We start from the raw sequence: 144,179 nt of genomic DNA, 5'->3' as shown, positions 1-144,179 counted from the left end.
GCAGTGTACTGGCTAGCATCTGCAAGAATATAAAAATAAATAATTAAAAACTTATAGTATATTTAATTTGGCAACTACCTTATAAAATTTACACCAAAACTTAGTCAATACCTTAATTTGCAAGTATATTTTAACCTATAACCAGAAAGTTTCAGGAATGAGTTTAAAAGTAAGCTAAAATTGAACTTACTAAATATTTGATTTGTCTTTTCAAAGTAGTTCCCTTGAACAGTTCTACATTTTTTTCCCAAGTGAATAGAGATGGCCAGAAACTTCTTATAAAAATTCATAACTTTTGGTAGGAATTTTCCTCAATTTAACCAGAAATTTCAGGTTCATGTGCTGTTCCATAAATTTTCCAGACTTTTTTTTTAAAGTAAAAACCACTTCAATTTAATTTCCTAATGTTTTTGTGAGAACACTACATTAACACAAAAACTTACAACCCCTGTATCAATGAATGAGGAAACATGATACAACATGCACCAACATTGTTCATAATAGCAGCACCTTACTGTGGTCATTCCTTGAACTTTTTTAACCACTTATAATATCATGTATATCAAATCTAGTGGCTATTTTGCTTGCAACCTGAAAGGTCAAGGTTTGAATCTATAAGTTCCTTATAAATGTCTCTATAAATCCATTCAGGCATGAGGAATTCATAGACCTTTGTCAGAGAGGCTGCAAGCAGAAGTGCAGGATTTCCCTGGTTCCTCCGCCCCCATAAACAGAAAAAATACATACCTCTAGATGTTTGTTGATACTTAATTCAAATGATTTTATCTATATTAGTTTCAGAATAGCAGTTAGCAGCTTAACTTTTTTAAATTTTTAGACCATGAATTAGTAGTTTTAAAGTTATAAAATTATACACTGTAATGGCTAAGTGGTCAACTCACTTGTCTATCTACCATGCTGGTAATCATCTGTTCAAGTTTGCCACTTACCACTACTTTCATTACATACACACTGGAATTATTTTTGAATAAATAAGTTAACTACAGGTTTGAGAAGAATTTAGAGAGTCCCAAGACAAGAATATTTCCTGATTTAGAGAAATTATTCACTTTGACATGGATCTTTACTCTATAGTTTTCCTTAATCTAATGATTCTTTTTTGGCTGCTGAATGGTTCATATATGTGATAAAAATTCATTAAACTAAACAGTTAACATATATCTGCTCATGGAGTCATATGAGGCAATACACACTGACCTGTCATTCCTTCAAATATGGTATCATTCAATTATGCAACTAATTCTGAAATCCCAATAATTGTAGATGTTATTTTTTATACACTGGAATGACCCAAGACAATGGAGTGTACAATTAATCATTTTTTTACAGTAAATAAAGGTCTGAATTTAGCAGACAAAGCCTCAGACTACAATCAACTCAAACGTGTGCCTGTACTAACCACTCATTTATCTTAGGCCTACGAGAAATTTACTTGTTATGGCATACAACAAATTAAAAGTCCAATTACAATGTACTGGCATTTTGGCTAACAATACATAAGAATAAAATATCAAAATGAAATCGTAATAAAATGATAAGATATTCTGATATAATTGAGATAAAAATTCTTGAAACAGTATGTACATAAATACAGACAATCCATAAATAAGAATGAGTCAGTTAGAAATTATATTATCTAAAAGTAAAAAGGTAGTTTTTATAACCACAGCTTATATATAGTTTACCACACATCAGTCAATTTTATGTAATTGGCACAATTTTCTCATGTCAAGAGGATAAATTAAAGGGGTATCAATAATGCAAGGAGAGTTTGCAACCCAGCTATGACCCACTAAATTTGCACAGGATACATTATATTGCCAAGTAGTTTAGCTGCTTTGAGCTGCAGAATTTCCTACAAAACATGAAATCCACTGTTGCACTTCATTTGCACAAAATTCTCATTTTGTTGTTTTCTTCATTTTCTCTTTGATGTATCCCACTCACTACTTTCAATGTGAGCTGTACAGTAACTTTTGTTGTATTTTTCCATATAATACAGGGCATGTTAACAGTAGCTTCACAACTTAACAGTTTCTAAATTATCACTAGTCAATGTGTGCTGACAATAGCAAAAATAGATTAATCTATTTTTGCCATTGACTATTTTTCTATTAATCAAAAATATAAAAATAGCCAATGGGTGCAGACAATGGCAAAAATCTGACTCAAAGTTGTGCTCATTAATGATTGCAGAAGTAGCCACCTATGGCACTGCTATAAGGGGTAAACAGAAATGGAAACATACACTGGTGCAGAAAGAGTTAAGCATAAATTTGTACAAGGCTCAACTAAATTCTAACAAACAAATATTCATTTCTGATTAACAGATGATTTTTATAGCTACTGGATGTTCTGTGTACTGTATGATGAGATGTGGATGTTCTGTATGATGAGCGGCAGATCTACCACAAGTGAAGAAACTGTGAAGAAGTGACACATTTCGTCCACAACCCTCAAAAATAAATGTATCAGGCCAACATAGAACTTTGCGTACCACAAAAAAGCAGTGTTAGAGAGTTTGTGTAAGCAACTGACAGAATCCCAGTTATCGGTTAATTCAACTACTGCTCATCTCTGCTGCCCAAATTATTCGCTGTCTGATTCCTTTCACCTCAAAGGTGGTACTTGTGCATATGTCCATTCCGATATTCCCTGTCGGAGAATTGGTAATTTGGAATCTCCTCTCTTCGATCTTCTCTGCCTTAAAACTCTCTACAGCATTGTGTCAAATTCATCTGTTGTCTCTACCGTTCCTCCCAACTCCACTAATCACTTTGAGCTCTTTGACTTCCTCTCTTTGCAACTTGACTTTCTCCAATCCAACTTTTCTAACAGTGAGGTAATTTTCCTTTGTGATTTTAATGTTCACAACTCCAGCTGGCTTCTGTTTTCTAGCCACACCAACCCAGCTGGTTGAGATGCTGAGGCTTTTGCAATTACTAATGACCTAGCACAGATTGTTCATTTATCTACAAGAATACCGGACAATCCTAATCATACAGCCAATACGCTTGATCTTTTTCTCACAAACAACCCTTCTAAGTACACGGTCAAAGTGAGAGGCACTTCAGATCACAACTTGGTGATTGTCTCTTCTCCAATGGAACCTTTATCTCATGGCTATTCCCAACCTTGTGCTGTTTAGCATTACAAGAATGCAAAATGGGATGACCTGCAAGACTTCTTTTCTTCTTTTCCTTGGTCGGATTACTGTTTCAAAACTTCTGATGTCAGCGTTTGCTCAGATCGTGTCAGTGAAATTATTCTTGCAGGAATGGAATCCTTTATCCCACACTCCACTTTAAAATCTTATCCTTTATCTAAACCTTGGTTTTCCAATAAATGTGCTAAGGCTGTTCAAGAGAAGAATGTTGCATATCGTAATTGGCTTGGTTCTAATTCTTCAGTTTCATTTTCTGCTTACACCAAAGCTCACAACAATTGTAAAGTTATTAATCAGTCCAAACTAGAGTTTGAACAGGCTAAGAGTAGAAAACTTGCTTCTTGCCGTAATCGTAGCCGAGCATTCTGGTCTCTTGCCAAAGGTTATTGGCCACAACTTTTGCCCATCTCTGTCCAAACCAGATGGTTCTGTTGTCACTTCAGCCAAGGATAAAGCTGACCTGTTAGCATCCCATTTTTCTTCCAACTCATGTATTAATGATCTTGGTAAAACACCTCCCACCATTCCCAACATGCTCCATTCAATGCCTCCTGTGGTCTTCCGTCAAAAGGATGTCAGAAGGATTTTGACGAATCTTGATGCTAAGAAAGCTCCAGGTCCCGATGGTATTTCTCCACTTGTTCTCAAAACCTGTGCTCCTGAACTTACTCCTGTTCTTTGCCAGCTTTTTTCACTTTCTTATTCCAAAGGTGTTTTTCCCTCTGCTTGGAAATTTGCTCATATCCAGCCAGTTCCTAAAAAGGGTGACAAGTCCCTCCCATCCAATTATCGTCCCATTGCAATTACTTTCTAAAGTAATGGTGAAATCAATTAACCACCAACTCTTAAACTACCTAGAAACCTTCTGTCTTATCAACGTTCACCAGTATGGATTCCGTCAGTGTTGATCCACTGGTGATATTCTGGCTAATGTTACCCATTTATGGATAAATTCAATGGAAAAGTTTGGTGAAACACAAGAAGTTGCTCTTGACATCTCAAAGGCTTTCGATCGTGTTTGGCATAAAGGTCTTCTAAACAAAGCTTCCATCTTATGGTTTGCCAACTGGTTTTTGTAATTGGTTATCCAGTTTTCTCTCTGATTGCTCACTGAGGTTGATGGTAGATGGCTCTCTGTCTTCTAACCTTCACTAATGCTGGTGTCCCCCAAGGTTCAGTTCTTTTCCTCTTGTATATTAATGACCTTCTTCCATTGACTGGAAATCCTATCCATAGTTTTGCCGATGACAGCACATTACATTCCACTTTCCATTTTGAAAAACCTTGCCCTGCTTAATCAGCTTCAACTTCTTGAAAATCTGCTACCAATTCCTTAAATGCCAATCTTCAGGTAATTCCAGTGGGGCAAAGACAACTTAGTTGATTTCAATCCTTCTAAAACTCAGTCTTGTCTTATATCTCGCCAAAAGGATTCTTCTGCTACTATGATTATCTTTGGTGACACTCCGATTTCTAGGCAAAATTATATATCTCTTTTGGGGATTACCCTGACTTCTAATCTGTCCTGGCACAAGCATATTACAATATTTCTTCCTCTGCATCTAAAAAACTTGGTTTTCTCTTTCACTCTCAGTGTTACTTTTCTTCCAAACAGCTGTTCACTCTGTACAAATCGCAAATCCGCCCTACCATGGAATATTGTTCCCACATCTGGGGCGGTGCCCCCAAAACCTCTCTCAGGTGTCTAGATTCCATTCAGAAGAGGGCAGTTAGGTTAATTAATAACTCCTCTCTAACAGAGCTTCTCCACTCTCTGTCTCATAGACGTACTGTTTCTGCTGTATGCCTTTTCTACAGATACTTTCATGGGACACTGTTCTTCTGAATTGGCTTCTATAATTCCCGCTCTCTCTTTCAAAAAAGTCTGAACATGTGTCGCCACCAGTCAACATCCATTTACTGTCCAACTTCAAATTAGCAGAACCAACTTTTCATCTTCCTCGTTTATTCATTCAACTGCTGTTTTCTGGAACAACCTTCCTTCATACGTATTTTCTGAAAATTACAATCTACAGAAGTTCAAGGCTAATGTCAACAAATGTCTTCTCAACCTCCAACCCAAGCACTGTACTAAGTACTATTGGTTCTAATACCTCTCGTGTTTGGGATTTTCATAAAAAAAAAAAAACAATCTAAGTTGCAAATAGTACAAGCTAGTACAGCTGACAACAAGATCAGATGTACAACATTCTGTGTGGCAAGTTTACTAAGGTGGTAGAAAATGAGCTGCTTAAACATCGTGTTTAGTGATGTGTACATTTCACATCACAGGCAAGATAAACACAAAATTCGAGTCTGTGCGAAAGTGAAAAACCCAACTTTGTTTTGGAACATGGTCAAGAAGTCCCAAAGTTTATCCATTTTGAGCTGCAAGTTACAGAAAGGTGTATAAGTCCACTCTTCTTCACAGAAAGGACAATTACAGAGCCCATGTAGTGAGACACTATGCAAAATTATCTGATCCCATAAATTGCTTGGATGGCTGTCCCTTACTCCCACCTTGTTATGCCTCTTTATCAATTTGTTGCAATCTAAAACCACAAAATTTGCAGATAGTACAAGCCCTTACTGCTGATGACCAGATAAAATGTTTAGGCAAAAGAGCACTACTCAGAATTAACTTCAATGATTACATGCTGCATATCAAGTGCAATTTTCCAACAGTGCTCTGATATAACAAGATGGATCAAAATCTGTGAGCACCATAAGTCAGCAGCAGTATTACAAAATATCTGACTGTCATATAAACTACAACAGGAGTGCAATGTGTACAGTACAGCAATAAATTCAGTACAGAGGGCTCTAGAATGCTTAAAAACTATGAGTCATCAGAAAGGAATGATATATATGGACTCCCTTAGCATTCTACAAGTACTGTAAAACACAGTCACCTCTTGTTCAACCCTTCGGCTTATAAGAATCACCTTATAAGAAGAAAAGACGACATGCATTTCTGCTGGATATCTTTTATTTCCTGCTGGATGTACAGGATTAAAAGGAACTGAAGATGAAGAAAAGCAAAAAAAAAATAATAGCAATGTTCCAGGTAACAATTTCTAATTCCACACATTGATCAATAATCCCATTCCAAATAGAATATTAAAAAATCTGGCAAAATATCATACAAGTTGTATCAAATCAAGTCAATAATAGAGAACTAAACTTCAATCATGTGAAAAGCGGTTTTACTGGCCATACTAAGATGGCAGATACCTATGTAATGTACCCTTTAACTGCTGCAAGCAGAGGATCCCCAGCGTGTGGAACAGTGACATTAAATAGTATAAAGTGATACATACTTGTAGAATGACCAGTGTATAGAAGTGAGCACCAACATAGTATGAGAATGAGTCTGTAGCAGAAACACCCTCAAAGATCTAGAAAACACCCCTGATTTTTACAGGTAATTAACCTCTATATACTTTGAAAACCATATAAACAAACAATTTGCATCTATGGTGGTGTGTTATGGTTACGAAACTATCAATATATCTTAACCGTAACATACCACAGATACTTTACAACACACCTGGTCATAAGAAACAGCTAACTGATTACCATATAATCTGTTTATGTTCATAGGTAATATACGATAGATAAGGTTTGATCAAGAAGTTCAGTGAATGACCTTATAATTCTTGAATGAATAGTGGTAGCTAAAAGATTGTGAGTGATGCTTACAATAACATCTTTTGAGCATGAGCACAATGATTTTAACTTTTTTGTAAGGCACCAATTTGGCAGAAAACTACTTTGAGCAAATGCATGTTTTCCTCATTTGTCACATGCACCACAAATGATGAAAATTGAACAACATGCAAATATTAAATTTTGTTGTAAACTCTAAAATTTAGCCACAGAAATACATGAAATGCTCATTACAGTTTACACAGATAATGCTATAATTTAACTACTGGAAAGCAATGTCATTACCAAGGGCAAAGAAAAGGCACACTGCAGTCAAAATCACAGGAAAAGGTCATGCATTTTTTGACAAGGGGGACAGTGCTATTAGAATTCATTCTGCAAACAAGGAGTAACTGTTAGTTCAGCCTAATACTAAGAACTTTAAAACTGCTGAGAGAGACAATTTGCTGTAAACAACACAAAAACTGCCAAAATGGTTGGCTCATTCACCATGACAGTGAGCTGAGTCATACATCACTCACCATACAACAATTTTTGACCAACAAAAACATCTTCACTGTGCTGCACTTAAACTTATTCACTGGATCTGGTACCTTGTAACTTTTAGCTATTCCCAAAATTAAAATAGGACATGAAAGGAAAACAATTTCAGTTTTCTTTTCATGGCCTGAAAATCCAATCAAAGGCAACAGACAGCCTACAAGCAAAAGAGGACTTCCAAAAATGTTTTGATCAGTGGTGGGCACAACAAAATAAGTGTGGGTTTACAGAAGATTATATTCAGCAGCATTAATAATGTAAGCATGTATCATTGAACAAAATTAATTTTTTGTAACAGTCATCAAATATTTTGATCAAACCCTGTATATACCAGTACACTATGCAGTCGCACCAAAAAATCATGAAACAGGCATCTTATATTTTAAATTGCACAGTAACAGCATAACATAAAATAACCTTTAGCTTTTTTAGCAAAACAGAACAAAGATTTTCAATTACTCACTTCTTGAAACACGAGCAATACAGAATTCATCACTGAAGTCTACACAGTTGTTGTAAGTATCACACCGAAAAATATTATCGATACAGTATTTGTTTCTGCATTTAAATCTGTTGTTTCCATCACAATGTTGTCCATTATGACCTATTGGAAAGAAAATAATTTATTTTAATGTTTATATAATTAATATGTAATAAAAAAAGATTCACAGATTCTTCTGTTTCTATTGTTGTTTAATGGCATCCATCCTCACCTGTACTTCAACTGCTGCTCTTCAGCAGCAGTTTGTGAGCAGAGTTTCACTAGTTAAGGTCAAGTATCCCTAATTACCTCTTTTTATTAATTATATCCAAGAATCTTGTATTTAAACCTACTATTATCTTATTCCTTATATTTACATAAACTGTCTTTCCACAGGTAAGATTATACATTGTTGTCATTTACTTCCTATCTAAAAGAAAATTTCCTTACATCTAGTCTGCAATTATCCTTCCTTAATTTAATTTGGTGCCCCATAGTCTGTGCATTTGAGAAAAAAAAAAAAAAAACTTGCAGTTTATAAATCTTCCTTGAGATCTTCCTGCAAGAATGCGTTTTTGTGCCAGTAACCAACGGCAATGCCCCTCACTGTATCCCTCCAAGTAGCTTCACACCCTCCTGAATGCAGCCTAACCATTACTGTGTAGAGTGAAATAATAAACACTTTTGTCTATACTGGAAAAATTCTTGTATATCAATGATAAAACTGTGTGCCAGCCTGTCTTCACTGCTCAGAAAATTTCAAATCAGATTTCAGTGGTATCTTGGGACCTAGATGCATGGTTGGTTTTGAAGGGCTCCCTTTTGCTTTTATTATCCCTTTTGCGATATAATAAAAATTTAACAAATTTTTAAGGGATTCTCTTCAAACCTATGTGCCCTGCAGTTGCTGTAACCTACCCTCCTTTACATGGCCCTGACTCTAAATTTTCACCTACTTTGAGTTTACTAATGATAGTGACTACTCTGCATTTAACTTTTTTATTTTTAAAACTAAATTTAGATTAACTGCACATTACTTTAGTCCTGTAACAGAGCTTCTCTCTGTTCCTTCATCAGTAAAATAAGTGAAGTACACTGAACCTATTTTCCAAGTAAAGAAACATAAAAAAGTTTCAAAGCATTTAATTAAAATAAATTGAATGTAAGTTACTATGAATTTTGTTTCAAAAATAAAAAAGTTAAATCCAAAAAGGTGTTCATTTTGATTACATGAGACCAGCTGCAATCCTAGAGTTGGGGCTAGCAATATGCACATTTTTAGATGAAGCCATTAATATTCCCACAAGAAATATCCAGCCAATTATTAAATGTGTTGCTAGTATAATGGCTGCAAAAAAATAACCACAATGAAGATGTAACCCCCAGCCACCTTGGGGTTGTATCAGAATATTTTTTTTTTTTTTGCATTATATCTTGCATTTGACAACGTTATGCCTTAACTGCCATTTCTCAGACCTTCTGAATGATTTATCTTGGTCTTGTTAAAACAGTGTAGGCCGCCGTAGCCTAGTGGTCAGGCGCGCGGGTGCATAAGTACACATGCCTTGAGTGACCGGGGTTCAAGCCCGTGACTACTGAATACGGTGCTGTTTCTTGTATTCTGTCTATCTTGTGAACTCCTCTGACCGTTTGGTTGTCCCGGAGTATAAACAGAAAATTTATTTTTATTATTACAGTTGACCACCTTGCTCACTTTTGTGAGGAAAGTATTAAACCTGTAAAATACAATACCCTTATGAATAAGAATGATAGGACAAAATACACAGAAACTACTAAGTTACATTCAATAAACAAATTGCAAGTACCATAATTTATACATATTCAAAGCTACACTAATTTAATTTCTTCAGTCTTTGTACATTATTAAGACACATTAAAGTGAATGCCTTACTAATGTTTTTATCATAATCTAATACAGTGAAACCACTCTAAAGCAGACACCATTGGGTCAGAAAAAAATGTCACTATACAGAGGCATCCGCTCTGCAGAAATCAGCATAGCCAGTTTCAATAATTTAGAAAAATGAAATTCACTGTTATTGGCTACTTAGAGTTTTTAAGTGTATTCATGTATATGTGCCTATTGTCTTCACTATGCTCATCCATCTGACTACATATAATGACTCGACTCCCAGTGGACAGATTTTTATGAAATTTTATATTTGGTCCTTGTAAAAATATTTGTCAAGTCATTTCAAATTTCATTAAAATCAACCAAATAGAAATCTGGCAATTATTTCTTTTTTCATACAATTTGTATGGAAAGAGAAATTCATAAATTAAATGTAGTTTCAATGCACTAATGGTATTGTGAGTTTTGGACGGTCCACATACGCCTCTCATGTATTGTTATGTTAGATTTGTGAAGGTGGTTTCACTTGTAAAGATACATATAAAGAGAAAAGAGACTTAAAAATATATATATAAAAGAGAAGAGTCATAAATATTATACAGTTATAATTAAACTGGTTGTTTAAAGAATGCAAAACTATAGTTTTATTAAGTGTTCTATAAAGTTATAATTTTAATAATTAATTGATAAGGGGGTAACTATATTTACTTTTCACTTCATATTAATTATAGAAAAAGAAAAAAAATTCAATAAATTTAAGAAAAAAAATTGAATGCACCTGAAATGTGGATACATTAACTAACTTGTTTGTTTGTTGATTATCACTGTGCATGTCTGTGTTTCAATTAATTCACTTTCAGTAAATAACATTTAATTAACTTTTGATAAATAACACATAATTAACATTTAGTAAAAATAAATATAAATTGCTTTGTTTAGAACATTTTGCTTTGGCAATTTCATTTTCATTACAGCTAATTATGTTTTATTTGGATTTCAGCAAAGAATTTCACTCATTCCCACATGAGAGGTTATTGTACTGTATAAGCTAGAACATAATGGAATCATAAGAAAAGTCCTTAGATGGATCACAGGACTGCAGAGTAGGAGGCAGAGAGCTGTGATTAATGATAATGATTAAATGACACTAATGAAGGGATAGAGGGCACGGTGTCAAAATTTGCAGATGATGTTAAGATTGGTAGAGTAGTTAATGATCAGTGCCAAGCAGCACTTCTTCAAAATGGGGAATGACAACCCTAAAATAACTTGTACACTTTGTGGGGTTGAATTAAAAATAGTAGAGGGGAAAAAGGGATTACAGAATTATAATATATACATATTTGGGCATGAAGTTCTCCGGGCAGTATAGACATGTTGTCCTATTGATGATTTATTGTACATCTACTTGTAAAAATAGGGATGTCATAATCCCAATGTATAACACAATTACAAGACTGCACTTGAAATACTTTGTTCAAATATGGAGACTGCACTTAAAAAAAGACAACTTCTTGAAAGGATCCACAGATGGGTAATGCATCTGATGATATTGGCAAAGGAATGTCTGTATGAGGAAAGGCTTTAAACATGTAAGCTACAGAGTTTGGTAATCAGGCTCCTTTGAGGAGATCTGAATGAGGTATATAAGGTTCTGAGAGAAGAATATAAAATAAATGAGCATGAAATTTTCGCTGTTATAAGTGATTCCAGAGCTATGTGCCATGCATTCAAATGGTGAAGGGGAGCGGTTTAGACTGGATTTCCAGAAGCAAACTGCTGATTATTGCAATAAGTTGCTTCCATGGGTGGTTGAGGCTGACGGCGTGGAAATTCAAAGACCAGTATGATAACCACATGAAGAGAAAGTCAAATAGGTATTTTATTATTTGTTTATTTTTTATTATTAATAATATATTTTTTCCACTGAGTTGATGGTTTATTAAAATGTAAAATTAATTATACAGATATTAAAATAGTAAATTATATATAATTGTAGATAATTTACAATTTTAACATCCAAGTAATTAGTTTGTCATTTTAATTAAACTATCAAGTCAGTGGAAACAATATATAGTATTATCAAACATTATATATTACACACCCAAGGCCTTTTCTACAATATTTTTTATTATTTATTATCATCATTATAATTTTTTTTTCTTTGGCTGGTACAGACAAAGAAAATTGGGCTTCCTTGCATAATATGACTAATACCAATAAGATCCCTAATTAGATTACTTGCATGGAATTCTTGCAAGTAATCTAATAAGTAATAGGATGCAACTCCTCCCCCTGCATAAACAGCAAGAAATTGTTTCTTAAAATATTAACATGAATAGGAAAATTTTGACCAGTATTCCAGGATAACCTGAATACATGAGCAAACTTTGATAAAACCCTTGTACTTATACAACCACCAAGTGGCATGTATCAGAACAGTAAAACTGCCATCATCCCTCAGTCAAAAAGCTAGACACTGCTGTCACTAAAGCAGTTATGGAATTAATATCAAGCAGGACTAGCCATATATATCTGTTTAAGACCATGTATTGATGCTGTTTAAGAAATGTTTACAAATCCCTCCCTTCTGTGTTGTGGCCTAGGTGCATTGCATCCATTGTACTACCCATTTTTGCACAGCCCTGATGTCAAGCATCATATGCCATTTTTATCAATGCATATTTGTGTATGTAAAAAACATACACAAATCTGACTGTTGTCATGAGCCACCAGTCAAAATTACCTATGCAGTCCACTGGTAGTGTTATTTATTATTTTTTTTTTTTTGGAAGAAATGTATTAGAGCTGTATTCCCACACTTTTTTTTATGTACAGTAACAAACTGAATCCTGTATAGATTTGCTTGCTATTATATTATTTTTTTTTATTTTTTTTTCCCTCTGTGGCAACAGCATCTCTCAGCATCGCAATTTTATTGCCTCTCTACATGTCAGTAGAACTACAGACAGTCCAAATAAGTTTGCAAACATTCCTTCCCAGCAGTGTTAGGTGGATCAGAAACTGCTAGCTTTTGGGAATATACAGACTAATAGTTAAACAGCATGCACAAGCAGAAAAAGACCTGGAGTAACTACACAATCCAACATGAAGTACTCTGAGCAGTTCTGTCAGTGATATACAGGAATTTTGCCAGCTGGGTCAAGGAAGTGATTATCCTGTTGTATAAGGAAATGTAGTACTGCAAATGTAGTAAGCCTTAAGTACTGCACACAGGTTTTGAAACCTCATTTTGGAAAGGGTGCAGAGAAGAGCTCAAGATTAGCCAGGAGCACAAAAGGGTAACCAAAAGAGACTTCAGTTCTGCAAAGATTGAAGTCTATTTGATTGTTGGAACAAACTTCCATCTGGTGCTGTGAAGGTAAATAGTTTGAAGATATTTATGAATGGATTAGACGTATTAAAAGGAATGGGCAGTGATGTAGGTTTTTTTTTTTTTTTTGGCTGATGCTGTATAAACTTGCTTCATTTGCCAATACTATTCCATTCATTAATTTGTATGGATAAAAATGCATTGATTTAAATTACACTTTTCAGGAATATATCTTTGACTTAACCTGGATATACATCTAAACAAGTTACATGACTATATAAAATTAGTATTAGCCATATGGTGCAATTTTGGTTGATGCTTCTGCTGCATCAACCAAAAGGAAAAATTAGAAATGTAACTGCCACTTTTCAGCTTTCATTGTACAAGAACTTACGTATCAGACTCACCTGACTCTGATAACCAGGACAGGAGGGGAACCTCGTCCCTGGAGTGACACAACCACCAGCACAGCTCAGCTGAGCTGCTGCCATTAGGCCTTCCTATCCATGCTCCCTTGCGTGGTCCATTGCCTCCACTTCCCAGGTGGGAGGGGAAGGTGACCTTTGGTCTCCCCCCCCCCTCGCCGCCTACTTTTCCCTCTGGTGAGGCATGGGCCTGCTCCACTGATTTGCAGGTCATCTTCTCTATGGACCTTGTACCTCTTTTTTTCCCCCGGCCTTCAGCCCTCCCCTCTCTGACTTACAGCTATCGTCCGAATCATCTCTAAATTGCTTGAGCCCTACACCCAAAAACTTAATAACCTCAGATAACTAGTACTCCTTTTGGCTCACCCCTATCTATATATAGTTTTTTTTTAGGTCCTTGCCACTGAAATCTCAGAAAATTAGGTGGCAGGACGTGGTCTGCCTCCACAGGGCGGAGTGTGGACAATGTTGGGTCCCATTAGGGGGCCCAGCAACTAAATGACCAGAGGAACAACAGTACACGACACTACACATATACAAAATCCATATATCTTTAAACCTCTGGCATTAGCATTAGTAGAAGCATATGATGCAAGAAAGCAAGCTTATGCAGCATCAGCCAAAAAAAAAAAAAAAACCCACTTCCATTTCACCCCTCCATTCATTCAAAATACCTGTCCAGCTGAGCCTTAAATTTATTTAGGCTATCAACTTCCACAACAAGGAATGGAAGTCTGTTCCACCAACCAACCACCCACTGGCTAAAGCAAATTTCCGCACATCTATCCTACATCTGTCTTTCCTCAATTTGAATTTATGCCCTCTCAGGTGATTATTCTGAGCAAGAGAAAGAATCCCATCAGCACTGAGCATGCTCAAACCATTCAAGGCTTTATACACCTCTATCAGATCACCTCGCCGGTGCCTAGTCTCCAGACACTGTAATTTGCAAAACTTAAGCCTTTCTTTGTAAGAGCAACCCTTTGTTCCATTCACTAATCTTGTTGCCCTTCTCTGTACTTGTTCCAGCAGCTCTACATCAGAAATGAGGCCTCCAGACATGTATACAGTACTCAAGGTGTGGCCTGACCATTGCCTTATACAAGGGAATAATCAAATCCTTATCCCTGCTAGAAAAATTCCTGTATATCATTAACAAGACACCATGAGCTACTCTTGCAGCCCGTCTTCAATGCTCAGAAAACTTCATATCTGCCTGCACAATTACCACCAGGTCCTTTTCATTCTCTACCACTGTCAGTGTAGTTGATATGTTACTCTGGGGTTACTGTTTCCCATATGTAGTACTTTACATTTGTCAATGTTAAACTTCATTTGCCACATCTCAGTCCATCTGCCCAACCTTTCCAGATCCTGTTGCAGCAGCATACTGGCAGTAGTGTCCTTAACAACCCTGCCAACCTTTGCATCGTCTGCAAACTTGGACATTAAGCTTGATATACCATCATCAATACCATTTATAAATACAGAAAACAACAATGGACCCAACACTGAACCCTGAGGGACTCCACTAATAACATTAGCCCACGATGAGCAGTGTCCATTGATTACCACTCTCCGTCTTCTCCCCCTAAACCATCCCTTTATCCATAGCAGCAATTTGCCTCCAATGCCACACTGCTCCAATTTGTGCAGTAATCTTCCATGTGCAACAGTATCAAAAGCCTTTCTAAGATCCAAATATATGATATCAAAGTTATTCCCTGAATCCAGTTCCTTTGTGACTACATCATAGTATCCAATCAAATTGGTCAGGCAAGACTTTCCCTACACAAAACCATGCTGTGTCCGAGTTATAACTGAAGTCTTGAAATGAAAAAATTATAATTCCTCAGAGCGGTTTAATACTAAAACATACATACAAGAACGGTTAATAAACAAAAAGCTTTCGGCTGAGTAGACAGCCTTCTTCAGTTAAACAGAAAAATATATTAAATGACAGTTAGAATGGAGATGTGCACTGCCAAGTTGGTGTGTGAGGCGCGTAGCTAATTGTTTGAGGTTGAAGTTTGTGGCTGTGACGTATGGTGGTGACGCGGCTAGCGTTTTTCTATGGACAGAATTATTGCTTCTGTGATGGGGTTAACTTGACAACCACTGTTCCTGTTCAAAGAGGTATCCGAGCATTTTATGTTTAACGATTCCAACCAGGTGCGCCGTAGGTAATGGAGGGACCTGTCCACAACCACGACATCGCGGTGTGGGTCAATGTCGTGGTGGGTTGTCCAGACATGCTTGGCAATAGCTGAGTGTTCCACATCTGCCAAACAGATCGCCCTTTTATGTTCTGAGAGACGTTTCTCGAGCCGACGTCCAGTCTCTCCAAAGTAGCAGCTAGTGCAGTCACGGCAAGAGATGCAATAGACCAAACCGCTCTGCAGAAGGGTGGGGACAGGTGTTTTCACGTTGGAAATGAGAGAACGCAGTTTCTTGCCTGGGAGTTGGATGCACTTTATCCCATGTGATTTCAGGATTCTACCAATCTGTTGTGACAGGTTGGGGTAGTATGGGATAAATGCCCTCGTGGATGACTCACCACTGTTGACGTTACTCGCTACGTTGTCGCGTGCCTGTAGGTCACAACGTAGCGAGTAACGTCAACAGTGGTGAGTCATCCACGAGGGCATTTATCCCATACTACCCCAACCTGTCACAACAGATTGGTAGAATCCTGAAATCACATGGGATAAAAGTGCATCCAACTCCCAGGCAAGAAACTGCATTCTCTCATTTCCCTCGTGGATGACTCACCACTGTTGACGTTACTGTTGGTCGCTACATTGTCGCTTGCCTGTAGGTCACAACATAGCGACCAACAGTAACGTCAACAGTGGTGAGTCATCCACGAGGGCATTTATCTCATACTACCCCAACCTGTCACAACAGATTAGTAGAATCCTGAAATCACATGGGATAAAGTGCATCCAACTCCCAGGCAAGAAACTGCGTTCTCTCATTTCCAACGTGAAAACACCTGTCCCCACCCTTCTGCAGAGCAGTTTGGTCTATCGCATCTCTTGCCGTGACTGCACTAGCTGCTACTTTGGAGAGACTGGACGTCGGCTCGAGAAACGTCTCTCAGAACATAAAAGGGCGATCCGTTTGGCAGATGTGGAACACTCAGCTATTGCCGAGCATGTCTGGACAACCCACCACGACATTGACCCACACCGCGATGTCGTGGTTGTGGACAGGTCCCACCATTACCTACGGCGCACCTGGTTGGAATCGTTAAACATAAAATGCTTGGATACCTCTTTGAACAGGAACAGTGGTTGTCAAGTTAACCCCATCACAGAAGCAATAATTCTGTCCATAGACAAACGCTGGCCGCATCACCACCATACGTCACAGCCACAAACTTCAACCTCAAACAATTAGCCACACGCCTCACGCACCAACTTGGCAGTGCACATCTCCATTCTAACTGTCATTTAATATATTTTTCTGTTTAACTGAAGAAGGCTGTCTACTCAGCCGAAAGCTTTTTGTTTATTAACCGTTCTTGTATGTATGTTTTAGTATTAAACCGCTCTGAGGAATTATAATTTTTTCATTTCAATATTATGAATCCGGAGCGCATAGGCCTCTTTCACCAACTGAAGTCTTGTCTAGATGATCCTACAGGGCTTCTTTAACCAGTGCCTCCATTAATTTCCCGGAACAGAAGTTAAACTCACAGGTCTATAATTACTTCTGTAAGCCTTTGATCCTCCTTTATGAATTGGGGTCACATTTGCACATCTCCAGTCTATGGGTACCTCCCCATGAGTCCAAAGAAGTTCTCATAATTATGGCTAAGGGTTTGCTTACTTCCTTTGCTGCCTCCTTTAATATAACTGGATAGATTCCATCCACCCCGGGTGCCTTTTTTATGTTTATCCTCAACAATTTCTCCTCCACTTTCCTCTCAGTTATTACAAAATCATCTAGCTCACTTCCAGTGTTTACTTCACCTCTGGCATTCCCCTTCCTGAATAAATCCTCATGTGTGAATATAGATGCAAAATATGCAATTTATTTCAAATTAGTTTGTTAGCCACCTGAGCAGGATCATCAACAGTTGAACCATCAATATCCAGTGGACTAATTTGATTCATCCCTTTCCTTCTAGAGTTTACATAGGTAAAGAACCCTTTTCTGTTTTTCTTTGCATCCTTTGCCAAGGATTTCTCATAATCTGCCTTTGCCTGCCTAATCTCTTTTGTGACTGGTTACAGACCAGCTTATATCTATCATAGGCTTCCATGTCACCCATTAATTTATATGTATCCCATGCATTTTTCTTCTCTGCCATATGTCTCATTAGTTCATCTGACATTCGTTTAGGCCTAAACCTTGAACAATATTTCTTAGTTGGTATGTAAAGCCTAGTAGCTTCCAAGATAAATTCTTTGAATGCTTCCCATTTTGAATTTGGTAACATCAGTGGGTCCCACTGTATAGAATTTAAATACTGTCTCAGACCATCGCAGTCAACTTTACGAACGCAAAAACCCTTCCCTTTACCCCTGATGGTAGTTACCTCTTTGAGTAAATCCCACTTCAGCACACTATGATCACTGCCACCTAGTAGTTCCTTTATCTGCAGATTCTTAATGCATGAAGAATCACTACTGATAATCATATCAAGAGTATTACTCCCTCTAGTTGCCTCCCGAACATGCTGCTGTAGAAAACAATCATCCAATAAATCCACAAAAGTCTTGCTAGTGTGTGAGTGACCAACCCACAAATTCCAGTCAATATCTGGGAAATTAAAATCCCCCATTATAAGACTCTCTGATTTACTGGCCTACTCTATTTCCCTGTACAGCTTCTTATTATACTCATCAGAGTCATTAGGCCTATAGCACACTCCTACTCTCAATTTTGATCTCCCAATGCTTATGTCACACCAAACTGACTCGACACTGCATTGTCCAGCGATGTCGACTGGCTTCACTTCCTTGGATTTTATGTGTTTCTTAACTAATAGCATAACCCCTCCTCCCTTCCTATCCTGTCTATCCTTTCTGTACACATTGTACTCCCCAAATTCCAGTTCTGCATTCCTTATATCTGTGTGACACCACGTCTCTGATATCCAAACAATATCTGCCTTTGATGTTTTGAGCAATACCTCAAATTTATTTACCAAACTCCTAGCATTGGTGTAGATGCAAGTATACATGCACCTGTTCCTATTCTTAGCTACCCTAACACAACCCATATGTTTATTGTACCTCAATGACTACCAGCAGTCTCTGAAATACCCTGCATCTTGTTTTCCAGGCTGCTGCTCATTCCAATAGAAGCAGTGCAAGAATCACTTTCACCTCTGCCAGTGGCTACTGTTAATCTATTAGTCCTTGTATCCCCCCAAGCTAGCAGTTTTCCGACTCACCTAACACTGCCTCAACAGCATCAGCAAATATTCTTGCACCCTTTCTATTTAAGTGTATCCCATCCTTGTAGAAGCAGTCTCTCCTGTTAACAAGTACAGACCAGTGCAGACAAGTACAGCATTGACAGTGTTTTGTTTCACATCCCCCCGATGTATACTATGTGCAGATGGGGAAAACTCCTGGTGCCCTTTGACACTAAACACTCTCTACACACACACACACACACTGTCTTAAACAATGGCATATTTTTAGATTTAAGCCCAAAAATTATGAGTATAAGGAAAAAGCTATGTACATTTTTTTAACTAGAAATTTTATAACTTAAAAAATAAAAAGAAGACATACTTACTCTGGTTAAAAACTGTAAATATAAAAGAAAAGCCATTCTTTTCATCATTCAATGAGTATTTAAAGCTATTAAAATACAATAAAAGTGTGTTATCACTGGATGCAAAAGTCACATCTCTTTCATCTGAATCAGTGTCTGTTTCACACAACTGTTTGCTGAGAGGATAAAAATTATCTCCTAAAATCTGGATGTAATCAGTACAAAAGTTCTCATTTTTTAGGTTAAGTCTCCTCACTACAGTAAGAATTTGATATCCATCTTCTACAGTCAACCTAACTAGACACTGTTTTCCTCTAGGATATGTGTTGCCTAAATGACTGAGCTTTATAATTACACAAGAATGTTTTCCTGTGGTTTCTAAAGTAATATTTGAGTTTTCAGATGTCCGGCAAAGGTGTTCTATATAATCTAGAAGAGAAATTAAAAAACAATCATCAAATGAAAAATTTCTTCCTAAATACAGCAATCATAATAAGTAATACAGTAAGGTTACCATTTTTTCCCCTTTTCAAATCCAGGGAAAAAGTGGCTTTGGCATAAAGCATACTAAATATAAAAATATACCATTCTGTATGATGTAGCCGAGTGGTCAGGACTGTGAATGCAGTAGAGTCCACTCTTTGAGTGGACCTCGGTTCAATTCTGTGACTGCAGTAGAGTGCACTCTTTGAGTGGACCTCGGTTCAATTCTGTGACTGCTAAATACGATTAAATCATGCTGGCTGCAAAAACAGATGAAAGGACAAGGGAGTGCAGTAAATGTCTTATAATTTCTCTGAGGTCATACAGCTTTAACTATATTATAATTTTCTTTCTAACTATATTATAAATTCTCTCTTTTAGTGCTATATATATTCTGTAAACTTTGTAACTTAGCAAAAAATGCTCTTGCAAATTACAGCCATGTGGCTGGTCATACAGTGCAAAGAGAAATTGAAAAATTGCCACTGTGGATAGAACTGTGAAAATGTATGCCTTATTAAATCTATGGTCAATTTCTTCCATATATAGCAACTTACTGACACACACAAATACTATATTTAATTCCACACGACCATAGATTTTTTTTTTTTTTTTGTCACCATTATAACTAGTAATACAGTTTGTCAGGTGCATGACTAATGCATGAAAAAAACAAGGGCTAAAAGTCACTGACTTTGCTTCCCACTCCATACCTTGACTGTTTGTTGTTTTTTCTGTGTTGTAAATTGACTGAATTTCTCCACAATATATTATTAAAGACAAAATGTAACATACATGGATAAATTTTGCTTTGCTATAATAATTATTCTCTAAGAAGAACAGTTAATTTTTTCTTATTCTCCATTGTTGAAAGTATTTTTTCTCTGAAGCACATCCCCATTAATATTCTGACATTTGTGTTTGACTTTGTTTATTATCATTTGATGCATTTAACAATTTGTTATTTACATTCTCACTATCTTTTAGTCACTATAAATATTTACAGATGTAAATAAGTTTTGTTTTGTTAGTGTTTATATTCACTGAAATGTGAATCTCCAAACTGCTCTACCACAAGGGTGCCAAATTTTAAAGAATTTATTGTATATTATATGATTAGTTAAAGTATAAAATAAAATAATTATTTTATTTATTTATTTAATAAATTGTTTATTATTTATTTATTTAATAAATGTAATTTATTTAATAAATTACATGTATATGGAGCTAGGACTATCTCATTGTCTTTTCTTTTTTTTGCAGCCAGTTGGATTGAAACTGTTTAGTTAATGCATTGGTTTTAATGCTAACAGCAGAACATGCTCCGTCTTCACAAAGGAATTGCCCCGATACTGAACTGCTTTAATGCTCACAGCCAGGAGTGTCGTGGGATGGGTAATTGGCTGCTCCCGAGTCTGGAATTGGAGTCCAGGGTCACATGGAAAAAGGTGGGCTGGCATTGGTGAGACTCATTTATTTCAAATTAGTACAGTAAACCCTCAATTTAATGGGAACTCACTGAATGCACTTTGGAATTAACCATATTTTGGCACCCATGATGCATCCAGGGCCAGACTGGCTGTAAGACCAGTGGGCCGGAGACCAATGGAGGCCGCCGTGATTTTGGCCATAAACAATACGACCATAAACACTGGTATGAGGGCCGCTACAAGTTTTCCCTGGTAAGAATTTTTGACCCAGTCTGCCTCTGGGTGGATCTGCTCCTGTGGACAAGGCCACATTCATCCTACTCTATTCAGCCTCTCTACCTTCAAAGCTGAGTTAAATATTAAACAAACATCACCTGCACCAGGAAGTTTTCTATGAACTCAACAAACAACACTATAAACGAATCCTACAATTTAATCTCTATCATCCCTTTTCCAAAACCAAAAATCGAGAGAACGAAGGATTACATCTGGCTTTATTCCTTCTTGGAACCATAAAAAAGCGATATAAGCGGAAAGCCTTTTAAACAAGATCGCTACAGACATTAAAAAACACATAGCAGTTCACAGGACCAACCATAGGACCAGAAGAAAAGCATTAAAAATGGGAGTGTTATAATGGAAGTATACTGTTTTATATTACATAAAAAATGTGACTCAACCTCAAGAAATTAATATTAAGGAAAACAATGTGTACACATAAATTAGAAACAGAACCCATCAATCCCCACTTCCAGTGGGTTTGCTGACAAAAGAAAACTCAGCAGCTGAGGCAGAATGCATTCTGTTCCTATACAGACAATGAATGCTAAGCAAGAATTTTTCCAAGTGCTCCTCACACCGCACTAAGTATCCACTGCAGCCAATGGAATGGGCCAACCATATCCATAGGTTCTCCTCTGCATAAAAGAGTGATGGTGCCGAGTCTTAGTAAGATGAGCATCTTCAAGCAAGAGCTCATTGAACTACTAACCAGTTAACTAATTCTAGTCTCAGGAAGGTGGGGGAATGGATTTTCAAGTTTCCCTTAAAATAGGCAAACTTGGTTCTGATCAACAGAATTTTTGCAAAACCCTGGCTTCCTTCTCCGTCTTGTCTTCAGTACAGAGTGACTAAAACAAATACGTTCTGTCTGTTGATTTTCAACCAAAATTTGGCTTATATTATTAGAAAAATACATGCTTTACTACTTATCAGGCCAAATCTTCAATATAAGACCAATACATACACATCATGGGATGAGAAAATCTCCTGCTATAACACACTTAAGTGTTCTTATACTAACATCTTTAGTGCTGAAATCATAATATGGACCTTCATGCTGTTGCCCTGAACATATTTGTGCATTTAAAGTTATTTCCATTGCCACCTTTCTCTGCTTGGGTCCTCCATGTCAGTTATAAAGAACAGCCATCTTAAGTACGGGAACTTCCCTACTTACATAAGGGTTGCGTTCCGCAGAACGCTACGTAAGTTGGGGAATTTCTCCATGCTTGTGCCGCACTCGCAACTGTGCTCGCCGAATTGATTGAATCAAAAAAGAAATGTTCGACGAACTGTGAACAGAATTATTTACTGTATTTATTCAATTTTTTATTTCATGCACAGGAAAAATTACAAAAGCGTGCAATTTAAAAAATTTCAAAATTATAGAATTACAAAAAAAGAGAGGAGACAGGAATAACGTCAGTAAGTGTTACCTCTCAAGCATCGTAAAGAATCGACGTCTTTAGCTGATAAGTATGCCGATGTGGAGATTTAGAAGCCGCTCAACCTTCCAAAAGAAGATATTAATGGATGACTGGATGGTGGCTTTTTTTCTTTTCATCGTAGATTTCTTTGTAGCAAGCATATCATTCATCACTCTGTTAACTTTTAAGAATCGTTCGCTGTCAGGATCCATCTTCTCAAACCTTGCCATTTCCGATGCAATTGCACGAAATTCCATTGCATCTCTCTGGTGGTGAAGTGTCTTGACTCCTCATTTGGTTCATTTTGAGCTTTTTCTTCTTTCACTATCGCTGCCTGCAAGTCAATAACTTCGTCAGATAATTCCTTCTCTTCTTCCTCTATTAACTCCTCCACATCTTTGGCATCAACCTCCAACTGAAGTAGCTCTGCAACCTTTACAATCTTATTTGTAACCGCTTCATATGATTCGTCTTTTTCAAATCCTTCGAAGCCTTTTACATGCCATGGGCATATTTTCTTCCATGCGCCATTTAAACAACTTTTAGTAATTTCCACCCAGGCCTTATTAATGTTTAAGATGGCATGGTAAATATTGTGAGATTTCCAAGTCTCTTAACGTAACATTTTTCTCACATTCTACTGCAGACAATGCCTGAGCAAATGTTGCACGTAAATAGTATGCTTTTAAATTCAAAATACCCTGATCCATAGGTTGGATGAGTGAAGTCGTGTTTGGTGGTAGAAATATTACTTTTGCGTTCGAATTGAAGTCACCTAGTTGCGTAGGATGTCCAGGAGCAAAATCTAATAGATGCAAAATCTTGAAAGGAACGTCGTTGTCTTTACAATACTTTTCAACCCCGGGAATGAAGCAGCATTTAAACCACTCGTCAAAGAGAGATATTGTTATCCATGCTCTCTAGTTCGATCGAAATGCACGGGTAGGGTGGCTTTATTGATGCCCTTAAATGCACAAGGATTTCCAGAATGGTACACAAGCAGTGGTTTTGATCTGTAATCTCCTGCTGCATTAGCCCCAAACAAGAGCATGGCCCTATCTTTTGATGCCTTGAAACCTGGCATTGTATTTTCCTCTTTGGCAATGTATGTTCGATCCGGCATTTTTTTCCAATAAGAGCAGTCTTGTCAACGTTAAAAATTTGCTGTGCCGTTGAATAGCCACCATCAGTAATTTTTTTCCAATGCATCACAAAATTTCTCTGCAGATGCAGAATTGGCACTAGCAACTTCACTGCATACTTTAACGTTGTGGAAACCAGCACGATGCTTGAACCTATTAAACCACCCTTTGCTTGCCATGAACTTGGGTTGGAGTTCGCCATACTTATCCTTAATATTTTCATAAATACTTGTTGCTTTTGCTTGAATGTCCATTGGACTCAGGGGCACTCGCTTCTGAATCTGATTTTCCATCCATATTATTAATAGCTGTTCCATCTTCAATATACCACACGAACGCTGTTTTGTGATCACTGTTGGTCTTAAGTGCATTGATCCTTTGATATGTTCTTTTATAGGCACACTGTCCTTTAAAATAGTATTCACTGTTGAAGCAGCAATTCCCTTGGATAGATGACAAACTTTGTCCTGATTCGTACTTCTTAATCATTTTCATTTCTAAATCAATTTTGTTTCGTTTCCTAGCACTACCACTACTTGCACTTTTCGTTGGTCGCTTTCCCTTCATCATTGTAATACGTAAATAGGAATGAAGAGAAGTTTCTGAAAATTTGTTTTTTATATGATTGAAGATTTCAGTGGAGGAGAACACATTTCACCCTAATAGCATAAAAACCCACAGAATTTCAGTTATCGGTATTATGGCAAATACAATAAGATCAAGTTTACTATCTGTTTATAATTAGATGCACGAACAGAAAAGCCCAATAAACCGGAAAGCGCAAATTGTTTTTTTGTGGTCCTGACCTCCAGAAACGTGCTTTAGAAAAATATCACAAAGGCGTTCAAAATTGATTCTTATAACAGGAACTATGATAACGATGAAAGTGTAGTGCAATTTCCATTATAAATATGTCCTTTTAGAGAGATAAATAACTTAGTAATATAGCGAAATTTTCAACTTCCAAGGACCTGGAACGAATTACCAAAAAAAAAAAAAAAAAGGTGTTATTGGGATATTTTCACGATACCTCAATTTATTCCTACATATGCAAAATATGTTTCCATGATTTTTTTAAATTTGCACCAGCCGGTAAAAACTTACGTAAAGTCGAATTTCTGTAAGTCGAGTATTACATAAGTTGGGGAGTTCCTGTACTCCTTTGTGCTGAGGGCTGATGATCCTCCTCCAATGTGTTGGGACTGCGACATTTTTAACTACTTGACATATTTTAACGAATGTCCACATTTTAGACACAAACGAGTTTTAACTTTTAGTCATCTGAAAGCCATGCACACTCGGCGAGATACTATCTGCCAATGATCTTGTGTTAGCTGTTTTTTTTACTCCTTAAAATCATTGAACTTGTTCAGATTCATTTAAAATATACTCTTGTTACTTATATTTATTCCATACTTACTTATATTTATTATATTTATACATTCCATATAATATTTGGATAGTTTCTCATAGGCCTGATATCTTTTCGTCTTTATAACCTGATTTTTGCTCTCATTGCAGCCTCTGTTGCTGATGGGCCAATAAGTCCCAAACCAACTAATCATCAAGCAGTAGAAGTTCTAAGACAAAAGGAGTAGGGTTCCCCCCATGAGTTATTTTTTCAGCCAACACAACAGGTGGTTCTTTGTCAGCCTCTGCTTTGCTATCTTTATACTTGTTTTTTTCATAAAAACTAGTGCTTTCTCTCATATGCTGAAGTCCTCTTCATTAGCCTATACCCACAAACTAGAAATCTCCACTGTAATTAGACAGTGGAGATTTCTAGTTCGACAACTTAAACAAGAGTCATTAAATTAGACAAGAGTCATTAAAAGTTTCTTCTGTCATCCCAAACTTTAATAATTCCTCCTGTTACCTGAATTCAGCTAAACTCAGTACATCAACCTCCGACTAGAACTGAGACCTTCTCTTCTTCTAGCTCTTATCCGCAGCCAACCTGTAAGTGCAGTCTTGAAATTTAAGTTTCTTGGAATCTTTTTTGGACTCAAAAATCCCTCCAAAACCCACACAGCATCTTAGCAAGATAATATGAAAATTCAGGCTAGTGAAAATACGAGATGAGTTCAAAAAAGATTTGTTTTCACCCAGAAGTTGCAATAAGAGGTTGAAACAAACACCACGTATTACACAATTTCAAAATAATCACCAGACAAAATGGCATATTTTTGCCACCTCTCAATACACTTCCGCAGGCCAATTTTGTAGACGTACTCTGTCCTTCAAACCACAACTCGGCAGAAGAAAACACTTCATTATCAGCAGCAAAGTGTTTTCTACAAAAAAGGACTTCAGGCAGAAAAGAAGAAGAAATCCAAGGAAGCATGGCTGGGGGAACAAGCAAGATGCAGCAATATTTCAAAGCCAGATTCATGGGCACACCTCACTGCAGCATGCAAGGAATGTGCATGGGCATTATTGGGAATATACAGACAGCTTTCCCCTCTTTTTTTCTTTTATAGTAGCACATAGCTTAATGAGGAGGTTGGAATAATACTTCGCCATCACAGTACAACCCTTTTGAAGGTGATCTTTTACCACACTGCTCAACAAAATTAACAGAACACAGAAAACGTAGTGTAAGTGTAACTCGTGCAGCTTGTGATCAAGTGGGACAAAATTTGGTATGTGCTGTACCATAAAATAACGATGAAATGAGGAGACAGCAAGAACCTTCAGACATTTATAGGGGCTGTATAAGAATTACCAAAAAGGTCACACGAAATCAGAACAGAAATCAGTACATGAAATCAAATATGATCCCTTCCAACGGCTAAACTGGCCTGATAGCAGCGAACCATGCTGGATATAAGGATGTCTATAAGATTCTGTGGTAACAAATGCCATTCCTCCACCAGCATTGACCTTACCTCACCAAGCACTGAGGAGTTAGCTGTCAATGCGACGCCCAAGGCCATCCCACATAAAAAGGCACCAATAGCCTAATGCCACAATACTAGATTTCGGCATCTAGGGGTACAATAGAAGTAGTAGTAGTAGTAGTAGCAGCAGTGGCATTTGATGCAAGAAAGCATGTGTATGAGCTTATGCAGCATCAGCCAAAAAAAAAAAAAAAAAATCACACCATTCCCTCCAAATGCCTGTCCGGTTCCTCCTTAAATTTATTCAACCTATCAACTTCCACAACGACAGATGGAAGTTTGTTCCAGCAATTAACCACCCGCTGGCTAAAGGCAAATTTCCGCACATCTAATCTACATCTGTCTTTTCTTAATTTGAATTTATGCCCCCTTAGGTTCATAATCTGAACAAGTGGAAGGATCCCATCAGATTTCAGCATGCTCAACCCATTCAAGGCCTTATATACCTCAATCAGATCACCGCGCAGGTGCCTAGTCTCCAGCCACTGCAATTTGCAGAACTTAAGCCTCTCTTGGTAAGAGGATCCCTTCATTCCCCTCACCAATCTTGTTGCCCTTCTCTGTAAACGCTCAAGTAAATCTACATCCTTCCTAAAATGAGGCCTCCAGACCTGTACGCAGTACTCAAGGCGTGGCCTGACCATTGCCTTATACAAAGGGATAATCACCTCCTTTTCCCTGCTAGCAAAATTCCTATATATCATTGACAAAACCCCATGACCTGCCCTGGCAGCCTGTCTGCATTGCTCAGAAAACTTCATATCTGACTACACAATTACTCCCAGGTCTTTTTCATTTTCTACCACCTTAAGTGTAGTACCACACAGTTGGTACGTTTCTCTGGGGTTACTTCTACCCATATGCAGTACTTTGCATTTGTCAAGGTTAAACTTCAGTTGCCACTTCTTAGCCCATCTGCCCAGATTATCTAGATCCTGTTGCAGTAGCACACTGCCATTACTGTCATTAACAACCCTGCCAACCTTTGTATCATCTGCAAACTTCGACATTAAGCCTGATATACCTTCATCAATATCATTGATAAATATACAAAACAACAGTGGACCTAACACCGAACCCTGTGGGACTCCACTAATAACATTAGTCCAAGAAGAGCAGCACCCATTGATTACCACCCTCTGTCTTCTCCCACTTAACCATCCTTTTATCCATTGTAGAAACTTACCCTTAATACCATTCTGCTCCAATTTGTACAACAGTCTTCCATACACAACAGTGTCAAAAGCTTTCCTGAAATCCAAATATATGATATCAAAATTATTTTTTGCATCCAGTTCCTTTGTAACCACATCATAATATCCTATCAAATTTGTCAGACAAGACTTTCCCTTAACAAACCCATGCTCTGTCTGAATTATTGCTGCAGTCTTATCTAGATGATCCTGCAATGCATCTTTAACCAGTGACTCCATTATTTTACCCGGAACAAAGTTAAACTAACTGGTCTGTAATTACTCATGTCACCCTTCGATCCCCCTTTGTGAATTGGGGATACATTTGCACATCTCCAGTCCGTGGGAACCTCCCCTGAGTCCAAGGACGCTCTCATAATTATGGCTAAGGGTTTGCTTAGTTGCTTTGCCACCCAACCCTGGTTATGCCACTGAAGATATTACTCCACCACTTTGAGCTCTGTGTGCAGTGGCATTGCCATACACGAAAAGAAAATCTGGGATTAAGGATCTGTTCTCAGTACCTCTGCACAGTTACCATACCTCTATCAAAAACACAAAGAGGGATGCGGCCATTGATCATTATTCCGCCACAAACGAAAACACCACCTCCACCTTAAGTGTCCCTTTCTCTGATGTTGGAGGGATGGTACCGCATTCCTTGTTGTCTCCAGATGAAATAATGTCTATAATCTAAAACGGGACTGATCAGAGAACAGAACTGTACCCCATTTGTCAAACTCCAAATCACATGTTCATGGCACCAATTTTGACAAGCTCTGTGATAGTTTGGAGTTGATGGGATACAAACCACTGGCTTACCCGCATAGAGTCCACTTGAGCCTTCTTAACACAGTCCCGTTGGAAATGTTTTAACCTGTGGCCACAGCAACTTCAAGAGAGAGAGTTAATGGCAGGACATCATAGAGTTCCACTTGCTGTTACAGCCAGATAGCGGTCTGTTCTTGTTGGCGTAGTTCTTGGGCAACCTTGGACAGCTCTTCTTGTAATGATTCCTGTCCCCATAGTGCTGAGACGATATTGCATGATACATTACCGTACCACGTCCGCCTGCGATTCAGCTTCAAGTCGTCCAACGGCCTGCCATCTCAAAGAATCATCAGACCAATGATGACTTGCCATCCTGCTATCTCACTGAGCAAGCCAAAAACGGGAATGAAGCGATATGGTCGCAACCCGTGTTTTCATAGGCATGAATAATTTGCATAATGTGCCGATCTGTAAGGTAGTAGGTCGATTTCTATTGGATACTCGGATTTTGCATGCCAGGATGCTTATTACATCAAATTTTCACCTTCAGCAACATTGTTCACAATAAAATATTCATGAAAAACATTTTGTTCTGTTAATTTTGTCGAGCAGTGTAGAAATGACAACTTTTGAAGTGAAATGTATCGAGGAATGTGAAATATTTTAAATGACTAACACATTTGAACTTTAAATACATGACAAAACGTTTCAGTAAATTAAAATTGTAATGTTCTGTGTACTGTATTGCTTTCCAGTGACGTATCCAGGTATCATCGTAAAGGGGGAGGGGGGCCGCATTGCGACCAGATCCAGGTATCGTTTTGGCCTGAGGCGCCAGTAAGGGAGACATGCCGACCAGCCTTTTGAGTTTTTTTTTTTTTTTTTTTTTCCTTTGGAAAGCCCGCTGCGTTCTTTTTCTTTAATTTCAAATTTTTGGTTAAGGGGGCATATTCTCCCTCTGTCCACCCCTAAATACGCCCGTCTTGCTTTCTAATATCTCATATTTATAAAACGTAAAATGGTTTTACTAGGAGTATCAACAAAAGTTAACGTTTATTTAAAAATAACTCCTTGTCGAACGGAAATAATTCAAACTTCCTCCAAGTTTGTTCAGGCACACTTCAATCTCTCACAAACGGAAGTGCGTAAAGAATATGTTCCGGAAGAAGGGGAAATTTCGTCATTCTGCGCTCCACAGAAATTAAAACATAATTAAGAACGGCCTGAGAAAACAAATTAAAAGCGATGCTTGAAATTTTTCATTAGTAAGATGATGACAACATTGATAAGACAGACATAACTGACCATGTGCTCGTTAGCACGTGGTAAGGGTGTGAACTGCTCCGGATGTTGTCGCGTGACCGGAAATGGGTGGTGTTCCATTGTGGATACACTGGGGTTGGGAGGAGATCGCTTGCTCCGGCCGGACTAGCAGAGATTATCAGCACGACAGCGGCGGAAGTACACGGTTCTGCAGCCGAAATAACCATGGGATGCCATTGATATCACTGAAAAAAACAAGGATTTTACTTCTCAGCAAAATATTCTGGTTTTTAACACTGATTTCATAAATGCCTTTGAATTTATTTTTATATTTATTTTGAACAGAAACGTTTTAAAGATAGCTTTGGTATCGGTATTTAAAATTTTTGAGCAAAAACGCACTTTTGTGAAATTGGACAATTTCTAATTTAGTATAAACAGATAGCCAACAATCCATTTTCCTGTTCCCCACACTACAAAATTAAGTTTGTACTGAAAAGACAAAACCCGTTTATAGCTCTTCTTCAGCAATTACTGTTTCTTTTTACGAAAAATTTCGTAAAAGTAATGAATTTGAGAAAATGAAATATCCAGAAACATGCGATGCAAAATTTAAACGAAAATTATTAATTTGTATGCTTGTGGGATCAAGGAATAAACAAATCACTGTTTTGATGAAGGAAATTTAGAGGATTTTGGGAAAGTTGTTCTAGAGACAGAAATATAAATAATAAATGAGGAAGAGGGTAAAGGTTGTTCAGTGAGTTTGAAGTTAAACATTGAACAGATGCTGACTTAAGTAACGTGTTCGGACTAGTGTGGAAGAAACAAGTTCAATTGCAGATGCCAATTTAAAAAAAAAACAGTGTACCCATGGAAATATCTATAGAAGGGACATGCTGAAAAAATTGAAAAAAATTGAATATCTGTATGATAGGCAGTGAAAGAGGGGTAACCTTACTGATCTCTTTTTGGATAGAGTATAGGGACTTCGATGGGTTCAGGGAGAGCTGCTCCCCAGAATTGCAGCCAACAGCTGTGATTAGGGACCAAAAGGTTCGATACCATTTGAACAAGAAACAAGTTTTCTAATTCTAAGCCCAACTGAAATCGAGTTTAGATTTATTAACTTTTTTACAACTTTAGTGTGTGTAGGCAGAAAATGAATCTGGAAATTTAAATAAAAATTAGTTGCGATATACTATATTCTTATTTTGAACAACTTGAACATTTATTGGAAAATCAAGATTTACATAAAAGACAAGAGGTCGGGTGAGGAATAACGGATTTTATCCTACAAGAACGTTTTCAGTGATACGATCTGCATAAATAAATATTAATAAATATTAAGATCAGAAGATTAACCCTTAAAATTCACAGAGGTTTCAGTGAAATAATTTTTTCTGTTGGTACTCCGGAACGGCCACATGAGATGGTCAGAGGGGTTCACAAGACAAAGAAAATACAAAACATCGCCGTATTTAGCAGATACGTGAGCTAACCACGGTGAATTCAAACACATGTATTACTCTACTACTGCGTTACCCACACAGTTATGTCCTTAGGCATTAGACATTTTTTTCTCTGCAAGTGCCAATCGTAGCAGTATTAGTGTGGTAGACCAATTAAATTATTGAAGGCATATTAAATTAAATTATTAAAGCTATAATTAACCCGATTAAAGCTCGCATCGTATTAAAAATAACTTTTGTATATCAGGGTCTATCAGAATGGTTGTTTGACCTTGACTAAAGAAATTCAGTTTTCAAGCATTCAAGGAAAAGAAAACAATGGTTGTAAACAAACAATAGCGGGTTATCACGTGTTTATCTCTAGGAGTCTAATTAGACTGAAGATTAAGGTACCAAGGGAGATAGTAGGATATTGGCTCAATTTGAATGAAAGAACGGTACTTCTGCTCGGAAAACAGGTTATTGCAGGACGACTAACTCAGCATTCCTGATTTTTCTTGAGTGTTCATGTGCTTTTGTTTGCACACATTTTCTGTGAACAGAGTTAGTTCAGTAGGTACACAAAAAGTTTCTGCCAGAGGCGTAAACTACAGATTCTGTATCTCATCGCTAGAATTTCGAGCGCCCTCCTCTATAACACCATACTCAGTGGTGCGTTATCCTATAGGCAAAAAAGACATCTGCCTACGGCCACAATCAGAGGGGGGCCCAAAATCAGTTTCAAAATCTCATTGCTGTTTTTCACTAATAGTTAAGTGATTTTTATAGGAAAATGAACGTTCTACCTGCCAAGGTCAATGAACTTTACTTGAAGCTTAATTTTAAAATACTTCTTTTTTTTTTTTTTTTTTCAAAAATGGTTTTACCGATTTTGATGAAATTTTATATTAGTTCTTCCTTAAATAGTTGAGTTAATTGAAAAAATAAAGACTGCCTTTGCATTAAATAAATATAAGCTTACTAGCTCTATCTATGCAGCCAGTCGAAAGATTGACGAGTAATTTCATACAAATTATTCAATTATTCATAAAAATTACTTACACAAATAACATATGCACATATACAGGATGTCCAAAAAGTTTCGCCCGATTCTGAAACAAATTATTAATCAATCGGTACATTAAAAACCAAATTACGAATTATATTTTTATCATTATTACTAGGTATTGGAATGCAAAAAGAACAAAAATTTTATTTTCCAAATTATTTTAATTAATGAAACTGTTCAAATTGTTCTCCTTCATGATCGATGCACTTTTCTAATTGCCTCACTACTGCAATCTGTAATTAAATTTTAAAATAATACGCAATATATATAAAACAATACAATACAATAGATAATAAATAAAAATGTAATGAAAAAATTAATAATTTGTACAAAATCGGGGCGAAACTTTTTTGGACACTATATGTAGATATACTATTTCTCAAATTATATATTATACAAATTAATCACTAAACGTTAAAATGTAACTTTTTTTTTTAACAAATAATAAATAAATATGTTATCAATTATTCAAAAGCTTTTTATGTTTGAAATATTACTTAGTCCAAGTGGTTCCCAAACTGGGGTCCGCGAACCCCTGGGGGTTCGTAGACAAGTTTCAGGGGGTATGCGAAACGACCCTCTGGAACTGGTCAAATTATTTGTTCTATGTATAGCGAAATGGTGATAAATAAAATTATTATTGTAGATTTATGTAAAAATTAGACGGGTGGTGGGTACCGCCTAAAATAAATAACTGTAGCCTTCTCTACTAGAGAAAGCGTTATTTATTTGAAGTAATTCAATAGTAGCTATCTTGTTGTGAAGGCAACCACATTATGAGATACAATTAAAACGATGCCTCTACGCTACAATCGTAGCTCAAATATATGGGTTAACTATGGTGTATTTACACCGATATTATATAGTAAAAATTAGAAGAAATAAAAGTTGTTTTAAGATAAAACTTTGATTTTCTTTTCAGAAAACCCAGTGTTCATATACACACACACACACACACACACACACACACACACACATGCAGAAACATATGCATATATATAGGGCGGTCCGCGAACTTTTTTCATTTATGAAGGGGTTCGTTGATCTCAGTAGTTTGGGAACCACTGACTTAAGTCTAACAGGCCTGTCGTTCGCTCAATCTCGCGGCCTGTATGTATCCATAAATACAGTACAGTATAATCAAATGTCAATAAACACCGCAAACCAAATATTTACATAAAACTAGGATATTTTGGCAAATTTTACTTTTATTCGATCTCTAAAATAATATTTAAATAACACATATATTCGAATGTATAAAGGAAACAAAATTATGTGTACACATCAGTAGCGTCACTATGCCAGAGCATTAGGGCCCACGACCGAAAGGGGACCTACTGCCCTCCTGCCCGAAACAGAATAAAATGTAATTGAGTAAAATGTAAGTTTTTTAGTTATATGTATGATAAAATTTACTATGTCTACAAACAATTTTTTTTTTTTTTTTTTTTTTTTCACACGAGCATATTTATTGTTATCTAGCTGCACAAGCGAAACTGCAGACGTGAAATGGTATTAGTATGGCTGCTGCTTCCAGGGCAATTTTTAAGGATTTGTTTATAAGCATTTTTTTTTTTTTACACAAAAAAATAAACAAATATTTTCAGGGGGTTACACAAAAATTTTCATTGGGAGCCCACTTTTTCTAGTTACGACACTGATACACATATCAAAATGAATACAATGGGAAAACCTGAATATTCCATTTTTTATATGCATTTTCAGTCTTTTTTTTTTTTTTTTATATGTCAAAACGACAAATACGCGCTACATTAAACCATAAACCAAGGGGCCGCCAGACTGTAAAATCTATTCAGCATATCAGTTTAGTTTTCGATCATCACTGATCAAAATAATCATTACTGTCTATATTTAGTTTAAAATCTTACTTTTATTAATATAATTACGATAATACTTAATATAATTACGATAATAGGTCCACACCATTCAAATATAAATCCAACGCAATTCTAGCAGACGATGTAGTGCAGAACTTACGTATCCATTACATACCAAACCTCCATCTACAGACTCAAAATTGAAATAGTTCTAAAAAAATACACAGAGTATCGAACAACATAAATTGTTTAAATTATTATTATTAAATGTATAATAATAATATGACAAATGCAAGACCTACGAATTACACCAGGGAGATTAGTCTGCCAAAACTACCAGCTGCTGACTGGTTTAAAGAGATCAAAGCTATGACAGAAAGAGAGACCTACAAATACCTATGGATGATGCAGCTAGAGCACAAGAAAATCAAGAAGTGTCTTACTGTAAAAGATCATTAGAGACTCAGAAGCCTGCTGAAAGCGAATTGAACGGAGGGAACACAGAAGCCATAAACACCTATGCAGCTCCATTACTAACATACTCCTTTGGGATCATAGATTGGTCTAACACCGAGCTAGAGAATATCATGCGAAAAACAAAGACAATAATGACCAAGAGCCGCCAACATCACCCAAAGTCAGCAGTGGAGAGACTAACAATAGCTAGGAAAGAGGGAGGAAGGGACCTGATCGAGCAACAGAAAACAGCGATAGTTAACCTGAAGGATTACTTCGAGAACAACGCAACACCACTCCACCAAGCCATAACGAAGATAAGTGGTATACTCCAGTCAACCTAAGCGAGGAGCCCCTCCCACCCAGGCGGCACAAGAAACGAAGCCAGAAAGATGGGCAAAGGAGCACTCCATGGCAGACACTACAATGACCTCTATCATGATCACATCGATAACACTGCATCCAATGCATGGCTCACAAGTAAGACGCTCTTCCCCGAGACTGAAGGATTCATGCTGGCCATCCAAGACCAGGTAATCCACACCAGAAACTATAGAAAATACATTGCAAAGGAGCCCGGAATATCAGATGACACATGTCGACGATGCCACCTGGCCTCAGAAACGATCCAGCACATCACAGGGGGATGCAAGGTGATCACCCAGACTGAGTACGCTCATAGACACGACCAGGTAGCCAGGATAATACATCAGAAGCTAGCGAGGAAATACCTGTTGACCAAAGAAAGTGTACCATACTAGAAGCACAAATCCCAGGCAGTACTAGGGACCCCAACCCACAAGCTGTACGGGACCGCGCCATAATAACGTAAAGACCATCCGCACAACAGACCGGACATAATCCTTGTGGACAAGATGGGAAAGTCTACCTATCTGATTGACATAGCGGTTCACCACTAGCAATGTCCAGGAAAACCCATGAGGAAAAAAATTAGAAAGTACACGAAGCTGAGAAATGAGGTCAAGGAGATGTGGCATATGCAAGAAGTAACGACCATCCCGATCATCGTGTCACGGTATGGTTGCCAAAAAACCCTACATAACAGCCTAGCAACAATAGGTCTCCCAGAGAACACCTACAAGAAACTCCAGAAAAATCGCAATCCTGAACACCTGTAGGACAATCAGTGTTCCTCGACAACAGTAACACCAGACATAACAACCACCCTGTGTACTTGGTAGCAATATCCGTCACGGAGTGGAATCCCCCAATCAGGGAGAAATAATATAAGAGCAACAATAATAATAATAATAATAATCTCCTGTACCCACTATTGGCTTGAAAAATCATAAGGGGGCGTGTGCATAGGGAACTTCTCTGAATTAAAAAAAAAAAAAATTACTACTGTATTTCTCCATAATTTAAAAATGGAAATATAAGTATAATATACATACTGTATTTTGTAAAATAAATACAATAAATGAATACATAGAAAGCAATGAAAGTATATATATAAACATATTAAATAGTAAAAAAGTATAAATTTGATTAAAATAAAACTAAAATTTTTTTTATCCTAGATTAATAAAGAAACTAACACTCCATATTCTCTTGCTATGATGGTGCTTAATAATTTTCCAAAGTTGTTTTTAGAATCTATGTACAGTACTTTGAAAAATATAGCGAGTTTCTCTTCTTCTTTTTTTCAAAAATGTGGTTTCATATCAGGTTGTCTCTGATTGTGCATTGTAATTTGTACACGCGCGTGAGAGGTTATATTATCTGCGTTTGTTTGTCTCCCTTCCCCTACCCATCCCTTATCGTGAAAGGTTCCGCCGCTCGTAGTTATAGATACACTTAAGTAAAGATTAGATTGACACGAACACAATAAATATAATCAGCTTTCAAATTCGTTAATCGAGGATAAATGTAAACAGGCTTACATGTTATATAGGAACCTGACGAGCGCTTGACATGCTTGCCTTTACTATCTATTCTTGACGTTTCACTCGTTGCAGAAATCAATACACAGCAGTCATATACGAAGAACAGTAATAACACAAATCGCAGTATATACATTACTAAAACTCTCTTTGCGACAGGATGGAAGTTGCGGCCAGCATTTGCAACACTTATCAACGGACTGTCCAAAACCAATTGTTCTAGAAGAGGCGTCGCACAACTGGAAATAGTGTTGTCACGCGGATGTCACAATGATAAAATTTCCGACCACTCACCACTCCAGATGGTATCGCTGTCTAGTTACACCTGGAACGGAAGTTTCGATTTTAATTAAATGACAAGGCGTGCAGTCATTATGTTCCTTTCACGCTAATTAATTTTAGGTTATTAAACTTGACTTTTCTCATTACGCTAATGATTCTAGGATACAGATGGCGTTATGACACTAGTTGAAGAATTATAAAATGTACCTTTGTCTATATTTTATGGTCGCGATGCTTTACAGCAGTGTTTCTCGACTTTCCTATCCACTTAACGAAATCCCATATGTAAGATTTGTATCAATAGACTGTTTTTCCATTGGAATGTATAATAAATTGGACACAATGAAAGTAAATCAAGTGAAAACGAAATCATCTGTTTACCAATAACTGATAAAAACCCAGGTGCTCACATCTGGTGAGTATGGGCTTGGCACACCCAGGGTCCTGAGCTGGATATCATCATTCTTCTCTTCCTTGGTGCTTCCATTCTACTTCTGACTCTCTCTCTCTCAAGGTAACTCGGGAATTTTTTTTTTTTTTTTTTTTTTTTTTGGCTTCTGCAGCATAAGCCTTGGGCTTCCTTGCACCATATGGCTAATAGTAATAATAAATAAATAAAAAATCTCCACTTTAGGCACTTTTTCCATTTATACACCAGATTTTTTATATCCTTCTCATAAAAGTATTTTAGTTGCTGCTGGCATCATTAGCGTCCTCCTTTCATCATCAGTGTCAAATCAATGTTCTGCAAGGTTATTTTTCAGTCTTCCAATAACATGAACATTGCAACGCAATGAGTCCGAAATGTGCGGAGAACTGTTAATCAGATCCCAGCGTAGTTCTGGAAGATTGGACATAGTGTATACAGCAGAGGTTCTGTTTATATTCCGGCACGACAACCAGATCAGTAGAGTTTACAATAAATCGTCAATACAAATATTAATCGTATTTAGTAGTCACGAGCTTGAACCCCTGTCCACTCAAGGAACGCGTGCTATGCACTCTCGCTCCTGATCACTCGGCTACGTCAGGCCTATGCCTTGCACCCCTTAAAACATTTCCTACATTTCACACTCCCCATCTTCCAGAACAAGTGCAAATAAACATATCTGACATAAACTTTAGCTATGATTATACATACTTTTATAAATTAATACATTTAATCTCAAAGATTGAAATAAAATACGTTTCGTACCTGGATTAATAGGATGGTTGTCCATATTACCTTAGTTAGTTAGTCAGTCTCAGGCTATCTTCGCCTGAGACCGACTAACTCAGCCACGTTGTGAAAAAGGCCCATAAAAGTTCCTTCCGCCATCGACGGGACTCGAAATAGTCTTTTCTACCCAATGTGGGGGAGGACGGCGATCCTACCAACTGGGCTACCCACGAGGGCACACGGTGATAATTGCATTGTCGTCTTGAAGGAATCCATGGAAGTACATAGAAAAATGAAGCATTGCAGGGTGAAGTTGGGCTGATATGACAAAAACATATTTACTGAAGGTGACGCGACTTTATAAAGGTATGAACGGATTCAGTCCTTCATACCAACAAAATATACTCACACCATGATACCACATTTGGTCTCTTGGCTGTTAAACTCGAGACAGTCTGACTGCATGGCTTCGTGTGGTTTACGCAACACTTTCACTTTACCATGTGCAAAACAAGTGTAAATCGAGACTCATCAGACCACATGAACCTTTTCCACTGTCCAAACTTGGCGTTTTCGACACCACTTTATTCGAGTCTTTCGTATAGGCACATGATTTTTTGTTGTTGTTTTGATCCGTTCAGTCGAATTTCGTTTTGTATTTTTTCATTGAATTAGAATGTGATATTTTCAAATTATATGTGATTCTAGATATAATGCATACCGTGTAAATTAGTTATAGATAAAACAAACAGTATTATATTACATTTAATACATTTGTTACATTAATGATTTCAATCATTTTGTGCTTGAACTTTAATTTTGTTTTGTTTTTTTTTATTTGTGATCTTTTAAAATTATATGTGATTTTAGATATAATGCCTTCCATGTAAATGATTTATAAACAAAAAAATATATTTTCCAATCCAATGTTTTCCAATCCTCCTATCGAGGATTGGAAAACATTTGCTTGGTCTGATGAGTCGAAGTTCCTGGTGCATCATGTTGATGGAAGGCTCAGAATTTGGCGAAAACAACATGAATCCATGGTCATGTCATGTCTGACGACTACTATGCAAGGTGGTGGGGACAGTGTTATGGTGTGGGGAATGTTTTCTTGGCACACGTTGGGTCAATTGATACCCACAGATTCACGTTTGAACACCACATCATACAACTAAACATCGTTGCTGACCAAGTGCATCCGTTCATGTTGACAGTTTATCCTCAGTCAGATGGTTACTTCCAGCAGGATAATGTGCCGGTGCACAAAGCCCGAATCACTATGGAATGGTTCCAGGAACATGACAATGGCTTTCCTTTAAAGCAGAGGCCCGCTCAGTTTATGGATCTCAATCCTATTGAGCATCTTTGGGATGAGCTGGAAAGGGCTGTTCGCTGCAGGCCTACACCTCCGCTGAATCTCAAGAAAGTGCGTAACACACTCATGCGCATGGTACTCCATTCCTGCACAACGTTTTCAGCATCTTGTTCAATCCATGTCTAGACGAATTCAGGCTATTTTGAAGGCTAAAGGGGGCTCAACAGGCTACTGGGTAGATGTACCTAATAAAGTGGCAGCACAGTATATATATATATATATATATAAGCGTTATATTTGTTTTTGTTTTTTTTTTTAAGTTTAGTTCAAAGAAGTCAATGTATTTAATTTATATTTTGCATGTGAATATTTTTTATATAGAAAATTTTTAAAAAAGACGTGTAAATTGTTTCTGGGGGGGTTGAAAATCCCCCTTAGATGTCCCGCATTGGAATGCTAAGTTTCTAGTCACTTGACTTTAAGTAAAATAAGGGTGCGCGACCAAAAAAGTTTGGAGGCGACTGCTCTACACTCTGTCGCTCTTGATGATGTCGAACCAGTGTGTTCTTTGCCGACCTCTTCTCCTTATTCCACTGACCTTTCCTAGTATTATCAATTTATTCTTGATCTCATTCGTAAAGTTTTCCGGTGAAAAATACTTGAGCAGGTCACCATGTCTCTCTCCAGCAGCACACGATTACCAAATCCAAAATTCTTCAACCGCAGCTGCACAGTTCGATTGTAACTATTTCTTTCTTTGCATAAATTGAATTTTTCTGTTTTTTCAGCAGATTGGATCTTCTGACGCACAATTCGCTTAAATTCCAGAGGGTTCGCTCTTGAAGTGCCGACTTTCTACAGCATTTCTTCCTTTTAGATCTGATTCTCCTTCCGTCTTCCACTAATTGCATACTTTGAGATATTTTCTTTCGACACACCAGTGATTTCCTTTGTTTTCTGAATTATGGCTACTGCTAAACATGCTGCAGCAATAACACCTTTATGAAAATCGGAAAGATCACCTGTCTCTTCCATTATCGGATCGGCTAAGAAGCCCAGGAAAGCGCACAATATTTATCTGATAGCAAGGAACTTGTGATCGTACTCATGTGACAACTTACATTTAAATACCGTTTAATTACCTGTGTACACCAATTGAAAAAGGTTTCTAATTTTTTGGTCAGTGAGTGTAGGTATGCTACTCCGGCACGACAACCAAGTCAGTAGAGTTTACAATAAATCGTCAATACAAATATTTATCGTATTGTAGTCACGGGCTTGAACTCCGGTCTACTCAAGGAACGCGTGCTATGCACTCTCGCTCCTGACCATGGGCAACGTCAGGCCTTATTACATAAGATGAATTATATGTGAAAATAAAGAATACTTGTAGTAATAGTATATGTGCCATAAGAGCATTTTAGGTGAATTACACGTGAGAAGAAAAATAACCATAAGATGAATTATATGTGAGAAGACAAATATTTGTTAGTAATGGTAAATGGAGTACTGTACTCTTATAACACATTGGGGCCCCTGAGGATGGGTATGATTGAAGTATATTAAAAATTTCAGTTGTAGCGTTGTTTCTTCCACAAATAAGAGATGTATTTGTGGTGCATACATTATAAAAAGGGAAATGCTTTAATCTAGGATGAAATGGATAATTTAAATGTATGAATAATAGTCATGCACATATTTGTAAGTAGCATTTTATAATAAACGACTTTGTGTTGAAATTTTTGTCATTGCTCATGAAATACTGGCAGCTTACACATATAATGTATATTATATGGGAAAATCCCTCAGCTCCTGGAAAATTCTGATATTTGTCACACAGTCAGATAGCTTGTGGACCTTAGTGCTTGAGGGGAGCTCTTGTACGAAAGGGTAACAATTGCTAGCAATACTAAGGAAAAAAGGGGAAATAAATATAAATAACATAAATTCAATAAAATAAATAGATAAGGAAAAAACCTCACAGAGTTTCTTAGATTTTTCTCTTAAGAGTTCTTTTCTCTCTTTAGAAAGAGTTCTTAGAACTCTTTCTTAGAACGAGAGGGGATAGAATTGCAACGTGAGAGCATCGCGGAATAGTTGATAACCAGCCTATAGAAATTCTTTCCGTGATGTAACTTGGCATTCGAATTGCATGAGAAGTCTGGCAACACTTATGTAATTTGTTATGGGAATTATCTATTATTTTACCAACTCTTTAGGAGCTTGGCTTCAATTTGGTGGAACCAAAAAAGGATCCCTGTTTCTTGCAGCAGAAACTCTGCATGCTGAGATTTGATGTGAACCAAAGAATAAACAAAAATGTTTGATAGTTACCAAATAAAAAGATACAAATGAACTTTTAATATTATCTGATAAGTTTTTGGCAGCAATATTTCATGAGTTCAACTTTATTTGGATAGCTTTCTGATTAGGTTGTTGTTGTAGTAGGGTTTTAGGAACATCAGCGACTAAGGCCATACTGCTCCGTGTATATTGCCTGTAAATTGCTTATGTTCTGAAGTCGATTTTCTGTTTGCTCGACGAAAAAACCAGAGTTTCCGGGCGAGAAACCACGCTAACTTTGACTGAGACCGACTAACTCAGCCACGTTGTAATAAGGCCAATAAAAATTCCTCATGTTATCGACGGAACTCGAACTCGGGTCTTTTCCACCCGGTGTGGGAAGAACGGCGATCCTACCAACTGTGCTACGCACTAGGGCTTCTGATTAAAAGATTGTGTTATGCAAGCTATCTGCAAGATGTTTGTAAACAAAGAGGTTTGTTACTTGAATAATTAAAGAGGTTTGAAGCTAAATATTTTTCATCTGTTGTTTTTGTTTCTGACAGACTGGTACAGGTCAATATCATGGCTGTGGGAACCATCTGTATAGTAAGGCATCTTGGGGCAAGTTGAAGCTGTTGTTTGCAGGATGGGTGGAGCTCTTGGAAGACAGATGGGATTCTCCATACGTTTGGGGAGGACGAAAGATTTCCACTGCAGTTCTCAGCGTCGATATTCTGTTTTGGTTATATGAATAGCCTGTCTTAATCAGTTATACAATTTTGCCACTCAATAAATACGATTTCATGAAACTTTGAATCAGACATTTTAAGAAATAAACGATTCTCAATATAAAATAAAAAAACTTTTTTTAATAAAAAACATTGAGATTTTAGTTTTTTAGTTTTTTACTTATGACACAAGGATCCTTCTTTTTTTTTTTATTACACCAACGTCCATGCTGCCGTAACGTAAAATATAATTTAATAAAAAGAATTCCTTTCATCTAAAAACAATACTTAAAATATCTTCAAATAGCTCTAAAATCTGTGTTTTAATTGCACACCACTAGCGGAAATAGATACTGTCTGATAATTGTATGCTACATGTTTACATAATCCTTGTTCATTGTCTGAATACTGTAATTTTAGTTCTGTTTCAAATCTTACTGGAAAGCAATAGTTTTGGAAATTTCTATTTACAAGTTGAATTTCGTTAGTGATTATCGACAGGTGTATTTTATCTCTCAGTAATGCTGTGAAGAAGGAATACTGGAGATATCTTTCAACTTTCGGTTTGGTTTTCTTTTAGAAGACGATAATATCTGATGTTTGTCACCGAAGTTTTCTAGACTTGTGGGGGGGGGGGTATACGTCGGGACAGCTACTATCTGTCTAATAAGAGGCATGAAGTGTTTCCCGTTACCTCAGCCTGATGATACATTCATGTCTCATAACCAACAGTGGCTGTTTATAACTGACATTAAGCCATTGCCCTGACACAGTAACTGGTACATAGATATTTTATAAATATCTATGTACCAATTACTATGTTCAAAAAATATCTATTTTTAGATATTTTTTGTAACGCATAAACCTAACAAAAAAAAATAAAAGTGAATATCTCTTTGTAAGCATGTACAGTTTGTATTTACTTCTTATTTAAATTTGTTTATTACAGATTTGCATTTATAATCGACGTTGTAAATGAATAAATGTTACATGATGTAGTCGTATTCGAAAGTTAAGAAGGAAGTGACGTGCCACTAAGTGACTCATTGTGTGTACATAGTAAATAGGCACGCATAGCCATAGTGGTGGTTTGCAGCTCTTCACCTGCGGTTATCAAACTCATTTGTGATCCTGCTCTGGAACGTCAGTGGTTGGGACTCCTCTGAATTAACCATAAATCGGGTTTGTAAATGTGTTAGTGGAAAGCAGATGATTCACTAGGGATTTCATTACCCTAGCCTAGAGGCAGGGCTGTAGTGAAGGGTATACGCTGTATACCCTCTGGAATTTTTTTTAGTGAATAGAGTATGCCTTCTGGTTTTTTATTCTATGGGACCGAAGCAAATTCAATTAATAAGCCTGATATGCGCAGTATATCCCTGCTTTTCGTAACATCCATAGATTATACCTTCAGCTAATTTTACGACTACAGTATTGCCCAGATTTTGGTAGTTGTTGGCGCATCGGCTTCTGTGGCCATATTGCACCTCCCAAGGTTTTTGCAGTACTTTGATCCAAGCCCGAGGCGGGACTCGAACCCGCGACCTTTGGGTTGCCGGGTAGGTACTTTACCCACTCGGCTAGCCCGGTCGGCGTATTGCCCAGAGATCAACCAGCTATCTGTAGCTGATTCAGAAAATTCATATCTGAAAGGAGTTTTTAAGGTTTTACAAACGTTTCTAAAAATGAAATTTGAGCATTTAATGATAGTTTACTTTTGTGTACTGCTAAAGAAGAGGTTATTACACCCGGTGCATTTGATATATGAGACCGAATCAATGATTTTCCGTTCTGCAAAGTGACGAGGGCCAGTATACGTTTACTCATACATCCTATTAAAGTTTTTCGATTTCAACCTGGATAGTGATATAAATAATGCTAATCAGCCAAGATACGGTTTTCCGCAAAATTTCAGTTATTTCTAACGGATTGAATGCTTGCAGATGTATAGCTTGAGGCAATCTTCTGAGGTAGACAGCGTGAAAGAGATTGAATGAGATGCTCATGATATACAGCGAGCCAAGTGGGTCTCAAAACCTAGACAATGGAGTTTCCCGTTAGTACAAATCGCTATATGGAAAGAAACTAAAAATTAGTTATATCCGCCTTCAGATCCAGCGGCGCAAGTGATCTCGGTGGGTGAATATGTACTTAAGAAACCACAGAGGGCCGCAACATACCTCTAAACAGCATTAGACAAACATCTTGGACTCTGCCACCTTCGGAGCTAACAGCATGCTGCCCAAAGGCAATGAATGAGTCTGATGACGATAAAGGGAAGTTAAATGGTGTAAACCTGGCTGAAAGGTTTCCCATGTTTTGTGCCTTTTCACAAAAACATCTGTTACTTTACGCTTATAATAGTTTTGGAAGAGTGCGAGCCAGTGAATAAACATTTAAAATGTAGTGCCATCGGCATCCAGGAAGTTCGGCAGTTTTAAATGTTACATTACTTCTGTGGCGCATTTACAACAAACTATCGCATAGGTGTAACAGATTGTTTGTTATTTGGTTTTCAGAAGCATTAGCAACTAAGGCCATATTAGCCCTGTAATGCAACTTGCACTTCGTACACACATTGTCTGACCACCCTCCTCGTGCATAATTTGCAAATGGCCCATGCCCAAATAAGCTGGAAATATTAAAATTAACAGCTGCCGGTATGAGATTAAAAAAAACACAATAAATTTTAAAAAATGCCAGAACGCCGGGGTAAGAGTTCAAACCGATACTATCCCGTCAAATCAGAATATATAAGCATAGGCTTCGTAAGAAAATTTTAATACAGTCAACAAACAGCTGAAGGATTTTTGCAAAGTGATAAGATAAGAAAATGCTAGACAGAGTACAATATTTTTTTAGATAACAGATCTGATATCTCAGCAACAAAGCATTGCATCATCAGCTCAATGTCAGTTTTCTTTTATCAGTCAAGTATACAGTTTGTATTGGCGTGTCGTTGGAATGTTTGTACGCGTGTGTGTGTGTGTGTGTGTGGAGGGGGATGCAAACACCTGCAAATATCAGTCACCATTAAGGCCCTACCAAGAGGGGAGTTCAAACCCTACCCCTAAATTCCACTGAGTTCACATAATTGGAATTTAAGCTTACTACGTGTATCTGTGGGAAGCCTGAAACTCGGTGTTAGTAAACACGAACAAATGGTTTCAGGTATTTTATAATGGTCATGTCTTTATCTTTTACACTGGAGGCGTAAAAGTGAGAAAAGTATCTTTTTTTAATAAAAAAAATTTCTCCACCATAAACTATTATAATAATAAAAAAGCAATATGAATGAATGCTAATTTCATTTTTATTTATTATTTCTTAGAAGATTTTTAGGCTATTCTAAAAGTTTCAAGGGGGGGGGGGTTATGAATTCCGCTGTCTATCCTCTCCCGGAACAAAGTTATAATTTGCTCACGTCAATGTGAGCCTTTCTTCTGATCCAATATTGTCTCTCTGGTTTCTTATATTTCTGGGATGTTTACTAGCCAGTTAGAAGAATTCAAAGAATTTTTATTGCAGTAATTAGAAAGTTTATTTGAATGCTCCTGTAAATCAAATGGAACTGGCTCTTATTGTGTCTACTACAATTTAATGAATGGATCCACTACTTCAGACGTCTTTTCCTGTGTTTTTTTTCAAAAAAAAGGGGGGGGGGTACAAAGAAATTTTAGCCCTTCTTTCTGGAAAGTTTCAGCGAGCATTGTTTTCTTTATTGCATTGATAATGCTACGCACACTACGAGAAGTAACATATGTTACTACTCTGCGGCTGCGCAGCCCGACATCACGGGCACTCCTATTGCCGCAGGCAATGTCGTTGGGCCAGTTGAACAGTTTGTGATTGACATGTCCTTTGCTGTGGCCGAGCAAATTACAACGGAATAATGGAATCGCAGCCTAATACTGTGAATTAATACAGGATGGGAACAAAAAAAAACAAAAAAACTTGAATTTCTGTAAATAGCAATTTTCAGCAAATACAGGGGAAAATCGAAGGTCGTTTCCTGAATATCTTGTCAGCTGCACCATTTCTTTGCCTGAGTCTTCTATCTACTTAATATCCGCGACCTGATTTGTATAGAGGACATAGAGGACAAATCGTGTCAGCTGCACCATTTCTTTGCCTGAGTCTTCTATCTACTTAATATCCGCGACCTGATTTGTATAGAGGACATAGAGGACAAATCGTACAGAAGAAGCATCATCAGGGACCAGCTTTCGTCTTCTACCGAGTGACTGCCATCCTCTTTTCATCGCTTTTCATGTTTCTTCATTTCACATGTTAATATTAATTTTATATGTAAAATATGTAATTATACGTTTTATGTGCTAATATATGTTTTAAGTAATTTTTCCTGTATAAGTTATTTAATGTTAAACCCCTAGCATTGTCGCTGTAGTGGGTATTATTGCATCAGGCAATCATGTAACCAATCACTGCCTGCAATAAAGATATATTAATATATATTTTCACTCTATTTAAATAGTAAAAAAAAAAAAAATTTTTTGGCTGATGCTGCATAAGCTTGCTTTCTTGCATCGTATGCCTCTACTAATACTAATATGCAAAGATCCAAATAGTTGTTAGCACCAATGAGGATCTAAAAGGTGTTGTAGTATTAGTAGTGGAAAAATGATGAAAAAAAAAGCATCTGTCTAACTATCTGGTCTATTTATTTATCAATTTGGGAACTAGATCACTTCCAGACAGACTTGATGATCTCCCTAAACAATTCATCTGGTTTATTTATTTATCACTTGGGAACTAGATCACATCCAGACAGACTTGATGATCTCCCTAAACAATTCATCTGGTTTATTTATTTATCACCTGGGAACTAGATCACTTCCAGATAGACTTGATGATCTCCCTAAACAATTCCTTCTCCTTTCCTACAACTAGGGTTTGTTACTGTTGTAGGGTTTCACATGCATCAACAATTTAGGGCATATTGCACCGTACATGATATGTCTGTAAAATGCTGTCTGTTGTTCTGTGGTCGATTGGCTGTTTTCTGTACGAAAAATCGAGTTTCCTGGGGGGGGGGGGGAGAATCACGCTACCCGCACCTGAGACGGATTAGGTTAGCCATGTTGTGAAAAAGAACCATAAAAATGTCTTGCTTCATTGACGGGATTTTAACTCGGGTCTTTTCCACCCGGTGGAGGAGAAGCAGCTGATTAAGCAGAACAAGAAGCTGGTTTGGTTAGGATATACATGCACAATGCAGAGATTAACTCCACCCGAGAATGTATACAGAATTGGCGTGTTTCCTGACTGGAACATTGAATGAATGACATACATACATACAAGGGAAACTGCCCTTCTGAGGAAAAACTTCTAGAATTCTAAGACTAATTTGTAGAACTGAGGCGATTTTGAGTTAGTATCACTCGTTTTATTAAATTAATTTGTAAAATATTATTTAAGGAATTTTTTGTGAAATAAATTTTAAAAACAGTGTATAATTCCTTTCATTGAAATAGAAAAATATAAATATAAACTTTGGTTATGATAAAACAGGCGCTTTTCCATATATGTGGAAGAGACAACCAACGGTATAGAAGAAATAAAAATACGAATTTATTACTGAGAGTTCCTCTCCTATTTGGAAGAGATTAAAAGGAAGGAATTCCTTGTCACACTGGTTGAAAGAATCCAGAAGGCACCGAAATACATGGCATTCATGAGCTTCATTAAATATAAAACCTTTAAAAATAATAATAATAAAGGAAACAGCTAGATAACAAAAAAGTTAAAATATTAAAAAAAAAGTTGATATCCTGCTACTTTTAAAATACGCAAGCGAGATAGAGATTTTCAATATGCTACCAGTTCTAATCATTGACAAAGTGTGTAGAGAATTTGGGCGGAAAAGAAGTACTAATTAAAATGAACATCTACTTATTACAATTTTCTCAAAATCCGTTAGAGGGCAAAACAATCTGATAAAAAAAAAAAAAAAAAGAAACCAGATAAAAAAGTGTGTGCGCGTAGGTTAGTGACTTCGAGAGATGTGTGAAAGCGGTATATAGCAATTGAATTTAAATATATATACCTATTTCATAATGTTCGTCAGACAGCAGGCAGCCATGAATTCAGGTTTTTATTCAGATTTTATTTCATTATTATATTATTATTAATTTTTTTATTTCGGTATAATTTATTTAAACATAATTACTTTTTTATCAGCTTACATTTTATGCAATTTCACGGTTCCATAACATACCTGACTTTTGTGTAACGTACGAAATTACTATTTAAAAGTTACGATTTTATTTTATTTAATTATTTTATTCATCTTATTATCCATTCTTCTTATTTTTATTGTAATTTCTGAATACGCTAAAATACCGTTACAGCGAATACATTTTAACGAATTATTTTCAGATTGGGAACGACTTAAGTCTCGTTGAAACTTTTGACGAAAAGAAATTCAATATCTGCGCATAAAATGTATTTCTTTATGATGAAGGGAAAACTGTATCTCATAATTGTGAACATTAGTGCAGGAACGAATAAGCACTGTTTCAGACTCAGTGGGAGGAAGCTGTAATTTCATTGTCAATCTTATCCGAAATACTTTTGTTGGAGTATTTTGGAGGGTGTGGGGTTCAATTGAAACCAAAAAAAAAAAAAAAAGAAAAAAAAGCAAGGTTACAAAAACGTAAAGTAAAAGAATTCATCATACCCTCGATGTTGAACGCTGCTGAATAATCATGCCAAAATGCAGTCAACCCCCTCCTCCCGCTTGAGGTGCCCAATGATAACGTCCATATGTTCTTACGTAACGACATTCACTTCTTATAAAGTGAAAGAAAAAGTGCAATCCAATTTTAGATTGCACTAAAATTGAATTTTCGTATTAATTCACCCCCCCCCCCAATAAAGATTAAATACAAAAAATCACGTATAACTGCTTAAATTAATAAGTTTTATTTTAGTTCACTGTAATTGAATGTATAGTACTGTATATTTAAATTTTTATACGATACTGTATTTCCTATAAATATGCTTTCAAATTGATATTCTCTAAACAATTATTTACTTTTGAAGTACGTATTTTGTCGATAATGGAGCAGAAATTGCTGTTTTTGTTATATTAAAACGGCGCAACAGAAATTATTTAATAAATAATGGTTCTTTTTCGAATAATTTTCAACGATATTCATTAGAATGAAATTTCGGTACAACGAAATGATTTATGTAACCCCTAGAATTTCATTATTAGGGTAATTTGACTATACAGTACATGATGTCAATCACTTTTCTGAAAACTCGACCATGTAGTATGTAAGAATTGCATCACTTATTCTTTTATATAATTTGATGTTTCGTCTCGCCACTTTTTCTTTTTTTTCTTTTTTAATATACAGCCACAATCCTAATGACTGTTTATAAAAAAAAATTAATGATTTTATTTAAATGTAAATTGTTATATGAAAATTATGTTATGTGAATTGTTATTTAAATATGTTAAATTGTGCCTGTATTAAACTAGTGGAAAAATATAAATTAAGGAACACTTCAGGTCTAAAGAGGAGAAAATACAGTATAAGTGAATAATTTTTATTTTCTTTATTTGTATTTATTTTATTATAATTTTTTTTCTATATTTTTTGAGGAATGCAATACCTATTTTAGTATTTGGGAAACATCTCCTCCAGTGTTTCAGCTAACCTGGGAAAATCAAGGTTAATTGACCAATTTCACGTGACTATGAACACATTCAAGTTTGTGTAGACGCACTAGGGGGTTTTCTGGAAATGTTGCTCTACGTTTGGGCGGTATTCTTCCAACTTCAACCCTATCTCTAATGCCTCTTATTGCTTTCATCCTAGCCGCCGTCCTCTAGGCTTTCTCACGGCCCACCCATACAAATCTCGTGATTTAAGTTGGAAATATCGGGAGGGGGAGTCACCTGACATGTGACCTATGCCCTCATTATTGTGGTATTCTAGTCAAAGAGAACAGAAGATATAAAAATAACAGATCGCCCAACGCGCTTAAACTTTACTTTGAACAGCTACTGAAAAGAAGTCCCAGACTATCAGAGGAGAAAGGAAGCCCAATAGACAATACAGTATGTAGTCTTCGTTTCTGTACATCGAAAATGATTATCTGTATAATCAGTGCTACGTAAATGATTTTTAGATTTCTTCTGATTGTGTTATCTACCCTATTTTATTATTTTTTTATTTTTTGGCTGATGCAGAAAATGCCTGCTTCCTCGCATTATTTGGCCTCACTAAAGCGCAGCCTTCTGATATTGCTAGGTCTTACCACTTATCTCTTTTGCAGAGGTCTGGATTCGAATCCTGGAAGACTAGGGATTCTTGAAGTCCCCTTCATTGGGGAGGAGCCAAAATTGGCCTCTGGACAGAAAAAATATATGGTGCAATATGTCCTTTAATGTAATGCGCTATATAAATAAAAACAACATAATTTTCTGCTTTTGTCGCGTTTCATGTATCCGATCTTGGATGGTTGTTTTATTCACAATTCTGTGCCTAAATGCATTTAATAGAGGTAGGGCCGAGCCAATGCACGGACAAAAACATCAGTAGAAGCATATGATGAAAGAACGGAAGCTTATATAGATAGCATCAGCCAAAAAAAAAAAAAACCTAATTTCACCCATCCATTCACTCCAAATGTTTGTCTTTAACTTAAATAAGTTGCTGACCTCCACTACAACAGATGGAAGTTGGTTCCAACTACCAGCTGGCCAAAGGCGAATTTCCGCACATGTATTCCACAATTGGCGTTCCTCAATTTGAATTCATGTCTTCTCAGGTGAGTAATCGGAGCAACATTTCTGCTAAGTGCGCAGAAATCAACTGAAAGAAAAATTGTTGTGGGTGGGTGGTGCATTTGAACTGGTGTCCCAATGCTCAAATTATCTAGGCATTAGTGCTCACAATACGGGTTAAATTCTTAATACTGGTATTTCGATATTTTTTATTTGATACCTGTATTAATACCGGCATTCCAAAAACAGACATTTGTCATCAAATTTTGATGACAATAAAGTAAGGAAAACACAAGTAATTACTTTTATTAAAATAATAAATATTCTGAACAAAAATTTATTAAAAATAGTTATTCTAAAAACAACAAATATTGATACTGCAAATTTTAGTTATGTTTAAGCATCCACACTACCTGTCCGAATAAAGTGAGCTTTTGCAATCAATAGTGTTATCGTATTAAAATGAATTCAATTTTGGTACCAATTTGATTAGTGGCAGAAAGAATCCAAAAGGGAGTTATGCTGGATATTGTATTTGAGATAGTCGTAGACGAGATATTTTTTAGGCCTATTTTCTAGATCTTGCGGCAAAGCGCATCTGCCGCTAACTTTTATAGGTATTAGTGTAGATATAGCCGCAGATAATAAATTAAATTCATCCTCACAGAAATGAATACTTGAATATAAATCAATTAAAGCTTTCTGCAAATTATTTCAACTCAATCTTTCAAGCATGGATAGTAATTGTTATATAAAACTATCTCGCTAACAGAAAAATATTTTTATAATGCAACAATCTCTGAAATTATTCATTAACGTGCAATACTGTATTTACATATTTTTACGCTTTTTAAAATCTCTTTTGTGTGCAAAGTGTCCAAGTAAACCAGGTCTAAGTTTCATGATGTTTTCAGGTTTCGGTTACATTTGCATTGTATATAACAATCCCGCAGTTGCAAATTTATAATGTTGGGTTGTTAGGATTATCGGTGACTAAGGCCATGTTGCTCCTAGTATATTGTACATAAATTGCGCGTGTTTACGTTTGCTGGATGAAAAACCAGAGTTTCTGGGAGAAAAATCCATGCCACCCTCTCGCCTGAGACCGACTAACTCAGCCACCTTGTGAAAAGAACCATAACAATTGTCTAATGCTAGATACACAAGTACCTAACGTTCCCTACATGTTTTGTAAAATATTAAAATCGTTATAACATTTTAATTAGCCCCATTACAGTGGCATCGCAAGAAATACCCCTATTCCAAGCTAAAAATAGTTAAAAAAATTAGGTTCTTCCATTTCCCAGGAAAGACTAACTTCACCATCAATTATTTTCATCGAAAATGGCGTAACAAAAAAAATTGGTTATGATGACATCATTAATTGCAGCCAAAAGGGCTAGAAATATTTTGGTATTATCTAAACGTTTGTGCACCATAATTGCTTTAATAATGTAAATGTGTGTGATTACTGGTTCCTATTTTTATGTGGTAACTGCAATTGTTAATTAATTTTGTTCATATTTAAAATTTTTGTTCGGCATAATATAATATTATTGGTTAATATAATATAAATTTCTTGGTTACTGTAAAATTTGAAAAAAATTAAATAAAAAAAAATCGCTATTACAAAAACACCCTGTATAAGTTTTGCACAGGATCCCAGAGCCCGCAAGTAATTCTTCCACGTTCCCCCCACCCCAATGCCATATTCTTTCATGAAATTCCTTTTCCTCTGTAGTTTGTTAGTTTGAGGCAAAGTGAGGGGTACGAAAATATTTTTCGCACGCTCACACGTGGATCGACATTTATTTGAAAGAAATAAATATTTGTGTAAATAATTTATTTGGTATGGTAATTGAAACATATCTTCGAATTAAATAATTTATTCGAACACCTTTTTCTGTTGGTAATATATATCTAAGGCCTATTGTAAGTAGATGCCCCAATAAGCCCCGGGTTCTCCAGTAATCACTCATGCGCCTAGTACGGCCCTGATCGTCCACCTAGAACCCGAACTCAGGTGAAAAGCCAAGCGTCTTTTATATATGTAAACAATTCTTTGAATTACACACAGATCATGGTTTCCCAAGTTTGACTCTGCCAGGAAAAGCGTTGTTTTAAATGTATACCATACGCCACTGCGAATTGTAATTAGTTCAAAGCCTGTATATGTGTACAGTGATGAAGCGAATGAGACTCCGCTTCAACTTAAGAGGGGAGGGGGAAGCTATTACCTAAATTAGGTAGCAGTTTTTCATATACAGTCGGCCCTCGTTATAACGCGATTCGCTATAAAGCTGCTCTTATATTATAACCCGTATTTTGCTATAACGCTGTTTTGCCAGTGTACAGATTGAAATGAATTCTTTTACAGATTGAATTTTTGGCATGGTGAACGAAAACATTTCATCTGATGTACTCGATAGCATGAGAATGAGCATTAAAACGTTTCCCACGCCGACTTGAGAAATTTTCTCACACTCAGTAAAATTCTCTCTCCTGCTAATTTAATTGTAGTACAGTGATTTGTTACTTCCTACACCAAAAAATTATCAGGTTTGTAATATTTGCGTTATATGCATTTATCCGAAGTTATCACTCAGTACAGTGTTAGACATCGTCCGCAATGAACTGTTTACTCGAACATTGTATTATAAATTCAAAATTTACAATACAATGTATTCGAAAATGTAACTGCGTTGCAGTTACATTTTCGAAGAATTAATAATGGCGGATAAGAATTAAAAAACAACAATTCTGGACCCGGTACGAAGACTACAAAGGTAAGAAAATGACTTTGGTTTGAAAATTGAATTATTTTTGAAGCGAATCGATTCCGCATGTATGCACAATAGTTTTGAAGCGAATCGAAATCTGATGTGTTCACAGTAATTTAGGACTGACAGGTTTAACTCTAAGAACAATTTATAAAAAAATAAAGAATTAATTTTAGCTGCGGGAAAGACAGCTGTTCCATTATTAGGAAATATCCTATGGCACAGACCGCGACTCACAAATACATGTTACCATATGGGAATATGGCTCTCACTTAGTTTTTCAATAAATTATCAGCATTAAGAGAATTTATTGCAGCAATAAATAACATGGACAAATTTAATCCCGATCTAGCCTCCATTGTTTGTATTTGTCAACAGGCAAATTTCCAACCTTTATTTGACCAACACCATGGCCATATTATAATGGGCAATTTAGAAATCATCCATAATAAAGAACTCAGAAACATGTCTTATGGCTTCAAGTACAGGACATATCATAAGATAAACTTCAAACTCTTCAAAAACAGTTATACCAAGATTTGCTTAACTTCTGTTTCAAGCTCTCCTACCTTCACACCATTCCTATTGAAGCGTTCCAATTACGGATTAATTCTTTATTACAATATTGCAAATCGTGTTTTCCACAGGTCCACCTTCAGGAATTAAATTCGATTCTTCCATTTTAAAACAGCAATTGGCTGACCTACAGAAACACTTCATTATCACCCCTGTTGATAAAGCTGCATGCGATTATCTGCAAAACCTTTTATTTTCATACATTAACGGTGTACGATAGATTTAGTTTTGTGGCCCACGCAAAAAATGTGCTGAACAAAATAAGTCTTAACTGGTAAAATGTCTGGGGAATTAAACCCGCAACTTTAAAGTTATACTACGAGTGTATTCTTATACCAATAATTTGTTATGCTGCAAGTGCATGGGGGGGGTTATCGTGTTAATAACTGTTTAGCCTTGAAGTATTTGACTCAAGCACAACGTTTCTTGCAATCACAAGAAATTGCAGAACAGTGTCGACAATGGTACTCCAAGTATTGAGTAGAAAACTTCCTATTCAATATGATGAAGTTATGTACCACTACTTACAATATTATCGTCGGAAAGCTTTGCCTGCAAGGGTGAGCAACTATTCAATTAATTTAGACATACCAACTAAGGATGATAATTGTAGAATTAGACGAGAGTTAGGTTAATAGTTGACAATTAACTTGGTCCAATGCAGAAGTTAGCAGAGTTACTTTTAGTTACCTTCCTAACATATTAGAATTTACCAAGCAACGGTTGGCCTGGTTTTGCCCAGGTCTGAATGTATATTTTCTTCTAACAGAGCATGGCAGCTTGAACTCCAAATTGTTCACGCTGGGGTTGGCTGCCTCTCCATTATGTAAGTGTGGTGCTCCTGAGACCATGGAGCATTTAATATTTAACTGCCATCTCTATACAGACTTAAGAAATAATCTACAGCTTCTTACAGAAGTGTACAATGAAGATGACCTACCATGTTTTGTCAATGATAAAGAATTTCCTAGCTTTTTGTAATTTTGCAGATAAATTGTTTGCATGTAGGAAGAGACTAATTGGAGTTGATCTGTAAAGAGTGATGCCAAGTAATCCAGAGTTTGTGTTCAAGGACAAGAACTATTATGCCTTTTTGTCCATTAAATATATTTTCTGTAAATAAGTCCTTAGTTTTCTTTTCTTAAGTAAATATGTTGGTTCCACGATGGTAATGATGTTGTGTTTTGTAGATTATTTGCTATAAATATAAAATTGGATTAGTAGAATTAACAGAGAGGTTGTCTGTTGGTTGTGTTAGTGGTTCTTGAGCAGAGTGTGGTTTCTGTCAAAATGTGACTTGTAAAAACTATCGCGATATTAATAGCGATTTTGTATACAGAGGAAAAGTTTGCTATGCATGTTGTAAATATGATTGAATTGTAAAACGCTGACAGGGTGCTACATAAGTTTGTTCATGGATAGCGCCTTGCCATTTTTGCCTTCTGAGTTTAATGCTAAAGTCTGGTAGTGTCGGATCAGATAATCATAGCATAAAAAAATAAAAATAAAAAATGAGGCAAAGTGGTTGAGTCCTGTACAATGACTGGACAAGTGTGTCTGGTTGCTGTGGCCTAATAGTAATACTTTTGAAATAGTGTTTTGAATTAATGTAATGAAGTGTTAGTTTTGGTTTTCTGATTAAGTCCCCCAGGAGTGGTGATCGTACTCACTTAGCTAATAATAGTAAACATTGTATATAGGTACTTTTTTCTTTTTTTAAATTTTAATTTTTTATATATATATAAAATAATAATTTTTTTTTCACTCTATTGTAAACTCTTCTATTTCATGGGAGGTCTATCTCTTCCCCTTATCTTCTATCCAACCTCCCCATCCCTTCCAACCCCCATACTTCAATTTTTATCCCCACTTCCTTTCCCTTGGGGCTCCGAGGCTTGCCTGATAGCCCCAGTAAGAGTCTCAGCTAGAAAGTGGACACTGGCGCGCCTCCTCGTGGCCAAGGTTGGGGGACCAGATGTTTCCTGCCCCCTGACTGCAAAGTCGCCAGTGCCGGCACTCAACATAACAAGACACAAACTTACACACCTACATACATATACTTGCCGGCCTTCACCCTTTTCAGATGCTACAGCGACATATAGGGGAAACCCTGGAGACAGCAATTGAAACAAACACACCTTGACATTAAATGCAGAATTAAATTCCAGTACCACCTACAAGTTCATCACCAACAATGGCAGCATCATTACCAAAAAGTTGATTGCTTTTAGCAAGAAACTCAATATCAGCTTTAACAATTACCAATTTCCCTATATTTATTTCACTCCCAAGTTCCATGAAAACCAGTAGCGGATTAAGATCGGTTGAGGCCCCGGGCGCAGAAGAAAATATTGGGCCCCTTAAAAAAAAAGAGACAGACAGGAAAAATAAAAATACATGTTAACCATTTTTTTAAATAAATAAAACATATTATGTACTATTAATGTTTTATTTCCAATAAAATTTGAATATAATATACGTATAATATAATTAATAATAGCATAATAATAATCACAAAGTTTTGAACTAATAGTTGAACATATTAGTTCAACTAATTTGTTGGGGTTTTACGTGGGCCCTTCAGAAGTCGGGGCCCAGGGCGTGCGCCCGCCGTTAAATCCGCCTCTGATGAAAACCCCATAGGCTTCAGGTTCATCACTTCCTGTAAATACAGTTATGCCCATAAACCCGGAAAAACACTGGAATGGTTACTTAAACCTATCATGGATATCCTTACCGAGAGCAGATTTATTAATAACAATCTTCCGGTTATAAATGCTCTAAAAACAAATAACATCTCTCATGTGCAAACCTTTGACTTCAATAGTCTATTCACCAGCATAAACCAAGTTTTTTGGAACAACCTTGTTAATCTTTGCTTACAACAATTACATTTTTGAGGGTAAATTATCTACTTACAAACCATAGGTAAGCCCATGGGTAGCCCTGCTAGCTGCAGCTTAGCTAACCTATGCTGGTCCGAGACACCCTCTACCCTCAGACATACAGCTTTATAGATACATTGATGACTTGATAATTTTCAACTACCCAACGTTTAAACAGTACAGTACTTTGCAGGTTTTTACCTCTCAGAACTGACCCTGGATAAAACAAATAATAATGACCTTTCAGCCAACTACCTAGACATTAAATATCGACAGCCTTCATACTGCTATCAACGTATACAACAAAAGAGATGCTTTTAGCTTCAATGTAGTCAGTCTTACCCATTGGCACTCTACATTTCTAAAAAAGTTCATGCAAACATAATTCTTTCCCAATGCATAAGAATTGCAACAATATGCAATAGCATCAGTCTATTTTCAGACAACATTAAAATACTCTACAGTAAATTACTACAAAATAAATTCCCTTCTGCTTTCCTCTGCCATCACTTCAAAAAAAAAAAGCATTTAACATCATTAAATTTAAATACATTACAAACCACGACTTAGTTTTAACATCATGTAAGTAGACTAACTTCCTTTACATCCAGGCCTGTACATTGTATAGTTTTATATCCCCAAGACTCGTGTCTCAGTGTGGAATACTCGTGCCCACGGATTGTCTATATACTGGGGTATTATGTTATTTGTCTTGTCTTCGTTATTGTTTATTTTTTATCTCAAAAATATTATTTTGATTTTAATTTCATTAATTAACATTGCCATCATTGACTTAAACACATGAGGCAATTGTCCAGTCATCCGTCCAGGGACCAACTATGGTACTGGTTTGCAACCTCGGACAGCCTGAGCACTACTTTATTCACGGCCATTCCAGTTACTTTCTGCTGTTCTTTTTACTACATTTTATTTAGCAATATCGAGATGCTATTTCTCTACTTGTTTCTTCTATTACAAAGTTTAGTGTCTTTTCCACACTACTTTGTTAGTTTTTGTTTCTCCCTCTGCTGGCTTTTTGCCTCATCTGTTTAATTGCTCACTTCCGCGTCACACGGGTATTCCCATTTATGAATTCACACCTTCCCCCCACACGGGGGGCCACTTCAACTGACATATACACACCGAACGTGAACACTCGGCTCTCTCCTTTGGTTACCATTGACTTTCAACTTCTTCTGGTTCATACAGACAGTAAGTTTTTGTTTTGCCCCATCTCTTAGATTTCTTTGATTTTATATTTAGTTCCTCTTTTTCCACAGGATTCTATCGGCGTTAACTTATTTTTTAAAGTTGATTCTTCCTTCTGGTCTCTGTCGGCTCGGCAATGACGTATACTTTTTTACGTGTACACCATAACAGTAACAGAGCCTGGCTTATTGCGGTGGCTCCTGCCGACCCGCAGACCGAAGTAGTTATGCTTATATTAATTGCATTTTATTTCAGGTATTTTGTTTTTTAGCATACAGGTTCTTCCAATTCTTCTTTGATCTTTATTGTATACAAACATGGTATATACATAGACCCTTCACATTTGCAATGCCAGGGGTTAAAAACCCCTGGTAATAATCTTCCACGATTATTACATCTGATAGCTCAACTCCCTTACGAAATACACTGATATGTATGCGAATATCTTTTATATTATTATTATTGTTATTAGTCATATGGTGCAAGGAAGCCTAAGGCTTATGCTGCACCAGCCAAAAAAAAAAAAAAAAAAATTCCCGAGTTATCCAGAGAGAGAGAGCACAAAGAAAGAAAGAATGATATCCAGCTCAGGACCCTGGGTGTGCCAACCCCATACTCCCCAGATTTTTAGCCCCTGGGGTGAAATATAAATATTTAAAAATAAATCTGTATATTGTTTATATAGGGGGTTGAAAATCCCTCCCCCCAACGTCCCGCATTGGAATAAGTAGGATCTGGTCACTTTACAAGTTAAATGGCACCTATGAAAGGGTGCAAAATTTACTGACAGAGAAATAGACCATATTACAAACAGACAGTAAAAGCGCCTGTTTTGTCGTCTTTGCTTCCCCTCAAGGAAAAACCTGGGTACTACACTGAGCACAGCTCTTCTACCCTCCACAGAAAGCCAGTTGCTTCGTTCTGCTAGCAAGGTGAAGGCACTGGCGTTTTTTAAAATGCTAATGGAATGTTGTTAGTGGATCCTTCAGAAATGCCAGACAGTCACCGGGGCACATTACGCGGACTTTGTGAGGCGTTTTCGGAAAACATCAAAGACAAACGCCGAGGAAAACTCGGCAAAGGAATCTTGTTCAACCAGGACAACGCATCTGGTCATATGTTTGCCATAGCTGCACTGCATGAGTGCGGCTTTGAATTCTTGGACCATCCCCATATTCAACGTCCAGCACCATTGGACTCTCACCTATTACCTAATTTGAAAAAAAAAAAAAAAAAAGAAATAACCCTGTGGCTTCCCACTGACGGTGACGTCATTGTTGCAACGAACTTTTTTTTTTTTTTTCGCAGCTGGAATCAACTCATTGCTACAAAGGTGGAAAAAGCGTATTGACTCCAGAGGGAAACTAGGAACTTTTCAAATGCTGCTCCTATGCCCCTCTTCAGTATTGTGTACAGACTAAAATAACAGAAATGAGCTGGTGACAAAAAAAAAAAAAAAAACGCAAGGTAACAAACTATTCCAGAAACTACAACTTCATGCTGTTTCTGACGAAATCGGCTTGAAAAAATTGTTTTATCGGGTCACGTATTGGTCATTCACACTTGACCTATCCGTATCTGTTAAAAGGAGATAATCCATCGGAATGTCAATATTGTTGCTAACAAATTACAGTTAAGCACACTTGTTGTTCACAGTGGTCAATGTCACAGTATTCCCATAGCTACCTCAACAGAAGTGCAATATAGCCTAAGTAGCCATTGCACTTAAAACCCCATCAACAACAACCTCAACAGTTTCTATCCAACTTGTGGAAGACATTGACACTACCAGACATAATGGCGAATAATGAAAACATAGGCTACTTTTTCCAATATCTACAAGGAATGCAATTATGCAACTGGTTATGATGTAAGAAGCTTTGAAAGTAAACATTGTTTCACATCCAACTTTAAGGTAAGCGCATCTTAGACCTTAGAAGCCCTTGTGCCAGAATCCTCTCTGCAACCAACAGTGTATATTGTACATTTGTGTGTGCATACTGTACACAATTGAGAAACGAAGCCAACTATTTCGTTTATTCATCTTCTACAAAAAAAAAAAAAAATCAAATTACATCAGAAGTTTTTAGTAAAGATAAATTAAAATATATTTTTGCTTTGATTTTAAAAGTGCATCAAAACATCTAGTTTTAACTGAAAGTGCTGGTGCTTATTTTTGGTAGAACATTCTGTGGAAGTAGGGTTCAGTCTTTTTCAGGAACGCGAACGATAACGATGATATAAACTAAAAATGTGTTCTCATTTTTAGTTTATGTGGGAAGTCTCATTTGAACTAAATCTTTCTTGGTAAGAAAAGCACCCTTTGTGGCCTTGGGTTTTTATCAACCTGTTCTGAATGAAAGATCCGTATTTTATAAGTTAGGTAGTACGCAGTATTAGTACTGTGGTCTTACTGCACGGGTTATTAGTAACCCGTGCAGTAAAACCACTTTGCTTATTTGGAGGCTTGAAGTGGTGGAACCCATGTTTAGTTTCCAGTGCAAAGTTTCCGGAATCCTCTCCCTCCCCATCTCTTCTTCAAATCCGTGCACGCTACTAAATTCTATTAGCTTTTGCTACTTTTAGTGTTTGTCATAAAAAAAAAGTGACCTTCCCATCTCTGCTGGCAAAATTCCAGTATATCTGTGTTTCCAAACTGTGTGGCGGGGTTTGGGTTTATGTAATCGGCGACCCAAACTTTACATATCTGGAGACCCCCCCCCCTTCCTTTTTTTTTTTTTTTTTGTACCAGTACTGTAGTATAATTTTTTTTTTCACCCAAAATATAAACGCAATATCAACAGTAAATTTTCACCTTTTTTTTTTTTTTAAACAAGACATTATGTTCACTTTATAGCTTTTGAAATAATTAAGAGAACTAACGCGAGAACGAAGATAGTTATTTTATTTTATCCATTCTCTGCTTTCATGAATATTGTGTGCGATAATAATAGGATCGTGCGATTATGATGATTTCTACTTTTCACAACTTCATGTCGGACTGTATAATTATTCGGTGTTTTTCATTTTCCGCTATCTTCAGTTTGATACCGCCCAGTTGGTGTAACATGGGTAGTTCTTGTAATGAGCTTAACTGTACTTCTTCCACTTAGTGCAGTATCGCTAGTCAGCAAACGCAGATTAATCAAATAAACAATACAAAGGCTTCAACTGGGAGCAGTGGGAAACATGATATGTATTGTTCTCACGCCTCCAACTACAAAGTAAACATCATACAAGGCAGTCTCTTCTATTGCAAAACGGTATTTCAATGCCTTTGAACGTTTGCATATTGCCATTCGAGCTTTTAAATGCGAAAATATTTCCATATACAGTAGACTCAATTTTCCGGGATAGATGGTAAAAAAAAAAAAAAATCCCGGTTAATCCAAAAATACAGTAAGTCCCCGACATACGTTCAAGGACTTATTACGTAAGTCGAGTTTTACGTAACTCTCGAATGACTAAATATTGCTACTACATCCCTGATATGCCAAATAGTTGTATATTTTTAATTAGTTCAATTAAAAGCTTTATCTGGGGACAGCGGTGAAGTAGCCGGAGTGGCACATAAGAAAAGAAAACAAAAGGAAGAAAAAACGCATGTTATTGTACTGTAAAACTGATATGTATTTCGTAGGCTTGGTTATTATTATTATTATTATTAGCCATATGGTGCAAGGAAGCCTGAGGCTTATGCTGCACCAGCCAAAAAAAAAAAAAAATTAATTTACCCTAGGACCCAGAGAGAGAGAGAGAGAGAGAAGGAGAAGGAAATCACCAAGAAAGAGAAGAATGATGATATCCAGCTCGGGACCCTGGGTGTGCCGAGCACCGCTTCTTGTATTTTCTCTTTCTCCTTTGTGTTCACCGTTGCCACTGACAAATCTGAATTCGCGATACTTGTTAATGTTTGGCCATTTTCATACATACTTATTATTTTAATTTTCTGATCCAACTCGAGCGCTGTGGCACCATGATAACAGTTAATTTCTGAAAAGAACTTCACGGGGGGCGAAAACTCGCTGTCACCCGACGCGAGCCCACATTTTACTAAAGCACATTTCTGGAGGTCACTATCACAAAACAAAAACAATTTGCACTTTCGGTTTATTGGGCTTTTCTGTTAGTGCAATTCATTATAAACGGGTAGTAAACTCCATCTTATTGCATTTGCGATAATACCGATAGCTAGAATTCTGTGGGTTTTTACGTTATTATGGTGAACGGTGTGTCCCCGTCACTGAAATCTTCAGTCTTATATATAAATAACGTAAGTCCGAAGCTACGTAAGTCGGCGACTTGCTGTATCGAAAAATGTTCAGCAACTTACGTAAAAAGTATGGCGATAGATAAAAAAAACCGAAAAAAACTTACCACGCACTACTTGCGTGTCCAATACGATGCTTCCCTTTATTTTTTACAATGTCGCGTATGGTTTGGTCGCCAACATTATAATGGTTCTTTAGAGATTTAAGGGATGCACCGTTTTCAGTTTTGAATAATTTCAAGTTTTCGAAAGCACAACTCTTGCATTTGCCCATCGTTTTCGCGATTTCTAAACAAAACAAAAAAAAGTTACTATAAAAAAAAAAATCCGACCTCTTTGACATAAATAACGAAACAAAATTTGACCTTTTGCGGGGCGACGGAACACAACAATAGACGACGCACTAAAACAAACATTTTTTTTTTGAGCGCCCAGTGTGAAGACAGGAGGGAGGGGGGGGGTTGAAAGATAATAGGTACACCAATAACTCTGCTTGTTGCTTATTTACGACTTGCCAAACATCTGTTTATACAGTACCTGTATATTTATTGCTTGAATTTTATACAAGATTTCTGGTTTTTTTTTTTTTTTTTTAGAGTCTGCTGTATTTATTATTTAATTTGTATTTTATTGGAAGGAATAACTGGTAAACTTTTTTGGTGAAAAGCCAAATGTTTTCCAGTTAAGGTGGCTGTATAGTTCTGTGCTTAGCCATAATAGTGCCATTACAGTTTTTGTGGGTATCATAGTTTAACAGGAGAGGCTTGGCAACCTCTGGAAATGATATTTGTGGATACCTGCACTGGAAAAAAATACGGACACTTTACGTAACTTCAGAATGCTTCAAAAGGGCACAAACTTAAAACGTAACCGAGAGAGAGATTCAGGAAGAGAATAGAGGTAAGCATGAATATTGGATTTACCCTGGTAAGTGATATTACAGCTTCATTGCATTCAATTTGGGACATTGATATTTATTACTTAAAGCGGTCCCCGGCAACCCTGCTGTCAGTTACACATAATTTAGCAGTACTCTTATATACTTCCTCTCCTGTTTGCCCAAGTACAGGGAGGGAAAAAAACCTGCTATGACCAAAAAAGGTTGATACGAACAAATTGAAAAATAATCAAATTACATAAAAAATAAAATATACATATAATTAAATTTCAGACAAAGTCCAAACTTCATTGGAAAGATCTACATCTGTTCAGTCTGTTGGAAAGCCAGCAGCGCTAGGAGCTGCTGAGAGCAGAAATGCCAGCACAAGGAGCTGGAGTTGCAGTAGATATAGCAGACTCAAGCCTCCACGATTTCACAGAATTCTAGGTAATTCGGCCTATACCGTACCGCATTACAAATCCAAGGCTTTCAGATGCAGAAGAGTCTTCCGCCTAAGAAATGTTGCATAGGCTTGGAAAGCCAAGAAGTTCTGTTTATCAACTAGAATTGTTTCGCAGCCTTTTGCCATAAGATTGAGATTACTAACCCGAGATACCAATTCAATTCGTAGATCGCAGCACTCCTTACTAAGTCAAGATCCTTCTGAACATTGCATAGTATTTTTCAAACTGTTACTTACTTTGGAATGTTGCACACGTTACCTTTGGCACTTTTCCTAGGCTGAGGGGATCTACTGCATGACGACATAGCCATGCTCTGCGAGGTAGGGGTGCTCCTTGAACTGTCATCCATTCTATTAGATCTATTTCGAAGCCTAACTGCTCTAAAACAGCCGGGAGACCGACTTCTGGAAGATAATGGAGTAATCATCCCCAGTCACCACCAGTCATCTGCAAACCTTCACTTCTGCTTTCCTCTTTAGTATCTAGTTTAATGTTCCATCGGTTTTATTCTTAACGTTCTTTGGCCTACCCTTTCCAGAACTTCTTTGCATTGTTCCAGCGGATATTGCATCTGTTATTTTCTCATGACTTGCCACAGACATGTAGATTTCACTATATTCATCCTCTCCATTATCAACTTCCTCATCCCCAAATCCATTCATCTTTTGCTATTTATAACTCCACTAATTTCTCCAAGATTATTCAATTTGCCCGAACAGATTGCATCTAGTACAACCTTGTCATTTGAAGATCCTAAGCAATCGTTACTTCCCTTCACTATGTCTTGATTATTCCCTGCTGTGAGAGAGCAAAACTCATTCACCAATGTCCCATTGAGATCAGAATCACACTGTTTTCCCCCCAACAATATTTTATTGTCCTTTGTTTCCATACCTGCTGTATTTTCCTGTGTTTCCATATCTTCAACTAAACCCATACATCTGTCCCCTAATTTATCATCCAAATGCCTTTCTGTTATCTTACCTTTGTCCTTTGCACCTTCTGAACCCTTAGCCATTATCCTTTGATGAGAATCTGCAAATGTAAACTTTGAGCAAAGTAAACGGTAGTACAGCTTATGCTACCTAAAGCTTATTGAATCCTCCTTTAAAGTTTACATTATTTCCTTAGATTTAAACCTTGTTACACAGAACAGTAAGACCGTTCTCATTAATTAAGGTCTTCCAGTTTCTAAACATCAGGATTTTAAATTATAGCGAGTTAAAGTTTAAGTATTTACACTATGCTGTAGCATAGGTAAACAATCAACTGATGGTTAGAATGAAGAATGTTCCAACTGCCAAAATAACCTAATGTCTTTAAGTAGTTAAATATTACCTGATACCGTGAAAAAACACTGTCATACTACAATATAACTTCATTAACAAGATGATCACCAAGAAAATCAAAACTCTTCTTAATACCACATTTTCGAGATAAAATTCAGGAGCATATAACTGCTTTCAGCATAGACAGCAGCCAGTAGCACCACCACTCATTGCACATCACCTAAAATAATATGTAGCTTATTTCAGGAATCCCGAGAGTAACAGGGGATGAGACGGACGTGTTTGTGAGCCCTTGCAGATGATACAGTAGTGGCAAATGATGCAAAGAAGCAAGTTTATACAGTGAACAAAAAAAAAAAAAAAATAAATACTCATTCCTATTTAGTCCATCTCCTCCTAATCTGTCTAATGTTTCCTTAAATTTATTAAAATTGTCCACTTACACAACTCCCAGACAGAAGTTTGTTCCAACAATCAATTATTTTCTGGTCGAAAACAAAATTAAATTTTTGCACATCCACATGTCCCCTAATGTGCATCAACATAGAAATGGTAAGGATGCCATCAGTATTTAGTTTGCTCAATATTTAAAGCCTTAAAGCCAGAAAGGTGCCCTTGTTCTCAAGTGCTGTAATTTTCAAAGCTGGTCTTTAATGGTAAAAAATGACCTTTTGTGCCTAATCTTGTTGCTCTTCTCTGCATCCATTCCAACAGCTCCATGTCCTTAAAATGAAGCTTCCATTGCTTCATGGACTGGGATAATCACCTTATCAAAATTTCTATATATCATTGAGAGAACTCCATGAGCTGTCATAGCCTGTCTGCATAGCTCAAGGAACTTGTCTGACTGTACAGTTACCTCTCTTTTGTTCTCTACAACCTTGAGTATGGTATACCACCAAATTGGCGTATTATTCTGGGATATACTGCTAATCCCACATTTTCTAAGTTTTCTTGTGGTGATATTCCTGGATTGCTGTCATTAACCATTATACCAAACTTTATCATCTGAAAAGTAGACAATAAGCTTGATATGCCTTTGTAAATATCGTTAATAAATATTAAACAGTAAGGCACTGAACACAGAGGGATACCCCTAATAACATTTTAGTCCAACAAGATCTGAGCTCACTTATTATCCTTTTACCTTTTGTCTATTGCCACCCAACCATCTCTTTCTCGTAGTAGTAATTTTTCAGCAGCATTTTTCACAACGTGGATGAGTTAGTCACTCTGAGGAGAGCATTGCATGGTTTTTCACTCACTGAAACTTTTTTTTTGTCCAGCAAACCGATCGATGAATAATAAATATAAGCGATTGCAGATCCTAGTAGGCAATATACAATACTCTCACCACAGTCTTAGTTGCTTTGATGCAAACCTAGCTGCTAGATTAGGCTGATTGATATGATCAAGGGTGTCCGGGAATCGTCTCAGTTGGCCCTAAACTCTTTCTCATCAATCCCGATATTCCTCATCAATCGCAATAAATAGGGATCAGTTAAACCTCACATAACAGAAAAAGTGGGTATTGATCCAAGCCAGTTGGAAAATGAAGAAACGCAATTTAAAAAAACAGATAAAGAAATATTTAATAAGTATATTCATTGTAGCATTTTATTCGTATAAATGTATCCAGGGCTCTGGATGGATTGGAGCTCACAGGAACATTCTGGTTCATCATGCCCATTGGTAATGTCATGCATATGCACTTGGTTATTAATTAAAATATAAAGTTTGCCAACGTGCATCCCGTATCGTAAAATTTTCCATTTCGAGCTCTGATAATGTATGGAACAAATGAAGTTAATGAACTGTATCAGTTTAATCAGACATCGAAAACATTTCTCCCCTGTCCCCGGAAATTCTAGTTTTTCTTCTTGCAAATAGACTATATAGAATTATTTTATTAATTTTTTTTTTTATGTAAACCCCAAACACGAGAGGTATTAAAAGCCTATATTACTTAGTACTGTGCTTGGGTTGGAGGTTGAGAAGACGAAAGAAGATATTTGTTGACATTGGACTTTTAACTTCTGTAGACTGTAATTTTCAGGAAATACGTATGAAGGAAGGTTGTTCCAGAAAACGGCAGTTGAATGAATAAATGAGGAAGATGAAAAGTTAGTACTGTGAGTTTGAAGTTGGACAGTAAATGGATGTTGGCTGGTGGCGGCACGTGTTCGGACTGTTTTGAAAGAGAGAGAGAGAGCGGGAATTATAGAAGCCAATTCAGAAGAACAGTGCCCGTGGAAGTATTTGTAGAAGAGGCATGCAGCAGAAACAGTATGTCTATGAGACAGCGAGTGGAGAGACTTTGTTAAAGATGAATCATTAATTAGCCTAACTGTTCTCTTCTGAATGGAATCAAGAAGCCTGATGAGAGAGGTTTTGGGGGCACCACCCCAGATGTGGGAACAATATTCCATGGCAGGGTGGATTTGCGATTTATACAGAGTGAGCAGCTGTTTGGAAGAAAGGTAATGCCAAGAGCGAAAGAGAAAACCAAGTTTTTTAGATGCAGAGGAAGCAATATTGGTAATGTGCTTGTGCCAAGAGAGATTAGAAGTGAGGGTAATCCCTAAAAGAGATATATCATTTTGCCTAGAAATCGGAGTGTCGCTAAAGATAAGCATAGGAGCAGAAGAATCCGTTTTGCGAGATATAAGACAAGACTGAGTTTTAGAAGGGTTGAAATCAGCTAAGTTGTCTTTGCCCCACTGGAGAATTACCTGAAGATCGGCATTTAAGGAATTGGTAGCAGATTTTCGAGAAGTTGAAGCTGATTGAGCAGGACAAGGTACTCAAAATGGATAGTGGAATGCAATGTGCTATCATTGGCAAAACTATGGATAGGATTTCCAGTCCATGGAAGAAGGTCATTAATATACAACAGGAAAAGAGTGGGGGGAAAGAACTGAACCTTGGGGGGACACCAGCATTAGTGGAGAAGTTAGAAGACAGAGCCATCTACCATCAGCCTCAGTGAGCGATCAGAGAGAAAACTGGATACCCAATTGCTAAAAACAGTTGGAAAACCATAAGATAGAAGCTTGTTTAGAAGACCTTTATGCCAAACACTATCGAAAGCCTTTGAGATGTCAAGAGCAACTACTTGTGTTTCACCGAACCTTTCCATTGAATTAGTCCATAAATGGGTAACATAAGCCAGAATATCACCAGTGGATCAACACTGATGGAATCCATACTGGCGATCGTTGATCAGACGGAAGGTTTCTAGGTAGATTAAGAGTTGGTGGTTAATTGATTTCTCCATTACTTTAGAAAGAGTAGAAGTAATTGCAATGGGACAATAATTGGATGGGAGGGATTTGTCACCCTTTTTAGGATATGAGCAAATTTCCAAGCAGAAGGAAAAATACCTTTGGAATAAGAAAGTGAAAAAAGCTGGCAAAGAACAGGAGTAAGTTCAGGAGCACAGGTTTTGAGAACAAGTGGAGAAATACCATCGGGACCTGGAGCTTTCTTAGCATCAAGATTCGTCAAAATCCTTCTGACATCCTTTTGACGGAAGACCACAGGAGGCATTGAATGGAGCATGTTGGGAATGGTGGGAGGTGTTTTATCAAGATCATTAATACATGAGTTGGAAGAAAAATGGGATGCTAACAGGTCAGCTTTATCCTTGGCTGAAGTGACAACAGAACCATCTGGTTTGGACAGAGATGGGCAAAAGTTGTGGCCAATAACCTTTGGCAAGAGACCAGAATGCTCGGCTACGATTACGGCAAGAAGCAACTTTTCTACTCTTAGCCTGTTCAAACTCTAGTTTGGACTGATTAATAACTTTACAATTGTTGTGAGCTTTGGTGTAAGCAGAAAATGAAACTGAAGAATTAGAACCAAGCCAATTACGATATGCAACATTCTTCTCTTGAACAGCCTTAGCACATTTATTGGAAAACCAAGGTTTAAAGGATAAGATTTTAAAGTGGAGTGTGGGATAAAGGATTCCATTCCTGCAAGAATAATTTCACTGACACGATCTGAGCAAACGCTGACATCAGAAGTTTTGAAACAGTAATCCGACCAAGGAAAAGAAGAAAAGAAGTCTCGCAGGTCATCCCATTTTGCATTCTTGTAATGCTAAACAGCACAAGGTTGGGAATAGCCATGAGATAAAGGTTCCATTGGAGAAGAGACAATCACCAAGTTGTGATCTGAAGTGCCTCTCACTTTGACCGTGTACTTAGAAGGGTTGTTTGTGAGAAAAAGATCAAGCGTATTGGCTGTATGATTAGGATTGTCCGGTATTCTTGTAGATAAATGAACAATCTGTGCTAGGTCATTAGTAATTGCAAAAGCCTCAGCATCTCGACCTGCTGGGTCGGTGTGACTAGAAAACGGAAGCCAGCTGGAGTTGTGAACATTAAAATCACCAAGGAAAATTACTTCACTGTTAGGAAAGTTGGACTGGAGAAAGTCAAGTTGCAAAGAGAGGAAGTCAAAGAGCTCCAAGTGATTAGTGGAGTTGAGAGAACGGTAGAGACAACAGATGAATTTGACACAATGAGGTAGAGAGATTTTAAGCCAGAGAAGATCAAAGAGGAGATTCCAAATTGCCAAGTCTCTGACAGGGAATATCAGAATGGGCATATGCACAAGTACCACCTTTGAGGCGAAAGGAATCATACAGCGAATAATTTGGGCATCTGAGATGAGCAGTAGTTGAATCAACCGATAACTGAGATTCTGTCAGAAAAAGTACATGGGGTTTGGCAGACTGCAAGTGGAGATGGACATCGTTGAGATTAGAATTGAGACCACGTATATTTGTGAAATGAATTAGGAAGTTCTTGGGAGGTTTAGATCTTTTCACAGATAAGCTTGCTCTATTAGTTTAGTTTGACAATTCATGGTGAATTGTTAAAAGGGAAGAATACACCCAATTTACAGACAACAATATATTGATGCCTTGTAACTTTACTTGCTTTGGCAATTTAACACACACTTACGAATTTACATGGAGAGATTAAATAAATTAAAAGTTTTTTTTAGCATAATTGTTTTTTAATAAATACTGCCTTTAAGCGTGATACTTCATTATAACGCAGTTGTGCTATAAAGAGGTGACCTCTGTTTTAGTAGGTTGGCACACTATGGCCATAGTTGCCAATGTGCCCAATAAATCCCGAAACAATCTGTTTTAGTATAAAATTGGGGGTGTGTGTGTGTGTGTGTGTGTGTGTGTGTGTGTGTGTGTGTGTGTAAAAAGGGAAGTTATAGCTTTTTACCATTTCCACTTTAAGTGTCACTTTGGTAGTTAATATTTTATTACTTACTATAGAAAAAAGGCATTAGTTTCCAACTGTCTTGTTTTATTCTTTTTGCATTTAATAATACTGCCTGTATAAGTTTGGTTTGATTTTTATTGCACATGAGTGACTGTCTGTGTAAGTATGACTGGCAAATAAAGTGGGGTCTTGTTTTAATGTCACTGCATTATAAATAGCTTCTTTAGCCATTGCATCTGTATGCAACCCTTTGATAGTTCTCCCTTAAAATAATTCTACTATTTTTATTTCTTATAGATCATGTCATTTTGCTCATTGTGGATCATTTGTTTTTTGCTTTTCACACCAGCATGTTTGGGTTCTTGGCGAAATAAAAAAATCCTTAAAATTCCAGCACGTAAGTAGAATGAAAGCAGGTGTATTCTTTGACATTTAAAATTACAAATTACAACTTTATGTTGCACAATTTGTTTATAAGTTAGTGCAATGGCATTATTCAAGCCAGCTACTAAGTAGTTAGAAATTGGCATAATTTCAGTATATCTCATATTGTGAATACCTTCGCAGTGAGTTACCATGGTTAACTCAGAAGGTATTCACAATATGAGATATACTTAAATTATGCCAATTTGTAACTGCTTAGTTGGCTATGTATGGACATGATGCCATTGCACCAACTTATATGTTAACTTTCTGTTGCTAATGCGGCATCTGAAAGGCACCACTACAAAATTTTTTTTCTTTTATTTTGTTAATGAAATGAAATCCTCCTATGCACCTTTGCTTCCCAAACTGGGGTATTGTAGCATATGAAAACAAAAAATGTAGCATTTTCTGTTTTCATTTTGATACACAGTACTATGAGTTATGGAACATTAAATTTTTGTTAGCATTTAACAGATGGCAGGTGAACAAAAGCATCTACCTTTCTACTAGACAACTCCCATTCTGACATGGAGTCTGAGATGCCAGTGACAGAGCTTTGATTTTGCCAGCTAAATGAACAGCTGACAAAAATATAGATGTGTTGCATCTGCAGGACACCATGTGAGTGTCCAAGTCTTAACTTAGGAATTAGTGACCTTAAATTCTAAAAATGATGATACTTTCTCTAATTGGTTTCTCATTTATTTTTATTAATTGTTTAATTGGATTATCAAATCATTTTCAGATTAACAGATCTCCATTTCAGTAAAGAAGCTAACAGTCACAGACACCATGTGAGTTACCTTTGTTAAAATTGAGGGGTGAGTGATCTGGCACTTGTGCCCTGAATAGATACAGGAACTGTTCTTTTTTTTTTTCTTTTTGTGCGAGTTCCTTCCCAACAGTGTTTTAATGTAGAAGCTGAACAGTGAAATGCCATTGGATAAATTCTTTTTAATTAATGCCAATTATAACTATTTAAGGAACATGAGATTTTATTCCTTAAATTAAAGTTAATCAGCACTTTTGTATGCATTTTAATTCTTTTAAAACAGTTCTTTCCAAACTTTTGACTGATTATGTACATGCCAAACATGTTTATGTGGTTTACAGTGGAAGGTCAACAAGGTCATTGCTTGTTTATAACAAACTTGTAGTCTGAGACTAGTCATTATTCTGATTGGTCTATAGGATCTGCAGCAGTTTTGACAGCTAGGTTGGCATGTTTATTTCCAGCGATACGACAAGAACTTGTTCGTTTTGATTTAACTTAGTCAGGGTATTCCAGATCCTGAGTATGTGGTGGCTATTCATTGAATTCTGCTGTATAGTGTGGATAGTGCTAATGGAGTCGGTATACATAACACTGCAATATATTCATTGAGAGTGCGAGATTTAAGGCTAGGTGGATAGTACAGAGTTCTGCAGTATAGCTGTTACATTCAATAGGGAGTTTCTTAGTTAAGGTAACTTTGAGAAATATTGGTGCAACACCAATATGACTCAGTTTTAGATCCATCTGTGTAGATTGGTGTGTATTGTGTCACGTTGAGTTTTCAATGTGGCATGAATTTGCAGAAGGTTCTTTTGGGATAAGGTCTGTTTCCCCAATTGCAAATGAAAGGCACAGGCATATATGATACATCCAAGGTGGTGGGATTTCACAAAAAGCAGTAGACTGTATATTACCAAAGTCAAGTTGGCAGTCAGTGAGCAATGAATGAAGGCATCCCTGTTAATGTGTTTGTAGATGGCCATGCACTGTAAAGGCTTTCTGTTTGGGAGAGAAAAGTCCTTTTAGCTCTTATACTGTTTTTTGTTATAATTGCCGAGTTGTAAAAGCTGAAATAAATAAGTCCTTTGTTTTAATATTGCCTTGTAGGAATACTGTCTGATTCTTGAACATATTAGCAGAGCGACTGATGACTAAATGGTGATGAAGCAGCATGAACCTTCCTGCAGGTTCATGCTGCTTCTCTCTAATCCTCAGATAATTCTTAACAAGGAAGAATGGTATACAATGTTTACATAAATAATGGACTCTGATCTTTTTGGGTGGTATACTAATATTTCCAAAGCTTTTCAATTTATTATAATATTGATATACACAATATTTATTAATTGTGTGAAAACTTTTCTTGATGTTCCATTAAGATGGAGATATTAGTTTAAAACAACCTTCATTCTTCTCCTGTGCCTTTCAATTCTGATCACTATTTGAATGTAAAATTTTAGCTTGATAGCATATGTTTAATGATATACATTTTAATTGCCATACTTTCTCCTTAATTATTTTTAGATATTGAACAAGGCTTATACTGATGCTTTATTGATGGCATTGATTATCATTGACAGGCATTTTGATGGATCCTCCTATTCGAGTTCATGGTAGTGCAACATTATGTGGGACTTTTTGTAAAGTGAACAAAGGATTACAAGTGAATGGTAAGCATATTTGGTATTTCGTATCATTGTTCTAGTTAAAGAATAAGTGTAAAATTTTATAAACTGAAATCAGTGATGGTTGAAAAAACTCCTAAGTATCATGGGATAATTAGATTTGTGATTCAAAATTGTTTATATTTAATTATAGAAGTGCAGAATGTGATAATTAAAAGCTTATAAAGGCATTCATCTTTTTTAAAATGCTTTAAGCCCTTAATTATCACATTCCATTCTTAATGGACTGAAGATTGAGTATTGTAAATTCGGTTTCACTGCCATATTTTTAATTTAGAATTTTATAAAATGGTATTTACAAAAAATTGCTATATCAGTACATTCAAGAAGCTGAGCTTATAGAGAAAAAGATTTATTCCAACATTTTAAATTGAAAAAATTAAGTATTATTTTGTTTTATATTTTGTTTTATAAATTTATTGCAACAAATTATTGCTTAAAAGACTAATTTATAAATTTAATCAGTAATTGAACTGTGAGTGACTAACAAACTAGATTCTTCATCCTCCTCCCCAAGATTCAGAGTGGACTCCCTGTGCTCTTAACAACTGCCAAACCAACTCTCAGCTAAAAGAAAACATTACAAACTGACCATGACCACAAGAAATGTTCTTGGTGTGGGGGGGTCTTTAGTGACATGTGAAATGTTTAGTGAAATGTTCTTTAGTGAATCTTTAGTGAAATGTTCTTGGTGGGGGGGTCACTAAAGACCCCCCCACCAAGAACATTTCTCTGTACTAGAAATTCAACATTTTTCATCCCACATTAATTTTTAGATCTACCAGTAATGGGGGAAAGGCTCCAATCTGGAGCTTTTTTTACCATGCTATTGTCTTAGCAAAAATCTCCAAAAGCATTCTGAATAGTTACTGAAACTACCTTTTGGCAGACTCCTAATAAAAATTACTCTGAATATCTCCAAGGGACTTCAATTAGGAATAACATGGTTATACAGTTTACCCTTGAACAACATGGGGGTTAGGGGCACCGAGCCCCCGTGCAGTCAAATCTGCATATAATTTTTGACTTTCCAAAAAGCAATAGCCTACTGTTGACCGGAAGCCTTACCGATAACATAAACAGTCGATTAACACATTTTGTATGTTATACGTATTATATACTGTATTCTTACAATAAAATAAGCTAGAGAAAAGAAAATCATAAGGAAGAGAAAATACACTTGCAGTACTGTATTTATCGATACCGTAAGTTTACGTCGTCTGTTTACAAGATGAATCATCTTTCTCTCAGTACCTACATCAATATTGTCTTATATGATACAAAACACTGTAGATTACATGTATTAACTTTACAAAAATACTGTAGATTATTAACTTTTCAAAAACGAACCGAGTTAATGTGCAAAAGAAATTCATATTTATTTACAGGTATAACGATTCATGCATTGATAACAAAGAAGCAGCAATATGATTGCTTTATGGTAGCCTAGCCTATACACTATGACACAAATGTCTCATACATTCTTGCCGTACAGTTATTACATTTTCACACAGACACTCACACACATACACAACAGATAAGTTTAGTAACTGTACAGCATGACGATTATTTACTATTCATTAAATGGAAGTGGATCATCATAAAGGTCTTCATCCTCGTTGTCTTCACGTTGAGGAAGAGGAGGGGTTGGTCTTGCTGTCTCAGGGGTGGTGGAAGGAGAGGCAGGCACACTTGGTGTAACTTCATGGAAATACATTGTAATTTCTGTCTGACTTTTTTGCTTTTTCATTTCTCTAAAAATGTTTCTATGCGGTACCAATCCTTCCACAGTTTGCTTTAGTTTCAGTGCCTATATCATAGAAGGGTCCATGTCGTAAAAGAAGTCAAAAGCAGTCTTGAATCGCAACCCTTCAGCCAGATTGTCTAATGTCAATTTGTTTTCTGACACTGCTTCTTCTATGGCTTCTTCCTCATCATCTGGCACTGGTTCGGAAGCACTCATCTCCATCAAGTTGTCTTCTGTTAATTCCTCTGGTGTGGTATTTATTAGCTCTTGAATTTCTCTGAGATCCATATCTTGAAACCCTTCACCTACCCACCTTTTTTGCCATATCCACAATCTCTTTCATGATTTCCTTGATTGGCTCTGTCGTAAATCCTGTGAAGTCATACACAACATGTGGACACAATTTTCTCCAGCAGAAATTTATTGTTTTGGGCTTGATGGCTTTCACAGCTTTTTCTATAACAACGATGGCACCTTCAATGGTGTAATCCTTCCAGACTTTCATTATGTTCTCTCTATCGGGGGTTCTCTTCCATAGCGTTGACAATCCTTTCCATGGAGTACAGTGTGTAATGAGCCTTAAAGGTCCTTATGACCCCCTGGTCTAGAGGCTAAATTAGAGATGTTGTGTTTGGGGGCAAGTAGACCACTTCGATGCATTCAGTGTTGAACTCGTGGGGTTCTGGGTGGCCAGGGGCATTGTCCCAATATCAAAAGAACTTTAAAAGGCAGTCCCTTACTGGCAAGGTACTTTCTGACTTCTTCTTTTTCTGGATGAAACCAATCCAGAAAAAGGGTTCTCTTTGTCCAGGCCTTGTTGTTCAACCAAAAGACTGGCAGCTGATGTTTCTATCTTTTCCCTTCAAGACTCGGGGGTTAGAAACTTTATAGATAAGGGCAGTCCTGATCATAAACCCGACTGCATTTGCACAAAACATTAGTTAGCCTATACCTTTGTGCTTTAAATCCTGGTGCTCGCTTCTCTTCCTTACTAATAAATGTCCTTTGTTGCATTTTTTTCCAGAACAGGACACTTTCATCTGCATTAAAAACCTGTTCAGGCAGATATCATTTCTCCTCGTTTATTTTCTTAATGGCATCTGGGAACTCGTCTGCTGCCTCTTGGTCGGCAGAAGCTGCTTCTCCTGTTATCTTGACATTTTTTTAAAGCCAAATCTCTTTCTAAAATTATCAAACCATCCTTTGCTGGCATTAAATTCTCCAGCTTTAGATCCTTTACCTTCCTTTTGCTTTAAGTTGTCATATGACTTTGCATTTTCTTGAATCATATTAGTCTATAGCAGGGGTGGCCAACCAGTTGATCGTGGATTTAAGTTTGGTCGATCATGACCAATTTTAAATATACAGTCATGCCTTGATTTGTGCACCTTGTGCAATGAAATTTTTGAGATTGTAGACCGCGGCACATTTTGAAGGAAAAAAGTAGATTTCATCACAAATTAAGTTGGCCACACTCCTGGTCTATAGGTATGCCTTTCTTATAGCAATCTTGCACCCACATAAAAGCTGCATTTTCAGTACGAGATATAAAGGTATTTCGGAAAAAGTGCAAGGTTTTCTCGCCTGCTGGCGTAGCTGCAGCGACGGCTTCACGAATTTCCTTTTCTTTTTTTATAATGGTCCTTATGCTGGATTAATTTTTCTTGTAATGTCATGACTTTTTTTTCTGCTTCTTGGGAACACACTTCCAGCATCACTAGTGGCACTTCGTATGGGTCCATGGTGTTATTCAAGCTTTCCAGTATTGCACTAAACACAAAATACGCGAGAACCGCGTAATTTTTTGATAGATCAATTTTTACTGCAATACTCAATTTATTGGAGAGATGAACTGCTCGTGCAGAGATGATTAGCATCACACGCCGTTTTAAGCAGATACTTGCAACACTTGAGCTCACCGCAATAGCAACAGGAGGTGGCTACAAAATTATTACAGTAGTACAAAATTATGATATTAGGGTCCCCGTAAAATGATTACATCTACCCATATATTTATTTGTCTGTAAATTGTGTGTTCTCTGGTCGATTTGCCTGTTTGCTGGACAGAAAAACCCCAGTTTCTGGGGGGAAACCTTGCTATCTACGCCTGAGACCGACTGACTCAGCCACGGAGTGAAAAAAGTCCATTAAAGTTCTTCACGTCATCGACTGGATTCGAACCCGGCGGCCTTTTCCATCCGTGTAGGGAGGACGGTGATGATACCACTGTGTTACCCACACACATTACAGTAGTACAGTATGTACTACAGTTAATTTTATGCAGTTAGATTTAATACTGCATCTTTACTTTTGCTTACATTTCTCTTGACTGCGAATGGCGCCATGTATGGTCTGTAAGTGTTTGTGTGCGTAAGTTTTGATAAATTTTAATTTTTTTATAATAGACTAACCATAGGCTACCCATTTTTAAAACGAGATACAATTATTAGATTGTTAATTCATCTCATACTATTTACTTAATACGATTTTTTATACTTCTTGCTTTTTTCTTCTCTCGAGTTTGTTATACATCGCCTCATGTGCAAACATCAAAAATTAAGCTATTATATACAAAGATATATAGGCTGTGCGGTTCGTCTGTGGGTTTTTTCAAATTGTTGCAAATCTCCAAAAAAATTTTCCAATATTATTGAAAAAAATCCGCGTATAAGTGGACCTGTGCAGTTCAAACCTGTGTTGTTCAAGGGTCAACTGTATATACAAAAAAATAGCAGTACCACATAAAGTAAATGCTATGATTACAGTAAATTCTTATGAAGGGCTGTGTATCACTACTTGTATCCCTAAGACACACAAATATTCAAATAAAATCATAAAACAGTTAATCACCAAACAGTCTGGGACCTAATGAAATAATCACATTGCACTGATGAAATATAAGAAATAAAACATTAAAATAAAGTGAAAAAATAAGTATAGTATAATGGAAAAACCTAAAGAATAAAAGCTGAATATAGATAAATAAAAGTGATAAGAAGTTTCTGTTTTAGCTTAAATTTTTTTATTATATTGTACTTTATTTTTTACTATTTTTATGTTTTGTTGGTAGTCGCAAGGTTTATTTCAGTATGCTTATTCCTTATGTACAAGGCCCATTTTTGCTAAAATGGGACCTGTTAATTCTCACAGAAGAAATTGTTCAGGAAGGGTTTTCGTAAAGGTAACTAGGAGGTATCAGACAGTTTTTAATTCTATAGAGTGGGATCAACTGATGATGTTACCAATGGTGAATTCTAAATGGTGGGAAGCCTTCAGGGACTTAATCTTGGAGGCTACTGGTCTTTTTCATACAAAATAAGAAATACTGTTCAAGGTTCAGGCCTAAATGGACGTCGGATGAATTAATCAGACTCGTGGCAGAGAAGAAAAATGCATGAGATGCATATAAATTATCAGGTGACACAGAAGCCTAAGACAGGTATAAGCTAGTTTGTAATCAAGTCATCACAAAGGAGATTAGGCAGGCGAAGGCATACTTGATACTCATCCAAGGCTGTCAGCTGACTGATTGTCTTAGAAGCTTATTCCCAAGATCCATCTCTTAAACAATTTGCACTAAGAATATCTTGATTATAATAGTAGTTCTTTCTTGTAGATGTTTGGTAGATTTAGATCAGAACTTTAGATTTGTTGTGAATAAATTATTTAATGACCTGCATGTTAGTGTTGCTACTTTCATTAGTTATGTCATGCATCCAGAGTGTCACTTTGATTTCAGTAAAACTTGATTTTCTGGGATATGGGCTTTTTTATATAGTTTAGCAGTGAAGTTGAAAATGTAATATATGTTTATCCCATAATTGGCAGGAGTTTTCTATTCAAAATAACTAAATTATCTGTTTTTTTCTCTTTTAGCAAAAATTTTAAACCTCCTTAAAAATTTAGCAAAGCTGAAAGATTTTACTTTTAAAGAAAAAGGTATGTATTTCACATGTTAAGATAAATAAGCATAATGTACACTGCAGCCAGAATTATCTATACACAGTTGTTTTTTTAATTGCAACAATAAAAGATTGATTCATATTTATGTATTTTGGCTTTTTTTTTTTTTTTTTTTTTTTTTTTTTTATCTCTAAAACCACTCTTCTCTTAACACTTAGTACTGTTTGAGAGGTGATCCCTATTTTTATTTTAAAAATACTAGAACTTTTTACTGAAAAGGGTCAAAATGGCATAAATGCCTCACAGGATGGGCCGTTTTTATATAAATGTCAGTTGGTTAACCTGTTTGCAAGGGAGTCATTGTTGAATCCTATTTGTTTTTAGTTCTTTTGCACTCTGAAAACTAGTCTCTCCCTGTTCACAAAAGGGAATCAAAGAGCTAACTCTCAGTGCCTTCCAATGTACTGTATTTCCCCATGTATAAGATGCACCTTTTTTCAAAAAATTTGGGGTCAAAAAACTGGGTGCATCTTATACAGTGGTTGTAGATTTTCTTACTTTCATTTCCCGCTTTTTTGCACTTGTTGTCTTTGCATTCATTGTTTTGCACTTGTTACCGGTATATTAGGTTATGTTTTGCCATGTTCTGCCCAGAAATGGCTCAGAAAAAATTTTCGTACAGTGCTGAATTCAAGTTATGAGGAGTTGTGTGAATTTTATGATGAATAAAACTTGAGTTCAATAACTTTATGTAATACATTTTTTTTTCAAATTTCGAGCACCCAAAATTAAGGTGAGTCTTTATACATGGGAAAATACGTTAATTTTTTCCCACATTTTTCTCAATTTAAATGTGGAAAAATCATATTGAACAGGATCAAAATAACTCGCAGAGGCACAGGTGTTATTAAATGGTTTTATGTGACCAACAGCATATTAACGGGAATCAGATTTAGACCTGTGTTTTTTTATTTATTTTTTTTTTAATTCTCTTTTAGACCTTTTTTTTTTAACCTGCCTACTAAAAATTATGTAATTAAATGAAGAGAGAACTGTAGATTCATTATTTTTGAAATATGCCTCAACATAAAATGCATGATGCTCCGAAGTCCACTGAGTCATGATTACATACATTCTGCATGGTTTTTGATGTTTATAAACTAATAGCCGTTTTTAACTTAGCTTTTTACACCTGATTCCAGAATTTTTTTTTTTGTGTGCTGTTTTTTTCACAAATCACTTGAGTTGATGTGATAACTTTAAGGGGTGTGTCAGGGTAGTTAACTATACAAGAATACTAAGTCTTAATTGTTTATACAGTAATGTCAGAAGTGTCATCAATAAAATGAGTGAATTCGAACTGCTGGTTAGGACAAGTAAAGGTGATATGGGGCTTACAGAAACATGGTGCCACCCAGAGATAGGGGATGATGAGTTTCAGTATAGTATGGATAATGTATTTAGGAAGGATAGGGAAGATAGGTGGGGTCATGCTTCTTATCAAAAGCAGCCTGAGCACGATGAAAGCTTTCCTGGATTTGGACATTTTTCATGCTAGTATAGAATCTATATGGACGATGGCTTAAAATGCTACATGGCTTCTATTAACTGGGTAGATACCTTGCAGAGAGCGAATACAATTGAATTATGGCATACCTTTTAAAACATCAAAGCCTTGAATGCATATATACTATTAAAAAAATACACCATGAGGAGGATTCCAAGCTGGATAAATAATGAAGCTGCCAGATTATTTGAGCAGAAAAAGACTGAAAAGTTACAGAACAATAAAGAACAATAAAAAGCACTATCTAATACTTACTATCCTCCTCCTATCTAATACTGTCCTCCTCCTCCTCCTCATCTCTAGTAGAGATAAGAGAAAGACAAATCAGAGTGGACCCTTATGTAATGGACATGGGATAGTATTAAATACCCCAGTTGAAGTCGCAGATAAACTCAACAGTTTTTACAGAAGAAAAACCCTTTACATCAATGAGAAATTATGGGAGTGAAGTTGAAAAAAATGTAATTAAGGATGAAATTTCAATGAAAGAAATTTCGAGCCTACAGACCAGTAAGGCTCCTGGGGTTGATGGCATATACCCAATAATCTTAAGGGATGTGACAAGTGAGTGCATCAAACCATTGAGGTTAATTATGAGAGCATCACTGGGCTCAGGAATGATTCCATTGTAGCTCCAATACATAAGGGTAGTTCTAAGGGTGAAGTGGGAAATTACTGCCCAGTTAGTCTAACTTCAGTAGTAGAGGAAATCGTGGAGACAATGATCAAGGGTGAAATTCAGGATCATTTAGATAGAAATGGAATTCTGAAAAATACTCAGCATGGTTTTGTAAAGGGAAAACCATGTTTAACTAATCTGGTTAGCTATTTTGACATTGTCACTCAAGAGCTGGACTTTGGGAATAATTTCAATATTGTTTATTTGGATTTCAGCAAAGCATTTGATTCTGTCCCACATGAGCAGTTACTTTATAAGCTGGAACAGGTTGGAATTGGAAGAAAAATCCTTAGATGGATGGCTTCAGAGCAGGAAGCAGAGGGTTGTGATAAATGGTTATTCCTCAGATTGGGTTGACATAAGTGGGGTTCACCAAGTATCAGTATTAGGACCACTGTTATTTTTGATTTTCATAAATGGCATCAATAAAGGGCTTGATGTCTAAATTTGGAGATAATGTAAAGATTGGTAGAGTATTTAATGATCACTGCCAAGCATAAGGTGGTAGATGACTTTCATCAACCGGTGAAATACCACCACTTCGCTTATTGGAGGCTTGAAGTGGTGAAACCCATGTTTAGTCTCTAGAGCAAAGTTTCCGGCATCCCCCTCCCCCATACTTCTCCTTCAACCCATGCACGGTACTAGGTACTTACGTATTTTTTTTACGGCTATTACGTAATAAAATATTGCTAATGCTTTTGCTTCTATTATAAGCAACTTGTTTTTTGTTTGATTTTTCTATCCAAACAGATGACAGCCGTTCCATCTCTTCTAATTCTTTGTGTCTTAATCTAATGGATTTTAATTACACTTTGAGTTGTTCCTGCTATGAAAGTTTTTATTTTCTCTGCATTCTTTGTAATTCTCGGCGTTGCCTCATTTAGGCCTGTAGCACGTGCAATATCACATGGTCTTTCATTTCGCTCAAAGCGTTTCACAATTTCATATTTTTTCTCTATCGACAGAGGCGGACTGGCCGTAAGCCTTACCGGGGAAACCCCAGTGGGCCGGAGGCCGGTGTGATTTTGGCCATAAACCATAGTATGAGATCACTATAAATTTTTCTGGGTAGGAATTTTTGACCCAGTCCACCTCTTTATCGATATTGCTTTTCTTTTTCTCTCTAAATCTGCAGTGTCTTCACCAGGACGCTTCCTTTTCACACCTGTTTAAGTATTTTACTCATTTTTAGGGAATGAGGCATGCTTGATACACCAACAAAGCTGTGTGCGCGTGTAGCAACTGAATAAATAACACCGTAAAGGCAGAGATACACTATTAACACCTCACATTTTACTAAAGCACATTTCTAGGGGTTACTACCATAAAACAAAAACAATTTCTAGTTGCGTTTCTGCTAATGGAATCTGTTATAAACTGATATTAAACTCAATCTAATTGCATTTGCGATTATACATAGCTGGAATTGTGTTGGTTTTTACGTTATTATGGTGAAATGTGTTTCCCCTTCACTGATATAAAAAACGTAAATACATTTTCAGAATCTTCTCTTCATTCCTATCGTGTTGTGTTCGGTTGGGGTGATTCTGTGTGTGACTGCCATTTCTTGTAAACACAAAGGCAAATCGTGCATAAGCGAATTTGGTTCATGTTATATCGTTCGCCTATTTATAAATAGTGTATGATTGAATTCGTGTAGTGTAAACATGTGTTATACGAGGGCTGACTGTACATTTAAAAATCCTTGGAATTTTATTTGAAATTACAAATATTTGGACATAAGTGTGAGTCTTTTTTTAAATGCATGTTGAGCATTATATAATTGTTTTATAAATCTTTATCTCCGAAACTAATTCAGTTTAATATCCTTTGTAGCAACTATGCAGAATTTTACCCAGGCTTTACTAAATGGTGAGTAGAATTTGAGATGTTTATATTTAATATTTATTACATTGTTAGCATAAAGTAAAGAATAAAAATTCCCTCGCTGCTGAAATGGTACATTTCAGAACAGTTGACTTGTGCAGCTGTTCCGAATTGCATCCTCTCCCCACTAATTATTAACTTGCACTACTCTCTTGGCTTGTCTGGCTTGTTAAGTTGTCTTTAAGCTTTGTGTTTGAGACAGGTACCACAACTTCATTCCGGCACCAAAATAACTCTTCAGTTTTGATCATGAATGTGCTCTGCTAGTTTAATTTTTTAGTTGTTCTTGACCTCTGTAGTAGGATTGTGAGTAAAATATACTAAAATGAAACCAAGCAGAGAAATGAGATTTGGATGGAGAATAATTAATGTTATGCAAATAATATTAATCATTCTTATAATTAATAGTTGTTTCTTAATATTAATTTCTCTTAATTAATATTATAGGATTCTCTTAATATGTTAAGAGAATTATACAAAAGCTGAAATTCATGAGCAGCATAATTTGACATCACAATTTATGGATTCATCAGCTTTGAAGTACATTCTTGATATAGCGAAAGTTGCAATAAAATTATCACATGATGATGTGATGATTCAATTGCAAGGTAACGTTCCTGATATGCTGCATAATGTTGATTTTTTGATTGGAGGTGACTATTGCATCTCTTGCTTTGGTAAGCTTTCTTAGCTTCACATCTAGACTAGGCTTAATTTTGGGAAAAAAAAATCGCAAGTATCACTTGTATTGATATAATTAACTGTGTGAATAATAATGAGTAAATATGATAACAACAAACTTTACCATAACTTTCTGAGCCAGAGTTTCCTAATGTCAAGCAAATGTATATTAGAGAGAGATCCTGTTATGCACATTCATTTGAAGAAACTTTTAAAGAATTAATTGGGTTCTTTCCATGAAAATTTAATTTCCACTTGTGCATTAATAACATGCATTCTGTCCACTTTGCCTTTTAACTGGAAGAAAATAACACTAATTTTCCTTTGTCCTTATAGACATGACTGGGATACCTTTTTCGACAAGCATACATTGTGTAGGTGGGAAAACCTGGAGTAACTTGTGGGAAAGAACTGTGCTCCCCCCCATGCAAGATTGAGATCACCTGCCTATAGTACCCACTGAAAGGACCTTGGAGAATTCTTTCGGTCTCTAAAGGAATCTGAACCCAGACCTCTTTAAACAAGTGATGTGTGACAGCCACTATGACTGTCACTGATGTGTGACTCTGTATCACATTGATTGCCATTTCAGATATTTGATCAGAAAAGGCACTCGAGATACCAACCTGGGGAAAATGTGGCTTCTCACAGCATTTTTAGGAAATGCTTCCATTTTGTGACCAAAAAATCTTAGCCAGTGAGCACTGTGGCCAGATAGAATGAGGAATCTGCTACCTTTCCTCATTCTATGAGAGAGGGTGGCTATCCCTACCAAATTTTGTTTTCACTTTTTAGAACTGAAACAGACCTGAATCCAATAGCTGACACAGATTGAAATATGTGGGTACTTATGTAAGTTCATAGAGCAATTAGAAACTTTCTAAATCAGAGTTCCCCCCTCATGCAGAGTAGTGTAAGTTATGACATGCATTCCTAAAATAGGGATACATGCTGTCTGAAAATTTTAAAAGTGGGTTATACATGCACTCAGTTACTCATTCCTAGTTATGTCACTGTGTGTGTGTGTATATCTGTCTACCTGTCTACTTATAAATTAAGAAGTGGTTTTGTTCAAAAACACTGACAGTGGTAGAGAATGAAAGGGACTTGGGGGTGGTTGTGCAGGCAGATATGAAGTTCTCTGAGCAGTGCAGACGGGCTGCAAGAGTAGCTCATGGAGTATTGTCAATGATATATACAGGAATTTTTCCAGCAGGGATAAGGAGGTGATTATTCCCTTGTATAAGGCAATGGTCAGGCCACACCTAGAGTACTGTATACAGGTCTGGAGGCCTCATTTCAAGAAGGATGTAGAGCTGCTGGAACGAGTACAGAGAAGGGCAACAAGATTAGTGAATGGAACAAAGGGGTGCTCTTACGAAGAAAGGCTTAAGTTTTGCAAATTACAGTGTCTGGAGACTAGGCACCAGCGAGGTGATCTGATAGAGGTGTATAAAGCCTTGAATGGTTTGAGCATGCTCAATGCTGATGGGATTCTTCCTCTATCTCAGAATAATCACCTGAGAGGGCATAAATTCAAATTGAGGAAAGACAGATGTAGGATAGACATGCGGAAGTTTGCCTTTAGCCAGCGGGTGGTTGGTTGGTGGAACAGACTTCCATCCCTTGTAGTGGAGGTTGATAGCCTAAATAAGTTTAAGGCTCAGCTGGACAGGTATTTCGAACGAACAGAGAGGTGAAGTGGAAGTGGGTTTTTTTTTTTTTTTTTTGGCTGATGCTGCATAACTTGCTTTCTTGCATCAAATGCCTCTACTAATGCTAATGCTAAAAGTTAAATAATAAAACTGCCTAGAGATTGAAAGGAACAAGCTTGAAAAAGGCGAAAAAAGAAGCTTACAGATACTGTTATATCTTTGTGTTCTCATAGGCTGGCATCCTGTAAAAGAAACACCTCAACATGCTATTTTTAAATTTACATTTCCACTTCTTAATTTATATTTTACTTTACAATCTCAAGCTGCTTTGTGCTTAAAGATGTGATTACATATCCCACTTTCTTTCTTATGTACATCCCATTAATACAATATACTGTTTAGTATATTTGTTTTGTATATTAGTTATTTGTTTTTATATAATACATCCCATGAGAAAAGTGATAAAAGTCAAAACTGTCACCTTTCAGAAACCATACTTTCTAAAAAATTTCATTTCGATGAGCTTGAATTGTACAAAATTCTGAGTGGAACCCTTCCCCCCCATTCTTATAATCAATTATCTATTTTGCCTTCATAAATTTTGAGGAAGTATTGCAGTACCAATTACACAAGTCTGTAAGATTTAAGAACTCTCCATTCTTAAATCATTTCTGTGGCTTTTATAAGGTTGTATAAGCAAAATGTACGATTAGGGCATTCAAATTTATCGAGATTTCAGCGATTTCCTCACTGCTTTTTGATAACAGAATGAACATACCTTCATTTTGTACGTGGCCTTTAATTAAAACTGAGTAGTATCTATAATTTTTGGCATGTTCGATGCAAGGTTACATCTGGGGAAAAAAATAAATAAATAAAATTCAGCATTGATTCAAGTTAAAGGCATTGCTTTTTTGTTTGTCTTCAACAATCATCAGCTTAGTGGTTAAATGACACTTGTTTCTGTACTTCAAAAATTTGTAATACAGTAATACCCCGAAGTTACGCGATAGGTGGGTCCGACGAAAATCGCGTAAGTCGAATTCGCGTAAGTCGGGGTACAACTTTGCATATAAATACATATAAATTTTGCTTAATTGGGACCAAGGACTAACAAAAACACTAGTTTAGAAGAAAAATATTAATAAAATTGCAGTTCTTTATACATATTAATACAAAATATGTATTAAAAAAAACAAATGACTTACGTAAAAAAGTTATTTCGATGTCGATGGCTTCATAAAATCTAACAAATTCGTCTGACGACACAGCGCGCTCTTTTTTTCACGCAGAATTTCTTCGTAGCAAGCTAATAATTTTTTTTATTCCTTGCTTTGTAGCTATAACGCGTTCTTCGTTGGAGTCTATGTTTTCTAAAATTTTTAAGCCCTTTACAATTGAGCCCTTTTCAATTTTCAACCTGTCAAGTTTGCAATTGTCATGTGCTTTTCGCCGTTGCTTCATTTAGGCCTGTAGCACGTGCAATATCACATGGTCTTTCATTTCGCTCAAAGCGTTTCACAATTTCATATTTTTTCTCTATCGACAGAGGTGGACTGGCCATAAGCCTTACCGGGGAAACCCCGGTGGGCCAGTGTGATTTTGGCCATAAACCATAGTATGAGGCCACTATAAATTTTCCCGGGTAAGAATTTTTGACCCAGTCCGCCTCTGTTTATCGATAATTGCTTTTCTTTTTCTCTCTGAATCTGCAGTGTCTTCAGCAGGACGCTTCCTTTTCACACCTTTTAATTAAGTATTTTACTCATTTTTAGGGAATAAAGCACAATTACAAAACGAGGAGGCACGCTTGATACGCATAAACAAAGCTGCGCGCATGTAGCAACTGAATAAACAACACCATAAAGGCAGAGATACACTATTAACACCTCACATTTCTAGGGGTTACTACCATAAAACAATAAAAATCCAGTTGCGTTTCTGCTAGTGAAATCTGTTATAAACTGGTAGTAAACTCGATCTAATTGCATTTGCGATTATACCGATAGCTGGAATTGTGTTGGTTTTTACGTTATTATGGTGAAATGTGTTTCCCCTTCACTGATATAAAAAACATAAAAGCAACAAAGTTGAATTTTGTTCATCTTTCGCTCTCATTCTCCGCCGTCGCACCGTATATCGATAACATATGAAAAACGACCTTGAAGATAGTGGGCGGCAGCGTTGCCAAACGAAAAAAATCAAGAACCGCGTAACTCCGAGTTCGCGTAAGTCGGGGTAGCGTAAGTCGGGGTATTACTGTACTACTTCCCTTTTTCTAATGAAATTAGAATTACATATTTTTAGCATTATTATATTAATAAATAAATATGGCAATTTGACAATTGTCGCTTTTCTCATGGGGGAGTATGATTATATACATATATGCAGAACCTTAACTGTTGACCTTTTTAATGCAGTTTTAGTATCACCAAGTAAAATGACTCTGACAAACATCAGTCCTGCACCACCAAAAATTGCTGGTAAATATGTTATTTAAATTTTTTAGTTCAAATGTTTCCTTTATTTTTATATGATCTTCATTTTAAAATAAGTTAATTTCCTCCTATGAAATATCTTCAATTTTAGCAGGTAGATCAGCTGCCAGTATTATAAGTTCTAATAGAGATGAAGTACAGGTTTTCAAGTCCAGTGAACTGACTGTGATAAGTAGCAAACCTACACCAAGAATGACATGTAAGTCAATTTACTTTGAATTTAATCAATGTCTTTGTTCTTAATCGAACACACACACACACACACACACACACACACTACTCTACCCTTCATGTTTGCAAGGGATATGTTCCTTGGATGATCATTCATTAAGAGCAAAACCTGTGAATTCATGAGTCAAAACATCGTTCAATTGCATACACGTTACATTGGTTGCAGACCATTAATAATTTTTTTTCCAAAATAAAATAAATTTAAACACAATCTTCACTTGCCAATACAATAATATAATGAACTAGTACTATTTAGGCTCTCAACAATCCTTCATTCAACTTCTCTTTAGTGGCAGTCTTTCATCACTGTATTTGCTATTTGTGAGCAAGATCAATGATTGATAATTTGTGATAGAGAACTTGAGAGTTTATCCCTAAAGTTCTTATTAGGTTGACATAATGTTTCCTGGACACCAGCCATCTTTACAGCCTTTGCATTAATGTTGTAAACATTAATGCAGGAACTTTCATCCTATTATATGTGGTTGGGAGGAATTTCTTGGCTGGCCTTCAGGGTGTTTTTTGTGGCCAGCACAGTTAATGCAATAGTGCTATCACAAACACCAGAACAAAATTTGCTTTCATTAGTTGCCCTGGTATTACGCTACTTACAAATGGCATCACTAAAAGGTTATCACCCATTTATTTAACAGACCACCTAATATCTAACGAAGTGTTGAAAGAGGCTGTCATAGTGGCATCTCATCTTATTAAATAAATAGCAAGATAACTGCCCAATTTCTAATTTCACTGAGGTCAAATAACATTATTATATAATTTTTGAAGCTGTAATGGTGAAGTGTAAATTTTCACTCAAAAGAAATATCCATTTGAACAATGAATTGTGCAATTGCAGTGCAATATAGTTAGGCTCAATTAAAAGTTCAGAGAATTTCAGTAGTGAAGAGGCCATTCTCAAAAACTGAAGGAATCTTGTGATTCACAAACAGGCAATTTCACAAATAGTTTACAAATACAGAGAGTAGGGGGGAAATTCAGGTATTGTATTTTTGATTCATTACTGGCCAAGAACTCTGAATTGAAGAATAAAAATTTCTAGAATTGATTAGTTTATAATCACTTTAAAAAAAAAAAACCCAAAACCTACACCACATTGTTGAACTTGTTTGTTTTTGAACTTACTGTGTAATCCTATATGACATTATTTTTAAGGCTATTAAATGTCAGAGAACTGAACCGAGCAGTTCATGACAAACACTTATGATGCAGGAGTACTGAAATGCATAACTATTATGTTTCTTTGAATTATGTATTTCAGTGAAATATTTTCATTGAAGAAAATCCAGATATTTGTAAAACTAAAATTTACTTTCTCATTTTTATTACAAGTAAACTTATTAGCTATAACACAAGCTGGAACAGCTTGTGAATTTACATGAATTAATTACATAACTGATATTTGATTAAAATACTATAAAAATGTTTTAGACATAAGTATTTATTATTTTAATGTGTGGTATTTCTTGAAATATTCACCAGGATGCAGCACTGGTTCCTGGACCATGTCTACTGTTTTTCTTTTCTTCCACCACTTCCATTTTCTTCCTTTATAGAAGGTTTTTTTTTTCATTTAATCCCATGTTAATACAATGTTGAAACTAAACCCAGTTAGACCATATGGAACAATTTGGATAGTAGCTTATTTGAAAGAGTTTTGGTGCAAGAATTATGTTTCATTCAGAATTCCTTCAAATAAAGAATTGGTAAAACACAGCTAAAAATATTCAGTAAATATTATAAAAAATATAAAAGTTCAGCTTTGGAATATTGGAATTACTCAAAAGAAATTCACAGTTCGAAACAGTAAAGGGAAAATATTTGATTGAAATGTCATTCACCTTGCTTGGTCTCTGGTTTTACACACCAGCATTGTGTGACAGATCATATTCTTCATCACTTCTACAAGCTATATCTTTTGGATTGAAAATGTCATTGTTACAATCAGAAAAAGGTAAATCAAATTCAGAATCAGAAAGTTCTAACAATTTCTTCATCAGAAAGGTCTTTGGACTGGAAGAGATTTTAAGATGTGTGCAAGATGCAATATTAGACTGCAAAGAGTTAATCCAGTTGGCTTCAGTTTTCTAATTGCATTGACCCAGATGGTTGAGATGCTGAGGCTTTTGCTGTTATTACAATGATCCCATACAGCTTGTTCATTTACTTACCAGAATACTAGACAATTTAAACCATTCACCCAACACTCTTGATCTTTTTCTCATCAGCAGCCCTTCAAGTCAATGTTATTGGCCTTCTGGGCACTTAGATCATAACTTGGTGATTCTTCTTTAATGAAACATCTCTCTTGTGGCATTTCTCATCCTGTGTTGTTTGGCGTAACAATATGGAAATGGGATGGTCTGCATGATTTCTGTTCTTGTTTTCCTTGGTTGGATTATTGTTTTAAATCTCTGATCCTAATGTTTGTTCAGATGAAGTCAGTGAAATTATTCTTAGGGATAATCTTTTATTCTGCATTTTTTCCCTAACTAAATTTTGTCTTTAACCTTGGTTTTCCAGTAAATGTGCTAAAGCCTGTATCCAAATCTCCAGCTTCATTTTCTGTCCATATGAAAACATAATTGTAAAATATATTAGATAATTATAGAAGTGACTTGAACAGGCTAAGTGTAGAATTGTCCAGTGATGACACTCAAGCTCTAGTCTCTTTTCAAAGCTATTGACTGCAACTTCTGTCCATGAAAACTCCTGCTCTCTTACACCATTATGGGTTTTACATCATCAGCTAAAGATAAAGCAGCACTATTTCCCATCACTGTTATTAAATCATTTCCCAGTACTATTACTAAAGTAGTAAAGTAATAGTAGTGCAAAATGGTGCAAGGAAACAAGCTTATATAGCATCAGCCAGGAAAAAAAAAACATTTTGGCCCATCTCCTCTAATAATTAATTATAATTTTGTCTAATTCAACTTTAAATTTATTCAAACTACCCACCTCCACAACATGATGGAAGTTAGTTACATTAATTTGCTGAAAGCAAATTTTTGCGCATCTGTTGTAAAAACCATCCTTTTCCAGTTTAAATTTGTGTTCCCTTATGTGTGTCACCCAGGCTAATGTTAAGATACCATCCACATTCAATTTTTTCAATCCATATAAGGCCTTACACAGTCAACCAGATGCCTAGTTTACACCCATAGAGTCTAGGATAACGTCAGAATTTGCCTATTCTGCCAAACAATCCATGTTTTATATACAGAGATTCTTTGAGTGTGTTACAGGTGTTATCAGTAATGAGATATTCAGCTCATATTCTGTCCTGGGTTCAGCAGATGATACAGTTAATGTTCTTCATGAACTTGAATTTGACATCTCCTGTTGGATCCCTATCCACATTGGGATTAGAGGAAATTATTTAATTGATACTGCAGCCAAATCAGCAATTCCAAAACTGATAAACGTGGCATGTTAGTGTCTTATAGACTACAGGCAAATAATAATAGTTAATGCTCTCTCCCAGTGGCAAGGCTTGAGGAATGGACAGATTACTTTCCCTAAGCAAGAGAAATTTCAGTAAGAACTATATAGAATGGTGTAATTGCAAAGTATTTTATTTTCTAAAACTAGTGCAGAAATTAAGAAAAAACAATTTTTTCTTTTTACTGGAAAAAATTTTCATAGTCTTCATGTTATTTAATTTTGTAAAAATGAATCTTAGGATAAGAAAGTAAAGAAAAAGGTTGTCACTAAATTTATTTTCACAATATATGTAGTGCTTTTAATCAGGGGGAAAGAAAAAAAAAATGATTGATATATATATATATATATATATATATATATATATATATATATATATATATATCTCAATGAGGAACTTCCAAACACTTGCTCTAGGCTACTAAAAAGGAACATGTAGGTAGTGTGTGTTTTTTTTTTTTTATATTTATATATACACCACCTACTTTACTACATAATATTTCAGTATTTTGCAGTTTATTTCTGATGAGAAAAGAAATTCATATAGAACATTATAAATTTCTAAAGGTCAAAGTGCAAAAATCAGCATGTTTCACTGATCATATTATAGTGAAATTTTTAAAAGAAACATTATGATATTTCAATGCAAACAATGTTATCCAGGATAACAAAAATGATAGAACTATTTGCATTCAGCTGCATTATAAGCTTCTAAAATGATGGGTGCGTTGTATCCTTCGGGAAACCAAACACTTGAACTTCTTGAAACATTTTGGTGGAATATATAGTGTGTTCTCTTTGGCAGCTTTTGGTATGGTATGTTGCCACCTGCTACTTGTTTTTGAGAGGTTTCAGATTGATTCCTGTTGAAACACTGGAAGAATTTCTAAAGCCCTTCAATCAAGGCTGTAGTTAGCTGAACTGAGGCAGGAGTAGACTCCTTTGAGTTTCCTGGTTTTTAGCCCACACAATGTGCAAATTGACCTGCATGTGTGCATACAGACACACTTCAACAGACAAATACACATATGAATATGAGAGATAGCTCTGGTGCCATTTAAAGTAATTTGGATATATAATTTGTCACATTCATAAAAAATGGTGCAAAAAAATATTGGCTTCTGATCTTGAAAGGCCTGACCAAGAGGGATTTTTTTCTTCCCTAGGGCCAGTTTGCATGTCTTGTTGCACTCATGGGTGGCACAGTTGGTAGAACTGCCCCCTTCCCACACTGGGTGGAAAAGACACGAGTTAGAGTTGATGAGGAATTTTATGGCTGAGTTGGTCTCAGGCAAGGGCAGCATGAATCTTTGCTCAAGGACTTGGAGTTTTCCTTCAGTAAGTAGAAAATTGATCCCAGAAAACATGCAGTTTACAGACAATACATAGATGGTCACTTATTTTTTTTTGTTGTTTTTTATGAAAACCCCAAACACGAAAGGTATCAAAACCTATAGTACTTAGTACCGTGAATGGGTTGAAAGAGAAGTATGGGGGGGGATGCCGGAAACTTTGCTCTAGAGACTAAACATGGGCTTCACCACTTCAAGCCTCCAATAAGCAAAGTGGTGGTATACCTAAAGCTCTACAACAATTCAATGCATGTCTTTTTCTTAAAAAAAAAAATATGGCATTTTTACACCAGGATTCAAGAAAAAAAAATGCACATTTTGAACTGAAATAATTTCACAACATTTAATTTTAATCATAAAACAGTATTTTCAAAAAGAAGCATTCACATTATAGCATGCCAGTGTGTCTGTTGACTGAAAAACAGTCCTGTTGCTAATTAGAGAGAAGTTGTCATATAATAATTACTTATATTGCCTACAAAATTTCTGAGAGTGTAAGATCTGGAGGCATTCCAGTGAAATCCTGCCTGGGGTGCTAAATCTAATAATGTGTTATGCACTTTCACTTGGCTGATTGTGTTTTATTTTAATATATAACGTGATGCAATGCACAAACTTGTAAGTTTAGTGAATATTCTCGTAGTTTGAGACTTTTAGCCCTAAAACATTTTTAGCCAGATGCTATTACACACCATCTGGCATCTCTCGCATTAGTAGAGGCATATGATGCAAGAAAGCAAGCTTATGCAGCATCAGCTAAAAAAAAAAAAAAAAAAAAAAACTCTCCCATTTCACCCTTCCATTCCTTCCAAATACTTGTCCAGCTCAGCCTTCAATCTATTTAGGCTATCAACTTCCACAACAAAGGATGGAAGTCTGTTCCACCAACCAACTACCTGCTGGCTAAAGACAAACTTCCACACATCAATCCTACATTTGTCTTTCCTCAATTTGAATTTATGCTCTCTCAGGTGATTATTCTGAGGAAGAGGAAGAATCCCATCAGCATTGAGCATTCTCAAATCATTCAAGGCTTTATACACCTCAATCAATCAACCTCGCAGGTGCCTAGTCTCCAGACTCTGTAATTTGCAAAACTTAAAACTTTCTTCATAAGAGCAACCCTTTGTTCCATTCACTAATCTTGTTGCCCTTCTGTGTACTCGTTCCAACAGCTCTACATCCTTCTTAAAATGAGGCCTCCAGACCTGTATACAGTACTCAAGGTGTGGCCTGACCATTGCCTTATACAAGGGATAATCACCTCCTTATCCCTGCCAGAAAAATTCCTGTATATCATTGACAAGACACCATGAGCTACTCTTGCAGACCACCTGCACTGCTCAGAAAACTTCATATCTGCCTGCACAATTACTCCCAGGTCCTTTTCATTCTCTACCACTGTCAGTGTAGTACCACAGAGTTGATACGTTTCTCTGGGGTTGCTGTTTCCCATAAGTAGTACTTGACATTTGTCAATGTTAAACTTCATTTGCCACCTCTCAGCTCATCTGCTCAACCTTTCCAGATCCTGTTGCAGCAGAATAGCGTCAGTAGTGTCCTTAACAACCCTGCCAACCTTTGTATAGTCTGCAAACTTGGACATTAAGCTTGATATACCATCATCAATATTATTTATAAATACAGAAAACAATAATGGACCCAACATTGAACCCTGAGGGCTCCATTAATAACATTAGTCCACGATGAGCAGTGTCCAATGATTTACCACTCTCTGTCTTCTCCCACTCAACCATCCCTTTATCCATAGCAGCAATTTGCCTCCCATGCCACACTCCTCCAATTTGTTCAGCAGTCTTCCATGTGCAACAGTATCAAAAGCCTTTCTAAGATCCAAATATATGATATCAAAGTTATTCCCTGCATCCAGTTCTTTTGTGACCACATCATAGTATCCAATGAAATTGATAAGGCAAGACTTTCCCTTAACAAAACCATGCTGCATACGAGCTGTAACTGAAGTCTTGTTTAGATGATTCTGCAGTGCTTCTTTAACAAGTGCCTCCTTTAATTTTCCTGGAACAGAAGTTCAACTAACAGGTCTATAATTACTTGTGTCGCCCTTTGATCCTCCTTTGTGAATTTGGGTCACATTTGCACATCTCTAGTCCATGGGTACCTCCCCTGAGTCCAAAGAAGCTCTCATAATTATGGCTAAGGGTTTGCTTACTTCCTTTGCTGCCTCCTTTAATATAACTGGAAAGATCCCACCCATCCCATGTGTCTTTTTTAAGTTTATCCTCAACAATTTCTCCTCCACTTGCCTCTCAGTTATTACAAAATCATCTAGCTCACTGCCAGAGTTCAGCTCACCTGGCATACCCCTCCCTGAATAATTCCTCATGTGTGAATGTAGATGCAAAATACTCATTTAGTTTGTTAGCCACTTGAGCAGGAACAACAGTTGAATCATCAATATCCAGTGGACCAATCTGATTCATCCCTTTCCTTCTAGAGTTTACATAGGAAAAGAACTTTATTTTTCTTTGCATCCTTTGCCAACGATTTCTCATAAGCTGCCTTTGCTTGCCTAACCTCCTTTGTGACTTGTTTACAGACCAGCTTATATCTATCATAGGCTTCCATGTCTCCCATTAATTTATATGTATCCAATGCATTTTTCTTCTCTGCCACATGTCTCATTAATTAATCTGATATCCATTTAGGCCTAAACCTTGAACAATATTTCTTAGTTGGTTTTTAAAGCCTAGTAGTTTCCAAGACAAATTCTTTGAATGATTCCCATTTTGAATTTGGTGTTGGTAACATCATCAGTTGGTCCCACAGTATAGAATTTAAATACTGTCTGAGACCACCATAGTCTCCTTTACGAAAGCAAAAACCCTTCCCTTTACCCCTGGTGGTAGTTACCTCTTTGAGTAAATCCCACTTCAGCACACTGTGATCACTGCCACCTAGTGGTTCCTTTATATACAGATTCTTAATGCATGAAGACTTGCTATTGATAATCAGATCAAGAGTATTACTCCCTCTAGTTGCCTCAAGAACATGCTGATGTAGAAAACAATCATCCAATGAATCTACAAAAGCCTTGCTAGTGTGTGTGTGACCAGCCCACAAATTCCAGTCAATATCTGGGAAATTAAAATTCCCCATTATGAGACTGATTTCCTTGCCCACTCTATTTCCCTGTACAGTTTCTTATTATATTCATCAATCATTAGGCCTATAACACATTCCTACTCTCAATTTTGATCTCCCAATGCTTATGTCACACCAAACTGACTCGACACTGCACTGTCCTGTGATGTGTGATGTCGACTGGCTTCACTTCCTTGGATTTTGTTGCTTAACTAATAGCATAACCCCTCCTCCCTTCCTGTATACATTGTACTCCCTAAATTCCAGTTCTGCATTCCTTATAGATGTGTGACACCACGTCTCTATCCCAACAATATCTGCCTTTGAAGTTTTGAGCAATACCTCAAATTCATCAAATTTATTTACCAAACTCCTAGCATTTGTGTACATGGAAGTATACATGTTCCTATTCTTAGCTACCCTAACACAACCCATGTGTTTACTTCATACCGCAATGACTCCCAGCAGTCTCTGAAATACCCTGCACCTTGTTTTCCAGGCTGCTGCTCATTCCAATAGAAGCAATGCAAGAATCACTTACACCTCTGCCACTTTCATCTCTGCCAGTGGCTACTGCTAATCTATTAGTCCTTGTATCCCCCAAGCTATCAGTTTTCTGACCCACCTAACACTGCCTCAATAGTATCAGCAAATATTTTTGTACCCTTTCTTTTTAAGTGTATCCCATCCCTGTAGAAGCAGTCTCTCCTGTTAACAAGTACAGACCAGGCTGGAAAAAATTCTATCCCCTGAGCCTTGTACAATCTTTCCAGAGCCGAATTGATCAATAAGACTCTCATCATATACTCCATCCTATCGTGTCTGGTGCAGAATTGTAGACACTTTCAAATTCCTAATTTACGGCTTTTTTTCATCAGTGACTTGTACTTGTTAAGTAATTCTGTCGGTTTGCTACTCTTAATATCATTAGTGCCAATGTGTACAACAATATCACCTTTTGTGCCCTTAAAAGACGATATCTGCTCTATGATGTCATCAACCTTTGCCCCTGGCAGACATACCCTGATCCTGTTCCACATATCCTTTTTACATACCATTTCCCTGACAATAGTCACCAACAACTACTAGTTCTCGTGGGACCAACGCATTCTGCCTTAGAGCTTGCTGCTGTGTTGTGTGATGATCAAGTGCAAGTTCTGTAGTTGTTGTGGAGTTATACTTCATAACTGGGTTGTCACTTATTGTAGCACCAGGGTACCTACCCCCCCCCCACTGAAAGATGCCAAAAAGCCTTGAAACTGTTTGCTTAGTTCCTTTGCTGCCTCCTTTAATATAACTAGATAGATTCCATGCCGCCGGGGTGGTGGTATCCAGCTAGAATAAGTGACATTAGTCTTTTCCAGTGGGGAAGCATTGCTTATTCGAGGTGGTACAATATCACGCAACAACATGAGATATATAACAAAAACAATGCCATTTCACCTACTTCAGTGGTTCCCTATGTACTCTTTTGCAAAGGATGCTAAGAAAAACAGCAAGGATTTCTTTACTTATATAAACTCTTAAAAGGAAGAGGATGAATCAGATAGGCACACTTGTTATCGATGGTTCGACTGTTGATGATCCTGCTCAGATAGCAAACAAACTGAATGAGTATTTTGCATCTACATTCATACTTGAGGAGTTAAGGATTGAAAATGCCAGAAGGTTATCAAATTGTAGCAGGGTGCTTAATGATTTTGTAATAACTGAGAGCGAAGTGTAGGAGAAATTGTTGAAGATAAACATAAGAAAGGCACCTGGGGTGAATGGGATCTATCCAGTTATATTAAAGGAGGCAGAAAAGGAACTAAGCAAACCCTTAGCCATAATTGTGAGAGCATCCTTGGAATCAGGGGAGGTCCCCATGGACTGGAGATGTGCAAATGTATTCCCAATTCACAAAGGGTGACATGAGTAATTACAGACCAGTTAGTTTAACTTCTGTTCTGGGTAAAATAATGGACACTGTTTAAAGATGTATTGGAGGATTGTCTAGACAAGATTGCAGCAATAATTCAGACACAGCATGGATTAAGGATAATTCAGACACAGCATGGATTAAGGGAAAGTCTTGTCTGACAAATTTGATTGGATTACGATGTGGTTACAAAGGAACTGGATGCGAAAAAATAATTTTGATATCATATACTTGGATTTCAGGAAACTGAAACTTTTGACACTGTTGCGCATGGAAGACTACTGTACAAATTGGAGCAGAATGGTATTAAGGGTAAGTTGCTACAATGGATTAAAGGATGGTTAAGTGGGAGAAGACAGGGTGGTAATCAATGGGCGCTGCTCTTCGTGGACTAATGTTATTAGTGGAGCCCTACAGGGTTCGGTGTTGGGCCCACTGTTGTTTTGTATATTTATCAATGATATTGATGAAGGTATATCAGGCTTAGTGTCGAAGTTTGCAGATGATACACAGGTTGGCAGGGTTGTTAATGACAGTAATGGCAGTGTGCTACTGCATTAGGATCTAGAAAATTTGGGCTGAAGTGGCAACTGAAGTTTAACATTGACAAATGCAAAGTACTACATATGGGTAGAAGTAACCCCAGAGGGAAGTACCAACTTTGTGGTACTGCACTTAGGGTGGTAGAGAATGCAAAAGACCTGGGAGTAATTGTGCAGTCAGATATGAAGTTTTCTGAACAATGGAGACAGGCTGCAAGAGCAGGTCATGGGGTTTTGTCAGTGATATACAGGAATTTTGCAGCAGGGAAAGGAAGTGATTGTACCTTTTGTATAAGGAAATGGTCAGGCCATGCCTTGAGTACTGCATGCAGGTCTGGTGGCCTCATTTTAGGAAGGATATAGATTTGTTTGAGCATGTACAGAGAAGGGCAACAAGATTGGTGAGGGGAATGAAGGGATCCTCTTACTAAGAGAGGCCGAAGTTCTGCAAATTGCAACGGCTGGAGACTAGGCACCTGCGAGGTGATCTGATTGAGGTGTATAAGGCCTTGAATGGATTGAGCATGCTCTGAATTCTGATGGGATTCTTCCACTTGTTCAGTTTACAGACCTAAGGGGACATAAATTGAAATTGAGGAAAGACAGCTGTAGAATAGATGGGAAATTTGCCTTTAGCCAGCAGGTGATTAATTGCCGGAACAAACTTCCATCTGTCGTTGTGGAAGTTGATAGGTGAAATAAATTTAAAGAGTAACTGGACAAAGATTTAGAGGGAATGGTTGTGTGAATTTTTTTCTTTTTTTTTTCTTGGCTGATGCTACATAAGCTCATTTGTTTGCTTTCTTGCATCATATGCTACCATTACTATGCTGCTACTACTACTGTTACTCACTTGATGTAATGCACAAACCTGTCCATTTATTTTTATACAAAGGGTACTAGGAAAGTTTTGCAATACAGCTTTGTTTATTTAATTTTTTCAAAGTAATTTCCTCTACATTCAATACACCTCTCCATCCTCCGAAACCAATCTTTAAACCAGTTCTGCCAAGTTTCACTAGGGAGTAAAGCACACTCGTTGTCCCAAGCCCGTAGACGGTCCTCATCACTGGAAAACCGCCTCCCTTTTAGCTTCATTTTCACATGCGGGAACAGTGCAAAGTCGCAGGGAGCAAGGTCTGGACTGTAGGGAGGGTGCTCGAGAAGTTTCAGTCCTGTCGTGGTCAGATATTCGGTGCAGGCTTTGGCGCGGTGAGCTGGAGCATTTTCGTGATGGAGGTACCAGGTGTCCATTCTTGACTTTGGCCGCAGGTTCTTCATAGATCCAATGACTTTAGGCAGGCATTGTTCAGTATACCACTTAGCTGTGACTGTCTTCTGCGTGTCCAAAACGACACGTTCCACAATTCCACTCGATTTGAAAAATACAGCTATCATTTTCTTCTTTACAGGTCGGGATTTTCTGACAATTACGGGTGTGTCGTCATCATCAAAGACCCAAACTTTGTTTTGAGCCTTGGTCGGCAGATCGTAATAGTACAGCCAAGTCTCGTCACCTGTCACGATGTTGTTCACATACCGAGATTGTCCCTTATCAAACTTTTTTAACATCTCCCGGCACCAAGTCACACGTCGTGTCATCTGCTCTTCAGTCAGTTGATGCGGCACCCAGAGAGAACAAAGTTTCTTCACGTGCAAATGATCTTGCAGAATCGAACGAATTGCTGGTGCATTTAGGCCCAAAGTATCCTCTATCTGTTGGTAGGTCACTCGCCTGTTTTCGTCAAGCATTTTCCTCACAGCAGTAACGTTTTCCTCCATAACTGACGTTCGTGGCCTTCCCGGCCTCTCAGAATCCTCCAGAGTGAAATTTCCCCTTTGGAATTCTCTATACCACCTGAATATCGTTGTACGATGTGGACAATCATCATCTAGTGCAAGAGTCATTTCTTCTAAGCACTGGTCTATGGTTAAACCACGCACGAAATTATACCGCAAAACTGTACTTATCTCATTTCGTGACCACGATGCCATCGCAAGCACTTTACACTCTCACTACTAATGAATAACTGAGCCCATCGACTTGGCGTGGCGGCTACTATGCACGTATGGACATGTCTCAACATGCAGCAACAAGCAGCTTCCTGTGATTCATTGTTGCGTCATATTGCAAAACTTTCCTAGTACCCTTTGTATATTATTATGGACAGTGCTTTTTTTTTTTTTTTTTTTTGGAATGGTAGGGCGTACCAGCACCCTTATTAACAGTGACCTGTGACATTTGGATGCTGTACATTTCGAAATTTGTAATGTTCCATAAATTTTTTTTCACACGTTTACCTACTATTCAAAAATTCTAAATTACACAGTCGGACTTCTGTTTAACGAACTCCTTTTTATAGCATTTTTTTGAATACCCTTGGAAATTACATTTAAAATAGTTTCCGTTCAACGGAAACTATTTTAAAGAATTTAAAAGAATTTTCATATAACGAACTGTTTAGGAGAGATGGGTACGCACTGTTCACCCTTCTGGCCTTCAGGCAACTTAAGAAATTAGTGCTACTGCTAAGCAAGAATTGAGAGAGCTAAAGGATTACCATTTTACAACTTAGGAGTACCTGGTAAAACCTATCCGATGACCTGTCACACATACGGAGAAGTTGCGCTGATCAACAGTAAGCAGATCACGTGGTATTCTCAATGGTCTCTGGTTCACCTTCTGCTACAGTGATGTCCAACATTTTCCCATACAGGGGTCATATTCAAATATAGATTTTTTTTTTCCTGGGCTGCACTGAGTGATTCGAGAAAAATTAGTGCATTATATTTTCCATATCTCATTACATGTAAAAGGAAGTTTCTGTTTTCAGTTACCGTTTTTTATTTTCAGGCATATATATAAAAAATGCAAATTCTGAATACTTTTATGTGTAACAAATCTGTCACTATTTTAGATTTTATTAAATCAAAAAAATATATGACTTTTGTTTTTCAAAAAAAGAAATACCTTATTTTTGCCTTTAAATGCCCACTTTAGAAAATTTACAACTGGAAAGGATCATTGCTTAAGATGAATATAAGGTGAATAAATAAAAATAATGATGAACCTAAAATTGAAAATATTCGAAAATTTTATTAAGTACAATACATGATTACATTTACTAAACATAACATTTAATGAGAATTTTTATTTTTTTTTGATAATTAGCAAAATTTAAAATGCTGTATTCACTTTCTGCTGGGGCCGTAGGTTGGACCCTGCTGTGAATCAACTGTAAGCGCCCCGTTTGAGAATTAGGGGAGAGTGATTTAATTTTACTTTGACAAATAATCATCTGTTGTTTTACGGAAGTGTGTTATCTGCATTTTTCCGTAAATTTTCCCTATCTCTGTTTACATGGTCACAGTAGCTGAATATCCGAATGACAGATTACATTACATTTTGGACAGTTAAAAAAAAAAAACAGAAATTCACATTTAAGAACTCGTGACAATATCGATGACGAGAGAAGGAAAATGAGGACAATGAAGGTATTAAACCTTCTAAACATGAAATGTTGGCATTTGATGAAAATGAAGTTAGAAAATTGTCAATTAGGTTTCAATTAAATGAAAGAGGTAAAATTCGTGGATTTCGAGAATACCTAATTGGAAAAATTGAATAGCATTTGATGAACACTCTGAGTACAATACCAATTTCATTGAGTGAATATGAACAAGGATTTTCACAAATGAATCTGATTGTTAGCCCAACCAGAGCTTCGTTGATGACAAAAACAATTTCTTCACTACTATTTCTTAAATTGTAGTCCCACCGGTGACACTTCGATCCAGCAAATATGTTGATTCGTGGCTGCTTCGGAAACGTCATTCATCAACAGACACAAACAGTAAGAAGTCGGCATAGTGTTTTGGATGAGAACTCAATAAAAATTTGGAATATTCTATAAAAACTTTATTATGAAATTATTTTTACTTATTTTTTACTTATTACTTATTTTTTTACACATTTTACTTATTTTTTATATACTTTTATGCTTAATAAACTGTGTTAATATACTTAATTTGTTGTTCTTATTCCAAAAACATTACTACTAAAGCAACAATATCAGGAAATGCTTTTTTATAGAGTACTGTACTTTTCGTGTCTTTTTGATTTTCAGTTTTTCCTGGTAGCAAAGAATGAGTACTGGTACCTATTTTTTTGCAAAAAAGCACTGATTATAGTACAGTGGATTTTTTTTTTTTTTTTTTTTTTCCCTCTTCCCAGATGGAGCAACATCTGGACACCAGCATCAGAAGTCCAGTAACATACCTAAAATGATTAGTCCTGCACCAGGAATGGCTAAAACAGATTTCTATATTCCACCAAGAATACCTGGTAAGTCCATGTTTTAAGTCTTTTGGAAGTTTGTATTTGAGACCATAGAACAGAATCATTGCAAGACTTTTTTATTTATTTTTTTTATTTTATTCAGGTATAGAAATGAAGTTTACTGTATTCCTTGTAAATTGAATTTCATATTGTATTCAACTGCATATTTATCTCCCTCCCCTTTTCCATGATATTTTTATATCTTACACGGAGATGGTGGCGATTTTAAATAACTCACTATTTTAAATAACTTCCTTCTTCTTACTGTGATTTCCCCCCCACCCCACTTTTCCTCATTTAAATAAATATAAGTTGCTTAAAACGAAAAACTGGAAGAAGGGGAGGGCAGCAGGAACAGTAACCAAAGTCTTTAATACTGGAGTGTAACTTCCTTGGATATGTAACTAGATACAAAGCTCAAAAAAAAAAAAAAAGAAGAATTCTGGATAATTCCATATCCCTGAAAATCAAGAGGATATTGGTTTAAATTCCATAGAAGATGAAAAAGTTAGTGCAAAGCATTAATTTTAGTTAGTAGAAAATCACTGAAGTGGCATTGTTTTCGTTACATCTCATATTATGAATGCCTTTACAAGTTTCCTGTTATTGCTGTACCTTGAATAAGCAATGCTTCCTCAGTAGAGAAGACTAATGTTACTTATTTTTGGTGGATATTTTTCAGGGCTTCGTTAGCCCTCATTGTTGGGCGAGTAGGTCTCCCATTGATTCAAAGAGTGACAATCCAGTTATGAAGTTTACTTCAGCACTAAACTCTTTAGTTCCATGATGCATAACAACAGTCTATAAACGTTTACAGTCATGGACAAATGTTTGAAAGAACTAGCAGAGAAGCAGTATACCTCTTGCACAAAAAAAAAAAAAAAAAAAAACACTGCAAGTTAAACACTGCAAAGGTCACGTAGTTTCACTTGCTGTTTTTTTTTTTTTTTTCTTTTACATTTGCAACTATTTAAATTTTATTTTAAAAAATAAATTGTGCTCTATTTGGATTTTATTCACTTTTATTAATTTGTTTTAAATGTTTAACTTTTAACAACTCTAAAAGTTTAAATGGAGTATTGTTATATTCAACAGAAAATTTTATATTTTCAATTTGCAGATCATGCTAATCCCAGTGCTAGGCTAATGATGAATGATGAAGCTTCCCCTGTGGATCAAGGTAGACTTTGAAGGTTTTGTAATTAATTAAAAAATTTTTTACACAGAAATGCAAATGAGAGAAAGGAAGAAATTATATATAAAATTTTCAAAACTGATTTGTGCAGACAATCTTTGTTTTTATCTTTTGGCCATTGGGCAAGTAAGCCCACTTCACTTCCACTCATGAATGCATTATGGTAAATGCAATGCTACCTTTAATTTTGAAAATAGTCAGAAAAAGTTTTACTCTGTTTTATTCTGCTTCTCTCTTATTTTAATTGAACAGTTTTTACCATTTTTTTTTTTTTTAATATCTTATGTGTAAGTATATTTGAGAAATATATATTTTATACTATTTCAATTCTGTATATTCAGTTTGGAATTTTAAAGAATATTTTGATATCCTTCTTCCCTAATCCAGAAGGCCTCTTTTGTTAAAAAATCGTTTAAGATTATTGACTTTGTAACGTTAAATGCTGTAAATGCCAATTTTTATGAAGATTTTTTTAAAATGAATTGACCACGGGTACACTTTATTCTTATGTATGCCGTGCCCAACCTTGTACTTTGGAATATGCTGGTCTTGGCACATTATAGCCTTAGTAGCTAATGCGCCAATAAAATCAAAACCAATCAACCAATCAGGAATATGACTTGCGTGATTGGTCATACAACACGTATGCCACTTGATATTGTTATAATACCAAGAAAGTCTCTGGAACTGTGCACTTTATTTTCACAATATAATGGATGAAAGAATCAATACATGGTATACAAGTACAAATTGATAGTTAAACAGTGACTAAAGGAGTTTATGATTTCCTTCTAGCCAGCTAGTGTCAGAATGAAACCTTTACAATTTAAAATGTTTGCAGTACTCTGTGTTACTTTTCTTTTAAACTGCTGCTAAATCAAAAACCAGTCCCACTATGGAATGCCGTTCCTAATCTTTGGTGGAGGGGAAGGGAAGAACGTCAAACTTGATTATTATCACTGAATTTTTCCCTCCCCTTTCTCTCAATTTAGTGTAGTACTCTGTCCTAACATTAAAGTACAGGATAATTCAAAAAAAATGTCAGTACAGGTAGTTCCCAACTTTACGAGTTAATTTGTTCTTAGCTCATGCTTGTAAAGCAGGAATTTTATTTTCCATAGACATAATGTTAAAAACAGGGGTTATGTTCCCAATAATGAAATTAGTTGGCTGATTAGTTTATGTTTAAACAGTGATTTCATTTATCCAAAGAAATGAAAACCTGTAAATTGAAGTAAATGATAATAAAGAAATTATTTATGACTTACAAATGTTAAAGAATGTTTGTTTATTCTTCATCATCATTGACTAAATGCACACTCCTTGATCATGCATTATTGGCTTGGCACTCATTGGTTTGTTGCACAAGGAGTCATCTTCAGAAATGCTTCAAGAGGCATTTGTTTCCAAGATCTCTTTACTTTATAAATTTCATGATAGCATGCATAAGCATTTTTTAATGGAATGCACAAATTGCAACTAACACGATACATGCAAGTGAGATTGAAACTAACATGATCTGCACGGAGTAACAAGTTTACGAAGATAGATAAATAAATAAAAAAAAAAAGAATGAAGAGAAGATTCTGAAAATTTATTCATGTTTTTATATGATTGAAGATTTCGCTAAAGGGGAAACAGATTTCACTGTAATAACATAAAAAACCGCACAATTTCAGCAATCTGTATTTTCACAAATGCAATAACAGAGTTTACTACCCATTTATAATTGCTTTAACAGAAAAGCCCAATAAACTGGAAAGTGCAAATTGTTTTATGGTCATGACCTCCAGATATTTTCTTTTGAAAAATATCAAAGACATTCAAAATTGATTCTGATAACAGAACATATGATAACGATACAGTGCATTTTAATGATTTGAATTGGTAACTAATACAATTTACATTATAAAATGACCTATTTAGAGATAAATAGCTTAGTTATATAGTGAATTTCAACTTCCGAGGTCTTGGAACGAATTACCAAAAAACAATGTTATTGGTTTCACATTATGATATTTTCACAGTACGATGGTGCCACTGGAACGGATTAGTATTGTAAAGTGGGGTACACTGTACTGTATAACTACGTGCTTGGTTTGAAATATTAATTCTTTTGCCATCAGGCTGTGTAATCCAATAATTATAATGGATTTTTTTTATTGTCTTTTCCCCATTATATATATGAGGTCAACGTTTTTAGTTTTTTTGACATGAAATTTTTACAGCTGGATGCCCTTCCTAACGCCAACCCTCACCCTTTTTCTGGGTTGGGGATATGCGGTGGTCATTCCTTGATCTTCCACATCCTCCATATTTTGGTGGTCATGGGCGCGAATCCCGATCTAATCAGGATGCGTGTGCCCACCTGGCTACAGAGGTGCCCCACTTTGGACAAATATTCATGCAATTTATGATGACTATTTCTAACAGTGGGGAAAGACCACCTTGTCACTCTCCAATATCTCCCAATTACATGAAGCTCAGGCCCCATGTGCCAAGCGATTTTGTGATCAAGTGTCTTTGCCAGTGAATTGCGCTCTCTTGAATAAGTAAAATCGTCTTCTTTATTTACAGCGTTACACTAACAATCAATTAAATAAGCTTCAGTAAAGAAATCACTTTACTTGAACAGGAGGAAAAGTAACCTTCTTTCTTTTTTTTCCCCTTTTTTCTTTGCACATTACTACTAACCCACTACCGCTTGGTCACAAAGGTGGCACTGCTCCTGCCTCCACGTGGCAGGGCCGGTAACCTGGAGGGGAAAAGGTCTCCCTTCCAGGGCGAAATGGAGCAAGAAGTCCATAAAACCCAGAAAAACACTGGGTACACAGAAGAAACTCTGACAAGGCAAGAACAAGAGGAGTCTGGTTCTGTCGCAGCAAAACGTCAAAAGACTGACGTAGGCAGAATCTGAACCCCAACCTTTTTGATTATACATTCAACTCAAGAACAACCAGTTGGAAAACTCTCCCCTTTCCTAGTGCAAAAATGCCTAGAAAGCTTAATAGGTACTCCCAAGACAGTTCGTTGATTAAGATCTGGAGACCTACTGGTTGAAGTTGTCACTGCCAGACAATCTGAACAACTACAAAAATTACAATCCTTTGGTGGAATTTCGGTCAGTGTTTCACCGCATGTTTCCTTGAACACGTCAAGAGGTGTCATCACTGAGTGGGACCTCATCAATTTGTCAGATGAAGAACTCAAACAAGAATTACGAGAAGAAGGAGTCATCAATGTAAGGCAAATTCTCACGAAGAAGGATAATGTACTAGTTCCTACCCGGAATATAATCTTTACTTTTGATAATCCTAAACCACCAACAGTGATCAAAGCCGGTTACCTTAACTGCCGAGTTAAACCATACATACCAAATCCATTACGCTGCTATAAGTGCCAGAAATTTGGGCACTCACAGACGGTCTGCAGAGGAGCAGCTGCCTGTGCCACATGTGGATCCACTGAACATTCGACAAATGACTGCACTAACACAATTCCAAACTGCATTAACTGTAAAGAAGCCCATCCGGCGTATTCGAAGGAGTGTCCCCTTTGGAAACGCGAAAAACAGATACAGAGATACAAAACTGAACATAATGTAACCTACCAAGAAGCTAAAAAATCTTTACCAGTTCCAAATACTAACAAGCCAAGTTATGCCAAAATAACCAAAAATCACGTATCAATTGCTACCCAAACAGAGGTAACTATACCACCAACAAAGTCACTAGCTGAATGGGCAAAGTCAATATTGTCCCCAGTGCCAACACCCCAAACAAAAAGCAAACAAAGCAAAGCAATAAATACGTCGATCACAATACAACCAGATGCCACTCAACAGCAAAATACTACAGTGTCTACCACTCCCGACTCAAACCAAACAGACTACATGGATTCAGAAGATAATTCAAACCAAGATGGACAGGTTTTAGAACTGTTTACTGAAGAGGAAATGGATACAGCGAAACCTTATTTCCCAAAGAAGGGAAAAGGTAAACTTGAGCGATCTAAACCTTCTGCACCTCGAAAACAAATTGAGGGCTCCACTAAACCAAAATAATGCTTACTTTCTTACAATGGAACTGCAGAGGCTATCGCAGTAATTTGGCTGACATCCGAGATCTCCTTTCACAGTATGATCCTGTTGCCTTCTGTCTACAAGAAACCAATCTAACACCAAATACAATTGTTTCCCTTCAGAAATACATAATGCATCGGCAAGATCGTGTTGCCCACAATCTGAACAACATTGCACATGGAGGAGTAGCGCTGATCGTCAACTCCCAGATACCCTCAAAAGCAATCCCACTAAATACAAATCTTGAAGCAGTTGCTGCACGAATCAATGTCAACTTTGATTTAACCATAGTCTCGTTATACTTACCACCTAACCAAAACATAAGCTACGCTGAATTAGAAGAATTAGTGATCCAGCTTCCCAAACCCTACTGTATCCTAGGAGACCTGAACAGTCACCATCCACTATGGGGAAACCATAACCTGGACAAGCGTGGAAAAACTATCGAAAAATTACCTGATCAACACAATCTGATAACTCTCAATAATGGAGCGCACACTTATACGCATCTTCCTACAGGATCTACCTCAGCTATTGATGTCTCTTTATGCTCAGCAACCATATACCCTCTGTTCGGATGGACTATTCACAGCAACCCACTGGGCAGTGATCATTACCCTGTGATATGCCGCATTGATATAAGCGTTCCCCATATTTTTTACCGAATTCCAAAATGGATATTCTCCAAAGCTGAATGGGATACGTACAAGCAGCTGGCTACACTAGAAGAAAAACAAGTCCAGCAAACACCCATAAACTTGGCACATATATCTAACAAAATACTGCAAGCAGCGAACAAAGCAATTCCGAAACGATCCACTAAAATATCGGCCCGCTCTAAAGTGTGGTGGAATAATGAATGTAGTGCCGCAAAAAGAGAGAAGAACAGAGCATGGAACATCTTCAGAAAGTTTCCAACAACAGAAAACCTCATCTGCTTTAAAAAGGCAAGGGCAAAAGCAAAACGAGTTAGACAGACCAGCAAAAGGGAAGCATGGAGGCGTTTCGCTTCCACAATTACAAAAACGACAAAAACCCAAACAATTTGGGCCAAAGTACAGCGTATGTATGCAAAACATCCAAGTGTCAACTGTCCCATTCTGAATGTAAATGGCTCTGATATTACAAAGCCAGAGGAGATTGCAAACGCTCTAGGTAGATCTTTCATGGAAATATCAGCTGTGACATCATACTCGCCACAATTCCAGACACTCAAAGCACAAGCTGAAAAACACTCAATTAATTTTGAATCAACATCCAGTGCTGCATATAATCTCCCTTTTACAATGTCAGAATTACATCATGCTCTAGCCTCCACTAAACTCAGTGCAGCAGGGCCAGATGGAATACATTACATAATGATAGCAAAACTTACTGAACCCGCACTCAAAACACTTTTATTGCCCTACAACAGAATATTCAAAGAAAACACTTTTCTTGATAAATGGTAGCATGCTTTTATTTTGGCATTTCCAAAACCTGGAAAAGATTCTTCAAATCCGCAGCATTATCGACCTATTGCACTCAACAGCTGCATATGCAAGGTAATGGAAAAAATGATCAACGCTCGGTTATCCTGGTTTCTAGCTCGAAATAACCTTATGAATCCAGTGCAGTGTGGCTTTCGTGAAGGTAGATCCACTCTTGACCTTTTGATTAAGACAGAAATAAATATCCGTGACGCCTTCATACGCAAAGAACATCTTGCGATGGTCCTATTTGACATTGAAAAAGCGTTTGACACTGCCTGGAGATATGGTATAATGCGAAATCTATACGATCTGGGACTACGCGGACACCTACCACAGTTTATAAGAAACTTCCTACAACACTGCTCATTCCAAGTTCGATTTCACAACCACTTATCTTCAAAGTTCATACAGGAAGAAGGAGTGCCACAAGGATCAGTGCTAAGTGCTACCCTCTTTAATATAAAAATGAATTCAATAACACAGGACTTGCCACAAACAATATCCACTACCCTGTATGCCGATGACTTTAGTATCGCCTGCCATTTGCCTAATATGCGAATGGTAGAGAGACAGCTGCAATGTACAATCAACAAAATAGCAAAATGGGCCCAAAACAATGGGTTTCGCCTCTCAACCCAAAAGACTGTCGGTATACACTTTTGCAGGAAGCATAATCTACATCCACACCCAGAACTTCGACTAGAAAATCAAATCATACCAGTTGTCCCTAGTGTCCGCTTTCTTGGTGTGATACTTGACCAAAAACTCACCTTCCTGGAACATATAAAAACACTCAGGATTACCTGTCTAAAAAAGCTAAATATTTTAAGAGTTCTATCAGGCACAACATGGGGAGCTGACCGATACACACTATTACAGTTGTACCATGCGCTAATACGTTCACGTCTAGACTATGGTTCTGTAGTTTATAGCTCTGCTAGACAAAGCGCTTTACGCTGGCTTGATCCTGTGCACCACAGTGCTCTTCGTCTTGCACTGGGGGCATACCGTACATCACCTGTCCACAGCCTATATGCTGAAGCACATGAAACCTCCCTTCAGCTACGCAGACAAATGCTTTTACTGCACTATGCAGCAAAACTCAAAGGGCATCCAAACCATCCCACTTGGAACGGACTTTTCTCTCCTAAATGGGTAAACCTATACCAAGCGTATCCATCAATAAATCCACCAACCGGGATATGTCTTTGCGCATTGCAGGCCGATTGGCAAATTGACTTTAGTAAGATACAGCCCACTGCCTCTCATACAGTCCCACCTTGGACATGTTATATACCACCGTGTGACTTTTCATTGACAGCCTGGGGAAAACACACCTTATCTCAACAGAACATACTGCAAATGTACGCCGCATTGAGAACCCAGCATGGCCAGTACACACAAATTTACACAGACGGGTCTAAAACAGACAATCATGTTGGTGCAGCAGCAGTATTTCCTAACATCACTTTGTCCAAAAAACTTCCCATTGAATGTAGCAGCTATACTGCAGAACTCTGTGCACTCCACATGGCCTTAAATTACACACTCTCAAGAACTAAACTGCACAGCGTTATTTTTACCGACTCCATTAGTGCTATCCAAGCCATACAACGCAATACAAAAAATGATAACCCCTTACTTAGACAGATCTGGAACACTCTGACTAAATTAAACCAGAATAAACAACAAGTTCTGTTATGTTGGATTCCTGGTCACGCTGTAATTCCTGGAAATGAACAGGCCGACCTAGCTGCCAAAACTGCTACCGATCCTATAGACCAATCCTTCACTACACCTGCATCTGACTATAAGTACATTATAAATAAATGATGCCTTGAAAAATGGCAACATATCTGGCAGAATCAGGTCAACAATAAGCTACTTGGCATAAAAAAAGGTCTTAAACCATGGAGATCTAGTATACGTGAAAACCGACATGAAGAAGTTGTACTAGCCCGATTAAGGATAGGCCATACGCACCTAACACATCTTTATTTGCTTGCAGCCACTGACCCGCCATCGTGTACAAACTGTAACACCCAGCTCACTGTCCATCATCTACTTATCGATTGTCCCAAGTACAGTACTGAGCGACAAGCTACGTTTATCTCATTTCCCACGACGAACACCTCTCTCAGCATTTCTGACCTACTAGCAGACACACCACATGTGACCAAAATATTTGATTTCCTCAAACAGATAAAACTATACAACACGATATAATTTTGAATATCATCTATACAGATAGAACTATGTATCTTAATATCACCATAGCTAGGCGCATTATGGCCTTTGCTGTCCTTGCACCGTAAAGCCCTAAAACAAACAAACAACAAACAAAACATGAAGCTCACTTTATTTCTAACTTACAGGCCTGTAAAATCTATACATATGGATCGAAACTGAGACCCAAGTAGGTGCTGCAGCAGTCTTCCCTTCATTCACCACTTCTGTCTCATTACCAATAGAATGCAGTATCTTCACTGCTGAACTTTATGCTATAAAATTGGCTCTGCATCAGATTATTGAACTTTTATTAATTATGCCTGCATTAATATACACTGACTCACTCAGTGCTGTCTCTGCTCTAAGTAGTAATACCAATTCTGCTGACCCTGTAATAAAAGAAACATTTCTAAACTACATACTTTCAATAAGTTGAACTGAACTGTGACATTTTGCTGGATCCCAGGGTATTCTGGGATAGCATGAAAGAGCAGATCTTGCAACCAGATACTACTATTTCACAAACCTTTCAAGTTCCATATACCAATTACAAACACATTATCCTTAAAGTATGTTATAAGAACTGGTCAACAATCTGGAGAGATAATAAATGTTAAATACTTGCCTTCTTGAATATATACATAGGTTCTTTTATAATGTTCAAACATATTGGCTTATTTGTATTGGGAACACTTTGCCTTTTGATAACCTCTGCAAGTTGTAATCTTCTTTGAGAAGACAGTTGATGGGACACTAAAATTAATGTGAAAGAAGAACAAACTATACCACACCAAAATTATTTATTTTTTTTTAAATACTTTTTTTTTTTGTCATAATTTCTGTTATGCCAAATCTTGCAGTTTTTTTTACTATTGACATAATTACTTAATTCTGATTCCATTTGAATTAATAGATGTGCAAAACCAGCAACAGTAATTGCTATCTTTTTGTCTTTATCAAGTCCATGCACTGCTAGAATAAGATAAGGATGGAGGCATAATGTTAACAGCTCTCTGTATACTTGAATGAGATACCCATTTGCAGTGCAAGTGTTTTTGCTTAGTTCTCAGACTTTGGGCAACACAATACTTTTGATTAACATCAAGTGTTTCTTCAAGAGTGAAAGGCACCCAGGGATATTTTTGTTGAAATTTGGCTATGTTCATGTGCAGATTTTGAACAAAAGTATGCTTAACTGTGATCCTGCTGAAGTTGCTACAAACTGAATGGGTATTTTGCATTTACATTCCTTTCTTTAGGAAAGGGGATTCAGACAAGCAATATGTTATGATGGTGTTTTCAGCACGAGGATGAGTTTAAGTGTAAATCTCATAACCACTGTTCTTCTTATAATGATATAGTGTTGCTGCCAATGTCTTTTGTAAAGAATCATGTGGTTACCAAGGGATGTCAGCTGTGTTGTTTTGGGTTTCACCTATTCACGAATGTAATCATATTGCACTATTTTTTTTTTTTTTTTTTTTTTTGTTTAGTATTCTGTGTGCAGTCATTCATGCTGATTTTTTTTTTATGTACTGCCCTTCACCACTTATGCTGCCATGTGAGTTTTCTGAATAAAATTTTTACTTATGGTTAATATTATGCTAGTTTAAAATATAAATTAATTACAATTTTTTTTTTTTTTTTGGAAAACTTTTTTAATGATACAGGGTAATTTTTTCACCTTCTGATCACTTTTCCTAATGCAGTAATGTTAAAATAAAAAGCTTTGCACAGACTAATTTATAGCAATGAAAATTTTACTTTTTAAAATAGTATCTTAAATGTGATATGCATATGGACATTTCTTCACTGCAATAAGTAGTGTGGGTGCGTTCTGTCTTCTATCTTGGTGGTAAAGAGTATCATCATGGGAAGTAGTGTAGATGCTGAATGATTTGTTGTACTTCAGGAAGTGTAGCATTGCTGGTGCATGTCAAGAAATTTTTATGCTGGGGGGGGGGGAACATACCCACAGGTTTTATGGCAATTTAATAACTTTTGCTACCTCCTAATAAAAAAATTTCTTACCTTTACGAGCTTTATTTTTTGGCTTTATAAAGTGAATTCTATTTTGCAAACAACTTGAGCCTGTCCCATTGCAAAATCCTAATAGAGTTCGAATGCTTTACAGAAGAAATGAATTTATATATTTCATTTATAATTTGAAGAGTTGAGCTGCATTAGGTTCATTTAGTGCAAGGACTATAATAGCTCTTTATTAACAGGAAAGTTATTATTATTATTTTTTTTATCTAGAACCAATAAATTTTATTTTTGTGTATATTGATATTGTGTATTACCTTTATCTTATGCAAAACAGTTGCAATGGATTGGCATAAATATTGCCAATTATTTGAAATACAGTGCATTCCGGTTAATCGGGGCAGCTGCTTATTTGGGGCAAAATATGAAGAACAGAAACAAAACAAATATTTATCCTGAATTTGTTCCACTTAATTGGGGCAATAAAGGTTGTGATTGAACAATAAACTAATTTAGATGGTTCGTAACGAAGAGATCATGCAGGCAGCAGCCGAGTCAGTTATTGCAAAGTCATGCTGTAGAGTGGTTGTTTTCTGTTTGTTCTGTGTCGTGGTAATCTGATTCTGAAGAAATTTTGCTTGCAGTTGTTTACGATCACACTAGGTACATATGTATACATCTTGTAGGTTAGAATAGATTAAAAACTGTACCAAACAGTGCACTGATTTTGGTTTCCCCCCTTTTTTTTCAGTACATTTAAGACCCCTGTCAAGATGCCGTGTAAAGATTTGTGGCTTTCAGAAAAAATCTCTATTCGTGACAAGATAAAAAGCCAACCTCCTAATATCAGTCATCGTCAGCTAGTCGAGATAATAAAGGTGCCAAAATCTACAATTTCATGACTGCTACAGCAACAAGAAATACTTAGAGGAGTGGATATTGCATGTGGGTTTAAAGAAGACATCTCGTAAGCAAAAGAGGGAAGGCAAAAATCCAGCCGTCGAGGATGCTTTGAATCAATGGTTTTTCCACTGTATCTAAACGAGGAGTGCGTGTAAGTGGCCATATGCTAAAAACAGAGTAAGAAGAATTGGCAAAAAGCTAGGTCACGTAAATTTCAAAGCAACGGATGATTGGTTGTCTCAATAGAAGTGTAGACAAAAAAGCACATGGCCAGAAGGACAGTGCTGATGCTAAGAGCACTGAGCAATGGAAATCTGAAACTGCCAGAGTTGCTTAAAAAATTTAGTTGGGATGACATTTACAATGCTGATGAAACAGACCTGTATTATCATGCTGTGTCGGATGGTTCCCTCAGCTATCAACACATAACACTGTCCGGTTCAAAGAAAGCAATGGATCGTGTAACAGTGTTGTGCTGCTCAAACATGTCAGGAAATGATAAACTCAAACTATTGGTTATTGGTAAATGTGCTAAACCTCGTTGTTTCAAGGGGCTTACAATAGGCAGTTTGCCAGTTTCGTATTATGCCCATAAGGTGTGGATGACCACATATATTTTTACACAATGGCTAATGAACTGGGACGCGGAACTGCAACGGAAGTCCAGAAAAATTCTGTTGATATTGGACACCTGCACGACACACTCTAATATAGCTGGTTTAAAAAATATTGAACTGAAATTTTTACCCCCTAACACCACATCCCTGATACAGCCTGTGGATGCAGGAATTAAAACATTTGAAGACCTATTATCGTGGAAAGCTGGTTAGTCACATCCTTGAAGCAATTGGGGAAAATCTGCTGACATCATCTTAGAAATCAATAGATTAGTGCAAAAGTTTCAATGTTAAAAGCTGTACAATTTATCGCTGATAGCTGGGGAGGAATAAGCAGCAAAACAATTCGGACTAATTGTGATTCAGACGCGATAAGCTGTACAGAAAATGAAATGGCTTTGGAACTGCAACAGGTCCAAAATTGTGAAGAATTTTTAACTATTGACGATAACCTTCAGTGCCATGATAAATGAAGATTATGAGGAAACGATTATTGAACAAATTGCGGCAAAACACTCAGACACCAAAAAACCAAGAAAATGATGACGATGATATACCTAAGCGAGTGACTAACCAGGATGTCAGGAAATGTATCGCAGAATTGAGATGCTATTTCATGCAGGAAGGCAGTCCTTTACCAGCATTAGGTACCTGCGCCGACTTTGTTCAATTGCAATCCATAAAGAGAACTGTCAGGGTACACATCAATTTTTTTTCAAAGTAAGAACCCTTAAGTAATGTGTAATCTTTGCTTGACACTGACATTATTCTGTATCTTCATTTTACCTATGTACATTATATACATATATACATTTTGTTTGCTTTTCGCTTTAGTTATTTTAAAATAAATATTTGTACTAATATAACTTAAATACAGTGTGCTTTCTTTAAATACCACATTCCCTTTATTTTATTCATACCTTTTTTTTTGCCTCCGTTAGAATGTGCTTTTCAGCTCATTAAAATTTAGCTTAATTGGGCTAAAGTAATCTGTCCCGATGTGTCCCAATTAACTGGAATCTACTGTACTTCAGAGTTGGCTTTACTTGGGCATGTTGCTACATTAAGTCTAGTTAAATTGCTTTTTCTCAGGCAAGACATTATGGTGGTTCAGATTGATTTTGATTTAACTGTATAACATTATGTACTGCTTTTGGAAAGAAATGTTTAGGTTTTTCTTAATATTTTAGATTCAGCTCTTACATGGGATATCCTGAATGAGAAAATTCAATTTCTTGAATCAGTTTTAGAAGAAAATGGTAATTTTTTTTTTTTTTTTTTTTTATAAATTTAAAACTTTCTAAGGAATGCTGAAAAATGACTTATGCTTGGCTCTATTAGCATTAACTTGTTATAGTTGAGAAAAGTATTTTATGGATAAAAATATGGAAAAGAATTCTGAGTGTATTACATAGAGCATCAATGGCTTTTATAAAAACCAAAGGGCAATCTTTTCACAGCAAAGTAAGCTACTTTGGCTAGATTCATCAAGAGGAAAAAAACCTTTTTGATTTTGATGAGTAATTGAAGATTATTTGACCTTTATCTTGAAAAATATCATTACAAATATACTACCTGATGTCATAAATAAACATTTTATTATTGTATTAATCAAACTGACTGGGCATGAAGCAGAACTTCATTCAAAAAGGAAAAGAAAAAGCCGTCACTCACACAATTTGCCCATTTCTGAAAAAACAAAAACAAAAAAATGTAATGATCCAATTCTGCTGATATTTAGTTTTGTCACACTCTACTTCTCCGAGAGACAAATTATTCCAGTGAGTATGCTGCCAAAAGGTAAACTTTGCAAAATCTAATATTCTGTTGCTTCCTAAAATTTTATATTTGTGACTCTCTTTTTCTTATTTTTCACCTGCCAACATGAATGCAACTCTCATGCATTCTGCTTTTCCTTTAGGGATCTTAATCAGGTCACTCCAAAGGTGCTAGTCTACAAGTTCTGTAATTTTAATCTTCTAAGTAATTCCTTATAGTTCAACTCTTAGCACTCTCAAACAGTCTAGTTATCCTTCTTTGGATCCTCTCTAGAAGTTCTTTGTCCTTTTTTTAGTTTAGGTCTCAAGATCTGAATACAATACTCAAAATGAAGTCTTGCTTTCATATTTTGAAGAGGGAAAAATAGCATCCTTCTCTCCCTGTTGGCAAAGGTCCTATTGATTGTACACCCCAAGCCTTCCTGGCTGCTTGTTTACATTGCAAGGAAAACTTTATATATTTATGTCACAACCCATAAATCTTTCACAGCACAAACTTTAATTACAGGTCTCCTAGACTGTTATCCCTGATGTGTGTTGTTGTTGTTGTTTTTTTTTTTTTTTTTTTTTTTTTTGCAAAATGGAAACCTTACTTATCAGGATTACATCATTGACCATCTTACAGACTACAGTAGGCATTTTAATGCATTTGTTAAAGTGTTCCTTCTAAAGAGCTTTTTCCATATACAAATTCTCTTTTTGTCTAAATGCAGTTTTCTTTATTTTATATTCGAGTAGCACCTTAGCACTACAGGAAGCAGGCAAAGGCCCAGAAAGGAAATGCACCTTTCTTTTTCTTATATCAGTAAAACTGCTAACAGCCACTTGATCACCTAGTGGCCCCGGGTGCCAAGCGATTCCAGTGCGTTTCTGAAAGTCTTTTCTCTAAAGAGCTTTTCAGTGAACAGCTTCTACTTTTTACAGTTCTACGTTTCGACAACAGTTTTCTTGATTTGTATACCGGAATACCTCTTTTGCACTACAAGAAATAGGCAGAGGCCCAGAAAGCAAAGCCACCTTTTCTGTTTTCTTTTTTTAGACATACTAACAAACTAACTCGCCCACTTGATTGCCTTGTGGCACTGCTCCTTCCTCCCTGTAGTGGGACCAGAAACCTGGGTGGTACAGCAAAACTGCATCTGTCTACTTTTTGGAAGTCTGTTTCAGGTGGTCAGTTTTCATTTTGTCTCGCATTCATTTCATCTCTTGGCTGGATCTCCAAAATGGTTTTGGTTTCTTCTCAACTAGAGGTTCATTTGTATCAATAAGGAGTCAGCATGCCGTTTGCTAACTGGATCAGAGTTTTCTGTTTCAAACAATGAAAAACTTCATCCAGTGGAGTTGCAAAGGCTTTTACAATATTTCAGCAATATTGATGACATCCACGAAATAATAATAGTAATCTAATTGGAATCTCCTTGCAGGAGACATATTTAATGCCTCACCCTTGCTAAAAAAAAATAAAAAAATTATACTCTCCTTCGGCAAGACAAACCCATTACCAATAATGCTCAGATTCAAGAGTCCCTTGCAAACACATTCCTTGATAAACTGCTGTTGCCATGTGAATAGAGATTTGTATTACTGATACTTGTTTCAGTCTGTCGCCCAGTCAACCCTGTACTTGTCATTAACTTGAAGATCTTATTCCAGTTGCCAACCCCTTTTTGTTTTTGTGCAACTTCATTGGACCCCATCCATTATGTGGTTCTCCCAGCGCAGATGGATGAAGACATCTCATTGAAATGCTTATTAACAGACAAAATCTAACCATATTAAATACTGGCACACCAGCTTACATCTATCTACCAACAGGAACAGCCTTTGCAATAGATCTCTCTAGTATTGAGTATCGAGTGGACAGCTCTGGACGATCCGCTCAGTAATGACCATTACCTGTTAATCTGTGAAGTTCAAATGTCACTCCATAAAACTGCATAAAATGGACTGAATATCTTCCAAGGCAGATTGGGCAAAGTACACATCTTGTGTATCCTTCAACAATCAGATCATAGAGTATCATCAGTTGCCAACTATAGTACAAAACAGATTCTATCAGCTGCATCTACTGCCATCTCACAATCAAGCATCCATAGAATCGTAAATTATTGTTGGAACGAGGATTGTAAGATGTCAAAGAAAAAAACACTACAAGAAGACCCACCACATTAGGAAGAAAACAAAAAGAGACTCTTGGGTTCGATTTGCAACTGCAATTAATAAAAATACTGATGAATATGGAGAAAAATAAAGCGATTAAAAGTCAAATTTCCCCCATTATCCTCTCCCCTTTTCAGCTGGAATGGGCAGGAGTTGTCTACTCCTGCAGGGATTGCATTTTTACAGTTGGCTGACTCTACCGCATATGTGCCATCAGTTCAAAGATTAAAACTTCAGCCAAAAAATCCCAATTGAATTTCAGAACCACATCCCTTTTTATCATACAATCAACCAGTTATTATGTTTGAACTTCAAGAGGCTATATCCACAACAAAGAATAGTGCTGTTGGCCCTGATGGAATATATTGCATAATGCTATAACACCTAAAGAAATTACTATCCTCTCTGCTGACTTACAATTGCATCTTCATTGAGCATTCATTCCCCAGTTCCTGGTGTTACTCTTATGTACTGGCAATACCCAAACCAGGGAAAAAGACCACTATTCTTCATTAACTGTAGATCTACTTCTCACAGCTGCTTAAGTAAAGTGTAGAAAAAATGATACTGTTGACAGACATGGTATCTTTATTCCTAAAATATGATCTGCGATTAATCAATTTGGTTTCAGAAAAAACCGATCATCCCTGATCTCGTGAACAAAGCTGAAACAAACATCAGGAATATGGTCATCCGAAATGAACATCTTTGTGGTATGCCTTGACATAGAGAAGGCCTTTGACACCACTTGGCATTTTGGTTTTCTGAGAGATCGCCATTCCCTAGACCTGAGAGGCCACTTTCTATATTTCATGCAGAGTTTCCTACAGCACAGGACTTGGCAAATGCTTTCACATAGATGGAGTCTCTCAGGGCTCTGTTCTCAGTGCAATCTTATTTGCAATAAGCATAAATCATTGACCAAATTTATTCCCAAAACTAAATTCTTACCTTTTTATGCTGATCTCTTGCATTTTGCAGAACATGAGCTTTATTGAGAGGCAACTGCAAACTTCAATTAAAAATATTGAGCTATGGATGACACAGAATGGTTACTGACTATCTTATCAGAATTCAAGTCATTCACTTTTGTAAGAAACGAAAGATGCATCCAGATCCAGAAGTACTCTTAACAAATCATCCCGTTACAGTTGTGAACAGCTATGATTTTTGATATTAAATTGAACTTTCAGATATAAATCAAACATGGACTGCTTGCCAGAAAAAAATTAACTTAAGACTTCTACTTCATGGGATGTAATTGTTACACTTTACTTTACCTGTATAGAGCCATAATCAGATCTTGCCTTGATTATGATGCCCTGGTGTATGATACCGCTGGGGAAAGCATGCTAGCATGGCTTGCCCCTATTCAACATTCTGCCCTTGGGATTGCTGTATAGGCATTTATAGAATGTTGCCAGTACAAGTCTTTATATTGAAGCCCATGAACTTCCCCTCAGCCTCAGGAGAAAGTTGTTGCTTCTGAACTATGCAGCCAAATGAAGTCTACCGACTGAACCTATTAGGCTGATACTTAGCGATCCAGTTCGCGATGTACTATATAAATGGCAGCTTGGCCTACTGGTATTAGATTGCAGGCATTATCACAAACTTGGAATGTACATCTTGATAAAGTCTTCCAAGATCCAAATTAGATTCTCCATGGTCTTCTCTTAAACCATCCTATGACAGTAATTGCCTAAACTGGGGAAAACATTCCTATGCAGTTATCAACATACAACTCCATACTGCTCCATACTGCTCACACTCAAAATTACTTTCATTTTAAAAAAATATATGCTGATGGATCAAAGTTTGAGAGCGGAGTTGGTGCTGCAGCCATCTTCCCCTATAACACCATCTGTTTCACTTCCTACCAAATGCAGCAATTATACAGCTGAATTATGCACCATCAAGCTTGCCCTAGAAAATATTTTCTATCTGTTCATCAAAAAAGTAATATATATATACAGACTTGCAGAGTGAACCTTTAGCCTTAAATTCTTCTTCACCAATGCATCCTTTAATAAAAATCATAAAAACTTAGCTGATGCATGTCATCAATCACCAGCAAGTGGTCATCTTTTGCCGGATCCCAGGCTACACCAGGATATCAAAGAATGAAAGAGCTGATTATGCAGCCAAACAGTCATCCAATATAGTATCACCAGATTATACCATTCCATATATTAACTACAGATCCAATATAAGAAGCATATATAAGGAACAATGGATCTTTTATGACAAGCTCAACTGCATAACAAGCTCTTTCAAATAAAACCTGAACCATTGTTATGGGTTCAGTTTCTGAGTAAACAGAAAGGAAGAAGCCACCTTATCCAGAGCACGAATCGATTACAGTCAGCTCACCAATGTTTTTCTTCTTGCAGCAAATGATCCTCCGCGGTGTTATACACTGCAGCTCTCTTCTCACAATCAAGCACAGTCTCGTTGAATGTATGTTTATACACCCATGCCTGAAAGGCTTCATTCAGTTTTCTTTAAAATCTTGAAGAACCTTTGACGCTTCATATCATAGGCAATGATGCAAATCTCCCAGAATTTTTCTGTTTTCTAAAATGGATACATCTATAGCAGGGGTGGCCAACGAGTCGTGATTCATCGTGATCTACCAGTCGATCACGATGAATTTGAAATATACAGTCATCCCTCGATTTGTCAATGAAATTTTTGAGATGGTAGATCGCAGCACATTTTGAAGGAAAAAAGTAGATCGCATCCCAAATTAAGTTGGCTACTCCTGATCTATAGGATCATTTCTGGCTGTTCTTACACCATGTGTGACCTCCATCTCATTGATAGGTGCAATATGGCCTAAGTAGCCCTTGTGCCAGAAATACCAATCTCTAGTGGCACTGCTTCTGCCTGTGATGGGGCCAGAGCTCTGGAAGGATAACTTTTCCTTCCACTGCTAAAAGGAGCAATCACAGAGAATGAATTTTCCTCCTCAAGACTGCAAATCTTGCCCTTGTGGATTTGCACCAACCTGATTGTGACAATCAGACCCAGAAAACAGTGAAAACAGATGACTCAAAAAAAATGGAATATCCAGCTTTCCTTATGCTCTGTTCACTAGCAAATAAGTCACTAGGTACACTGTCACCTTTTTTATATTCAAAAATGTTTAGAAAGTAGCAGATCTCCAAAAAAGTACATATGAAGACTCAGATCTGACAATTTATTAGTTGAAACCATCAACTGCAAACATTCTGAATCTCTCCTGAAACCTGCATCATTTGGTGAGGTTCCTACCAAGCTATCTCCTCATGCCACCCTTGACACCTAAAGGTATAATTTCTAAATGGAATCTTTTAAACAGTCTCCGAGGAGGAGATTGTTCAAAAACTACTAGAAAGTTACTCAAGACAAGTGAATAATGTTGAAGAAAGATGTAGATTGTAAAAATCTACATCTTTCTCTACACCAGCAGTTCCAAACCGGTGGTTTGTGAATCTCTGGGAGTTCGAAAGTATTCCAGGGGGTTCACACTAAAAATTCTGTAGTGGCATCTGCTTAGATTTACATAGGTATTTTTTTGTAAACTACAAAATAGTTTAATATTAATTTATGCAGTTTGGTTCAAAATTTATATTGGACCAAATTTTTTTTGGACATGCACCCGTACACAGTGAGCATGTGTGACAAACTTAATTTCTTTCATTGTCAAAGACCATTTTTACTTAATTTTTTATTATTATTACATAACATCACTTATAAAAATGTATCACTGGAAATATTTTATAATAAAAATTCAGAACTATTATACAATTTCAGAAAATATAGCATTAGTTGCGGCATATGATGCAAGAAAGCAAGCTTATGCAGCATGCATCAGCCAAAAAAAAAACTTTCACCCCTACATTTCACCCCTACATTCACTCCAAATTGCCCGTCTAGCTCAGCCTTAAATTTATTTAAGCTATCAATTTCCGCAACAAGAGATGGAAGTCTGTTCCAGCAATCAACTACCTGCTGGCTAAAGGCAAATAGCTGCACATCTATTCTACAATTTTGAATTTTTTTCCTCAATTTGAATCTATGAACCCATAAGGTTTGTAATCTGAGCCAGAGGAAGATTCCCATCAGCATTGAGCTTGTTCAACCCATTCAATGCCTTATATACCTCAATTAGATCACCTCGCAGGTGCCTAATCTCCAGGAGCTGCAATTTGCAGAACTTAAGCTCTTTCTAGGTAAGAGCACCCCTTTTGTTCCCCTCACCAATCTTATTGCCTTTCTTTGTACTCTTTCTAGCAACTAAACATCCTTCCTAAAATGAGGCCTCCAGACCTGTACACCAGTGTTTCTCAATCTTTTCATTGTTGTGGCACACTGCATTCACTATTATACTCATATATATTATATATGCATATTATATATAAGACATAAATATTATAAACAAAAATTATAAATATATATTATATGTATATAATACATATTTTCATAAATTGGTAGTTATTTATGTTGAGTATATTTAATAATACACTTATTTGTTTTTAATGTCTTTTTTTTTGAACATACATGAATTGCATTAAATTTAAGAGAAAATATGTAAACAATTTAACATATTATATAAAAACAAACAAATATACAATTATAACATTTTAATCCTTGGTTGGGTTTGATGGGAGGCACACAGTTTTTAAATACGAGGATTTATTGTGTATAGGCTTATTCTCACTCCTCTTCTACCAACTTTTGTCTGTCTCTCTTTTTTGTTTAATCTCGTTTAAAGTGGAAAATCCTGTTTCACACAAGTAGGAAGTGTAAAATGGCAATAAAATTCTAATTGTCTCCTCCAAAATTTGTGGAAATTCATTTTGAATTTTAGACCGGGGTTCGAGCCCATGACCACCAAATACAGAGGATGCGGACAGGTCAGGGAATGACCACTGCATATCTCCGGAGCAATATGGCTTTAGTTGCTAATGCTCCTAAAAACCAAAATAACAATAACATAACAATCATTTCGAATTTTGATCCAAAATTTGCTAATATTAGTGTTATTAAAGTGAATTTCCAGCATCAGTCACTACGGATCTCAGCCAATTCTTCTTCCCCTTGCAGATTAAGTTCTAATGTCGGAAGGGTTTTTGTTGCAAATGGGTCTCTTACCCACAAATATTTTTTGGTGTCAAGGGATGGAAAGTAATGCTCAATTTTTGTCTTTAACAGCTCTAATGTTTCGCTTATACATTAATTATTTTAATATATATAATTGGTTTTGGCAGTCAAGGGAAACATTTCTAAATTTTTTCATTTACCTATTTTTTCCCTATACTCAACTTTTTTCTTCAAAGGCGAACAACTTGTCAGTAGAAGTGAGTAAATTTTCCTCTGGTCCTTGCATACTGATATTTAATTTACTAAGCTGCGTGAATAAATCTGCATAAAAAGCTCATTTACAGCACCAAACAAAATTCTGACTACTCCAAGATTGTCCCTTAAGCCTTCAGGTAACAGTGATGTTACCAAAGGTGAATTCTCCTTCCCTGATGAGGCTGTAGAATGTCATCCAATTATTCCACAAAAGTCTTTCTAATGTGTGAGTGACCACCCCACAAGTTCCAGTCAGTATCTGGAAAATTAAAATTCCCAATTATAAATACATTCTGATTTACTGGCCCACTCTATTTCTCTGCACAATTGCTCATTATATATCAGTCATTAGGCCTAAAACACACCTACCTCTTATTTTCCCAGTGCTTATGTCACACCACACTGACTCAACATTGCATTGTCCATCAGTGTCAATTGGATGCACTTCCTTAGATTTTGTTTCTTAACTAACAGTATAATCCCTCCACCCCTCCTGTCCTGTTTATCCTTTCTCTACACATTGTACTTCCCAAATTTCAATTCTGCACAGCTTATATCTGTGTGACACCACATCTCTGATATCCCAACGCTATCTGCCTTTGGTGTCTTGACCAGCACTTCAAACTCATCAAATTTATTAATTATCTTTTAGCATTGATGTTCATTCATGCAAGTATATGTGCACCTGTTCCTACTCTTAGTTACCCCAACATAGCCCATGTATTTACTTGTTCCACGATGACTCCCAGCTGCTCTGGAAATCCCCAGCACCTTGCTTTCCAGGCTGCTGCTCATTCTAATAGAAGCAGTGCAAGAATCGTTTTCATCTCTGCCTGCTGCCACTGTTCTAGTCTGTGAATCCTCCCAAGCTCCACCCCTCCTGTCCTGTTTATCCTTTCTCTACACATTGTACTTCCCAAATTCCAATTCTGCACAGCTTATATCTGTGTGACACCACATCTCTGATATCCCAACGCTATCCGCCTTTGGTGTCTTGACCAGCACTTCAAACTCATCAAATTTATTAATTATCTTTTAGCATTGATGTTCATTCATGCAAGTATATGTGCACCTGTTCCTACTCTTAGTTACCCCAACATAGCCCATGTATTTACTTGTTCCACGATGACTCCCAGCTGCTCTGGAAATCCCCAGCACCTTGCTTTCCAGGCTGCTGCTCATTCTAATAGAAGCAGTGCAAGAATCGTTTTCATCTCTGCCTGCTGCCACTGTTCTAGTCTGTGAATCCTCCCAAGCTAGCAGTTTTCCAACCCACCTAACACTACCTTGATAGCATCAGCAAATATTCTTGCACCCTTTCTATTTAAGTGTACCCCCATCCCTGTAGAAGCAGTCTCTGCTGTTAGTGTAGGCTTAGTGGTTCGCAATAAAAATATGTTGAAAGGAGTCTACGATTCAAAAAAGGCTGGGTAGTGCTGCTCTACACTGAATCTTCCTTCACAGTGAAAGCTGGATACCTAAACTGTTGCATCCATCCTTACAACCCCAGGAGCTTACATCTGGTGAATATAGGCTTGGTACATTCTCTCTCTGAAATTCTTTTTTTTTTTTTTTTTTTTTTGCTGGTGTAGTATGTTCGCTCTTCATTGCACTATATGGTAGTAATAATATACCTAACCCTATAAAATGCTATAAGTGAGTTGTCCCAAATTTTGGACACTCAAACAATGTACTAAAAAGATCAGTGTGCCCAAACTGTGGATCAAAGTAACATATCCATACCATTTGCTATGCCCAATCTTCATGATGTCCCAACTGCAAAGGCAACCAAGCCTTTTCTAAATCCTGTCAGTAATGAAAGCTGGAGAAAAAAATCCAGAAATACAAAGTAGAAAACATAACTAAAAGTGAGAAATCATCTTCTATACCAGGAGTGGCCTACTTAATTTGTGATGCGATCTACATTTTTTCCTTCAAATGTGCTGCGATCTACCATTGCAAAAATTTCATTGCACAAGGTGCACAAATCGAGGGATGACTGTTTATTTAAAATTTGTCGTGATCGACTGAAATTAAATCCACAATTGACTCGTTGGCCACCTATGCTTTATACTAATGCTATCACCATGTTTGAAAATGTAAACATAGTAGTTACAGTTATCTTGATAATTTTGATACTTCTTGGCAGTGGAGAAGTAGTCTTTTGCTACATGTTATAGTATTCTTCAGAATAAAACTTTTTATATTAATCAGTGATACAGTAGTAGGTTTTTTTCAATCAGGACCATGTTGAATTCTCTTGTGCCATGTATTTTCAAATTTACTGCTTGGGGACTGACAAACAGTTTCCATTTCTAAAAGATCAAAAAATATAATTCTTATTGTATACATTAACAAAAATGCATATAATTTGGCAATAGGTCACGGAAAATTTTCCCCATAGCATGCTACTGCCATCATCCAATTACACACTTGTTGATGAAACATCTGTGATATGTATTTCTCCTTGTGATCTAATTCTGTCTGCCAGCTGCAGTAAGTCAGGTTCTGTATTTCACACACTGCCTTGTTGAACTTGAATACTAAAATCTTATCTTGTCAGGCAGGATTTCGTTTTAAGAATTTTTATTGAATCACAGGTTGTCATTACTGAAGATAAGATAGAATTATATTTGACTGAAGCTACTGCCTATAAAAACTGTGGTAATTTAACCTTCCTTATGTTTTGTATAATTCTTTTGTGTTTTGAAGGTCATATTTAGTATCTCTTGTATTGAAAGCTAATCCACATAAAAGGTTAATTTAACAGAATAGCTGAAATTGCCATTTAGGTTCTGCATATTTCCTTCTAGAAAATGTAATTATTAAAAAACTGGGGAAAAAAAAAAAGCTTAAGAATAAATTCTGTTTTAGCTATAAGGGACTAAAATTTTATAGTATATAGCATAAAGGAATGTTGCAAATAGTATTCTATTCCTCTACAGATTTCAACATTTGTTTTGTATGTCGTTTTTTTTTTAACAACAATTTATAACTGAACAAATTAGCAACTATATTCTATTCACTCTCCCTTTAATCCTGACTTTAATATGTGATTAAAGTTCTCATTGGTCAGTTGCTGTACTACTTTTTATTTATTTTTTTTTTTTTAAGCAAGTGACTACTTGAGAGCTTTACTTGATGTGTATTTGTTGAAATACACATGATTATAGTTTGTAGTAAAACAGCAAATATATGATACGCATATAAATCCTGTTTTGCAGATGCATCAAATGAAGAGGCTGAAGTAGCTGAAAAACAAAAGCATGGTAAGATTGTCATTATTGATAAAATATTTTATATATCTTATTTTATAACACTTACCTGGATGGCAAGGCATAAGAACCATAATTTTTTTGCTTAAGTTTGTTTCTTCTCTGCGGAGTTTGGCCCAAGATATCCACTGTACAGCCTGCAGCCAACTCCATGCTGTCTTTCATCCCACAGGGGATGAAAGACAGCATGGAGTTGGTCCCATTTTCTCCTGTTTTGATCCCATTGTCTCTATGATTCGTGCATGAGACAATGCCCTCTTCCTTTTCTCCTGATATCGATTATGAATGTGGCAAGAGGCCCATTGCAGACATCCAGCAGGCTTGCCAGCCTCCCCCAATTTGAGGAACTTCCATCTGTAGCTGATTTAGACTGAACTACATGGAAAAGTTTAAAAAGACTTCACACCTTTACTGGAAGATCAAAATTACAGCCGAGCGATCCACTGGGATTTCTCAATGGTCCCATGGAACGCAACTTTTAGTCCAAACTCTAAACATCGGTTGGACTGACCTTTGTGTCAAACACCATGTTTCACAGAGGACTTTGCTTTGTCTTTGGAGATATTGCCCTCCTAGATCTGTTACTGCTATCCAGTGGTTGCTTTATTTGAATAGCCTTAATGTTCATGATGAATCATTGCTGATAACTAAATCAGGATTATTACTCTCTCTCTCTCTCTCTCTCTCTCTCTCTCTCTCTCTCTACTCTCTCTCTCTCTCTCTCTCTCTCTCTCTCTCTCTCTCTCTCTCTTCTCTCTCTCTCATACACACACACACACACACACACACACAGTAAAATCTCGTTAATACAAACTCGTTTATACAAAGTACTTGTTTATATGAAGCACATACCATTCCCCTGTGAAAGGATAGGCTTTTCTATGTAAATAATTCGTTTATTACAAAGTTCTTTTTCACCCCATGAGAAATAAATATTGCCATTTTGTATGTTTAATACAAATCTTAGCAAAGCGATCAGATTACTGCCCATGGCCACCTGGCTCCCTACTTCCACACACACACACACACACACACACACACAGTAAAATCTCGTTAATACAAACTCGTTTATACAAAGTACTTGTTTATATGAAGCACATACCATTCCCCTGTGAAAGGATAGGCTTTTCTATGTAAATATATTCGTTTATTACAAGTTCTTTTTCACCCCATGAGAAATAAATATTGCCATTTTGTATGTTTAATACAATCTTAGCAAAGCGATCAGATTACTGCCCATGGCCACCTGGCTCCCTACTTCCTGAACGTTGGCACTGACTTGTTAGAAATTAGTTTTGTGTAAGCAAAAGCAGTTATGGTGGTTACAACGTCAAGTGCACTCTGAAAAACATCTTTCTGAAGGATGAGTTGTTAAATTAACAAAAGAATAAAGTTTTTCTAAGTGGTTTACAAGCACTCCATTTTTTTCCCTTGCTCTCCACGGGAATAATGTCAGTTGCAATTGTTTCCTTAGTCCAAAGAGTCTTTTGCTGTCATATACAGCAATCTATTTTTGTGCCATTTTATCTGAGCTGATGTCTTTTTTAGAACTTGTCTTTAAATTAATTTACAATTTGTTTATATTAAATCTTATCTAAATTAAATCTAACTAAAAATTATACAAGAGGCTGATAGGATGGAAAGAAGCAAAACGGACTTTGAAAGGAATACAACATCCCTTTACCTACTTTATCTACAATACTGAAAAACCGGAAAAGACTTAAGTGCGTGACACTGGAGCAGCGATGAAAAACAGGAAACGAATTTGTGGTGCAAAACACGAGGAGCTTGAAACAAAACTGAATGGTACCAACAAATGCGAGCATCTAATTTGCCAATACCAGGTCAGATTTTGCAAGAAAAGGCAAATTATCTGGCTCAGCAATATGGGATTAGCAACTTCAAATGCATCAGTGGCTGGCTCCAAAGATTTAAAGACAGGAATAACTTGGTTTCGCGAAATGTTTGCAGTGAGTCTGGATTAGTTGACAAAGTAAAGGCTACAGAGTGGTTGTGTTCTGTATGGTCCATCCTTGAAAAATATGATGTAAAGGATATTTTTAATCTCGACGAGACAGGTTTATTTTATAATTTGCTGCCAAACAAAACATTTGCTGTTCGAGGAGAGTCTTGTCATGGTGGAAAATTAAGTAAACAAAGGCTCACTGTTCTGTTACGCTGTAATTCAGATAGCAGTACAAAACTAAGCCCACTTGTGATTGGTAAGTTTCCTAAGCCAAGATGTTTTAAAGCAGTTAACCAACTTCCCTGTGATTATGAGGCCAATAGAAGTGCCTGGCTTACGGTAAATATTTCAGCCTTGGTTATCAAATTAGACAGAAGAATGGCTTCAGAAAAAAGGAACATTTTGATGATTCTAGACTGTTGTACAGCACATTCTGCCGAGACACTTAAGTTGGCAAATATACGGCTGTTGTTTTTACCCCCCATACCCCCAGTTTAACACAACCACTGGATCGAGGCATTCTTTATAACCTCAAGAGAGCATATAGACACCCCACCCGATAAGGTAAGTGATCTGCAACATAGGAGGGAACAATTTGCAGCCAAATTGGAATGTCTCGGATGCTATCCGTAATCTTGTTATTGCTTGGAAAAGTATTATCTCAAGTGTAATAATCAACTGCATTCAGAAAGAATGGCTTTGGAGAGAACATCATCGAAAAACGTGGTCCTGCACACAAATTGTTGTTTGTTATTTGGTTTTTAGGAGCATTAGCAGCTAAGGCCATATTGGTCCAGGGATATGCAGTGGTCATTCCCTGACCTTTCCGTATTTGGTGGTCACGGGCTCGAACCCTGGTCTAATCAAGAAGCTGCTCCTGTCCACCTGGCTATGGAGGTGCCCACACAAATGTGATAGCGACACTGAAGAATGGAGGAATTTGAAGGAGCATATGGATTTTGTTGGAAAATTTGAAGAGTTTGTGAAGGTGGATGATGAAGTTGCTACCACTGCGGTGCCAACGCCAGAAGAGCTGCTGGGTACCAAACAAAACTATGATGTGTTTGTTTCAGCGACAGAGAAAGTGAAGAAATGCACACACTGCCATCTAAAAAAGATGCCCAAAAGACATTGAACATAATAGAGAATGTGTTGGCCTGCAGTAACGTTCATAAAGAAACAACTATTGCATTTAATAACGTCTGTGCTTGAAGTTAAAAATGCATATAGGACAAAAACTGTGCAAACAACATTGGATTCTTTCTATAAATTAGATTAATTTATTAAAAATTAATGGTTTCTATGGCTCCTTTAATATTAAGATTGTAATTCTTTTTACTGCAGTATTAAAATATTGTATATATCAATATACTAGGGCTTGCATAAAACCGAGTTTAACCGAAGTTTACTCTTAAAACCGGTTTTAAAACCGATTTTCTCAGACTTAGGAAAAATAATTAAAAGCTTATAACACAGGTATTTATTTTATCTTGGGTAGATTGTACAAATCGTAATCAAATCTTTTAAACAAAATCTATCACCTCTTATAGTAAAAAAAATAAAAAAATTAAAATGCTCCAAAAAAGTAACCAGCTTGAGATTATACAAAATTACAAATTGTATTCAAATCCTTTGAATAAAAACTATCTTCTCATATAGTAAACAAAAAAATAATAAGCCCTGTAATAATAATAATAAATAAATAAAACTAATGTGAAAAAAAAAACAGCTTGTGGAAATTACTTTACTATTTATTGCTCAGCTTTTTTCTGAAAATGATTCTTTAAAAAACACAGTATATTAAGCATTTTTCCTGATAGACTTGACCTTATTTTTGTGTTAAAGAGACCAGTGATCTAAAACACTCTCTCAGATTGGACACTTGTTGGTTTAATGGTCAGCAGTGCTCTATAAACTTACACCCGCTTTTCACTTCTACTGCTAGTTGCCTTCAAAATTTTAAATTCTTTGCTGATTTCCAATTCACTCGGATATTTTGAAGGCTCTTCAGTTAATCTCTTTATTACACTATCATACTCTCGCATGAGTGTATCTCCAACATCGGAACTAGAGGAGTCTTTGTTTTCTTCTAAAAGAACAGTTCGTTTATTTTCAGTTTCTTCATTCAGTGCTAAGACTCCTTCGGAATGTTCTTCAAATAATCTCTGATAAATCTCTTCAGCATGCTTTTTCAAAACTTGCTTACTTGGAACAATAAAAGTTCTTGAACCTGAATCTTCTTTCCTAAACTTTTTTGGGGTTGTGTAGATAGCTCAGCAAAGCCACAGTTTGGCAATTTCATCTTGCATTGTAATACTGCAAAAGGCTTTGGTGAAACTTTAAAGCAAATGGGTTTTCTGCTGTATCAAGCTTAGCAAGCAGAAATTCTGTTGAAGACTCTGCTTTAAGTAAGTCTGTATCTTCTGAGGTTATAGCCATCAGAATCATTTTAACTGGTCGCAAAGTTTCACATAGCAATTCAAGTGTTTTCCAGTCATCGTCAGACACAGCTTCAGTTGACAGTACTGCACATAGACCATTTGGAATGCAATTTTTCAATTTCAAAAATCTCTCAATCATATAGAATGTGCTATCCCGATAATCTAGTCTTGCAATCTAATATAAGTTTATATTCTTTCCCATTAAATTTTGCTTTAACAAAATTTTGTAATATGTCATTTTTGGTAGATGATTTTCGAAAAAGCTTGCAAAATTTTTTGACTTTGTTAATAGTTTGTGCAATATTGACCACTGGATTGAAGAAACAAATGAGCTCATCGGTAAAGTCGGTTTGATAAAGCATGCCTTGCTGTCTTTCTTCACTCATCACTCAATCATCACTACTTCCTTCATTATTTTCATTTTCTTCATTGTCTTTGGGAGACTCAGAGACTGTGGCACCATAATTGATTGCTTTTTCATAAAGTACATCTATAACCGACAGATGTATACAATGGGCTATACATTGTTGATGAATAGGTGTAATTTTCTTGTCAAACTTAATCATCATTGCTGCTCCATCGGTGGTGCAGGCAACATATCCTCATCCAAGTTCAAACCAAATTCCTTCAAGTGTCCATTCACAATTTTCTCGGTTCTTCTGCTATCAAGTGAACCATTAATCTCAATAAGACCTAACGACCAATGATTGTCATTTGAATGCACATTTATATACCTTTTATTTTGTATAGATGTATATTCGTCTAGAGTTAATGAATACCGTGCACCCAAAACCAATGAATTTTTGAAATGCTGAATGAGTTCTTCTTTCTTAGTTTTATAATAATTCAGAACCATATTTTTAATTCCATTCACTGAGACTGGTGGTAATTTATCGTATTTATTTCTCTGAAGGTGAGGGCTTGATTGTATAAACTCATTCTTGGAAATTGAATTAAAAGAAAATCCATCTAAAGCGGCTAATTTTGAAATCTCTTCTTCCATAGATTTTTTAACGATAAAGTTTTCTAATGTTCTTACCATTTTTACGGGAGGTTCACTGTTATCTTGTTTAATGTCAATCTGATACATTTTCTTTAAATGCAACATCAAAGGTGATGTAGATCCTCCAGACGACTTCGTTATCTTCTGACATTTCGAACATTGTGCTTCATCTTTGCTTTTTCGAGCAAAATAATTCCATACATTTGATTTCATCTTAGACATATTAAGAGTAATAAATATTAATTAGTAGGAATTTATATCACCGACAATTTTAAATAAAAATATTGAAGGTAACAAAGGCACAATACTATGCGTCACTCCTGCAAGAACTGAATGAAGAGTCTAAACGAGGCAAGTTTCAAAATTTTTACGAAAGAAATTTTTTATTTATTTACTTGCAATTTTTCCCCCCAATTAAATCTATTGTATTTTCAAAATTACATAAAAGCTAAATTTGATGAAGCTGCTTTTGGGAGAACATTTGATCGTAAATTTAATAGGAATAAAGAAGCAAAAAACTTTCTACGATTGAAATTTGATGCAATATTCAGCGAATCTGTTTCTAGTGGGTAACCATCAATAAGGCGTGTTCCATAACTTGCCTGGCGAACAAGATAGATGGAACGGAGTAATGTTGAGCATTTTCTTTTACGCTATCGCTCCAACTCACTCAGTTGTAAACGAATACACCTGCATTGTGCCATGATACAAGTGGGAAGATAAAAGGTACCCCTCCTAGATTTGGGCCACTTGCCCATGAGATTTGTACCTACCTAAACATAAAATAAAATACAAAACATGTTTAAAACGTAAAGCAGTTGAACGATCCAGACAAACGAACAAACAAAAGAAAATGTGCCTAACAAAAAACTATATTCGAGGGCTAACTTAAAAAATATTAGAATCCGGTTTTAGAAGCTCGGTTTCGGTTTTAACAACTCAATATGAAAACCGGATTTAACCAGTTTGCAAGCCCTAATATATACTGTACAATATTTTCATTTCCGTTAATATTGCTTCTCTGTTTATCTTACAAATAAAATAAAATCTTAAAAAAAAATGTTATTCCTTTTACTGTATTGTTAGATAAGGCTTTTGTTTTATTATTTTATTTTATTAATTTATTTTGATATTATTATTCTTAGTGTATCAAAAAAAAAAAAAAAAATGATACTTTTTGGGGGACCTCGTTACTACAAAGCTCATTATTACAAAACGTGAAAATTTAGGTCCCTTGAACTTTGTATTAATGAGGTGTGTGTGTGTGTGTGTGTGTGTGTGTGTGTGTGTGTGTGTGTGTGTGTCAAACGATGGTATAGTTGTCCAGAAATGTTCTGCTATGATTGGAACTTGTTGATGAGTGGATAACCCACAAGTTCCAGTCCATATCTTGGAAGTTAAAATCCCTGTTTTGCTAGTACACTGTGGTTGTTCATTATACTCATTACAACCAATTGATCCCATAATATACTCCTACATTCATTTTTGTAGAAGTATGTTGTAGTCACACCAGACTGGCTCAACGGTGCACTTGTAACTCATGTTTACTGGTTGTACTGTTTTTTAAAATTTTTGCTTCTTAAAGAAAATCATAAATCCCTTCCCTGTGTGTCTATCTTCAGTACACATTGTAATCATTATATTCGAATTCTGCATCCCCAATATCAAAGTAGCATGTTTCTGTTATAAAAAGTTAAATCCATACTAAGTCAGAATTTAATGACTTAGTTAGTACTTCAAACTAATCAAATTTATTTATATACTCCTAGCATTAGTATATTAGTAATAAACATGTGAATTATGTTTTTAGTAACTTAAACACAGCTTGTGTACTTTAGCATTAGCATTAGTAGAGGCATTTGATGCAAGAAAGCAAGCTTATGCAGCATCAGCCAAAAAAAAAAAACCCACTTCCACTTCACCCCTCTGTTCGTTCAAAATACCTGTCCAGCTGAGCCTTAAACTTATTTAGGTTATCAACCTCCACCACAACGGATGGCAGTCTGTTCCACCAACCAACCACCCGCTGGCTAAAGGCAAATTTCCGCACGTCTATCCTACATCTGTCTTTCCTCAATTTGAATTTATGCCCTCTCAGGTGATTTTTCTGAGCTAGAGGAAGAATCCCATCAGCATTGAGCATGCTTAAACCATTCAAGGCTTTATACACCTCTATCAGATCACCTCGCTGGTGCCTAGTCTCCAGACACTGTAATTTGCAAAACTTAAGCCTTTCTTCGTAAGAGCACCCCTTTGTTCCATTCACTAATCTTGTTGCCCTTCTCTGTACTCGTTCCAGCAGCTCTACATCCTTCTTGAAATGAGGCATCCAGACCTGTATACAGTACTCTAGGTGTGGCCTGACCATTGCCTTATACAATGGAATAATCACCTCCTTATCCCTGCTGGAAAAATTCCTGTATATCATTGACAATACTCCATGAGCTACTCTTGCAGCCCGTCTGCACTGCTCAGAGAACTTCATATCTGCCTGCACAATCACCCCCAAGTCCCTTTCATTCTCTACCACTGTCAGTGTAGTACCACAAAGTTGATACATTGCTCTGGGGTTGCTGTTTCCCATGTGTAGTACTTTACATTTGTCAATGTTAAACTTCATTTGCCACCTCTCAGCCCATCTGCTCAACCTTTCCAGATCCTGTTGCAGCAGCATTGTGTCAGTAGTGTCCTTGACAACCCTGCCAACCTTTGTATCATCTGCAAACTTGGACATTAAGCTTGATATACCATCATCAATATCATTTATAAATGCAGAAAACAATAATGGACCCAACACTGAGCCCTGAGGGACTCCACTAATAACATTAGTCCACGATGAGCAGTGTCCATTGATTACCACTCTCTGTCTTCTCCTCCTCAACCACCCCTTTATCCATAGCAGCAATTTGCCTCCAATGTCACACTGCTCCAATTTGTGTAGCAGTCTTCCATGTGCAACAGTATCAAAAGCCTTTCTAAGATCCAAGTATATAATATCAAAGTTATTCCCTGCATCCAGTTCTTTTGTGACTGCATCATAGTATCCAATCAAGTTGGTCAGGCAAGACTTCCCCTTAACAAAACCATGCTGTGTCTGAGCTATAACTGAAGTCTTGTCTAAATGATCCTGCAGTGCTTCTTTAACCAGTGCCTCCATTAATTTTCCTGGAACAGAAGTTAAGCTCAAAGGTCTATAATTACTTGTGTCAGCCTCTGATCCTCCTTTGTGAATTGGGGTCACATTTGCACATTTCCAGTCTATGGGTACCTCCTCTGAGTCCAAGGAAGCTCTCATAATTATGGCTACGGGTTTGCTTACTTCCTTTGCTGCCTCCTTTAATATAACTGGATAGATCCCATCCACCCCGGGTGCCTTTCTTGTGTTTATCTTCAACAGTTTCTCCTCCACTTTACTCCCAGTTATTTCAAGATTCTGTAGCTTACTGCTAGAGTTGAATACACCTCTGGCATTCCCCTTGCTGAATAACTCCTCATGTGTGAATGTCGATGCAAAATATTCATTTAGTTTCTTAGCTACCTGAGCAGGATCATCAACAGTTGACCCATCGATATCAAGTGGACCAATCTGATTCATCCCCTTCCTTCTAGAGTTTACATAAGTAAAGAACTCTTTGCTGTTTTTCTTTGCATCCCTTGCCAAGGATTTCTCGTAATCTGCCTTCGCCTGCCTAACCTCCTTTGTAACTTGGTTGCATATCAACTTGTATCTATCATAGGCTTCTGTGTCATGTGTTAATTTGTAAGTATCCCATGCATTTTTCTTTTCTGCCATATGCCTCATTAGTTCATCTGACATCCATTTTGGCCTAAACCTTGAACAATATTTCTTAGTTGGTATGTAAAGCCTAGTAGCTTCCAAGATAAGTTCTTTGAATGCTTCCCATTTTGAATTTGCTGTTGGTAACATCATCAGTTGGTCCCACTGTATAGAATTTAAATACTGTCTCAGTCCATCGTAGTCGCCTTTACGGAAGCAATAACCCTTCCCTTTACCCCTAATGGTAGTTACCTCCTTCAGTAAATCCCACTTCAGCACACTGTGATCACTGCCACCTAGTGGTTCATTTATCTGCAGATTCTTAATGCATGAAGAATCACTGCTGATAATCAAATCAAGAGTATTACTCCCTCTAGTTGCCTCCCGAACATGCTGATGTAGAAAACAATCATCCAATAAATCCACAAAAGCCCTGCTAGTGTGTGAGTAACCAGCCCCCAAATTCCAGTCAATATCTGGGAAATTAAAATCTCCCACTATAAGACTCTGATTTACTGGCCCACTCTATTTCCCTGTACAGTTCCTTATTATACTCATCAGAGTCATTAGGCCTATAGCACACTCCTACTCTCAATTTTGATCTCCCAATGCTTATGTCACACCAAACTGACTCAACACTGCACTGTCCAGCGATGTCGACTGGCTTCACTTCCTTGGTTTTTATGTGTTTCTTAACTAATAGCATAACCCCTCCCCCCCTGAGACTTTCTAGTCTCAGAAGGCTTGTAATTCCTCTTCCTGCTGCTGCCTGTCCCAATAGCAATGCAAGAATCACTTCTGTAACTGCTAATGACTTATGAAATTATTGTGCTGTATGTCACCCCAAACACTGTCTTAATAGCATCAGCAAATATTCTTGCATCCCTTCTAATCAAATGTATTTCCTTTATATATAAACAGTTTCCTTCTGTTAACAAGCACAAGCTGTGCTAAGAAAAAGTCATTCACATGATGGATGAGAGTGGGGTTTCAGAATTAGTCTTTTCTAGAGTACATCTTTTAAAGGTCATTTCAAACTGCATTCCAAATCTTCCATTAAGTGCTGCCATCTCTTATGTGTTTCTAAGCAATTGAAGATATTTATAATAGATAGCAGTGTGAAAATAGATTTTAAAATCCTAGGTCATGCCTGTGAGTCTTCTGATTTTGGCTTAATGAAACTGACTTCTGGAATTTAGATTCCAGAAGTCAGTTTCATTGATTTCTGGAATCGAAAGTGATAAGTAAATAGATGTAGAAGATAGTATTACATAAAAATAGAAGTAATGAGTAATTCTAATACTAGACAACAAAACCAAAATAGAGTAATGTTTAACAACAGTACTCCATAGAGCCAACCTGTAGCAGAAATCGTTGCTCAGATATTCAAGAAACTCACTCTGGAAAAGACTAAAGTAAGAGTATATCTAAGAGTAGCTATGAAGAAAAGTTAATATGTGATAAGCATATAGACTTGTTTTACAGATTCATCAAATGAAGAACCTGAAGTAGTTGAAAAACAAAAGCATGGTAAGATTATTTTACGTAATATAAATAGTGATAAAATTACTGCATTTTATTTGCAGAATGACAACTGTTATTTTAGTTCCGACATTAGTCGACACTGTTTCTTCTGTCACATTATCAACCTTTATGGAATGTTTGATTCAGGCATTGTACATTTAGGTTCATGCCTTGTGGATAATCAGCTTTTCCAAAAATCCGAGTTGACTGAAAATAGGAATTGGAAGTGGGAGTAGGGGTTTTCACTTAAAAAAACAAAAACAAAAAAAAAATAAAAAAACTCATAATGAAAAGTTCCATGGCAGATGAGTTTTTATGACAACTTCAATTGCTTTCATTAATCCTTCATTGTGCATTTTTGAAATAATGCAAGTAGGTGTGTGGGAATAGTTTTTTAATCCATAAAATTAATGGTTATAGTGCATCTGTTTATGGATATTTTTCTGATTTATTTATTTTTTTCTTGCTGATTTAAAAATGTCATGTGAACTCTTAAGGTAAAATAATAATTTTCATATCATTAACTGGTTTTTGAAAAAATGTTTTAAACTAATATTTATTTTTCTGGTAACTTGTATGGCCACTTATATATATATATATATATATATATATATATATATATATATATATATATATCCCCTCCCCCTGAGATCTATAATATTATAGGCATATTAAAAATGGAATATCCAATTCATACCTTCCAGTAGCTTTTAATAAAAAAATTTTTAACTGGAGGTATAAACATATTTAGCTTAAGTTTAAAAAGGGGAAAAAAAAAAAAAATTCCATGTAATTTTCTCATTGTCTTGATCCATCAACAGTATCATAGTCACTATAAATAGAAAATATTGCATTTATTACTTATCAGCATGATATTTTATCACATTTTGTTTTAAAGTTTAGTATCATTGCATTTTATTTTTAGAAAATTCATGTACTTCACAAAATGCCTCTTAAATGCATAGCTCAAAAATAGACAAACAGAAAAATGTTTTTACAAGCGTTTACATATGCCATTTAGTCTCCCAGGAAACATCGACTGTTGACACTGTGATATTAACTTGCCAGTGTGCCATGCAGAAATAGTACTATATCCTAAGTATTATAATAAAGCTAGTTAAGATCAAGTTGACCGTTATGGGTAGCAGTAGTTTTCGTTGCTGGAAGAAGTTGTTTCAAGCAAATTGATTGTGGTAGAGATATCCTCTTATTCATAACAAATATGAGGAAAAGGTAGGGAATTTTGGAGACAGTGAAGGAGAAGCTTTAAAGAGTTTGCAGAGGGCATCAAACTTCCTGAAAGATTCTGAAATTTGATTTTCAGAATGGGAAAAACAGAATAATTCAACAAAGGGGAGAGAAAGCCTTTCAATCAAATTTCAGATAAGAGAAGCTAAATGAACAAAGGAGAAATACTTGTAGGTGTAATAAGCAAAATTCATCTTCCTATTTTCAGGCCAGCAGTAATAGAAAGGGGTCAGGCTGCCCTGATTGAGAAGGTAAGGCCTGGGAATGTAGCAGAGAAGTTCCCTTTTAGCGTAACTGGGTATGCTAGCTCATTGTGACCCTGGATGAATCTTCATTTACATAGCTGAAGCTACCTTTAAAAAAATGTGCTTTAATTGCTCTATTGAAAATTACAATTTTTGTTAGTTGTTGTGCGAGTAAGAAAAGTACGAAACACCACTACATGTAACTGTTTCTTTGTATGAAAAAAAAATTGCAACAAAATTAAAAAAAAAAAAAGAAAAAGAAAAAAAAGAAAGAAAAAAAAAAGTGTATTCTTTCTTCATTTTGTGTTGCATCTACAACCAAAATTAAAGAAATTCATCTGTTAGCAACTGCATTATAAATTGCAAAAACTGGTGTCAAGTGGAACTTATTTGCATGAATTATTTTCTGAATACAATATCACTACACTTTTTGTGGATGTCTATTTAGTTAACCTTGTAACAAAGTTTCAAGAAATCTGTTACACACCAATGTGCCTCTTGGTGTGACTTACTTCGATGTTATTGTTAATTACAGCTATTTGGTTAGGACTCACAAAAGACAAGGATTACTGCATGTTTCACTGTAGCATCATCAGGGTCCTCTGTGGCAGCTTACTTAGCATGATATGCCATCTGTCACTTCTTTGGAGAGGTTTGAGTTCAATTCTTGTTAATGATTTGAGAAATTTATAAAGCCCTTCAGTTGAGGTTATAGTTCAGTGGTCTCAAGTGGAAGGAGTAGAGCTCCCACTCCTGTGAAATTGTTTTTTTTTTCTTCTGCTCACATAACATGCAAATCAGCCTGTGGAACACACTTTTCCAAATAAAACATGGATATTATCCACAAGCTCCAGTACTGCTAAAGTAATTTTAATTTCTAGCAGTGTCAGGACAAGGGTATTCACGTAAGTGAACACTCTTGGGTGCAAAATTGGAAGAGGCTCAGAATATGATACTATAGATTCACTTCACGTAGTTAGATGGATGCAGGACACATAATTGATCTTGGGTACACAAGGGCATACTTCTGAAAAGGCTGCTCAGGTACAGAATACCTTGTTCCAGCTCTTCATTCTGGATGTAATAAAGGAAAATGTAGCATTTAGATATGTCTAAAGTTAAATTAAAAATGAACTGTGACCAGTTTATGGCCCTGAATGCCAAACGATAGTGACAAGCGATTTTCTTACCAAAGAAAGTTTTTTTTTTTTTTTTTTTTTCTTCTTATATTTATTTTCTATTGTCTTTTTCTTGTTTATTTATTTCCAGTGGTTCTGTGCTTAAAGTATTAAGTAAGAACACAGAGGAAAACAACTTTTCTTTATTTAGTATATATATATTTATTACTAACAAGCCTGTTATACCTTTCATCAGTACCATTGATAAATATACATAACAACAGTGGGCCCAACACCGAACCCTGTGGAACTACACTAATCTATTGTAGCAACTTACCCTTAATACTATTCTGCTCCAATTTGTACAGTAGTCTCCATGTGCAACAATGTCAAAAGCTTTCCTGAAATCCAAGTATATGATATCAAAATTATTTTTTTGCATCCAGTCCATTTGTAACCACATAGTATCCAATCAAATTTGCCTGACAAGACCTTAACAAACCCATGCTGTGTCTAAATTATTGCTGCAGTCTTGTCCAGATGATCCTGCAATACATCTTTAACCAGTGACTGTTATTTTACCTGGAATGGAAGTTGTTTGTTTGTTGTTATTTGGTTTTTAGGAGCATTAGCAACTAAGGCCATATTGCTCCGGGATATGCGGTGGTCATTCCCTGACCTTTCCGCATCCTCCATATTTCATGGTCACGGGCTTGAACCCCTGTCTAATCAAGAAGCGTGTGCTACGCACTGCTGCTCCTTCCCACCTGGCTACGGAGGTGCCAAATGGAAGTTAAACTAACTGGTCTGTAAATACTTGTCACCCTTCGATCCCCCCTTGTGAATTGGGGATACATTTACACATCTCCAGTCTGTGGGGACCTACCCTGAGTCCAAGGATGCTCTCATAATTATGGCTAATGGTTTGCTTAGTTCCTTTGCCGCCTCCTTTAATATAACTGGATAGATCGCAGCCACCCCAGATGCTTTTTTTATGTTTAACTTCAATTTCTCCTCTACTTTGCTCTCAGGTATTACGAAATCATTAAGGACCCTGCTACAATTTGATAACCTGGCATTTTCCTTCCTTAGCTCCTCATGTGTGAATATAGATGCAAAATACTCATTCAATTTGTTTGCTCTCTGAGCAGGATTATCAAAAGTCGAGCCATCGATATCAAGTCGACCACTCTGATTCATCCCCTTCCTTTTAGAGTTTATATAAGTAAAGATTGCTGTTTTTCTTTGCATCCTTTGCCAAAGATTTCTCGTAATCTGCCTTCGCTTGCCTAATCTCCTTTGTGACCCGATTACAGGCTAGCTTATATCTGCCACAGGTTTCTGTGTCACTGATAATTTATATACATCCCATGCATTTTTCTTCTCTGCTGTGAGTCTCATTAGTTCATTTGACAACCATTTAGGCCTACACCCTGAACATTATTTCTTAATAGGTACGAAATGTCTAGTAGCTTCCACGATTAATTCCTTGAATGCGTCCCACTTAGAAGTTGCTGTTGGCTACATCATCAGTTGGTCTCACTGTACAGAATTTAAAAACTGTCTGAGACCACTGTAGTCACTTTTACGGAAGCAAAACCCTTTCCTTTACCTCTGCCATATGGAAGAATTTCTCAACCTATCATCCTATCTTTAAAGTAATTCATTTCCGGCTAATCTCCTGCAGTGTGTCCAATCAATTTTTGCGGGATCCCTGGCCATTCTGGAATTCCAGGAAATGAAAGTGTTGACTTTGCCACTAAACATCCTCAGGTTCCTTACAGCGGCCTATCATTCATAAAGCATACCTTGACAATTGGTCACATCTGGAAAAGTAACACCAACAATAAACTGTATCAAATAAAAGATCAAAGCTGTGGCGTCTCTGACTTAAGACGAGACAGACGAACGAGAGGAAGTGGTATTGGCAAGACTCTGAATAGGACACTCATCTCTTTCTATGATTGGGAGAAAACCCACCTCAGTGCTCATCCTGTCGGATGCAACATACGGTCCATCATTGTTCTGGTGGATTGTCCCTTATATTCAACCATCTGGTTAAAACACTTTTCAATCTCCCTCCATGTTTCATATATCACCTGATTTATCTATTTCTTAGGAAATGAAACAAATATTGATGAACTTTTATTGTATCTAAAACATATTGGCTTGTAGAGGAGCATATGATTTACCATCTGTAACTATGTTACATGTAAATACACAATGAATAGACACTATTTGGCCTCAGTAACCCTTGTGTCATTAAGCCCAATAACAACTGCCTGGCAACCCAAAGGGGTGTGTTTAAATCCTGCCTCGGGCTTGGGTCAGAGTAGTGCCCTTGG

The sequence above is a fragment of the Mastigoproctus giganteus genome, chromosome 10 (genome assembly GCF_048544385.1).
Source record: "Mastigoproctus giganteus isolate SK-2022 chromosome 10, ASM4854438v1, whole genome shotgun sequence".
NCBI lineage: Eukaryota > Metazoa > Arthropoda > Arachnida > Uropygi > Thelyphonidae > Mastigoproctus > Mastigoproctus giganteus.
The sequence above is the reverse complement of the archived record's forward strand: the minus strand, read 5'-3'. Positions refer to the sequence as shown.